This window comes from Diabrotica undecimpunctata, chromosome 4 (assembly GCF_040954645.1).
Source record: "Diabrotica undecimpunctata isolate CICGRU chromosome 4, icDiaUnde3, whole genome shotgun sequence".
NCBI classification, from domain to species: domain Eukaryota; kingdom Metazoa; phylum Arthropoda; class Insecta; order Coleoptera; family Chrysomelidae; genus Diabrotica; species Diabrotica undecimpunctata.
The window spans coordinates 19,394,081-19,515,976 of record NC_092806.1 but is presented as its reverse complement, the minus strand read 5'-3'; the positions used below and the strand labels follow the sequence as shown (position 1 = coordinate 19,515,976).

Below are 121,896 nucleotides of genomic sequence, written 5' to 3'. Positions count from 1 at the left end.
ACAGTCTTTATTTTCACTTTGAATAAGTTTGTTTCGCACATCTAAGTACAATTTATTTGTACTTACTGTATAAATATGTGTAAATATAAATGATTGTAATCGAGTGTTATAGTAATTGTTTATTTTTAAAACTTTTTAATAAATTGTTTCACAAACGTTTTTTTTTATATTATCCCAAAAAAAAATATTCATCAGGAGAAATATGAAGCGTTCATAAATTGGTATTGTGCAAAATCCGAATGAAAACAGATATATGTGATAACAAACACCAGTATACACCACAAAGATAAAAGTTGAAAGCTTGCAGGATAACTCCAGCGAAAAAGCAGAAACACATATATTACAGGGAGTCGAAGAAAGCTGGGCAAAAATTAAGTCTAAAATCATAGCCTCGGACAAGGAAGTTCTTGGCGAAAGAAATATAAATATAAATAAATCGTTCTCAAGGCGAAGAACTCCATGGTTTTGTACAGAAGTGAAGAAAAAATGCAAAGAAAGAAATGGAACATAATTTTTACGGTCTGCAAAAGGAAATATCGCGCTTCATAAGAGATCATAGAACGGAGGTAAAGGAAGTAGTAGAACCAAAACACATAGAAAAGGGTACGTGGATTGATTATCTAAAAAAGCTCTATGCGGAGGAAGAACGAACGACGCTAGAACCGGAAACACCAGAACTTACCACAAATGTAGAACTTAGTATAAATGTACAGAAAGTTCGGAAAATACTTGAAAACCTGAAAAACAGAAAAGCAGCAGGTAAAGAGGGGATACCAAATGAACTACTGAAATATTGTGGAGCAGCAATGACAGAACAATTAACAACATTAATTAATAATTTATAAAACACAATAAAATACCAGAAGAAACAAGTGCTAATAAATCAGAGGATAAGTTTAGCAAATTAACAAGCAATTATAAAGCAAATTACTGAGAAATCACTAGAATATAATGGACCAGCATTTCTGTATCTGATTGACCTAAAGAAAGCGCTTGACAGAGTAGGACTCAAAGATGTAATCCATCTTCTGTATAATAGAGAAGTTCCCCTAAATATTATAAAAACTATCTAATATTACCAAAACAACAAAATGTAAGTCGGAATGGATGGACAACGGACAACTTACACAACCTATAGAAATAGGCAGCGGAATAAGACGAGAAGATTCATTGAGCCCCACGCTCTTCAATTTAATCATGGATGAAATCATCAAAAACGTTACCAAAGGAAGAGGATACAGAATGGGAAAGAAAGAAATAAAAATAATCTGTTATGCAGACGACGCAATATTAATAGTCCAAGATGAAGATAGGCTGCAAAGACTAGTCCACAGATTTAACATAAGAACAAAAGTTAATATGACAATCTCATCTCAGAAAACTAAATCAATAGTAGTCAGCAAAGAACCAACCAGATGTAAAATAGAAAAGAAGTGAGAGATCACGTACAAAAAGAAAATAGACTGGCAGGATGCCTTAATAACACTATATGGCGAAACAGACACATTAACACTGAGATAAAGTCAAGAATTTATAAAGCCAGTGTAAGACCAATAATGACATATGCCACAGAAACAAGACCCGACACAGCCACAAAGCAAAGGCTTCTGGAAACGGCAGAGATGAGAGTACTAAGAAGAATTACAGGAAATACGCTGGGAGATCGAAAGAGAAGTGAAGACATTAGAAGAAAACACAAACTAGAAAAAAAAAGAATGAAATAATCACATAAGCAGAATTGCTTATAAAGAGGAAGAAGAAGAAAAATATTCTGTTGTCAACAGAATATTTTTCTTCTTCTTGAATGTATTATTTTCCTTCTCCGTTAGTCTTTTTCTGTTATCTTTTCAGTTTCAATTTTGAACGTTTGGAGGGGATAACAAATATGTTATTCTTAGATCTGTACGTTCAGTTGTGATTTACTAAGGTTATAGAGCAAAAAATATCAGCATGATCGTGAAAAAATTAAGTTATTGATGATCGAGCTGATTTAGAACAGCAAGGCTCTTCAACAGATTGTGAAGAAATAGTTGATAAATTATTAGCATCGTTGCGAACAAATGAAGCCAGTTACAAACAAGTTAATCTAGAATGACAAGAATTTTCATCATATTCTGAACCTTTTGGTAGTAACAATTCTACATGATCTTACTTTGGATTCATCGCTTTATGATATTGCGTTTCTCAAACGAAGAAGAATAAGCTACTTATATACAAACAGAGATTGATGAGAGTTCTGAGTCTGATAACGAGGATGAAGTTGCATGTGTTTTGGAGAATATTTCTAGTTTTTGGAAAAATACAATTATTACCCCAAACATAAATAAATAAATAAACATAGATATATAATGTATTTGGAATGTTTTTATCAGGTTGCTTGTTTTGTTTTTTGTTTCAACCGGTTTCTTAGGAACACAAAACAAAGCTGCTGTAAATTTGTTAATGTCTATAAGAGGATAGTGTCATTTTTAAGTCGTGTGAACTATTGCCGTTTGTTGCTAACATTTTGCTATTGTTTTAATCAAAATGCAACGGAATCGAGAAATTTGACTAATGAAGACTGTGCTCAAATAGTGGTTTTGTGAGAAGAAGGTTGGAGTTACAGAAATTTAGGGGAACGGTTCGCCGTACACCATATCAGTCTTACGAATGATGGAACGGTACAGAGAACGGTAGTAACTCTAGACGTACAAGACAATGTCGACATCGTGTAACAACGCCTGTTTTATGACTTCGCACCTTAATATAACGATTTTTAACTACCAGAAGCTTACAATTAATAATTTATTGAATTATTTTAATATAATATGACTTGTTTAAAATATAAATAATAAATAAATAATAAAATTACTTACATCAATTTTAAAAATACAGAAAATATAGTATGAATCAGTGGCGCACCCAGGGGGGGGGGTTGGAGGTGAAACCCCCCCCTCCCAGGACCCTATTCCGACGCCTACTGTACCATTTTTTTTTTAATTGCTGAACGTTCCATGTTACCAAATTCATATTGCTATTTCGTCGCATGTTTTGTCTTTGTTTAGATCTGTCAGTTTTCTGAGGTATACTCCTAGGATTGATATCATATCTGTATTTTTTTCGAGTATGGAGTTGTTGGCCCCATATCTCAATCCCATTTCAGGAGAATCGGGTGATTTTTTATCAAGGTTTTCTTCCTCTTTTCCAAAATATACCTATTTTTCTAAAATGGTAATCGGATTACACTCTGTTGGTAAACATGTTAGTTTTTTAAAGCTTTCCAATGTCTGTATTTTAATAGACATTTTAATGAAACAACTAACAAAACACCATAAAATAAAAAAATATTTATTTACAATTGAAAACGGATCCTATGTGTAATAAGTTATAAAATCTAACCACTAACGCTTTAAAAATATTGGCACATGGGTGGCCTGCATGTTTTACAGTTAAAAATATAAACATCGAGATTCAACCTAAGAACAAATTTGAGTTGTCTACTTAAGTATATAAAATAACCAAATGTATTTACAACTAGAAAAGAAAAATAATGGTCACTTTTGATTTTTATAACTATGTTATGAATGCAGCTAGAGTACAGAACATTTTGTGAGATGTAGAGCTGGAAATATCACATCCGGTTGAAGAGACCATATAAAGTGTTGCAAAATGTTTATTATACAAAGGAATAAAAGTTTGATATATTTCACTAACTTTTTACAAAACCCTTATTGCAATATAAAATAAATTTAACTTATTTTTATCGATCTCATAAAGGATTATGACAATTTACCTAATTACATGGAACAAAGCAAAACATATTATTTGCATAATAATTCTTCCATATAATAACGTATCCTTTTTTATATTATTTGTTTATTGGATTGCAAAATACTCTTTACTATTAATCTGTCAATATGTATGAGTAAAATAAAGTTTTATTGTAAACAGAAACAAAATATAATGCTGGACGCAGAAGGCAATACTTAATGCTTAATTCTTAGATGGACCAACCAATTGAATATTGTATCGTTAGGAAAATTTTGGATGTATAAAGTTCTAAAAAACACAATGTTTATTTAAAATATATCACGTTTTTTTTCATTTGTATATAAACTTTAAGCGTTCAACAAATAAGTTAAAAATATTAATGATATTCGTACGATATAAAGTAAAAAATAAATTCTAATATATCCGCATAGCTAATATGTATTTCATAATGTTTGACACCGCGCCAAAGAGTCAAAAGCAGCACACCATTTCTATGAAGACAGATTTATTCCATTATCTATTTATACTCCCATCATTCTGATATTATCTTGCTAATTTATTAAAATTTGTCAACCTACCTAAATATATATTTATTTTGATCCGTTAACTTGACGTAAATGTCGTCTACCTACACCTCAGTAAGTATAAATATGTCTGTCGTCTTTATTTTACAAGTGGGGACTGTAGTATGCTGTTGTGCATCTAATATTCCATTAGGTACTGTTAGTTTCAACCTATTCCTATATGACAAGAGTTACTGAATCTATTAAACCCATTACTTATGGGGTGGCTACTGATTAGTGATTAAATAGGTGTGGTAAAAAGTTTTTTGTTTGCTGCTATACAAGTGTTATTTACATAAATGTGAGTTGATGCAGTGATATAGATGAAAGATGTTAGTGAAACTGTGAATTACAAGTAAAAGAGATCTACTGAAAACTGGAAAGAAGTTGCGAAACATGTGGTTAAATAATAGGGGAAAATGTATAAATTTATAAAAGAAATTATAGTACCATCGGTGATTTCTCTAGACTTTTTCGGTAGTTCATGTAATTTCATTACTACTTACTATTTCATTACTAATTACTACTTAAAGTCATCCATAACCGAATATATCACAAACTGGACATATACGTTAATAATACACAATTTGGTTTTCGCAAAGGCCTAGGAACACGTGAAGCTCTTTTTTCACTTAATATACCAATACAAAGATGCCTGGACGTCAATCAAGATATATACGCATGTTTTATTGACTATAATAAAGCATTCGATAAAGTACGACATAAACATTTAATGAATGTCCTGAAATCAAAGAAGATTGACTACAACGACCTCAGGATCATATCAAATTTATACTATAAACAGCGAGCAAAAGTACGTGTTAACGAACAGCTGTCAGAAGAAATTGAAATTAGATGTGGAGTAAGACAGGGATGCGTATTGTCGCCAATTCTTTTCAACGCCTACTCCGAAGAGGTCCTGAAAAAAGCTCTTGAGGGTGAAACAGCTGGAATAAAGGAAAATGGAGTTCCCATTAACAACATTAGATATGCGGACGACACTGTGATTTTAGCCGAAAACATTGAAGATCTTCAGAGACTGGTGACCAGAATAGCAGAGTATGGAAAAGAGTATGGTCTAACAATGAATGTCAAGAAGACGAAATTTATGAGAATATCGAAAACTCAAAGAAATAACGAGAATCTTCTAATAAACGAAACCAACGTCGAACAAGTGGACAAATATGCATACCTGGGAACAATGATTAACTCCACAAATGATTACAATCAGGAGATAAAAATAAGAATAGAAAAGGCTAGAGCAAATTTCAACAAAATGAGAAGAGTTCTATGTACCAGGGATTTAAAACTGGAACTAAGAGTTAGGTTGGCGAGGTGCTATGTTTTTTCGACCTTATTTTATGGAATGGAATCTTGGACCTTGAATGCTACATCAATGAAAAAACTGGAATCATTTGAGCTGTGGGTGTACAGAAGAATTCTGAAAATATCATGGACAGAACACGTCACAAACAAAGAGGTTCTGAGAAGGATGAACAAAGAAATGGAAATTTTAAATTCAATAAAAACAAAAAAATTGGAATATCTCGGACATATTACACGTGGAGAGAAATACACCTTGCTCCAACTGATCATGCAGGGAAAGATCCAAGGAAAGAGAAGCATAGGGAGGCGTAGAATGTCATGGCTGCGCAACCTGAGAGAGTGGTACGGATGTACATCAAATGAACTTTTCAGAGCAGCCGTCTCAAAAGTTCGAATAGCTATGATGATTGCCGACCTCCGCCGCGGAGATGGCACTTGAAGAAGATGTAATTTCAGCGAAGAGTATTAAAAGAGTGTGATGCTATAGATTAAATTGTCTATTTCCTTTAACATGTAAGTTTATTTAAACACTAACAAATTACCTTAACATTTGAGGATCATTTCGTAGAATATAGTTTTCCTTTGAATATATATACATATATATATATATATATATATATATATATATATATATATATATATATATATATATATATATATATATATATATATATATATATATATATATAAATACAATGCTGTCAGACATTAGGAAATACGGTATAGTAGCTAAAATTACTCAATATGTTTGAGGTTATAAGCTATCCGGATAATTTATCAACATATAAATTTGAAGGGCTTTTCAGGAAATAATGTTCATCTAATTTATCTTAAATAATGAAAAAGTTAAAAAAAAGTCGGTGTTTTTATTGTTTTTCACTAACCGATTTTAAATTATTTCACGGTATAGGGTGTCAGAATTTCGGGCAATTTTTCTATAAGCACAGTGAAAAATAAATTTTAATTATACATTTTAGTTTCAGTGTTATAAAAAATTAAAACATGTCTTAGTCATTATAGAATTAAAAATGCAATGAAAATAATGTTTGTGTAAAAACAGTTACATTTCAACTAAGCAAAACTTAACAGGCAGAATCTAATTTGATATAATCTATAAACAGCCAGGAACATGTACAAATCACGTGTAAACAATTACACGTGAACAGATCGTGCTTCACGCTACAGAGGTTAGGTGTAACTTGTCTCTTCTGTAGTTATTTTATGATCCAATTAATTTGGACGATTCCAATCATTCGAATCTATCGATGAAAAGTTGGAAAATGAATATACCTTGTGAAAGATGATCATGCAATGATTTTTCTTGACTGTGAATATATTACAATAGGGCAGAGACTTTTAATGCTAATAATATTTACAGATAAACATTAAGTTGGCAGGTGCTATGAGTCGAGAAAGTACAAAGAAACCTTTGGGCCAGTAAGTCACCATGTAGGAGTAAAATGACAACTTACAAAACAGTAAGAAAATGTGACTAAGAATTTAAAGGGAAATTGAATAGATAAAAATCTGGAGGCTATTTTAAGTTAATCAACAAAGGAAAATTTTAATGAAAACCTAAAGCAGTCACTGTGAATAGAGTCAGCCACCCTGTATACACCAGTCTATATTTCCCTATTGTGCTCTACTAGCTATACTTCCAGGAGTTCGGGCAGGCAACCGCCTTCTTCCAGCCAGAAGCTTATTCAGTCCTCTAGGCTCCTCCGTTGTCGTGCTGGAGCTCGGAGCCGCAGCTTCGGTTTCGTCACTTTCTTCTTCAGCAGCCTCTGCAGCTGCTTCCGTTGAAGATGGCTCTTGTGGGGCTTCACTGGATGGATTTTCGGTAGATTGACCGGGACGTTTTCGGCCTAGAAGTGGGTTGACTCTACGCACTTGGACTGGAGCGCTTGCTGCAGTTTTCTGACGTGGCTGAACATTAATTCTGTTTTTATTTCGTAAACGGCTTAATGGTGAATTATCTACTGCGGCTGGTGCTTCTTCCTGTAGGCATAAAAAAATAATTGCAATAACACGTATTTCTTTAAAAAACACTTTTTTTGTGTGAAATCAACGTGTCTTGATCACTTGGGGTTAATAACATGGACACAATTTACAATAATTTCTACATTCAATATACAGGGTTAATACAAACAGTTAGTACATTTTATATATGTAAGTAACAAAGAATAAATAAACAGTCAGTTCACTGGTTTATATTAGAGCAAAGTCTTTTAAAAACTTTAAAATACTATCAAATCAGGAAAACAGAATGTTTTTTAGATTTCGTTCCAGGTTATGTTACCAATAAAAAATATTAAATAGTTGGAGATACTACATAGTGCGATTTTAGGAGATTTACAGATGAGTCGTAACGATGGGTTGCTTTTGAGTCCAGATCTTATTATGTAACTCAGATAGTTTGTGCGTAAATCAAGATTTTTTAAAATGTTTTAAGACATTTTATTTGGTCTGATTGCTGGGTTTGTGAATAAAAAATGGCTTGGTTTAGTTATATAATGTTAAAAGGAAGATTAAAATTTTTTTTTAATGCAGTTGATAATAACAAATAGAAAGCTTATCTTGATAATCTATAAATTACCTTTGGTTCATCGTGAGTTTCGGCTTCTTCATCACCAGCAACATTATCTTCTACCGGGGCAGCTGCTTCAGTAGTACTTGTAGTTGTCCTACTTCTACTTCCACCTATGTTAATCCTAGCTCCTGGTCTTAATGGTCTCACAGCTGATCCTCCGCTAATCCTCCTCGGTTTGGCAGTAGTGCTAAAAAAATTAACACAATAATTATTCTGTTATATTATCTGTATATATTTACCTTGAGTCTGCGGGCGAAGATGCGTCATCCTTATTGTCATCATGTTCCGTTGATGGCGCAGCTGTTGTACGGCTTCTAGTTCTTAAACCTGGTCGTGACTTGGGAAGGGAAGCCCTAGATGGCGCTGAAGTACTTGATTCTTCTTTGGGCTCATCGGAGGGAGCTGCAGTAGTCCTTGTTCGTGTTCTGGAAGAACTGAATCGAGATCTGTTCACCGTAGGCTAGAAAATATTTTAAAAAATTTGTATATCTGATAAATATTATACAGTATTTAGATACGATGTTTAATAACTTACCCTTGACTGTCCAACAGGTTTAACTTCTTCCTGATTGACAGGTTCTTCAGCCGATGGGGCGGCAGTTGTTCTTGTTCGAGACCTTCCTCCAAAGCTGGGTCTTCCGTATTTACTCTTTTTAGGTTCGGAAGCAGATGCTTCGGTAGTGGTAGTAGTGGTTGTTGATTTTCTTCCTCCAAGGGTGCGTCTACCAGCACCGAATTTATTCCTTCCAAAACCTGTGGGCGCTTCAGTTGAAGGTGGGGGTGGTGGAGTAGTGGTAGTGGTAGTTGTTGTAGTTGTTGTTGTGGTTGTAGTAGTAGTTGTAGTGCTCGATGTCGCTTCAGTCTCTGTAACTGGCGTAAAAAATGTTTATTATGTCTTGTAAAATATTTCAAATATTACTTGTTGAGACTTCATCTGTCGATTCCTCCGTCGATCCAGTACTTTCTTCACCTTCTCCGAAGAGTTTTTGTGTTCCTTGGGAAATAGCATATAGATCTAAAGCAACTTTATCCATAGGAGACATGGCAGTTGTTGTAGGGTCAAAAATTGTTCCAGTAGTATCTTTTTCTGGAGTACTTGCTACTTCTTCATCTCCTTTTTCCGGAACCGGAGATTCTTTTTCAACCGATTCTGGTGCCTTTAAATGAGAAACTGTTAGTTTTTAATTTTATTAGTTGTTGCGTTAGTCGTTTAATTAGCCATACCATCGTAACAAATACAAATAAATAAAGGGGTAAGTTTGAATGTTCTACGACCTAAACTTTTAATTATGTGTTATAAAATGATTTATTAAAAGGGTTACTTAAACTACCAAACATCTAGTTTAGAGGTGAATACAAATAAATAAAGGGGTAAATTTGGATGTTCTACGACTTAAACTTTTAATTATGTGTTATAAGATGATTTAATCAAAAGGTTACTTAAACTACCAAACATCTACTTTGGAGATGATAAGTACTTTTCTAACCTAGCAACCAAATTATACCCAATAAATCTAGTTTCCACCTTTTTAAAAATAATGAATTAGCCAGAAGGAAGATCTTTATCTTTATAACGAAATTATTAGAAATAAGTTAAATATCAACACAAAAGCTATAGAGAAGCTAATATAAAAAGAGAAAACAACAAAGTGAACAAATTAAACAGAATAAATAAAACAGGTTTCGGAGGAAAAACGGGGTACCGATATCCTTTTTGTAATAAAAATTGAAGAAATGCCCATTGGTTTCTAAAAATTAAATTGGATTTCTAGAAATAAATCTTAGTTCAGTCAACAAATCCTATCCTCAAATCCTTCAAGTCACAATGTGCCGGATAACCACTGGGTGTTGCATATATTGGGTGTGCCCTATGTAGCAGACAAGTGTTTCTGGTGGCTTAAATATAGAATATGTTTAAGCACAGCTACATGGCAATACAAGCAGGGGTAGAAGGCACCTAGAAACCGGAAAGAGAGCCTGTACTGATGCGTCAAAGGGAGCTCATTTGGTTCACGAATGGGTCCAAAATGGAGGAGCTGGCAGGTGCTGGAATATATGGTAGCGGAATCAGATTTGAATCTGGCCAGGCTCTCACCTCTCATGCATCAGTCTTTCAGGCCGAGATGTTTGCGATCATGGTATGTACTCAGGAGATAATAGGTAGGGTTTGCTCAGGCAGGACCATTTCCGTCTGCTCTGACAGTCAAGCAGCACTAAGTCAGTTCTAAGCTGGTTCTTGAGTGCAAGAGAGCACTTACTGATGTTGCGCTAACCAATAGAGTTAACTTAGTATGTGTACCGGAACACACAGGCGTGGAATGGAACAAAAGAAGGCTAGGCTCCACATAGTGGGGTCGTCCAAGAGTGGTACAGCCCAACTTCTCCTTCTAGACTGTAGAAGATGCTCTCTGGTGGTCAGTATGCTTACCGGCCACTGTAGACTCAGGAGGCACTTTCATCTGCTTGGATTAGCGGATGGCCCACGGTGCCGTCTGTGTAATGAGGAGGAGGAAACCTCTTCACATGGCCTCTGAGAGTGCCCGGCACTGGCCTACCAGAGGTGGCAGATACTGAGTTCGGCCTTTATGCAACCTAGCCAAGTGAGAGAGTTATCCTTTTAAAGAGACTTGTGGCTTTCTGTGAGAACACAAGCTAACTAAAGGATTAGACGCTCGGAACGGCAGAAGAGCTGGGATTTGGAACCCTGCTGATTATATCAGATATGATAGGGGTGATACAATGGATCCGTCTTAGGTGGTCTAAGTGTCTGAAGACACAAATGGGCCCTGCCCCGATCTAGCATAACCAAAACGGGTAGAAGGCGCCCAGAAACCTTCCCAATACTCCAAGACTGGCGATTTTAGCGATGGATTTACTCCTCATTTCCAGAAAAAGAAGCAACAAAATTGCAAAAACTGGAAATAGCTTCGGATATCTCCTGGAAATAATTCACAAGTAACACAACTACGAAAAAGATAGAGCATAGTTATCGCAGTACTTAGTGAGATGTTAAAGAAATGAGAAAGGAACTAAATAAAAGGAGATTAAGTACATTTATATAGTAGAGACAAGACTTGGGAAAAGTGGGTACATCTGCTTCAACTCATGATGCAACTATAGACGTAAAAGAGAAATTTTTTGGAAATAGGGTGAAGTCGGAAAGATATATTCTTATTGCATATGTTTAATGAACGAATGTGAAGAAAAAAGCAAAGTGCAATGATAGGAAACATGGAGAATATATACTAAATGACAACGGCATGCATCTTGTAGACCTGCGTAGACAACATTCATCTAAAATACAAAATGGATATTTTAAACATAAAGAAATCCACAAATATATGTGGGAATAGAGGACAAAGGACTTAAAATTTATTATTGATCACTGCTTAATCAGATAGCTACATTATTGTGAAGAGAAGTTTGTCGATCAAACGACCACGTACTCAAAACTGTACTACCATAAAATACAAAATGTATAACAGAGAAGAAAAAACAAACTTTCAAAATTGAAACAGTATAAATATAACCTACAAAATTTTTATGACAATTCAAGTTTTCTTGTAAAAAAAATGCAAAATATAAAAAAAGATAAAAATAAATACCTACAGAATCATGACAGTATATATATATATATATATATATATATATATATATATATAGGTGTGTATATATAAATATAAGTACAAATTAACATCTACAAAAAAGAAGATAGAAAGAATTGTTTAAACTACAGAGCTACGTGTCATAAATTCACCCTCAAAACTCTATGGAAAAATATTAAAAAATAAAATTAAAAAGAGATGACAAATGTAGAAGAACAAAATAGCTTTCGTGCAGGCAGATCCTGTGTAGACCATAGACATATAATACAAGATAGACTGACTGCTACAATACAGTTGCGTTTCCCCAGAGCGACAGAGAAAACTGACGCAAAGCAGTCCATGAATCTTTGTCTAATGGGCCGGGTTTATCGACCACGTGACCTTTTCATTCTTCATTTAGGTCATAAAGGTCATTAGGTCTTCATATATAAAAGAAGAAGTCAGCAACAAGAATATACCAACACTAATGGATTAATAGAAGTTCACAGACACATCATCATCATCATCATGACAACCTCTTCTGTCCACTGCTAAAAATAGGTCTCCCATTTTTCGCCACTCTTCACTGTTCTGTGCGTCTTGTTGCCATTTCTTTGATATTCGTTTAATGTCGTTCATCCAGCGTATTGGTGATCGTCCTCTGCTGCGTTTGTCTTCTCTTGGGTGCCAGTCAATTAGTTTTCTGGTCCATCTTGAGTTTTTTAGTCTTGCTATGTGACCTGCCCAATTCCATTTCAGCTTGGTTCTTTTCCTTAGGTCTTGGTTCCTTATTTTGTCTTTTTTTGTCACGCCGAGAATCGATCTTTCCATGCTCCTTTGTGTCACTCGCATTTTTAGTGCTGTTTTTTTTGTAAGACTGAGAGTTCCTGCTCCTTATGTCATAATAGGAAGAACGCATTGGTCAAATGTCTTCCGTTTCATAGCTCTTAAAGATGTCTCTTAGTGAACCATACGCCGCCCAAACAAGTGTTATTCGTCGTTGAAATTCACAGGTCTGATTATCCTTGCGTATTCTGATTTCATGACCAAGATATATGTACTTTTCTGTCAATTCTACCACTTGATTTTGGATGGTTAGGTGTTCGCTGGGAACCAAATTTGTCATAAATTTGTTCTCACTGATGTTCATTTTTAGACCTATTGTTGAAGATACGTTTTCTAATTCTTGTAGAATTTGTTGTGCTTCACGCAGATCTTCAGTAATAAGTACTATATTGTCGGCAAAACGCAGATGATTGAGTATTTCCCCGTCTATTTTTATTCCTCTATATTCCCACTTTAGCATTTTAAAGGCGTATTCGAGGACCGTTATAAATAATTTAGGAGAGAGAGTGTGGCCCTGCCTCACACCTCGCTTTATATGAATTTCTCTGGTGGTATCATGTAGTTTTACACGCATTGTGACGTTTTGGTAGAATGTTTGTACTAACTTTATAAGCCGGTAGTCTATTCTACTATTGTTCAGAGCAGTTAAAATGCTGTCTAATTCCACGGAATCGAAGGCTTTATGAAAGTCTACGAAGATAAGTACCAGTGATCTGTTATATTCTATAGATTTTTTTATTAAAGTTTTTACTGTTTGTAGGTGATCGTTTGTTCCGAATTTTGAGCGGAAGCCAGCTTGATCTCGGGACTGGTAGAAATCCAACTTTTTTTGTAGTCTTGTCATAATTATTCGGGTAAACATTTTATAGATGTGGTTTAATAAGCTGATTGGTCTATAATTTTCTAGGTCGCCTTGTCTCCTTTCTTGTGTAGTAAAATTGTTACTGCATTGTTCCATGTTTCCGGTATGCAACAGTCTGTTAGACAAAGATTAAACAAAATTTTTATTTGGTTGAGAAGGACACGCCAGCCCATATTTATAGCTTCTATTACGACTCCATCTTCTCCTGGTGCTTTGTTGTTTTTCATATTTTTCCTTGCGTCTTAGATTTCACTTAATGTGATCTCTGGCATGAGCTCTGAACCCTTGTTGATGATTTTGCGTGATGCGGTGGCTTCCAAGTTCGTTTGGCCTTCCTTTTGACTTGTGTATAGTTCTTGATAGAAGTCTTCAACAATGTGTAGTAGTTCTTCTCTAGTTGAGGTTCTTTTCACTCTATATTTGTTCTTTAGTTTGTATATTTCACATTTTCCATTGTTTAGCCGTCTTTTCAGGACTTTCAGACTTTTATTCTCTTCTATAGTTTGGCGGATCTTTTCATTCTTAAATTTTCTTTAGTCTTTCCTTATAGCTTCGTAGATTTTCTTCGAAGTTCTTTCTTTTCTGAAAAACTCAGAATTTTCCGAGGCCGAATAAGTCGTATATCAATTTTGGCCAAAAAGCTCTAACGAATAAACAACAACAACAGGTTGTTTATTTTTTTTTAATTTATTTATTTTAATTTTTTTTAAATTCTTTTCTTTTAAAGATATATTTTGGAATAGAAAAACTTTTTAAAGTTGAGATACAGGTAAAGATAAATGGTGGACGTAGATCTCCCACAGATATGGAATGATAAGACATGAAAATAATTCATGATTCAGGAATAATATGTATATAACTAAGTGAATTTTATGAAACCGTTAGTTTGCTTCTTCATAGTCTAGTACTACTACTGATCAAACTAATTAGTTATATTTGCACTACTATTATTAAGATAAATTAAAGTTTATTCTATGCAATATTGTTAAAAGGTGCATCTTTTTAGTGCATTTATATTATACAATTGATTTTATTTACTGGTAGGTCGTATTCGATGCGCTCGTTGGGTATGGCTCCCAAAAAACGTACCGGTCCTTCAGGAAGTTCTTGAGGAAATGATGGTTTACTTTGGCTGCTTCCTCCATTATGAGTATTGAAACTATCACTGTCGACTAAATCCAGAGATGGACGGTGGACGTTGACTCGGGTGCGACCTCTGGACGCCTGAAATCGGTAATATGTATGAAGATAATGTTAAAAGAGCTTTTCGTGATTTATTATTTTTAGTTGAAATGTATGACGAATTGTTAAACACAACAAAGTTTTTTCAAAATGATTTTTTTTTATAAAATTTTGATCTTACTTGAGATTCATCAGAAGTAGTGTCGACCTCAGTTGAAGGCAACGCGTTCGAATCACCCGCTGGCCTTCCTCTTCCTCGGCCTCTGTTGGGCGCTCCTGTTCCGGCACTGGAGGCTTTTGTTTCCTCTTCAGGCAAGGGAGTGGTGTTTAGATTTCTGCTTCTGTAATTAATCAGTATTCTAAATATTCTAATCGGTTTTTTAATCGATGAAAGTTGAAATTCCGGTTGACGGTGCAGTTGAATCAATATCAGAAATATTTATTGAATATAAAAGGAGAACTCTAGTTCACGGAAACTCATTATTGTATATTAAAAACAAATAGTACAATGTTAAACTAAGTGATAAAGTATTTGTTAGAAAATTATATAAATAAGCACATTTGATATAGAAAGTACAAACTGAACGCTATTAAGATGGATGCGTGCCTGCACCCATGGCATAATCTGTCTTTTTAATGAATCTTTAAAACTTTTTTGGATTTAATGAAGAATTTTTTAAACGATGGTATGAAGATGGCTTTGTAAGCCAAAAGCGCCAAGCTAGGAATGTCATGTATCAATATATATAATATAGAATTAGTATTTCTTGGGTTTAGGTTCAATAATAATTTGTCCATTGAAATCAACGTTTTGGCAGGATTGATTTCGGCAACGTTGATTTCAATAGACAATAGAGAGTTATCAAGTAAAATTTTATCCTTCCGTTATTTTGACACGTAAACGCTATTTTTTTACGGTATAATTTTTAACGGATATGTAATTTTAGAGTTATCAAATGTTCGAATACATGGATTTCAAACATTAAGAAATAAGAGAACTTCTATATGTATTCCGCAAAAACGATTTGTACATGACCAGGTACACTTCTTTTAATATAATTTAAAGCCACTGGCTCCATCTATGAAAAATCGGTTTAAATAATCATTACCAACCAACATGGCGACCAACAGAAATTGTGGATCATTTAAGTACCTTTCATTTATATATTTTTTATTTTTATACAGTTACGTTATTGCTGTTTTATTATACTGCATGGTTTTATGGATGATTACGGAATATTTCTTGATAGTAATCTCATCGTTATGTGGTAAAGGTTTTTGAAAAAAACTGTATAAAACATTATGTACACGATCGTGTACAATTGTACTGGAAGGTAAATTTCAGTTAGTTGTTTGTGTACACAATCGTTTACAACTGTATTCAGAGGCTATTTTGGATTCGAATCAAATGTGTGTTGATTACAGGCAAAAGTTACAACAAAATTTTTCTTTACAGGCTTAAGAAACTCAAAAGCATCGATTTTTATGCGAGACCTGACAGTTGACAAATATGTGAAAAATTTGATGCAGAAATTAGACAACGGGGACTTTTCGGATCTCTTCGATTTGTCCGAAGGTTAAGCTGATGATGAAGATCTATTAGAAGAAGCAGAAAATGTGGAAAGCCGCATTGAAGACATATTTGCTGCAATGGATCCACAAGATGACAATAATGAAGATGAGCTTCGAGAAGATGAGTTTCGAGAAGATGAAATATTCGACGACGTAGGTGTAATAGGAGAAGATACTATCAACAGAAATGATGAAAATACTTTTGCGTATTTAACGACTAAAAACCAAATTCAATGGACAGAAAGACAAACTGTCCCACTAGCAATGCAAAATTGGACCAATCCTCAAGATGAACATAGCGATACAGAAGTTAAGTTGCCTATTGAATATTTCTCAAGATATATCCCAGCAGCTTTATTCGAAACTGTTGCAGAGAAAACAAATCTGTATGCCCAGCAATGTAACGATTTTAATTTTGCACACACGAATTTAAAAGAAATTGAGATCCTTATAGGTTTACATATCATAATGGGATGTTTGAAACAGCCTAGAATACATTTATATTGTGATAATGCTATAGGTATGAGCACTTTTATAAACTTTTATGTCCAGAAACAGATTCTATAAACTCAGAAAATATTTACACATAGTAAATAACTTAGAAAAAGATCCAGATAATACAGATGTTTTTTTAAAAAGTTCGACCAATTTTTGATGCCGTTTTGAAAAGATGCCGAGAATTAGAACATGAGGAGAAGTTATGCGTCGACGAACAGATATTATGTCCCTTCAAGGGGAAATTATCGGTGAAACAATATATAAAAAGTAAGCCTAATCCATGGGGAATAAAACTGTTTCTACTGTGTGGATAAAGTGGATTGATATATGATTTAAAATTGACCAAACTTTACAAAACAAATTTGGACATGGTGCTGCAGTTGTAATTCATCTTAGTAAAAGAATTCAAATATTTTATACACAATTATACTTTGACAACTTTTTTTCATCCTATGCGTTATTGCAGTATCTAAAACATAATAACATTTATGGTGCCGGAACTGCCAGACTGAATAGATTTGGAAAACCACCTTTTCTCAGTGAAAAAGAATTTTCCAAGAAACCCAGGGGTTACAAGGAACAGCTCTGTAGTAAAGACGGTGACGTTATTTTAGTCAAATGGTTTAATAACAGAATAGTCAATATGGCATCTAACTTTGTTGGTATTGGAGATAAAGATATCGTTAAAAGATGGGACAAAATAAAAAAAAAACATTTGTAGATGTTGAAAGACCAGAGGTAATCAAGCGTTATAATTCTTCTATGGGCGGTGTAGATAAAATGGATTTTTTATTAGGCTTATATCGCATATTTATCAGATCGAAGAAATGTACCCTTCGTCTTTTCTTCTACGCAATAGATATGGCAATCTGCAACAGTTGGTTGGAGTACAGAGAAGACTGTAAAAGACTAGGTGTTGACAGCAAGAAAATTCTCGATCTTTTACATTTTCGAATGGATGTTGGAAATTCCTTGGTACTTGCTGGTACAATGTGTGGTAAAGACAAGAAAAGGGGTCGACCAAGTTTACAAGACGTAACTTTAGAAACAAATTCAAACAACACTAAAAGGTGTAGATTTGAAACTCGTCCCATTGACACAGTTCGATTAGATCATGTAGATCATTTGCCTATTCACAGTGGTGAGAAAGGGTTTGGGCGCTGCAAACAAAACAACTGTAAAGGGCTTGTCTAGGAAAGGATAGGAACTGCTTTTTGACCTTCCACTCGAAATGACTTTGTATTTGTGTTAGATTTTTTTTGCGACTCATAAATTTTCATGAATTTTAATCTTAGATATATAAGCTAAATATAAAACAAATAATTATTACTTGTTTCGGTTTATTTTTAAAGCTTTTACATAAAAAATACACATTTTTACCATTTAGCCCAACTACTGTTTGGTACTAATGTACACAAACGTGTACAACAAAATTTTTACATCTGGTGAGGGGATTTTTTGTATAATTTATACCTATGTAACTAAAATTTCACTAAAAAAATTTTTTCTCCGTCTAATAATATTTCAGTAGCGAAAGGATTAAATGTCGTATGTGACAGAAAAATAATTAATTTTTTTTTGTTTTCTTTCACACAAGGTATATATTTTGTCTGGTTTTGTACATTTTGGGTTTCAAATTTTTTCTACAGAAATATGGAAGACATTTTAGAAGAAGCAATATTAGTTGAAGCATATGATGAAGTTATAGAATATATATATATATATATATATATATATATATATATATATATATATATATATATATATATATATATATATGATATATTTTAAATGATAACATACAAAATGTATATTCTGTGTTCAATTTTGATAGCTTAGAGCCTGAGCAAGCCAAACAGCATTTTTGGTTTGAAAAAAAGGACATTCCAGAGGGTTGACTCCTCGCACTTCTTTTACTAGTAAAAGGTCATCAGAGCTTGTAAAACGCAGCCTTTTTGTCTTTTTCACTATTTTCGTGTTCATAATTAATAAAAAGAATGAAATATAATAAAATGTTTTGTTTGTCTCGCAGATGCTTAACCAAGAAAACAGAAAACACGTGTTAACTAATGCACAGAAATAAAATTACAGAACAGGAACCTTCGAGCCCTGAGTCTTGACGAATTGGTGCGATTCACTGCTTACGTTACCGTATATCAAACCCGCTATTCGACGTACGGTAACGGAGCCCGTAAACGTAAAAATCATTCAATATATATTTATATATGTATATATTGGTACATGATTAACTGAACAGTGAGACCATTCCCAAGAAATAAAATCCAGAAATAAAAAAAAGCATGAACAGCTTTCATTCAAATGTCCAAATTTTCCAAAACACTTGATTTTCAAATTAAAACTCAGATTCCTTCTATGCTGCATATTGTCTATCTGTTTATACGGAGTGGTAACAGGTAAGAGACTGAAAGCATTCGACATATGGACCTAGAAGAAGGAAAAATTCAAGGTAAGAGAAAAGTCGGCGAAGGCGAATATTGTGGGCAAAGAACCCAATAACTTGGTTTGCAATATCCACCACAGAAGTATGCAGAGCAGCACCGATTAAATTATCATTGCCAGAATGATTGTCAACATTTAGTAAAGGATAGTCACTGGAAAAAAAAGAAATAGGTACATGTAAACAAATTTACCTTGGAGGGAACCTTGTATTAGCCGGTAATCTTTCCTCGTTGACAGTTTCGTCTTCGCCCAATTCGCCTGAAGACGAATATTCTGGGTAAAGAGTTCATCAACTTGGTTTGCAATATCCACCACAGGAGTATACACAGAAGCACCGATTAAATTATTATTGCCAGAATGATTGCCAACAGTCAGTAAAGGATAGTCACTGTAAAAAGAAGAAATAGGTACATGTAAACAAATTTACCTTGGAGGGAATCTTGTGTTAGCCGGTAATCTTTCCTCGTTGACAGTTTCATCTTCGCCCAATTGTCTACCTCTTTTTGCGGAAGTTCTCGATGGAAGCACTTCGTTACTTTCAGCGATTGCTTTTTCTTTCTCACTCCGAGTAGGGATTTGGTTTCTTGCGGGACCGTCATGGGCGTTGGTGAACTGTAGAAATATGTTCATAAACTTACTGTTTTCGCAAATAGTTATGAAACAAAAAATAGAAATGGTAACCACTATAAAATTAAGATGAACGAAAACTAAAAAATCAATAATTAAAAATATATTTAGAAACTTTACTTATATTTGATTTACAATTGTAACAGCCTTGTAACATATCGACAAAGCATATTTCTCTCTTAATATAGCCCTAATATATTTCTTTATTACATAATACAGAATACGTCTCTGCATCGCATAATTCTTTCATCCAACAATCCACTTATTTTTAAATGTATTTTACTATTACATCAGTCTTCAGAGAAATTTGCCGAGAATATTAATTTTGAGACCCCAAACAAGATGCAAAAAGTTTACCACTTTTACCACCAGGCTTTCCCCTAAAACCCCCCTCGTAGAGGGTAAAAATGCAGAAAACTATTTTCCAAGTATACGTAAAGCAATAAAAGATATCTTTTATTGCTTTCAGATTTTAGGAATGGTATTGTGGGCTAGATAGCTTAATTGCTCTGTCAGTAGGAGTTTATACAACACTTCTTTTATTGAGTTATAGGTGCGTTGGTATTAAAATTTAGATATCTTCCGTTCCAAACATCTTTTGTAAACCAGTTAGTTGTTATCAGTCGGTTATTGTTATTATTCTCTAAACATAAATCAGGAAAAGTGGTTAATCTGTTACATGTTATACTTACCGTCTTATTTTTGTTGTCATCGTCGTCATCGTAGTAATAATAATAAACATATTCGTACTCATACTCTTGACCGTTGGGTCCTTTTTTAATTTGTATCCTGGATCTTTGTTTATCGCTAGCTGCACCGAGAAGAGGAATATCATCTACGACGGCTTTGGGGATAGCCTTTCCTGTGGTTAGGACGGGACTAGGACTGGTAACTTCTGTTCTCGAAGAAATTGCTTTCTTTACCCTTTTGTTTGTTCCGCCTCGTCGACGTTGGACCTTCTTGGTAGTTGATTCGGTTTTGGGAGGAGATGTTGATGTTGAACTTGCACTTTGGTATCTGGAAAATAATATTCAAGGTAAATTCTTCGTTGATTTCTATCTATTTACTTTTATGCTGTTAGTAATATCAAAACAAATGAGATTAAAAATGTATAAGTGAAAGTAAATATGCTGATCAAACCCATGGAATATAATTTTATGGATTCAAAATATTGTAGAGCTACAGAGAAATTACGCTTCTAAATGCAGCGTATAAAATATTCTCCAGTATACTATGCCACTGCATAGCACCAAATGAAAAACGAATAATAGTAAAATAATACGCTAGTTACAGAGTGGATAAATTGATAAAAGGGAGACACTCTCTCCTGTATCTTGTTCAATCTGGCACTGAAAAAAGTAATACGTATATCACAAATAATAACCCCTGGCTCAATATATAACAAATCAATGCAAATCCTTGCTTATTGGGAGAACTAAAACGGAAACCGCTGTACAAGAGGCTTATGTAGCACTAAAAGAATCACGTTATCGAAACAATTAACGAATTTGTATATCTGGGAGTGCTCGTCAACATTGAAAATAACACTATCGCAGAAATAAACCTCAAAATTTTCATGGACAACAGGTGCTATTTTAATTTTCTTCTTAAATCCACAATAAAATCGATAAATACAAAGGTAAACCTTTACAAAACAATAATACGCCCAGTCCTAACATATGGTTCAGAGATCTGGACTCTGACAAAAAGTAATAAAAACATATTAGAATGTCTCTAACGAAAAGTACTGCGACGAATCTATGCAGTGGTGAATGGTAATGAAGTGTGGAGAAGACGATACAACGTGGAAATTTATAGAATATATCAGAAACCAAATCGTAAAATACATTAAGATATGATGTGGATAAGGCATGTAATGCGGATGGAACAAACTGGAACTGGAACAAAGAAGAGGAAGATCTAGAACAAGTTAACCTTAATATCATTGCTAAAGACATGAACATGGGAATACGTTCTTAGCGGAGGACGGCGATAGATATGAACGATTGGAGAGAAATTCTTGAGGAGGCTAGAGCCCACACAGGGTTGTGAAGTCAAAATGATGTTGATGTTGATAGAGGCACATTGGGCAAAAGTCAAATGGTAAAAAAATTCATGCAACAAAACTTGCTTAGAATTATTCATTCTATCGACTTCTTAATTAAAAAACCTTTTATCCCCTAGAAGGGGTGGCTTTTGAAGAAGGTGATAAATACTATCTAAATTTTCAAGGAAATCGACTTGGAATAACAAAATTCCACGCAAAAACGACAAATGACTGTACTAAATGTATTTCATTTTACTATAGGGAGTAGACTCACGAAAGGAGGACATATAAGTTTTCTGGTTATTACTTACTGAGCTAATAAGGCTTTCACATCAATTTTTGTTGCTCCTGGAGGCGGTGGTGCTGGTGCAGTTACTTGGGTAGCTCTTTTCAAAATCTTCTTACCCTTTTTCAATTCTTTACCATGAACTTCATCAGCTTCTTCATCTTCCTCTAGTTTATATCTCAGTGAAGGCGGTAACTTATGAGACGTTTCGAATTCTTTTTCCGCTGGAAATGTTTTTTCGTTTCGGGTTACTGGTTTAGCTTCGAGGTTGGTGGATTGTACGAACACGTATTCCTCTCCAGGTTTTGGTTCTGTGATTAGATCTGATTTGGATGGGAACGTTGCGGCGAGGGCTAGACTTGCAGATATTAATCTGTAAAATAAAATGTGAATGTTATTTTTATTTTTAAAATAATAAAAAGTTGGATAAAGAATTGATTTGATATACATAGAACTACTTAAAAATACAAGAATTTGTGCAGACAGAGGTACAAAATTTCAGACATGTGGAAAAAGAGCAACGGTCATTTCTTCACTCAAACAGGGTTAAGGACGACTATTCATGCAACTACAAAGATATCAGTTTATTAAATACCGCATATAAAATCTAAGCAAAACTTCTAAATAACAGATTAAAAATTCTGACCAAATAGATTCATAAAAGGTTTCTCACGCAGTGATAGCTAAATCTCGGACTATAGGCAAAATCAACAAAATAGCTAAACACCTAAAAAAGAAAGGAATAACACCAGCTTTCAGAACAAATAACAACCTAGGCAAATATATTAAAAACAACAAGAGCCAAAATAAAAAACACTTACGCAGTGGTGTGTACAAACTTAAATGTGGCTACTGTCCAAAAACTTACATCGGTCAAACTGGTAGAAATTTTAATAAACGAATAGCAGAACATAAAAGGGCTTTCAATAATAGAAAAACAGATTCTACATACGCACTTTACCTTCTAGATCATAATCATTCTTTTAATGACGAATTTAAAATTCTTCACATTCAAAATAAAGGCCTTAAGCTATCTTTGTTAGAATCTATGGAAATCAACAAATTAAAAAACACAGATATAATTCTGAATGACCAATTTGAGACAAGCAGTTCTTCCCTCCTCAATCTATTTCATTAGAGACTATAAAATGTAGTAAACGCATGCCAAAAATAGATCACTTGAGAAAGGCAATCAGCCGAAACCGCTGTAGTGATAAGACTTTAAAATCAATTTTGTGGACATTTTGAAAACATAGTTTTCAGTGTTTTATTGTTACATATTTATGTTACGTTAATATATTAAGTTAATTCACTTTGTATGTATAATAAATAATAAGGTATTTGCCAATTCGCCTTTTCTTTAATTTTTGTTGTATACGTATAATGTTAATGTACACAATACAATTTCTCAGAAAATTAATTTTAAAATTTAATTAAACAAACAATGATTCATTAATAATTCTTCTTTTCTAATCGGATATCATTCAAATTGGCCTCTTATTATCTGCAGCAACAGATAATTAACATTGAAAATAGGTAACGCGTCGTTAGTTATACCATTATTTGAAGATTCTCCCATTCAGTTTCTCTTTCTGTTTACAAAAGTAAAAGGTTTATTAGATTTAATTGCACTTTTTCCATTTGTTATGCTGCTACTTTTCGTAAAAGGATATTTATGTCATGTAGAAAATTAACATTGATTTAATTTCTAAGTGAGTTTGGAATATGTGCGGTTGAAATATGCGATGCCAGCTGCAAATAATTTTATTGGCTTTTTAACTAGGCTGTGGTAATTGCAAACAACTGAATACGCAAAAAGATGCTTACGTTTTGCTTTAAGTATTGTGTTTAACCGAGTTTTACCAAGAGATCTAAAAGTGATCAAATCTTTTAGTACAATTATACTTGTTGAATATATACTTATTATAAAGGATATTTGATATTTATCTAGATAGGAATCGTAATATATAGATGAAATCGAACTTGATAGCATAGAAGAAGAAAGAAATCAGAAGATTTTAATCAGATTAGATGTATACGGAACAAAAATAATACTAGTACTAAAAAAGAGTACGAGAGGCGTATGTAGCATTAAAAGAATCAGCTACAAAAATTGGGTTAATAATAAACACCAACAAAACGAAGTATATGAAAATAAGCCCGCAATCACAGATCCTACGACCAGTTGTTATAGAAAACGGCGTCATCGAAGCAGTGAACGAATTTGTATACATGGGAGCGCTCCTTAAAACTGAAAATAGTACTACCGCCACCAGATGCTATTTTGTGCTCAATCTCCTCCTTAAATCTACAATTATATCGAGAAATACAGAAAAAAACTTTACAAAACAATAATACGCCCAGTCCTAGCATATAGTTCAGAGACCTGGACTCTAACAAAAAGTGATAAAAATAATTTAAGATGTTTCGAAAGAAAAGTACAAAGGGAGAATCTATGGAGCAGTGAATGACAATGGAGTGTGGGGAAGACGATACAACTTCGAACTTTATAGAATATACCAAAAACCAGATATCGTAAAACCTATTAAGATAGGACGGTGGATAGGGCATGTAATGCGGATGGAACAAAATGAACCAGTTAGAAAAACGCTTCTTGATAGACCATAGGTCAGAGAAGAAGAGGAAGACCCATAACAAGGTTCCTTGATAACATCCATCGATGAAGATAAGGGAAATATGGGAATACGTGCTTGGCGGAGGAAGGCAATGGATAGGAACGACTAGAGACAAATTCTTAAGGAGACTAGGACCCATGCAAGGTTGTAAAGCCAGAATGATGATGACTAAAAAAGCTATAGGTAGAAATAAGCCTCTAGCCACACTCATACCAGAAATTCAAAATGAATATTATATATTCCAACTTGTGTTAGAGAATTGACTGGTTTGTTTACAACAGAATATAAAATAGAATTTGCTTCTTCAAGTGCCTTCTTCTATCGAAAATAAGCAAAAATTTTAGCAAATTCTTTTGTTTTGGGTCTTCCTCAGTAAATCGTTCGAGCCCAAGTCTGTCTGTCCATTCTCGTATGTTTTTAAGCCACCAGAAACACTTTCTTCGTCTTAATCCACGTGCGCCCTCAATCTTATCCTCGATTACGAGTTGTAGAAGATCGAATCTGTTATTTCTCATTACATGCCCGAAATATGGCGGTTTCCGTTTTTTTTATGATTTCAATGAGCTCGCGTTCTCTGCCCTTTCGGCAAAGAACTTTCAAGTTAGTGGTATGGGAAGTCCAAGGGCCTCCACGACTCTCTACAATTACAACTCTGTCATCGACATATCTTAACCCATTGCTAGTCTAACCGATTTTTGGTGCACGCGCTCGTACGTCTTCAACGCGGTGGGGATATACAGGTTTCGACGGGTGAAATTTCGCACTGTAACTGTGGCAGTATTGTGGGTAGTAGACTAGAGATAGTAAGCACAAAAACCACGTGCAATACATGTGATACGCAAAGCCATTTTCTAACTGTTTCTTTCTCATACGATGTGAGTATAAATCACATATATGTGATTCACATAACTTAAAATTATTATCTATTTGTTTTATTATTACTTTATTAACTTATTTAAGTTTTGATTATAAAAATGAATCCGCTACACTTTTATGGCCTTAGTAGTAACAAAAGAAGCTACAAGTCTAGTGAAGAGACTGAAGAGAGAGAAGAAAGTCATATCCAGAAAATTTAAATGATTCATGTGACGAGTATGTGCATTCTTAATGTTCAAATGATTCTTCATCAACAAGTTCTTCTTCCGAAGAAGACATTCAATTACGTCTATCACCATCACCAACCTATTCCTCAATGGACTTTCAGGAGAGAGTGAGAGTATTTTACCCCCAGAGCCAGGCCGGGCCCCGGGGATGAGACCCGGCCGGCCCCCCCCCAAACCCAGTTGAACGAAAATTCCCAAAAATCTGATAACTCATAAACTGGGATATGTAATAGTGAACACTCATGCTATTGACACAGGAAGGAAGAAAATTAAAACAGTTTTAACAATTAAACTTTGTTTTTAATTATTTACAATAGAACTGTTAGTTACAACCTAACTTTTCTTGCTTTCATATCCGCAAAGTTTTGGATCACGTGGTCGAAATCAAGAGGTTTTGCAAGTTTCGACTCTATGCTTAACAGTCCCAAATCAGATAATCGTTGTTGACCCACAGTAGATCTTAAACAATTCTTAATTCGGCTCAAAACACTAAATGATCTCTCGGCCTGAGAAACGGATACTGGTAGGCAACAGAATATGCGAAGAGCAATGCACACATTGGGGAAAAGATTTGTCACATTAAGGGACACGAACTTGTTCAAAAGTTTTGCTGGTTTCAGCGACGTATCTGAGATGTTTGATTTACTAACAGTTTTCAAGTAAATCATTTCATCAACTAGATCCCTGCTTACATCTGAATTGTACTCTTCGGCGAATCTCACACAACTTTCGAACGAACTGCCGAAAATTGCAATTGAAACCTGTGACGAAGGGGGTATACGGGAATGGTAGTGAGTCAGGACGTAAACTCGTAAACAAACAGACGTCGCGCCAAGGTCAGCGCTTCTGCGAATCGTGTGGCAGTGGCCGATAGAGCGAGCTTCCGATCAGGGGCTCCCACGAGCAATGTATTCCCGATATATTTTTATTAATTGTAACTTATGCAAAGAAATAATTTCTTGCATATTGCCTTTTCCAAATGCATCATATTCCTTATAATAATTTCATAATTAAAACCGCAAGCAAATTCAATCTGTTGTAAAATATTTTAATAAAAGGAATTTTTTTAAATTTGCTAACAGCCGGACCCGGGCTTCGGGGATTTTGCCCCCCCTGCCCCCCTCTGGTCGGGCCTGCTGGAAATGCAGTAAATCCTATTGATATATTTCAACAATTTTTTCATGACGAAATTCTCAATTTGATGGTAACTGAAACAAATCGTTATGCGCTTCAATACATGGCAACACAGACACTAAGAATGAAAAAATGGGCCAATATAACATCATGCTAGATGAAAAAATTTTTAGGTGTTCTGCTTGTAACTAGACTTATCCAATACCCGAAAATAGACGATTATTGGCGACGAGACTATTTTACCATCCAATGTTTCACCAAATTGAAATGAGCTACAACAGATTCTCTTTGATACTGAAAAACTGGCACGTTTGTGATAATATAACAGCTCAACCTAATAATAGATTATACAAAATAGATGCTTTCATCAAGTTGTTTATTTAAAAAATTCAAGAGATCTATACTCCTGGGGAAGAAATAAGTGTCAATGAAACTATGATTTATCACCGAGGCAGGTTATTATTTCGACAATATAATCCCGGTAAGTTTCATAAATATAGAATCAAATTATTTAAGGTATGCGAGGAAAGAAGCAAAACAAGTATATACGGAGTGTAGGATTTGCGAGAAACCATTCTGCCTACCATATTTCAATGAAAATCACGAAAAATAGTTTGAATTTTTGCTTTTTATTTTTTAGTCATACAAATATTCTTAAGTTTTTTTTGTGTTGCAAAATTTGGAATTTATATATTTTTTTACCAATAAATAATCTAGAAATCATTTTTTACTGTATTTTTAATAGTAGTAAAAAAAAACAGCACAAATTATAAATACCTTTATTTTCATTAGGTAATATGGAGATCGAGTTTCTTCCCTCATACTTAACCTGTACAGCCAATATCATATGTTTGGTCGTAAATATACTTTTAAATGACACGATTAGCAGTGCCGAATATCTCATGCGCTTTGAAGAAATATTTCATTATAAAAATATACTGTTCACTGAGTATCACACATGATGCACAGACGCAGACGTTTCAAAAATAATCCCCAAAAAGGGATAAGTTACCTATCTATTAATTTACAATTTATTTTTATGCCATTTTTTGAGCCTTCAAGTGTGTTTTGGAATTCAGTCTGTGAGTACATGTTAAATAGCATAGGGCTCAGTATGCAGGCCTGTTTCACTCCACATTTAATTGGATCAATTTGTGTGTGTTTTCAAAGTATACTGTTGCTATCTATAAACTATTTGTTTAATGATATCTATTCTATATATTTTTAGTTTTATACAGTCACCAGAATAATAGATTCCTAATAATAAAATATTAAATTTATAATTGTGTCCATTTTATCAAATATTTATCACCAAGAGAGAATATTAGTTAAATCTAAAGCAAGTTACTTAAATGTAGTAGGCAATTTATACTTTTTAGAATATATTAATTGATGATATTAGAATGTGACAAAAGCAAAAGTGAAGTAAGTTTGATGTAAAAAAATATTTTTTTGATCTTAGTTTTTAAAATATTTTATTTTTTATATTTTGGGAATATACAATACACAATAATGATCTTTTTACTTGAAATATTTATCATATATGTTATAATCCAAAGTGAGAAGTAAAGAAAGAAACCAGTTATTCTTTTAATAAGCAAATTCTATCCAAACTTTATAATCCAAAAGCTATGTGGTACCACATGGGGGTCCTCAGCCTCCGTACTCAGATCATCTGCTATCGGACTTGTATACTCGACAGCTGAATATGCTTCCCCAGTATGGCTCAATAGCAAACACACGAAGATTATTGACACCCAATTAAACCAGACAATGCGAATGATTTCAGGTACAATTAGACCAACACCCAACTATTGGCTTCCCATCCTGAGTCACATTCCTCCGCAGAAACTACGAAGAAGTCACTCCCTTCTCAGAGAATATCGAAACATCCAGTCTAACCATCAACTACCCATCCACCATGATAGGCGTGATATCGAAATGAACAGACTGAGCTCCAGATATCCTGTCATGTTAAGGGCCACCTCCTTACATCAGGAACATTTCGACCTCACCAACGCTTGGAGAAGACAATGGGTGCGCGACTCACCACAGGAAGCACAGCAAATGGCCTGTATCGAACAGAAACCGCCAGGCTTTGAACTGACCCGGAGTACATGGACAACGCTAAACAGAATAAGAACAAGAAGCGGTAGATGTGCCGACAGCTTACATAAATGGGGAAAAGCCCTTACTCCGGAGTGTGACTGTGGTGCGCAACGACAGACCGTCCGTCACATTGTTGAAGAATGCCCCCGAAGGCTGTTCCCTGGAGTTTTTGACGAGTTCCTGAATGCGACCGAAAATGTTTTAGACTATATTAATGCATTAGATGTTCGTTTGTAATACTCCATGTAATTTTTTATATTGCTTTTTAAATATGTGTTCTTATTGTATGCCATACGATAAATAAATAAATAAATATCCAAACTTTACAAAATACTCCAAAAACTGTTTCAGTTGAATGGAAAATAGATTTTCCTAGGAATTGGATTCATTTATATAAAATTAATAACGAAGTCGAGCGAATAAAAAAAAATGTTTTGTCGAAGAAACTTCTGTTTTAAAACAACAAAAACAAGGCCTAGAGGCATAGAAAAGTAAAAACAAATTTACAGAGCTTCTGTGATGCCCTAACCATTTAATTGGGCAATTTTTATGTGTTTATTACGTATTTCTTTATCTTAATTATTATCTTACTATAGATCTGTATTTAGTTTTAGAGAATTCACATTTACACGGCATCATTCGATTTAAATATTCATATCTCTTAATATAATTACGATGGTATTCATTAGAAATGTATAATTTTATAACAAAATTTTAATATTTTATTAAATTAGATATATTTCGATCTGGTTCGTTAATTAACACATTCCAATGTAAAGTACCACTTTCAGTAACAGAGTAGAGATGTGTCATTGGAGAATGACAGAGTTAATCGTAACTACGGTGTAACGTTAAATTTTTACTCAGTCATTTCTTTCACGGTAAAATATTGTAGAAGCTCGGAATTGTAAAGAACCGCCCCAATTGACATGAAATTTGAAACGCGCATATACTTAGTCCACTCGTCAGTTAAGTTTGGGACTTTCCCGGGCTTTCCCCTAAAACCCGCCTAGTAGGGGGTTAAAAACGCAAAAAATGGGTTTGCCAAGAATCTGTACGCCGTAGAACAAAATGTTTTAAATAAAAAATGTAGCTGAGATAATTTGGAACAAAAATGTTTATTAATTTTTTTTTGCGTTGAATGAACCGTTCTCTTAGAAACAACACTTGAAGCGACCTGCGATTTTTAATGTCAGTTCCGAGCGCAATCAATTTTTTTAAATTTGGATCAATTCGACAATAAAAAATCGATATCTTTTGATTTAAGTGTCCTAGTGAAAAAAATCAAAATGTTTTTTAAACATATAAAGAGCAGATTTCGTATGCAGTTTTTGTATTTCCTCGTAAATGAAGTCAGTTCTTTAAAGCTGTGCAATAAATAAACTTTGCGCGATTTTTGCCATTTTTTACAATTCTGAGAGATTAATTTTGTTGACCGGTCGTAGTGAAATTTCCATTGTTGGAGACCAGTCTTCAAAATCTACATGAAAATTTGATTTTTTGCAAACAATATGAGTCATTTGAAATATGACTAAAAACGCAGAATTTAAACTTTTATAATACAAAGGATCGCGTGGCATTTGAATTTTTGTCACGTCTAAGTGCGAGTTTATTTGAATTAACCTACAATCAAACACCCCAGTTATTAGTAAAAAACACGATTATATCATTAAAAACATATAAAAAGAAGAAATTAACCTATTGGCTTTTTCACAAAACTAAAAATTAATCTTATTCCACATATAATTAGCTTTATTTATATATAAAGGGAACATCTATAAACTACGTCGTGAAAATTGTTGACTTCTAATATCCCTCTTTCCTTCGTCGCAAAGCGACGTTTACAGTCGAGACCCTCCCTCATGTCGACGTCACAATTGCTACTCATGACCTCCCTTTTCAGTGGTTTTTTTTTTAAATTCAATGTTGTTTCTGGATTTTTTTTAAGAATGTATCATAAGAGCGTGTCAAATTTAAGGTGATACTTGACAAATTTGTCCACTTGCGTAGAAAATTAAGTGAGAACGCATTCGGAGGAAAAGAGATACATAATACGCTCGGTCTCTTCGCCTCGTTGGTACACTCCATACTACAAGTTTACAGAGAGTGGCCTTATTTATTAATGGAACTTCTATGATATGTCTATATTGTATGTTATTTTGACGTTTCAATTTTTCCTTCGGAAATTTTTCTCAAAATACAAAATATTTTGTTTTTGTTACTTGGTAAAAAAATTATTCTAATAATTATATTTTATTTGACTTATTAATATTGACCATTCAGTCATGTTGAAGCGGCAGCTTTTTCGAACACTTCTATAAATGTCTCGTTCTGTAATTTTATAAGAGGAATATTGGCAGAGATGAAAGCTTTACATTTGCGTTACAGTAAACTGTATAAGAATAAAAGAACAGTAGTTAATCTTATACCTGGAACATACCGACGAACCATTTATTACTTAATTTTTATACTGGAGTTGTAATATTTTATATTATAGTTATATACTCTTATTCTTCGGATCTTCGGCATTTTAGTAAGTCATAAATATTTTAATCTGTTGTTTATTTCTTTACAATAGAATAATACCAGCCCCGTTGGGATGGCTGTCAACATCCGGTATTTAGGTACTAAACTGTATAACATTATTAACTTTCCCGAATATTTTATTTTTGTAAGGAGATTTTGTAGAAATATATCGTATTAAATATATCTTTCATATAAAATCCCATATATTTGATCACTTTTCTCAAAGTTTCATGCGACCCTGTATAAATATTGTCTTCATTAATTTTGTTTGTTATATGTCGCAATGTAGGAACTCGTTTTTCCGTGACATAATAATTTATTATTATACGCCGAAGTAAATCTTTGTCAAAATCGCCCAAGTTGGATTTTGGGGCAGATCTCATTCTTTTGTCAGGCGTCGAAAATGATGTAGAAGCACCTTCTTCTATATTTTCATTTCACGAGAGATCCGTTTTATAGTGACATCGCTTCTCTCTGCATAAAAATAATTACATTTGCTATCACCTCCCTCGTTTGTCCAGACAAGACTTTGTTTTGAACGAAAATCCATGTTTATATTTAAAATACTTAACAATAATTATTTAAAAAGTCAAATCTATTGTAATACGATATTTCTTCAACACACAGTAACTTTAAACATAAGTAAAATAAAAAAAACTTTGTCGCAGACTATACGAGTACCTCGCACTTCGAAGGGCCAAGAAATAATAAGGACGAATTGTGTTGTGGTCGAATGCGCATCGTGGGTGGAGCCTAATTTCAAATCGGCCAAGTATCACGTTAAATTTGACAAGCAATAGTAAAAAATTATATTTAAAGAGACAATAGCGACAAGTAATTTACATAATGATCCGGATAACAAAGAGGCTGTTAAAATATTGGGAATACCCATAGATAGTCGACTGAACTGGTCTATCTCACAACTAAAGAAAAAACTATCAAGTTCATTGTTCAAATTGTTATTTGCCAACTAGCAAGGGTTGTCAACTTTGAAACATTAAAAATGACATATTTTCCTTTATTTCACTCTCACCTTAACTATGGATTAATCATATGGGGCAATGCACCAAATGCACTTCAAATTTTTAGAATAAAAAGAAAGCTATCAGGATTTTAGCAGGGGTTAGTTATCTAGAACACTGCCGAATTCTTGGGTTAGGTTTGACATCACTGGTGTAATTTGTGACATTTCAATACGAATCCTCTGTTTGAGGTCTACCTTTTATTTACATATACCTTACTTTTCAAATAACTCCAAACAGAAAAGTCCATGAAATTCAAATCTGGCGACCTAGCAGGCCATTCAATGTGGCCACGTCGTCCAATCCAGCGATTGGGAAAAGTTGCATTTAGAAAATTTTTAACCATTACAGCATAATGTGGACTTGCTTCATCCTGATGAAACCAAATGGTCGGATCTATTGGTCCAGGATTATTGATATGTGGAAATGTTGCGGGTAAAAATGGAACTATGTAGGTTTGCAACATCTCTAAATACCTTTCACTCGTCACAGTACCGTCAAAAAATACGGTCCTACAATAGTAATCCTAACAATCCCAGCCCATATATTTACTTTTTGTGGATATTGAGTACAAACTTCCATTGTCCAATTGGGGGTTTCTGTTGCCCAATAATGACAATTTTGCCTATTGAAAGTCCCATTTAAACAATAAGTGGCCTCGTCGGAAAACAAGATATTAATTCAAATCCATTATTTCGATTACACAATTCTTGCATATTTTCGCAAAACTCCATGCGTCTATCAAAGTCGTCTTTATTGAGTTTATGTATAAGTTTAATTTTATATGGATGTAATTTGGGTTTTTTTAAGATTTCCTAAAAAGAACCACGACAGATCTCATTGTTAGTTGATAAAGTTTTGAAGAATGAGGATTTTCTTCAATTACAAGTAATACATTTGTAACGGTATAAACGTCACATCTTTATTAATTTATATTTAAATAATTATTTTATTTTAATTTCTTTACTAATTTATTAATTCCTTTATCTCCAGTTTAGTTTTTACTATTTTTTCTTCAAAAAGTAGTTGGCGCCCTCTGTCTCTCTTTTCTTTCTCTTTCTGTCCCGTAGAATAAATATTCGCCCCCTCTCTTTCTGTCCGGCAAGCTAAATTTTCTGTTCTGTTTTGACAGAAAAGCTAATTCCATCATATAGGAACATCCTATGACATTTGTGCTAACTTCATGCAGTTCCTTCCTATTTTATGTCAATCACCTTTAATGGTGGGATTATTTTTTGTTTATAATTGAAATTTATAAAAGAAGGTAGGAATTATAATAAGCTTCATTTTATGGTCTGCAACATTCTCTTGGGTTTATTGACCATATACACATATTATTGACGAATTAATTAACCATATTCACGGTTTATTGGCCGTATTATGAAAATTTATTGACCATTGGAGGATCTAACCATTTAATTGGGAGGCTACATTCAAATGGCACCACTTCAGCTCTTTGGAGGACCTAACATCTAATTGAGAGGCCACACAAGCAGCCCATTGAAGTCATCGATGCCATAAGTATCATCCTCACTATTTCATTGTTAAGCATTGGCAGGGTTATTGTTTTTTTTAATAAATATGTTTAGTTAAAATTTGTTTTATTTGCTATCAGCTAAGGGTTCATTTGAGAGACTGAGTTAGGCGAAGCATAGACGATAAGCTCTCATGGTTGATTGAGGTATTATTTTTATAATAGTATTTCAATTCTCTTTGGTAGTCTTATCGTTACACATTTAATTGATTGTCGTCGGAAATAGTGCGCCTGCCACTCTTAAGCTTATCTCTGACCTTTCCAATATCATTAAATTTATGCAATATTTTGCTTATCGCCGCTTTTCTTATTACGTGACGAGTTTAGTACGGTTGTACTCCGAAAAATATAGCATTTTAATTTTTTATATAAAGATATCCCCTCCTATAAAAAAAATAGCAATGGCGTCACATCTGCTAAAATAGTGAAGGCAAAAGTTTTTTTTTTAAAAAGGCTAAAAAACAAAAATAAAAATCGACCTAACAGAGCTTTAACTCTGAAAATAATTAAGTCATGAGATAATAAACCGTTTGCACACTTTATGAACGCACTGTATAAGCATTCGGCTAAGCGCATCTCTATACTAAAGTGAAAGACAATATAGGTATTGCTGTCGCTAAAGTTGGTTAATGTTCATGCATCTGAAGCATATGTTACCTGAAATGCATACATCTAAATTTAAAACGATTACAGAATCTGACAAATTACGTAAATATTTAAATAATTGTTATTTACCTACTTTCTCTACGACTATAGAGAAAATCATTATCAATAATGTCAGCTTTTGGAATAATTAATTGGATGATTTAACAGGCTTGTGCCAATAGTTTACGAAATAACCTGTGTATACGCTTAGCGTGCATTTTTGGTTTTAAAATGTTTTTTATACGATTGCCACAAAAACAAATAATAAATTAAATAGATATTTAAACATTGAATAGCATTACAGTGCTTTTATATGGTGCCTCTTAGTGCTTTCTTGCATGCAATACTGCATGCATCAATAGGCACAGAAGGCATACTCATGACAACTTGCCTTATTTTATATACATCAAGATTCAAAAGGGGGTCTTATTTCGTAATTAGTGTGCGATGTTCCCAAAATCACAATATTGCGGTGTACTTTGTACTTTGCTACAAAATCTAACGTGTGTTTTAAAAAGTTTTAATCCATGGCATTAATTGCAAGGAATTCTCTGGGGATTCTCTAGGGAGAATTGTCTGAAAAAGAAAACCTGATTCTTAGGCCTCTGGTTCATATCCGGCTCAAAGAACCAATATATAAATCGAATGCACTATGTTTAGGATTCTCTAACGACGTTATAAGCTCAAAATATCTAGGTATACTCAACCCACTCAACCCGTAACATCTAAGTAAACATGTTGACTCAGCTAAATAGTTTAATAGACTACGTACATAAAAGATTTCAATCCCAATTTGTAAGCTAACAATATAAAACAACAATTAATCAAACAAGCAACTTGTACCTTGGCCCGAGGTACTAACATACATATAATATTCGCAACATGAAATTATGGCTATATTATTTTCCAAATAATCTAGTGTTACCGAAAGGTAAATAACCTCATGAGAGACCTCCTAAGACGGGTTCATTGTGTCACCCCTATCATACGAAAACTGGCTACAAGCGGCCCAATGTAGAGAACACTGGAAAGAACTGAAGGAGGCCTATGTCCAGCAGTGGACGCGATTGGCTGATTGATGATGATACGAAATAGGCCCATAAGGACCTATTCTTCGGCGTTTATGGAGCTCAGGCTCTTCCGGGCTGCCATATCTGCAGTAATCAGCAGGGGATCCAAGTCTGAGCCCTTCCTGTCATTCTGAGCGTCTAATCCTTTAGTATCTTTGTGGCCTCATAAAAAGCCACAAGTCTCTTTAAAGATAACTTACTTATTTGGCTTCGTTGCATAAAGATCGAACCCAGGATCTGCCACCTCTGGTAAGCCAGTGCCGGGCACTAGAGATCAGCATTGTGCAGATAGAGATGGTCCTGCTTAAGCAAGCCCTATCTATTATCTCCTGAGCACATACCAGGATTGCATAGATCTCATAAATAAATTAAAATATAGATATGTATTACAATTATATAGGTAAAATTAGGAAGTTAAGATTAATGTGTTGTTACAATTTAGGATGTTTAATTTGTGATTTAACAGCTAGTTCTTGGTATAATATATTCGATTATCTACCAGAGCCCCCTCGAAAAGAATACTTATCCATAAAAATGTCAGATTTAATTAGGCAAGGGCACTTTATTAAAATCTTTTTATGAAGTTGCATTAAATCGTTCGAATAAGGTTCTAAATAAATATCGAATTAGTAAATATAAATAGATCGTGAGTTTTAATTCCCGTTACAATATTTATAAAATTGCACCGAAATATTCACTACACTGTATTATGATTAAGTAAGGTACCAAATTCCAAATTTACATAGACTGTTGAAACTCTACCCTTTTCAAAGATCAGCATAATTACCTATACTGTAAATTATTTTATCAACAGTCGGAATTTTCGAAAATATTGATTAAAGACGTGCTTAAAGCTACTTTAAATTGAAGGCGCTCAAGTCATTTGATCAGAAGAGAAGACGAAAGGTACAAGGAAGTAAAGAAGTAACTATATAGAGATAGAGAACAAACAAACAAAAAAGAAAACAAACAGCAAGATGAAGAAATACGCAACCAATGGCGGAATACATAGAATGAGCAGAAGGTTCTTCTTATTGTACCGTGTTCTAACGAAGGTTGGAGATCACTTTTTTAAACGCTTCCCTATCTTTTGCCACGTGAAATATCTGTTTAACACTGAGGTTAGTCCAATCTCTAATATTTCTCAGCCTAGATTTCTTCTTTCTTCCCAAGCCTTTTCTTCCCTCTACTCTTTCTTGTATGATGACGTGTAGAAGAGAGTATTTATCGTTTGGAAGTATGTGGCCCAGATACTTTTTTTTCTGCTTATTTTAATAAGTAGAACGTTAAAGTGCAACAATTATATGGCCTTGAAAGCGTTCACAAAAGTGTCTCTCTGATGTCTTCTTCAGGTCTTCCAGGGTCTCAATCTCCTGAGCCTTCAGGTCTCTTTACTACACTGTTTACATATCACTGCACTACTGCATCAGTAAACTGTGAAGTGAAAAGATCTTGAAGTTGTACAAATTGCGTAAACAATTTGATTATCAGCGCATCTATTGATTGCGTTACTAACCTTTCTTATTTACATTTAAATCGGAGGACATGTTTTCCATAAGCGGTAAACTATGAGCTTATGTATGAGTTGCTTATAGTCAACAGTAGAAAAGATACCAATTAGTCAAAGTACCACTTTCTTTACCTTTTACTAATTGATACGTTAGGAGGGAGAATAGTATGTGGATCAAATAAATGAACCGCCTAAATGATTAGTTTCTTCAATTTAATACTTTGCCCTAAAAAATTTAAAACTAAATTGGGTAAACTACTTCTTCAACATGACTTTTATCATCATCATTATCATCATCATCATCATCATTATTCTCTTCAGTCATCCCTATCCATCGCCTTCTTCCGCCAAGTACGTATTCCCATATTTCTCATGTCTTCATCGATGTTATCAAGGAACCTTGTTCTGGTTTTTTCTCTTCCTCTCTGACAAATGGGTCTATCAAGCAGCGTTTTTCTAGCTGGTTCATTTTGTTCCATCGTTCGAAGGTGTATCTTCTTCTCTACACTCCATTGTCACTCACCGCTCCATAGATTAGCCTTAACATAGGCAAGGATTTACACTGACTTATTATACAATCGGTGGTTGTAATTTGTAAAATCCGTATTACTTTTTCCAGAACCAGATTGAACAGTATACAGGAGAGGGTCTCCTATTTGTTTTAAAAGGTTCAGATAGTTCCCCTAGATTCGAACTCTACACTATTTTGTTTCTCTTTTTATTCAAACTTTTTAAAGAGTTAGTTTAGTTAAATTTACCAACTAATTTGGTACTTCATTACGTAGCTCTTTCATTGCTTTAAACATTTCTCTTCTATTTACTGAGTCGTGGGCTGCTTTGTAGTGCATAAATATTTGATGAGTATCTATGCCATATTCCGGTGTTTTTTCGTTGTCCAGTGACTTTTATCATGGCTTCCTATAATTTACGTCTTACGATGCTGGCATACGCTGAATAAACGTTCACAAAGAGATGAAATGTATCAATATTAAAGTAATTAGTTTTTTCTAAGATGTAGCATAGTATAAAAATCTGGTCAATTGTTAACCAACCTGACCTAAAACTGCTTTGAAATTCACAAAGTAGTTCTTTCACGTATATATTTAAACGTCTGTACAGAGAGTTGGAGAATATTTTGTATATTGTGTTCAGAAGAGTTATACCCCCATATTTTTGACATTCCTACACATCTTCTTTTTGGTGCAGTTGACATATGATTCCAGGACACCATTCCTCCGACATTTGTTCTTCTTCCCAGCCTTTGACTATTGAATATATGCTGTGAATTTAGCTCAAAGTAGAATTCATCGAGAAGATATAATTGATATAGTTCAAACTGGCAACGGGTGTATGTTCTCAAAAAACTTGATAGCGTGTATTTTTTTTTTAATAAAATCGGCTGAGTACTTTTGACATGTAACATGCCATCTTCAGAGCTTCGTCTTATAGGTGTGTCGACAATCACTCTTTCATAAGTTATTTTTGTAACCTATAAGACGAAGTTCTGAAGATGGCATGTTACATGCCGAAAGTACTCAGCTGATTTTAATAAAAAACTTTGCACACTATCAAGTTTTTTAAAACATACACCCCTTGTCAGTTTGACCTACCTATATTTTAGAAGTGTGTATAAGATCAAAGTCTGTTTCCAATGCAAGATATAATTAAGCTGGTGGGTACACTTGATAAGGATGGACGACCAAAGACATAGCAAAAAAACATGAGAAAGAAAAAGGGGAAGATCAAAAGTAACTGGAAACAAGAAATAAATAAAATATCGAATAAAAGAGAAGAAGCATGGAATGAGGAAGAACAATGGCACAAAATAAAAAGGACTGAAAAATTATTGTACCATGAAACACTTGGTTGCGTTAGCTTATGATGCATAAATTGATTAGCTATGATTCATTTTTATTTTTCCTGATGTATGGTTATTGAGAGATAGTCCAAAAATCTGACAAATAGTTTAAGAACCTTAAAATAGTCAGTGTACTGAAAAAACCTAGTGCGTGAATTATAGTTTCGAAAATTTAACATTTTCGATCTAACTCTGTTATTTCTTTTTACATCTCTATCTAACTCTGTTATTCTGTTGCTAATGTTTTTTTTTCAGCTTTTGAATCTTTATTTATTTCTTCTTCTCATGGCGCCGTCTCCTTTCGAAGGTTGGCGAACCAAATTGCAATTGTAGTTTTGGAAATTGCTGCGCGAAAGATTTCTGCGGATGAGCGGTCGAACCATCTCCTCAGGTCTTTCAGCTACGAGTTCTGGCGTCTTCCTATTGATCTTTTGCCCTGTACTTTTCCTTCCAGTATAACTTGAAGTAATTCGTATCTTTCGCCTCTCAACACATGACCTAAGTATTGCATTTTCCTCTCTTTGATTATTCTTAGTAATTCTTTTTGTTTACACATGCGACGAAGTACCTCAACATTAGCAACTCTTTGTACCCATGGAATTCTCAGCATTCGTCTGTATATATACATCTCAAAGGCATCTATTCTTTTTTCTATTTCAGAGTCCATTGTCCAACTTTCACAGCCATACAGTAAGACAGAAAAAACGTAACATCTGATCATTCGGATTCTAAGCTGTAGACTAAGGTCTGATCTCGTAAAAAATGATTTCATGCTCATGAATGTTTTCCTTGCTTATTCGATTCTTGATAGGATTTCTTTTTTTGGACTACACTGACTATTGATATTTGCTCCCAAATATTCTATGGAATTTACCTGTTCTATTATTTGACCCTTGGCATACACATGTACGTTTATTGGTGTCTTTGAAAATACTAAAGTTTTAGTTTTGGAAACGTTTAGATGTAAAACGAACATTTCGCTGTGGTGAACTACCGCATTTATTATATTTTGTAGTTCTTGTGCGTTGCTTGCTATTAAGACAGTATCAACAGCATATCTGATGTTGTCTATGCTGATTTGTAGGTACGTCTTCGGATTTCAATTGCTGCCGTTTGGTGTTGGTATAGTTCTGAGATAATTCGCAAGTCTTGATCGTCAACTCCAGTTGTTCTCAGAATTTCGATCATCTTTTGATGGTTAATGCAGTCAAATGCTTTTCGATAGTCAATAAAACATGCATTTATTTCCTTACCTTGTTGCTATATTTCTGTAATTTAATATTGTTTATTGCTATTGTTGTCTATTTTTTTCTTTCTTCTATTAAATTTCCAAAGGTTTTTTAGTAATGTAATATATCGTAAACGTCCGATAGTTGTTTTAAAAGCAATTAACTCCGCGCTGTTGGTGATTGTAACTCAATTCACTAAACCCTGACCGTGCTCTGAATAATTGTGATGGTTCAATTGTATTAAAAGAATTGCATACGTTGCAGGCACCTGTCTCCATAATTTCTGAATGTTGCTAGCTCCTTGGCGTTCAAGGATTTTACTTTTACTCCTCTCGTACCGACTACATTTATTTGCTAATTGATGAGCCGGTACTTTAGAACTACACTAGAAGATAGATACACAATTTATTAGCAATGCCACAGGCGAAAACGCAAGAACGATTGTGCTTTCAATTTTTAAATAGATAGCCTGTTCTATCACGACGTTGCTATTAGAAATTCTTTTTATTGACGTTTATGTAATGGTTTTAAGATGGTACTGTTTAGAAAATAAAAAATATCTCACCAAGTTTCTCAAGCGATCCTAATTATATTTTTATACAGTGTGTTTGTTAATTCTCGAGTACATAAATATCGCATCATATGACTAAAAAGTTCTGCACTACTGCATTCAAACCATTCCCTTAAGTTCTTAAGCCATGATATTCTTCGTCTTCCCACATTTCGCTTTCCTCGGATTTTGCCTTGCATAATAAGTTGTAATAATGCGTATTTTTGCCCTCTCATCACATGTCCTAAGTACTCAAGTTTTCGTCTTTTGATAGTTAATATTATTTCCGCCTCATTTCCTATCCTTCTAGATACTTCCACGTTTGACATTCTTTGAATCCAAGATATTCTTAGAATTCTTCTGTAACACCAAAATTCAAAGGCGGCCAACTTATTCAGATGGACTTGTTTTAGTGTCCACGCTTCCAAGCCATAAAGAAGAGTAGGGAACACGTAACATCGAAGCATTCTCAGGCGTAGTTCTAACCTTATATCCCAACAACAAAGAAACTTTTTAAGTTTAATGAATGATGCACGTGCTATTTCAATGCGTATCCTAATTTCTTTGGTTTGGTCTACATTTGATGTTATCCATGTTCCTAAGTATTTATAGTTATTAACACTCTCAATTGCAGTATCTTCAATAGTCAGTTGGATATTTGCATGTGCAGATTTAGTCATGATCATGCATTTAGTTTTATTTAAATTTATTTTCAGTTCGTACTCATGACAGCGTTCATTAAGGCGTTGCATTACGTTCTGTAAATCATTGTTGTTCTCCGTCATTATTACTGTATCGTCTGCAAAACGTAAGTTATTCAAAACTTCTCCATTGATAGATATACCTTCTATTGAGTCTGAGAGTGCTTTTTGAAATACCGCTTCACTGTAGACATTGAAAAGTAGTGGGGACAGCACGCAACCCTGGCGGACTCCTCTCTGTATTTTGATATTTTGGGTGTACTGGTTGTCAAGTCTTACCTTGGCAGTTTGATTCCAATATAAATTAGATATAATTTTCATATCACGACTTTTTTGCTTTTTAATATATCTACAAGCTCTTTATGTTGAACCTTATCAAATGCCTTTTCAAAGTTTACAAAACATAAGTACATGTCCTGATTCATGTCCATGCATCTCTGAGCCAGCACATTCAAGCCGAACAAAGCATCTCTTGTACTCATACCATTTCTAAAGCCAAATTGTGTGTCACTAATTTCATAGTCAAGAGTTTTAACAATTCTGCTGTGAATTATTTTTAAAAATGTTTTAAGTGTGTGACTCATTAAAGCTTTTGTTCTGTGATCTGAACAAGTTGTTGCACTTGGCTTTTTGGGAATTGCTACAAAGGTCGATTGCAGCCATTGTCTGGGGATTGTGGCAGTCATTATTTTACAGTTATATACAACTCGTATACAGTATGGTGGGAATGAAAGGAATAAATTCGTTATTTGGTAAACCGGAGACTTTAAGGAAAAATCCTGAAACCCGTTGATTTTTATTTTTAAATAAGCTATTCGTAAGAATACATTTTTATTTTTGACGTCATCTATGTGAGCGTGATGACGTCATTGCTAAAATTTTTGAATAGAAAGGGGGGTATTGTAATACATCATTTGAAAGGTCTTTTAAATACCTATTCAGCTATATCAATATGTCTAAGTAATTAAAGTTTGTAATTGTTTAAAAAAATAATTAAATTTTTATTATTACAATAAATATTTATTAAGTATTATTCAATAAATACAACGAAACCTAAATTAAGTGCTCAAATTGTTTACCTTCAGCTAAAATACAATGAGAAAGGCGTGCCGCGAACTCTTCTCTAACATTCTCTAAAACTTCCGGAGTTATTTGAACAACCTCATTACGTATTCTTTCTTTCAGTTCATCAATATTTTGTGGTCTATTTTGATAGACCTTACTTTTTAAATATCCCCATAAAAATAAATCAAGAGGAGTCAAATCAGGTGACCTAGGCGGCCATTCTATTGTTCCTCTTCGACCTATCCACCGATTTGGAAAGAGGTTGTTTAAGTAGTTGCGTACCAAGACAGCATAGTGTAGAGGCGCACCATCTTGCTGTAGCCATAAATCATTTCTTTTTGGAAACAACCGGTTCAATTCTGGAAGCAAGAAATTTAAAAAAAATTCTAAATATCGAGGACCTGTTAAGTTTTCTTCGAAAAAGTATGGTCCAATACACCTATTATCTATTATTCCCACCCAAACATTAATTTTCTCTGGGTATTGAGTACGGTACTCTTGCATCCAGTGTGGATTTTCCGTAGCCCAGTACCGATAAGTTTGACGATTGACATGACCGTTTAGTAGAAATGTAGCTTCATCAGAGAAAATAATCTTTTTTAAAAACATCGGATCTCGGTTATTTCGTTCCATTGTAATGTCACAAAATTTAATTCGTCTATCAAAATCATCTTCCATAAGTTCTTGTACTAAACTTACTTTGTAGGGATGCCACTTTTCCTTCTTTAGCTGTTTAAGAACTGTTGAATGGTCCATGTCATTATCTAATGCTACTTGCCGTGAACTGTTATGAGGATTATCTTGAAAAGCTAACAGAACGTCTACTTGTTGCTTTTCAGATATTGGGTTTCTACTACCTTTAGGAAGGTCTTTAACATGACCCGTTTCTCTAAATTTTTTCTCAATTTTGCTTACAGTGGATTGTGAAATTGGTTCTCGACGGGGGTATTTATTATTAAATAACGCACATACTTCTTTCTGCGTACATGTTTTATCTCCATAACCAATCATTATGAGAATTTCAATTCTTTGCGTTTCAGTTAGCTTCATGTTCACAGATACAAAGACTTTTTGAATACGTTTACTACAATAATACTATTAATCACTTGACAGAAAGATAATTAAGTTTGAATATCCAACTATCAATGTTCATATTGATAAGGTAACTAGTTTTTTTAAAAAGGTAAAAACTAGATAAAAAAGACATTTCATTACCAGTGATGGCCTTTATAAAATTTATTTTTGGGTGTCAATAATACATCATATCAATACTAAATAAATATTTGTAATAATAAATATTGAATAATTTTTTTAAACAATTACAAACATCAAATACTCAGACATATTGATACGGCTGAATAGGTATTTAAAAGACCTTTCAAATGATGTATTACAATACCCCCCTTTCTATTTAAAAATTTTAGCAATGACGTCATCACGCTCACATAGATGACGTCAAAAATAAAAATGTATTCTTACGAATAGCTTATTTCAAAATAAAAATCGACGGGTTTAAATCGACGGGTTTCAGGATTTTTCCTTAAAGCCTCCGGTTTACGAAATAACGAATTTATTCCTTTTATTTCCACCATACTGTATATTATACACAACTACAAGTATTCCTTCGCTCTTAATAATCGACAATCATGAGAGTCACATCTCAATAGAAGGAATTAATTTGTGCAAAGAAAATGGTGTTACAATCCTGACAGTTCCTCCTCATTGTACACACAAATTACAACCTCTTGATGTAGGTCTTCTAAAACCTTTTCATATCTTTTACAATAACGCTTTACGTTCGTGGCATAAAGCTGATCCAGCATCACCAGCGACTATATATCATGTGGCATCATTTGTAGGAGTGGTCTATCTCCGAGCAATGACCGAGCAATTTGTTTGAGTTTTTTTTTGCTTTTTTCTATACGATATTTTTGATACTTTAAGTGTTCATATGTCAATTAACCTAGTCATGTCTTTTCGCTATACTTTAGTAAATAAAAACATTTTGAAAAAAATATGAAGACCTACATATTTTCGTCTCAGTGTACACACACGTTTCCCCTATTATTTGAAACGGGTAACATATATGTACCTTGGTACATAAGTAACAAAAATAGCAAGAAAAAGCAAGATAGAAAAACTCATGCATAGGAAAGAATAAAATCAATGTATGTCTCTGTAGACATGTATTAGTGTCCTAAACAAACAGAATAAATCAAACGATTTGCGCGTACAACCAAAAATTTTTGTTCATAGAACAAACCTCAAAATCACTTTCTTCGGCGGAAGGTTACACCGTGACCTTGAGAAACGAATTTCTCCTCTTCTTTCACTCTCATCGTACGGATTGCCTCGCCTACTTCGGAACGATGGAGTCACTGACACCTGATGATGGCTCTTCATGTAACAAATGATATCGAAAGTGGTGGCCTACTTCAGAAATTCAAGATGAAAAGGCAGACAGGATATGCAGATACGGGCACCGGAGAGGCGCCTGTAATCGGCAAGAAAAACTGATACTATTGGTGTGATAAATTCTTTATTTTTATTGTTTATTATAATAAGTATTGCTTTAATGCAAAGCAATATAAACTGTAATGTTATTTATGTGACAGAAATCGATTTAAATTCCCATATCGCAAATTGATACTTGTAATAAAATGTTGTAACTGACCCCTGTAACAATATTTATATAACATGACATGGTAGTGGATTCGGATGAGTGCTATAAAATAAATCAAGGGGATATAACTTCAAGCGATCTTATGAGGAGACGTTCATAATAGGCAGATAACTGTTCGTTTCGAATGGCATTTTCGATATTAACTGTAAAAGTAATTTACAAGGTATACTCATACTTTTTAGAAATTTTCTTAATAAATGACCCTTATTTCCTTTGTTTAAAGTCCTAATATTCTTCAAAGATGCGCGGGAAACTTCTTGAGATTTTTAGAAAATTTTTTCAACGCTTTAATATATTATTCTTTTTTCTCCGTTACATCTATCAATTTTTATATCGGTCTCAAATTCTTTCTCTACTTTCGAAGATTTTATTGGCCTAACTTCTTATAAGATTCAACTTCGTTTTTTCTGCTATTTGTCTTAACTGCATCATCTCTATCTAGTTAAATTTGTCGTCTATTATTATGTTGTTTATCTTCTTTACTTCTTCTTCTTCTTCTAATGGCGGCTACAACCCTTTGCTTGGACTGCTTAACAACGTTTTTCCATTCTGCCCTGTCGGATACTTTCCTTCGCCAATGCTTGATGTTCACGATTTTAAGATCTTCCTCTACATCGTCTATCCACCATTTATGGGGCCTTCCTTTTGTCCTATTTACTTGGGTTTCCATTTCTGGATTACTTTTACAGCTTGATTATCTGACATTCTTTCTAAGTGGCCAAGTCAGTTTAGTCTTTGTGACTTTGTGGCAAATCTAACGATATATACGCTCTGCATTAATTCATTCCGTTCATCAACCAATAGGAGCTCTGCAACTGCCACTCAGCTGACCCAGTGAGTCTTACAAATTTGAGGTTATGTTATGTGACGGTTTATTGTAAAAGTATTTAAAAACAATTAATAATTACTTTATTATTTAAAGGATAATGGATGGAGCAGATGGAAGTATAAGTGTTGGTGAAGGAAATGAAGGGACTAGAAAGAGAAGAGTTACAGAAGGAAAATTGAAAAGTGAACAAATTACAGTGAATAAAGTTCCAGACACGAAAAGGTAAGACAATATAATTACCAGCCTGATTTATGCAACACAAATCAAAAGACATAGGCCTAGGTCGGTAAACAAAAACAAAAAGAAAAACCTGGACCTGGGCGAAAGTACTCAATACAATACTTTTTTCCAACTGTCTCTGGTGTTAAAACTTCTATTTATTTAAAGATTCTTCGCACTGTAATTGGTATTGGAAAAAATACAATAAAAACATAACCAAAACAGTGCATTTTGGGTTTGCTATTGAAGGTAAAAGACGAGGTAGAGTAGTTAACATTTAACATAAAGAGAAAATAATAAAAAATGTAACATAACATTTATATTTTGTTAAGCAGTTGACTTTTCTCGAGGAATTTGATAATCTTCTTGATTTGGTCTGAGCTGTTTAGAACCTCTTTGAAGATAAGACTGATATCGAGCTGTTGGCGTATTTTGGAATAAAAAGGGCATTTAATAAGTATATGTCTGATTCGGAGAGTCGTATTGCAGTGCTGACATTTTGGTTGTGGAGATGATGTCATCAGGTACAGCTTGTCAAATTTAAGATGATACTTGACAAATTTGTCCACTTGCGTAGAAAATTAAGTGAGAACGCATTCGGAGGAAAAGAGATACATAATGCGCCCGGTCTCTTCGCCTCGTTGGTACACTCCATACTACAAGTTTACAGAAAGTGACCTTATTTATTAATGGAACTTCTATGATATGTCTATATTGTATATTATTTTGACGTTTCAATTTTTTACTTCGGAAATTTTTTTCAAAATACAAAATATTTTCTTTTTGTTACTTGGTAAAACAATTCTTCTAATAATTATATTTTATTTGATTCATTAATATTGACCATTCAGTCATGTTGAAGCGGCAGTTTTTTCGAACACTTCTATAAATGTTTCGTTCTGTAATTTTATAAGAGGAATATTGGCAGAGATGAAAGCTTTACATTTGCGTTACAGTAAACTGTATAAGAATAAAAGAACAGTAGTTAATCTTATACCTGGAACATACCGACGAAACATTTATTACTTAATTTTTATACTAGAGTTGTCGTAATATTTTAAATTATAGTCATTATACTTTTATTCTTCGGATCTTCGGCATTTTAGCATTTTAGTAAGTCAAATATTTTAATCTGTTGTTTATTTCTTTACAATAGAATAATACCAGCTCCGTTGGGATGGCTATCAACATCCGGTATTTAGGTACTACACTGTATAACTTTATTAACTTTCCCGAATATTTTATTTTGGTTAAGAGATTTTGTAGAAATATATCGTATAAAATATATCTCAAATAGTGACTGAGTTGTCAATATAAATAAGTCAGATAAAATAAAATTATTAGAAGAATTTTGCCTTCAATAATTTTTGTGTTATATGTCGCAATGTAGAAACTCGTTTTTCCGTGAGATAATAATTTATTATTATACGCCGAAGTAAACCTTTGTCAAAATCGCCCAAGTTAGATTTTGGGGCAGATCTCATTCTTTTGTTAGGCGTCGAAAATTATGTATAAGCACCTTCTTCTATATTTTTCATTTCAAGAGAGATCCGTTTTATAGTGGCTATACTTACTCCCGTTGCTAAGGAAGCACGCTCTTGAACTTTTTTAAAATCTTTAACATGCGGATTTTGCATCGCTTCTCTCTGCATAAAAATAATTACAATTGCTATTACCTCCCTCGTTTGTCCAGACAAGACTTTGCCTTCTAATTTTGAATGAAAATCCATGTTTATAATTTAAAATACTTAACAATAATTATTTAAAAAGTCAAATCTATTGTAATACGATATTTCTTCAACACACAGTAACTTTAAACAGTAAAAGCTTTTAAACTTTAAAAGTAAAATAAAAAAACTTTGTCGCAGACTTCGCAGTACCTTGCACTTCGAAGGGCCAAGAAATAATAAGGACGAATTGTGTTGTGGTCGAATGCGCATCGTGGGTGGAGCCTAATTTCAAATCGGCCAAGTATCACGTTAAATTTGACAAGCAATAGCCATGAGTTAGGCGGGTATGTCCTATACGCAATCTCCGTATGATTGCCATATTTTTTCGAGATAAACTGGGATATGTAAGTAGGTTTACTGAGGGTTTAATTTCATGCAGCGCTGAAGTAACTTTATTCCAGTGAATCTGTCAAGTGGATAGATTAATCTTCTTCAGTCTAGCTTTAAGATCGTTGCAATTACTTATTTGTGACTTGGCTTGTTTACGTTTTACCTCCTCAAATAGAAAAACTATTCATACAATTTACCGAAACAGACAACACTAATCTGCGTTAACTTATAATATTTAACGATGTCGCTGTTACCAAATTTGTGTGTATTAATAATATAATTAACACAGATAAATGAATATGACGTGAACTTTATGAAGAACTGGTTCTCGCCTATAGAGATATATTATTTAACATTATTAATTACATTTATTAGCTTCCATTGTTTAAATGTAATGAAAGATCTGTTTTGTAATTCTGTTATTTATCAAGCTCTAAATTTGATACATCTAATAAGTTATATTACGTCATATGTAAAATGCAGCAGATTTTGATATAATCTTGAAATAGAACAAATATTTCGTTTACTGTAAAATCTAATTTATTATTCATTGTTTGGTAAGAATGAAATTGATATTTAAAGTTAGTCAAGCGATACAAAGTAGATATTTTCTCCAGTTTCTACATAAAAGTTATAGCATACTATACGTATTAAATGTGTAACAACGATATTGCTTTAGATACAAATATTAGCCAACGAGTTGTTTGTTTAAATTTTTTAGTCTAGGTTTTCTTAATATTGAACGGTGAAGGCTTTGTTTACAATTATATGCCTTAGATTTTGTTTAGTTCAAAACAAAACAAAGGTAACGTCTATTCAACTATCTATGAGTTATAAATAAAGAGGGGAATAAATGCCTAGTGCATCAATATACATTATTTGCACATTTTTTTCTCAAATTATTATTTGCGACATATACGTATGCTTTATAGACTATCAGAAGACATTTGACAGAGTAAAACATGACAAATTAATCACTCTAATGCAAGAAATTGGAATTGACAACAAAGATCTTAGAATTATCAGAAACATTTACTACAATCAAACGGCCAAAATCAAAATAGAAGACCAGTGAACTGATAAAATTGCAATAGAATGTGGAATACGACAGGGCTGTATTTTGTCTCCATTGTTGTTCAATATTTATTCTGAATGGGTATTTAAGGAAGCTTTAGACGGTTGTGCGAAAGGAATACTAATAAACGGTGAATGGTTGAATACCATTAGATATGCAGATAACACTATAGTTTTTGCCGATAATCTGAATGACTTACAGATATTAACAAATCGCATAAAAGAAGTCAGCAACAGATACGGACTAGCTCTTAACATAAAGAAAACCAAATTTATGACAATTAGTAAAAAACCAATACTAAACGCTCAACTTACAATCAACCAACAGAATATCGAAAGAGTCGAGCAATATACATACCTAGGCACCAATTTAAATAGCCAATGGGACCACTCAACGGAAATTAAACAGCGAATAATAAAAGCAAAAGCAGCATTCGTTAGAATGAGAACCATTTTCAACAGTCGAGACATATCATTAAAAACAAAATGCCGTCTATTGAACTGCTACATATTCACAGTTTTGCTCTACGGAATGGAAGCGTGGACACTGACTGTTGCATCTATGAATCGGCTCGAAGCTTTCGAAATCTGGTGTTATAGGCGCATCTTACGTATATCCTGGGTTGACAGAGTTAGTAATGTGGAGGTCCTGCGTAGAATGGGGAAAGGATGTGAAATTCTCATAACCGTCAAAACTAAAAAGTTGGAATATCTAGGACATGTAATGAGAAATCAAGAACGTTACGGCCTTCTCCAGCTGATTCTCCAAGGGAAGATAAATGGTAAGAGAGGACCGGGAAGAAGACGCATTTCCTGGCTTCAAAATTTACGAAAGTGGTATAACACGACTACCACTGAACTGTTCCGCGCTGCAATAAACAAAGTAAAGATAATCCAGTTTTTTAACAACAGCTTCTAAAGTTAGATTAAAAAGTGTTGTTGATAAGGCATCACCTTGTCTAACTCCATTTTCAATATCAAAGGCCTGCGTTATATCTCCATCTATTCTCACCATAGCTTTGGAACCCTTCAGAGTCATTCGTATAAGTTTAACCAACTTATTGGGCATCCCTAACATAGATAGTTGCTTTAACATCTTTTGTCGATCTACTCCAACAAACACCTGTTTGAAATCGATATACAAGTTGTAAATAGGTATGTTATATTCAACACATTTTTTATGTATACCTCTTAACATATGTATTTGGTCTATAGTTGACCTCTTTGGTCTGAAGCCACATTGGTATTCACCAATAATCTTCTCCGAAAACGATTCCAGGCGGCTGTTTATAATTCCTGATAATATCTTGTAGAAGACATTTAAAACTGTTATGCCCCTATAATTTTTGCAGAGTCGTTTGTCTCCCCCTTTGTACATAGAAAGTATGATTCCTACTTTCCAATCTTCTGGGATGGCTTCTAGTGTCCATATGCGGTCGATTAGTTTATAGCACATGTCCACCATTATTTATTAATTCTGCAGTTATTCCATCTGTGCCAAGTGCTTTGTTATTTTTTAGATGTTTTATGACGTTTATCGTTTCTTCCAATGTTGGTTGCTCAACTAGTTGTTCTACTGTGTGGTGAATTATTTCTTCATCTTCGTTTTGTTATTTTTCTGGGTTTAACAGCTCTTGAAAATGCTCCTTCCACCTTTTCATTATTTTCTGTTTTTCGCTGATAATTGCCTCATTTTTGTCCTTGCAAACTGTTGATCTTGTCATGCATCTTTGGGTTTATTGCTTGGTTTCCTTGTAAAGTTTTCTAGTTGCTCTTCTGTTATTATAATCTGTAATTTGTTGTATTTTTCTATTCAACATTTCTCTCTTTTTCCTTTTACATATTTTCTTTGCATCTTTTCTGAGTTCTTCATATGCTCTTCTATTCAATCGGGAATCCCTTTGTAGACATTTCTGTCTAGCTATATTTTTGCTATTTATTACTTGTTGGCAATCTTGGTCAAACCATTCCTCGTTTTCTTTGCTTGAGGTTTCACCTAATGTTTCCTTTGATATATTTGTAATTGTCATTTGGATGACATTGTGTGATCAATTTGATTAAATTTATTAGTACCAGGTATCATCCAGGTTCCTTTATGAATATTTTTATGAGGGAAACACGTACTAACAACTCTTAGTTTGTTTGTCATTGCCAACTGTGCCACTCTTATACCATTGTTGCCGGTAATATGTAAACTATGCTTACCAAAGGATTCTGCATATATTGGCTCTTTTTCCAGCTTCGCGTTCATATCACAAAGGACTATAACTGCATCTCTCTTCTGTGCATTTTCACATTCTACTTGTAATTGGTCATAGAATTAATCGGTTACTAGTTCATCTGCTGCTTCTGTTGGGGCATGGGTATTAATAATTGTAATATTATGAAATTTTTCCCTCAGATGTATTTTGCATATTCTTTCATTAAATGGAGTAAAACACAATACTGATCTGCGGCATTTATGGTTTACCATAAAACCCACTCCAAAGTCTTCTTGTCTTTCTGCTCCACAGTAGTACATACTGTATTCTTTTTTATTTATGCAACCATGCCCTTTAAAATTGATTTCTTGGAGGGCTGCTATGTCTACTTTGTACTTCAATAGTTCCTGTGCAATACTTTGAATTTTGCCTGCCTGCAGCATGGGTTGGACATTCCAGGTTCCCAGTCGCAAATCCATCATTGGCCCAAAATAATAAATTTCAATAATATATTTTCCTTTCATTACTAGCAATATGGTTCTGAAAACAGTTTTTGTGAAGTTTTTATATTCAATGGAAATATAGTACAATTTTGCTTGGAAATAAGATATTATTGGCGTTTTGATTTCAAATAATTTGTTATATAATATATTTTCAATTAAAAAGTTGTGTTTAATTCTTAATAACTAAATGTTGTCAAGTTTATACATGTAAGTGTTGTACTCTTTTCATGTGCTCAAGTATTTTAGTCTTTTCGGTTTAATATAAAGGAATTTATTTATGTTTTACAAGTCTCCAGATTGATATATGATACTATATATGATACTTAAATATACACAAAAGCAAATAAAAGTTAATATTTTTTAATGATCGCTATTATTGTAATTTGTGTCCGACCCTGTAACCGCAATTTATAGAGAGGATATTACTTAATCTCCATGAAAATGTCAAAGGTCTAAAGACAAAATGCAGAAATGATTTGATGTGAAGTATCAAGGTACTTTCACAATGTGTGGTGATGACTCGCTAGATTTGTCAGTTTCTAAAAGGAAGAACACTTTTTCTACCTAGCGTTGTGTAGTTGACATTTCCAGCGGATTTTTTATTAGGAGTGGCATATGAATAATGAATAAAATAACAGTAATAGTAATTTTCAAATACCTGAATGTTGCAAAACATAAAATATGTTGACGACGTATTCATACAGGGTGAAATGTCATTATTACAGGTTATGCGAGGTTATGTTTTAAATTTTAATTACATACAGTTATTGTGGATGTAAATATAAGTTTAAGACAAAACAGAGCAAAAGTTTAAGAGCTTTTGAGATATCCCTATTTCACAAGGTCACGCCATACCTTGAGAACGACTTATCCGATTTCATCTATCTTTTTTTAAACTTAAACTTATTGGATGTTCTTACGGAAAGAAAATTTAAGTAAATTGCACTGAAACTTAAAATATATCAGAAAATATAACGACTACTTAAACTTCACGCATTTTTATAAGCACAAATTTAAACAATTTGGGAAATGACAGTGATGACTAGACTTCGGCAAATATGCAAATAAAAATGTAGAAAATATGCGCATAAATATGCACGTGTTTACCCAAAAATATGCAAATATTTTACAAAATATGCATACAAATAAATAAAAAAATCGTAAAATAGTAACAATTTTATTTAAAAAAAAAGTGTACATAACTAAATATTTCCTACTATTCATTAAGATTTACATTTATTTTAAGTAACTACATCATTTTTAAGTATGAATAAACTTATTTAGAATTATGGTAACAATAAATGACCAAGTGGTGTTCAAAATTTTCTAACAAATACTTGTGGCTTCTGTCTGAGTACATATATTTATATATGGAAAAACTTCGTTCAACATCAACTGATGTAACGGGAGCATTTTTCAAACTAACCAAAACATTTGGTTCTAAATTAATTGTTTCCGAAATATTTCCAGCTAGAACACTGACTACTTCAGAAAGAATATGGTAACCTTTATTTTTTTCCATAGTAGCTTCAAATTTTTTTAAAATATCTTTTCCAATATTACCTCTAACGTTCCGACAACATGACGCAAATTCTTTTATTAATGCTGTACTTTCGAACAATGACAGTTTTGGCGATTCTAACTGAGTAATTGTTTTTTGAACAAAACTAAAATTTGATTTTATAAATGAAAGTTCTTGTTGAAGCAAGTTATTCTGAAAAGTTTGTTTAGAATCCAAAAGAAATTGGGAACTTTCATCTGTATCAATTATGTTGTTTATTTTAACAAAATGACCTGCATAAAAATTAGCTGCTTCTAACCATGTTCTCCATCGCGTTAAAATAGGTTGTGGTGGAAGAGGAATGTTAGGTAGCATTTCTTTATAAGGTTGAATTCTTATAGGAGATTTAAGAAATACTTTTTTAACACTGGATATCATGGTATTTACAAGAGGAAACTTTTTTCGTATTTCCTCTGTAACTCTGTTTAATCCATGCGCTACACAAGTAACATGTATTAAATCTGGGAAAAATATTTTTAAATTTTGTCCTGCTTTCACCATATACGGAGCAGCATCCGATAAAATAAGCAGTAATTTATTAGAAGGAATAGTTGTCGGAAGAAAAAAAGTGGAAACATTTAGCCATTGAAGTTTGATGTTTTCCTCCTATTTTTCCTTTTTTTGCAATGTGTGAAGCAGTTCTCACATGTTGGTCTATCTGAAATTTCTTCTCACATGCTATCTATAAATAAAAATAAAAACCTTTATTTTAACCCAACCTTTAAAATATAAAAATATACAAGGTGTTTTTGGTTAATCAAATAACTGGTTTGGAAAAAAACACTCGCTAAGTGTTTTAAATACAGTATTAATCCACAAATTAGTTTTTGTTACTAACCATTAGTACATCATATAACTTATTTTAAAATTCAACAAAAGTTTTTTTTTTGTTAATTCAATTACAATAAAAATAATTGTGTTTTAGAATAGCTGACTTCATAAAAAAAAGTAAAGGTGAAAAATTTTTCTAAATACACACCATTGTATTGTACCATGGACAATTTTTTCTCACTAAAGGAAGCTATTTTTCATTTAAAAACAACCTACGAGTACTAAATTTCAAGTAAATACGTTTATTGGTTTTAAAGTTATTGTTGTTATTAACTAAAAGAATTTAATTTTTTTTAATTGTAACACCCTGTATCTCGAAAAGTAAATAAGTTTGACCCCTCATTAACTATATCGTTTTGTTCAATTTTTCGAGAAGTATCTTCAGTCAAACGTTGTAAGTGTCATTTGGAAACACCCTGTATGTATGAAATATTAGATATTTAATAGAAAATATTAGATACTTACAATTTTGCCACAGACTGAACAGTAGATTTTTCCCATATCCATAGACAGCTCTTTATAAGGTTTAATCCAAGTTGAAGCACTGGTTGTTTTAGGCATTATAAAATCACAATCTTCCTTTTTGTTACGCACAACGAGTGTTTACGCTTTGAATATCAAAACAAAAATGATTTACAAATCTGAGCATCAAATTAGAAATGTTTAGGTACCTAATTCAATAAACTGGGAGATTTTGGAAAATCCCTAAATTAGGAACAAAACTATTAGCCGTTTACCTGCTGTTAAGATACAATAAATTGTAGATAGATTTGGGGATTAGATCATAAAATGCAAATGAGCGAACCCTTAGCGATTATCCAATAACTGAATGCCTCAGTGACCGAGACTTTCTAAGAATGTTGAGGGCTACTTAAATTGATCTTCTTTGAAATTGTAAATGTTTTGTACCTGTAGAGATTACGTTCTTGGATCATTTCTTGATTAAAATGACTACAAAATTTTATACAAGAATTGAAATAAATTGGTATGTTTAAAAATTTTCAAATACAGTATAAAAATCTGAACTTTTATGCACTTTATGCAAACTTTTATACAAATATGCCAAAATATGAAATATTTGCATAAAATATGCACAATATTCAAAATATGCAATATGCATATTTGCCGAAGTCTAGTGATGACAATCGTTTCATATTCCAACAGAGATAATTCTCGCCAGTTTTACCATAGTTATACAAAATATGTTGTATTATGTTACCTGTTATCGGCATGTTACCTACCTTGAACACAAAATTACTACTTTTTTGTTAGAAAACTAGTTGCAGAAAATGGGTATGTCATACATATACAGCTATAATAAATTTATTTAAGTAAATGTCATAAAATAAGTCGGGTAATACGTGAGGTTTGGTTAGGTTAGGTTAGGTTTCCTCCACAAATAATATATATATGTATATATATATATATATATATATATATATATATATATATATATATATCAGAAAAAGGTTAAAGCGAGTTAATAGTAAAATAAAGGTAGAAGGTATCGGCGTAGGTCACAACAAAGGAAAAAAATATAATAAAATATGTGTATAAGATGGAAAGCAACCGTATATCCGTATTTCTGACTATTGGTCGTCTTCAGTACGGTGCAGCCAAGTTAGAAAAGGACCATGTTAACTTGGAAAAGGATCACTACAGGAGCAATGCGACCAATTTGTGGCAATAATGTTAGAAGACTCTGAGGTTGTCCCACTGGAAACCTGGAGCGGACAATGGTGGCTGGTTTTTTAATTTGGCAATGGCAATTTTTCCTGGTGTTCTTCGAATTATCTTGTTACCCCATAAATCATTGCATAGCTCAAATTTTGATAATTTCACGTTTAGGCAATCATCAAATACGGCCATAAAACTTTTGCGGATCAAGTTTGTCCGTCATCTTAAACTTACTTTAAAGTTTATCGAATAAATTTGACTTAATCAGTAAAAAGAAACCGTGATTTGTTCATTGGTGTCAGTTATAAAAAGAGTGAGTACGAGTTAGATTATAAGTATTTGTTAACGTAAAAAGGAAAAACGCATTAGTATTTGAAATTATTTTAATATCATTCTAAGTATGTATGATGCTACATGACTCGCGATTATGCAATAGATTAACAAAAGTGTTGTTTTTTAGGTGAAAAACCATCGGCAAATTATCTAATGTGCGTGAATGTAAGAGATTTACTCCCTATTCTTCTTTAATCATTAAAAAAGTAATATCACGGCAAGCAATTGTTACAGCGAGTTGTTGTTACAACTATAGTCGACTCAGCTTTACTAAAAAGCAAGACTACAATCACTGAAGCGGTTTGGTACAAAATTACCAGAGATGATCCTACAAATCTGTTATGTCGAGAAAGCCACAATGTATTGCGGCCTTGGATTATTCATCTCTAATAAAAAGTACTTTTTTGATCGTTTGCTTGTTTCGATATGTTTGCTTGAAAGAGAAAAGACTTGTTGAAATTTTTTTTTAAAAGTAGTCAGAGGATGATGGATTCAAAGAAGGTACAGATAGATCTAGTGGGAGGAAAAATGAATGGGGCTATGTGGAAGCGTAAAATATATATTATGTTAAAAGGAATTCTAAATCCAGTTAATACTAAATGGGAATTTGGAAGTTAAATTGGTTACTAAGCTCTTTTAGCTGTAACGTTAACAACAACTTGAATACATTTTTAGGTTTATGAGTACTGCAGATACTTGGGCCGAGTGGCATAGGTTGCTTGATGATGATGATAGTGTGTTTGGCACGGAAACTAGTTTATTTGTCACAGATTTTTGAATAATGTATGTTATATTTATGAATTGAAACTTAATTGCAACATATTTATATTATATCCAGATGCATATAAGTGATTACATACAATCCACAAGGAAACTAAGTTCCTGTAGCTGGCTGTATACCATGTATCACAAAAAATTGTTAAAACCCTTTATAAAAGGTACATAATTAAAAAAAAATCGGGCTATGTCGTGAAGACAAAACGTTTTAGGAATCCATATTCCATCATCAGTGTCTAGGTGTACATGTTTTGAGTCACTAAATATTTGGGTAAAAACCCGTTAAAAGTTATAGGTTACAATTTAGTTACATTATTCAAACTTCTATATTAGGATGATAAAGATACCAGTGGATTTTATAACATGGCAACGTACGACTCCAAGTCGTACGTTGGAAAACATCGGTTGGGTTTTTTTAATTATATACCTTTTATAAAGGATTTTAACAAATTTTTTGTGATTACATACAAGTTCATATATTGATTTCTGATTTAGTGATAGTAGGTGGGTTATGGGGTAAAAATAAAATAAAAAAGGTACTCAAAGAAATAAAGAATAACAAATCTCCTGGGAAAGATGGAATAACTGTGGAAATGCTAAAAAATGGGGGGAAAACTACAGTGGAAGTCCTATGTACTAATGAATAAAATATTGAACACAAAACAAATACCTACCTCATGGAACGAGGCAATAACACTATTATTATTTAAGAAAGGCGATAGAAAAGATCTGAAAAACTATAGGACCATAACGCTACTGAATGTAATATACAAACTGTTAACTAAACTACTAACAAACAGATTAACAACTAAGTTAGATAATTACCAATCAAGAAAGCAAGCCGGTTTTAGAAAAGGATTCAGTACAAGCGACCACCTGATTACGATATAAATATTAATTGAAAAGGCCAACGAATATCAAATCCCAATGTATATGGCATTTGTAGACTTTGAAAAAGCATTCGATAAGGTGGAACATTGGGCAGTAAAGAAGTCTTTACAAAATGGGAGAATACACTATAGATACACGGACTTTTCCAACATATAATATGATCAAGCAACAACATCCATTAAAATAGCTAAACAAATGGAGCCCATTAAGATACGGCGAGGAGTCAGACAAAGTGACACTATATCACCCAAACTATTCAATCAAGCTTTGGAAGACGTTATGAGGAAATTACAATGGGAAAAACGGGGTATTAACATAAATGGCCAATACTTGAATCACTTGTGATATGCAGACGACATTGTATTAATAACAGACAAAAGGGAAGAATTACAAATTATGATGGATGAATTAAATACCGAATCAACAAAAATAGGTCTACAACTGAATTATAATAAAACGAAAATCATGATCAGCCAACCAGAAGAATTAATAATTACAATTGCACAAACAACTATAGAACAAGTAAAAGAATATGTATATTTGGGACAACTAGTTAAATTAAATAAAGAAAATCAGACCGGAGAAATAAAGAGAAGAATACGGTTGGCTTGGGTATCCTTCGGAAAACTTTCCTATATACTAAAAATAGAAAATACCCCCAATATTTAAAAACAAGAGTCTTCAACCAATGTATACTTCCTGTTCTCACCTACGGTTCTCAAACTTGGACGTTTACAAAGGAAAACATGGAAAAAATAGCAAAGACCTAAAGAGCCATGGAAAGGCAAATGCTGAACATCAGGCTATCAGACAAGAAAAGAAATACTTGGATTCGCAACAAAACAAAAGTGACCGATGTATTAACGCAGATAGCAAAACTTAAGTGGAAGTTCGCTGGACATACCTTAAGACAGAAAGACGACAGATGGAATAAGATGATTATACACTGGAGACCATATAGTTACAAACGAAAAAGAGGAAGGCCACAAATGAGATGGTCAGATGAGTTGAAGAAACACGCAGGCCCGAAGTGGATACAAACTGCCTACAATAAAGAGACGTGGAAGAAGAAAGAGGAAATCTATGTCCAAAATTGGACAGCAAGGGCTGTATAGATAGGTGGGTTATGTTTACTGTAAGTTGCAACTTACTTTTAACCAGTTTCAATAAAAAGTAGCTGAGAGTGCTTTATTTTTAATACATCCAAACAGGATGTGATTGATATCACACTGGGAAATATTATGGAATGAAGACTTTCGTGATTCTACAAAGTTTAATCTACCCAGGTGAGCAGATAGCATTGGTTGTTTTAGGAAATATTGTCCGGCAGAAATAACAGAACAAAATTATAATATACAATAAAATACAAGAAGAAGGCAGAACTAGCGAACTAATTCTACTATTCAAAAAAGGAGATAAAAAACAGTCAGAAAACTACAGAGGTATAAACTTGTTAAATACTACCCTAAAACTAAAATTTTACAAGAACTAATGAATAAAAGAATAAGTTTAATATACGAACAACAGGGTTTTAGAGAAATGACTAATTCACGGATCATTAAACCAATATAACTTTATAAACTAATATATTTAACTTTAGTTTAGATTTAAGTGCAAGTCAGTAAAAACACCAGCAGCAAAAAGAAAAAGGGTTAGTTCAAGAAGAAGGTAAATGATAAGAGATAAACAGAGAGAAGTGAAGCAAATAACAAGACTTACATGGTTGGAAAAGAGCTTTTATATGTATCCAATTTCTATCTCGTAAAACGATTATAACAGTTTTATATTTATTTAATTATAGTATAATAGTTATAACATTTTTATAGTTGAGAAAGATCAGAAAACGAAAATTGTTAGAAAAATACTGATAAATTATTTAATGTGTAAAATTAACATTGTTCTTTTTTTCTTAGTAAATACTATGGTATGCAGTTATTAACTCGAAGGCGTATGCATTAATGGACGAAAAAACTCACCATTAAAGTATCTGCAATAAATCTTATTACAGCTAGGCAGTAAAACTAAGGATGTGGGCAATAAAATTGTTATAAGATTATAAAACATTAACAACAGTGTTATTGTTATTGTTTTATTTTGTACCTCGTAAAAAAATCATAATAGACTTCAAAATTACCTAGATTTTTAGTGTTGGTTCAAAAACTTTCTCAGTTTTTTTAACCACGTCTGTAATTATTTAGTTGATTGTATTTCCTTAATCATGGTTCATTATTTTGTTAAGCATTTGTCATATTTCCACCTGTAAATATTAATAGATGTTAATTTTTTGTGTTTAAATATTTGGGATATCCATAATATATGTTCATTATAATCGTCAGTGGCATCACAGCCCGTTATGAGCCAAAGCATTCTTCAGAATAATACTCCAATTGCCGATGTCTCTGGGAAATATTCTCTAATAATTTTTTAAAGTTTGGATAATTTTCTTTAATTCATCATTTATTTTACTTTAGTTAGTATCCCATCAGTAGTGCTTATATAATTATATATGCACTACTGATATATGAGGAAGAAAGGATACCCAATGCATGGAGAGAGAGAGTGTTATAGTATCATTACATAAAGATAAAAGGTACATTCAGGACTGTAAGAACTATAGAAGGATAAAGTTAATGTAGGATAAAATGAAAATTTGGGACAGAACTGTAAAGTGAAGGCTAAGGAGAGGTACATCGATAGGAGAAGAACAGTTTGGGTGACAACGCATACTTTATTTGCTTTAAGACAGTTAATAGAGAAATACGGAAGAAGAGAAGAGAGCTAAGAAAAAGGCGTACGGCATAGTTCCTAGACAAGAGCTATGGAGATGTATGAGACAGAAATGACATAAATGGGTTCCTGAGAAGTGCGTAAGGCTCGAGAAGGATATGTATGAGGGAGCGTACAACAAAGTAAGAACTTCTGTCAGATTGACCGAATGTTTTCCAGTGACGGTTGGTTTGCATCAAGGCTCTTCACTGAGTTTCTATCTGTTTAATATTGTTATGGATGTATTGACAGAGAAAGAAAGGAAGGGGGCTCCTTGGTCAATGCTCTTTGCCGACGATGTCGTGTTAGTAGAGGAGAGCAAAGAAATGTTGGAGGAGAACTTGGAGTGTTAGAGAAAGGCTATTGAAGAGGGAGGACTTAATATTAGCAGAAAACGGAGTATATGTGGTTGGGGTCAGTGGAATGGCTGTGGACAAAGAATGGATTAGAGAAAAACTAGAACGAGTAGGAGAATTTAAATACATTGACAACTACATAACGGAAAATGGATTGGTTTAACTGGCAGCGAATGAGCGGGGTACTTTGTGATCGATAAATTGGCGAACAGCTGAAAGGAAAGATATATAAGAGTGTAGTGAGATCTGCGTTGGTGAACGGTGGTAAAGTGTGGCCTGTAAAGTCTCAAAAGAGATTCAAACACAAAGACTGCATTGGTTTGGTTATGTCAGACATAGAGATATAAACAATGTGGAATGAAGGATAGAGCTGTTATAAGCTGTGCGGGTGTGTTTCCCCATATTGTTAACACATAAACTCAACTATATATTAATGAATAACGATTTTTGATATCTTTTTTTATGTCTAGTAGCTCAATCAGGTTTGCCATTTTTAGACCATACCATGCTCAAAATACCTACTACAAACTCTCTTTTTTGATATATATTTTTCCCATGTTTTTAGCACTTAAATGCATATGAATGAAGAACGATTTTGTTGCCATTTTCAGAATAAATCATACTCTAAATTATAAAAACTGCCTTTTTTCGTGATTTTTAAAAATATTTTAAAAACAAAACCTCATTTAATTGTGACAAACGATTTTTGTTTCCGCCCACTTTATTCGAGTGGCGATTATCATTTAAATATTATTATTTATGGATTAAATTAATAAAATATATAATCTTTAATTTTATATTAGACCAAAACTACATGAAAAATAAATATTTAAAGTTTGCCCAAAATTACCCACATAAACTAAAAATTATTCTGTGAAAAATTCAAATGATTTTTCTGAGCTCAATTTTTATCAAAAAAGTCCGAAAAAAACCAAAGTGTTTTCGGGCATGAAAATATTTAAATAACAATCACCACTCGAATGAGGTTATGTGCTTAAAAATCAACGAGAAATGCAGTTTTTTTGAATTTAGAGTAGGTTTTAGTCTGAAAATGGCCAATATGACCGTGCTATTAGAAAAAAGGAAAAAATTGATGATAAATCGTTTTTCATAAACATGAAGTAGAGATTATGTGGTAAAACATATATTGTGGGAGACAATATCAAAAAAGAGGGTTTGTCGTATTTTGAGCATGTTCTGGTCTAAAAATGGCAAACCTGATTACGCTATTAGTAATAACAAAAAAATATATCAAAAATCGGTATTAATTAATGTACAGTTAGGTTTATGTGCTAAAAACATGGAGGAAAACACCAAAAAATGGGTTTTTTCAAATTTTGACTATGTTCCAGAGCAAAAATGGCAAATCTAACACGACCATTTAAAAGAAGAAAAAAAAAACCAACAATAATTATTAAGAAGTTTGTCAAAAATTTCCTGCTGACATGACCTAAAATTTTTTTGAAAAATTCATACCTATATTTTTCCTAAACTCAATTTTGATCCAAAAAATCTAAAAAACAACAACGTGTTTCTAGGCATTAAATATAAATGTTTATAGTGAATATGAGTTTCTCATATTATTTAAAGAAAACATGAATTTGATTTTTTCGAAAAAATACCTTTTTTGTGATAGTGGACCCCCGGGGTCACCTAGGGAGCTAAGAATTTGGCTAAAGGGGTTTCTTAAACTTGTTCTTTCTAGTGTCTAATCTCAAATAAGCATCCAGCTGAGTGCAGATTTTACCATATTATCCAGCTGTAGCCTTTACACGTAATTTATTTCGGAATAAAAATAATAAAAGTACCTATAAATAAATATTTGAATAATTCTTAAACATTGATAGGTAATTAATATAATTATACAATGAGTGATGCTTATAAAAATCAATCTATAAAAAAGCAACATTTTTAAGGAAAAAATGTAATTCCTATGTATTATTTATATACACAACCAAAAAAACTTATGAATACTATAAAAAATTAAATTTAATTCCCATTCTTAAACATGCACACTGTTATGCAAACTTTCATAAATCCTTATTTGACCTTTAAGTGATTAAAATTAGAAATACCAATAATAAGCTTGAACATTTCACTTTTCTTGTCTCTCTTAAAGGTCACTCTTAGTTAATTTATATGCTTTTATAATTGAGAATGAAATAATCTAAAAAAACCGTTTAATAAAACATTTTTAAAGCGAATCTTCTATACTGGCGTTGTATTATTTTTTCTCTATAGTAAAATACTGAGGCGAACGTCACGGAACTAGCGTCACGAGAAGGCGGCACGGGTAACGTCACGAAATAGCGGTTCTTCACAGCGATTCACTACTCTCGATCAATTCGTTTCTAGTTTCAATTCAAGAATATCAGTCAATAAAAGATTCGGTTTGTAACGATTGTCCAGATTTAAGTCTTAAATGCCATTCAATTAATAACAATATTGAATCATCTGTTCAAATTTTTATGACCCCTCTCGTTTTAAAATAATTTTATATAAATACTTAAAAATCTTATTTAGGTTATATAATAATTAAATTTACTATCAAAAATGATATTTACTTATATTTTATTATTAATTTATTATTTTTTCTGATTTTGACAGGTCTGTCAGAAGTAAAGAATTTATACTTCGTTACTACGTTAGCAGGTGGCGTTAGGAGCAAACATAATAATTTATTGAATTATTTTAATATAATACAATTTGCTTAAAAAATAAATAATAAAGAAATAATAAAACTATTTCGTTCTTTATTGAATTTGTTTTTATTCAATTATTCAATTTTAAAAATATTATTTAAATTTGGTAAATACAGAAAACCATATATAGCTTCACGCTAATCTACTGTAACGCCTACTGTACCATCATTCATTAACGAATGATTAATGAAAAATAAAAATAAATTGGGAAATTTAAAGGATGTAATAATTTTCATTAATGACGGCTTGACACTCTTTGCAAGAAAGATACAAAATGAAATTGGAAGAAAGGCTAAACAGTTAAAAAGTGAAGAAAACGAAGTCAAACATAAGTTAAACAGTCTACAGACAAGATATATATAAATAGCAAAGGGAGAGTTTAAAAAAAAATGGTCCAAATAAATAAGCAAACTATCCAAGCAACCGAGGACAACAAACTGACGAAATGGAGTGACAATGAATAACGAAAAAAGCGAAGAAAAAGGAATATAAGATGAACAAGAAAGAAAATATAAATCAGCAAAGGAACAAAAAAATATATAAATAGGAAATTAAAGATAAGGGGGGTATATAAAGAAGAACATTTAAAAATTTAAAACATGAAGTAAAAAGATATAATTTATACGTTATAGTTTACAACAAACTAATTTAAATGGGAATATAATCAAATTTTATTTAAGAATAAACACTGAAAACTTTTGTTTTCTACACTTCCATAAAATTTATTACAATTTATTATCAGAACGGCTGTTTTGGCAGAGTCGCCTCTACTTTTTAAAGTATATTTGGAAGAAATTATCTAAATCTTTGGAAAATGAAACTCCCGGCATTTTAAGTCAACAAGGTACTGATCAAAAATATTCGATACGCAGATGATACAGTAATAATTACCGACAACTTAAATGATCTAGAGAGATTAATGGGAAAATGCAAAATATCAGAGTAGAGTGAGAGGAGTACGGATTGTCGCTCAACATTAAAAAGAAAAAGTTCATGCAAATTTGTAAAAAAAAAATTTTAATGAAACTTTAAGCATTAGGTGCAAAACGATGGAAAGGTAAAAAAGTGTGTTTATCTAGGAGCACTTATAAATAAAAATAACGACTAATCTGCAGAGATCTTCTTCTTCTTCTTTTTTCGCTTTATAAGCAATTCTGCTTGTTCATTGGCATATAGTGTCATTAAGGCATGCTGCCAGTCTATTTGATTTTTGTACTTGATTTCTCACTTCTTTGTCCAGATCTTTATAGTTGGACAGTGTAATTCCCAGATATTTTATTTCCATTACTTGTTCAATACTGATGCCATCAATTTCTATTTTACATCTGGTTGGTTCTTTGCTAACTACTATTGTTTAAGTTTTCTGAGAAGATATTGTCATATTAAATTATTTTTCTCTTATGTTAAATCTGTGGATCCGTCCTTGCAGAATATCTTCATCTTGGGCTATCAATAGTGCGTTGTCTGCGTAACAGAGTATTTTTATTTCTTTGTTTCCTATTCTCTATCCTCTTCCTTTGTTAACGCTTTTGATGATTTCATTTATGACTAAATTGAAGAGCATGAGACTCAATGAATCCCCTTGTCTTATTCCGCTGCCTATTTCTATAGGTTCTTTCTATTGTCCGTCTATTCTGACTTCCATTTTGTTGTTTTGGTAGATGATTTCGATAGTTTTAATAATTTGGTTGGGGGAACTTCTCTATTATAGAGAAGATGGATTACATATTTGAGTCTTACTCTGTCAAACGCTTTCTTTAGTTCAACCAGACACACAAATGCTGGTCTATTCTACTTTACTAACTTCTCAATAATTTGCTTTATACCGAATATTGCATCTGTACACGATCTTCCACTACGAAAACCCTGTTGTTTATCTGCTAAACTTATCCTCTGATTTATTAGCACTTGTAAAATTTTAGTTGTAAGTTTTATTGTAGTATTTAACTAGTTTATACCTTTGTAGTTTTCTGGCTGTTTTTTATCTCCTTTTTTTAATAGTAGAATTAGTTCGCTCGTTCTCCATTCTTCTGGTATTTTATTGTGTTTTATAATTTTATTAATTAATATTGTTAATTATTCTGTTATTGCTGCTCCACAATACTTCAGTATTTCGTTTTGTATCCCGTCTTTACCAGCTGCTTTTCTGTTCTTCAGCTTTTCAAGTATTTTTCGAACTTAAAATTTAATTTCAAAACTGTAAATTTATATTAAGTTCTTCCATGTATCCTTTTCTATGTGTTTTGGTTCTATTAGTTCTCTTACCTCCCTTCTTTGACCTCTTATGAAGCGCAATATTTCCTTTTGCAGACCGTAAAAATCATGTTCCATTTCTTTCTAAAAGCGTTTTTTACTCACAAGCTTTTTTTTCTTAAAAGTGCATGTGTTTCGTTTCTAATTGTCTTGTAATTATGGTCTAGCTTAATTCCGGCTTTATTCGACTCCATCACTTTCTGTCATATATGTGTTTCTGCTTTTTTTCGGTTATTCTTTTTCGGAATAGGTATCTCTGCAGAGATCAGCTTTAAATAATAGAGTAGAATTTACTTATTACTAAACTTAAAGACTTACGTCTTTAGTGTACTTTATTACGGTTTCGAAGCTTGGATTTGGACTAAACGTAAAATCAATACAAAGAACTAACTTTTAAAATGTAGGTGTACAGACAAAATCTGAGAATATAATGGGTTGATTGAGTTACTAATGCGGAGTTTTTGAAAAAAATGGGGAAAGAGAAAGAAGTAGAAATAACTGTCAAAGAAATAAAGCTGCAATATCTGGGGACATAACGCATGCTGAGATATAGCGTCTTACATCATACAAGGAAAAATAGTGGACGAAAATAGTATTGGGAGAAGACGAAGTATCCTGGTTAAGAAATTTGAAGCCGTTGTTTGGATGCAGTTCCGGTCAAATATTCAAAGTGGCTGTCTCTAAACTTAAAATAGCCATGATGATAGTAAACTAGCGATGGGACGTAATTTCACTACCGGTGATTTAATCACAGTGAGTTAGAAATCACTGACAACTACTACAATAAACAAAATTTTTTCCTATTCTATTCTCTAACCCTCTCGGTTACTCAAATCTAATCTACTCAATTCTTTTATATCTAGGGGTGTCATATATGTTTGATTGTTTTTATATCTTCTGCCTTTTATATGTATAACATCGACTAAGGAAATGTGTATGAATAGACCTTGAGAAGAAAAATATAGCCTACGATTACCAGCAGTGTAGATTGGAGAACACAGTATTATCATTCTAATCAGCGCAAAATCTAATAACTGATAAACATTGTAGAATACTAACATAACATTGGACATAAAAACATTGAATAATGACATTATATTTCAATTTCAAATAACTACCATACAAAATTTCGTTTGCTCGATTATGATTTCTAAAAATGAAGTAATTATATCGTGAATTTAACAATAACAACTGGAACTCTCAGTTTATTGTTGAATATTATAAAAACGATCCATTTGGATATAAAAAGTTAATTGACACGTTTATGGGCAAATATAATAATTCTAGTCTCGATAATGTGGTTTTGTAGTTTTTGATGCAACATTAGAAGAAAGTGCATATTTCAGCTGAAAGTGGTTTGTTTTTCATCGGTAGTTTCTATTTAGTTTTACAGGATTCACTTCTATATTTCAAATTTTTAATTCTTGTAATTAACTATCTGAGAAACTATTAAAACACAAGATCCTTTCCTCTAGATAATCCTCTGAGTAATAAATTAAATAAAATTCTATATTACAAAATTGCTGGAGAACAACCCGAAGATATAGCCGAACAATATGCAAAACGTATCTTATGCATCTGTTAAACTCCACTTATCGGAATAAAAAAAAAATAAGTCTGCGACCTTATAGAACATATCAAAACAAAAACCGAACAACATACACCTAAAGAAAAAAAATACTCTTTTAAATAAAGCAGAAGAATGCAAAGCTAAGAGTTAATTGTGCTAAGCTATTCGTTTGATAAAAGTTCTACCAGTTTGACCGATGTAATTTTTGGGGGGCAGTGTTAAAGTTAAATGTGAGGCACCTTCTAGACTATAATCATTCTTTTAATGACCAATTTCAAATTCTTCACATTAAAAATAAAGGCATTAAACTATGTCTATTTGAATCTATGTAAACTAATAAATTAAAAATTACGGACATAATTCTGAATGACCAACTTGAGACAAACAGTCTTTCCCTCCTCAACTTATTCAGGTGAAAACTATAAAGTGTAAACGCATGCCAAAAATAGATAAACTCTTACAGGCCGATCTCTCTACTAAATGTCTTGGCTGAAGTCTTCTAGAGGATCCTTAAGGAAAGACTCGTGGACTTTACCACAAAACACATAATCCCCACGTTTTAGTTCGGCTTTATTGAAGATCATTCCACCACAACGGCGTTAACATAAATCGTCACACATATTTCACAAAGTCTAAACGACCACAAAATATCATTAGGCATTTTTCTCGATGTTCAAAAAGCCTTCGATCAAGTCTGGCATGGTGGACTGGTTAAGAAACTACTGAACATCGGGTTGCCATTTCTATTCGTTAGACTTATACGTCCATATGTCACTCAACGTAAAATCAAGGTAAAGGTTCGAGGTCACCTCTCAGCCTTATTTACTCCTACAGCAGGAGTGCCATGTTGGCACCAATACTATACACAATTTACAACAGCAATATTTCTAATCCGCGTAACACTAGCACACTTACTTTACTTTACGTAGATGACACTACTCTTGTAACAAACATCTCGAGATGCAGATGTCCTCTGTAGGTTTGCTCAAAATTACCTTGGCCAAGTCAAAAGATGGGGAGTAACACCTAACCCAAATAAAATACAAATGATTCTCTTTAGACATCCTAATCTCAGCAGTTATATCGTTCACAACATAGCCGAAAGAATCGACCTTAGACTATGATGGGATCGATTTTTATTTTTAGCATATTACATCGAAGTGTGATTTCTGAATACAGATTACAGGGAATCTACAAATGGTACGGCATTTTTTGCACAAATTTCAAACGACCGTAAATAAATAATTGGTTAAAAAAAATAGAACTTAACATCTAAAACAACCATGATAGCATTAATAAGGAAATCAAAACTCAACTTTAAAACCACTATAAGCGATGGCAGTACAGTTAAATGAAAAACAAGGGTTAGATATCTAGGTCCCATTTTACATAAAAAGCCTTTTTTACTAAAAATCCTAAATAAGCAACAAAATAAAATGTTTATAATCCTGACTTTAGTTATGATCTAATACGTGACATTTTTACTTAAGTTAATATATCTTTTTCTCACCTTTACTATTCTAATCAATAAGGAAACATGAATACCAAGAACTTTAATGTTTTATGCTTATTATAGAATGTGGTCTCCTGAATATTTATCATTACGAAATGAATCATTCTCTTCGCTTTTTATAGTTATATAACTGAATACTATTAATCAAAAAATAATTGTTTCTCATTTGCAACTTTAATCGGTCAGATGATCAAGAGCTACAGTTTTATAAGGAATAATCTAAATAAATACTAACAAAAGAGTTATAAAGTCATAAGCAGTATAAACGTCATCATATTCACCTTGATCTCTCTATAGGGTCGAAGTTCTTAATTTTATTTCTCCATATGTCTTTATTTTTAATTATATCAATATTAATCTCTTGTCCCATGATACCTCTTGTCTGAAACCAATCGTTCAATGCATGGCTATGTGCATTAATCATTAACATTTTGGCTTTCAACGAGCTCGTACCATCGTAACCCATGATCGATTTTTATATTATTTCACTTATCTCTAAGTTCGCCCTGTTGTTTGCTTCTATAACTTTGAATCTCTCTCCTCTCTTCCATTAATGCTTTATTTGGGGACTTCTTCCGTTTTATGCTTTTGTTTGGCAGTGTATCTTCTGGCTCTCCTCTATAGCTTCTATTATAATGTCATTCAGGATGTTGAAATCTAGGTCTGTGTTCTTTTTGCTTTCGAGGATGTTGTTGATACATTCATTAACTTATTATTATTTAGCGTATGGCTCAATAAATACAGTAATAATTGTAAAAAACGTAAGTACATAATTCAAAAATACAAACGTAAGATTATATAAAAACGAACATAGACAAAATACAGATAAAATACAAGATAATACAAACAGATAAGGTTATATCTTTGAGTCAAGTTGAGCTATCCATTCAAGGCTTGCAGGCGTAGTTTTGAAAAAGTCTTTTGGGTCCCCTCGATATGCTCTCAATTCACGTCTCCACTATGTGTTGGATGGTTTGATCTGGAGCTCCACAGTCGCAGCTGGAGGTAGGCTGTTTTCCCCATTTATGTAGGTTGTGTGCGCATACTGCATGTACCGTTCTAATTCGGTTTAGGCTCTTCCATATGTTTCGTGGCTAGTCGAAGCCATTAGGCTTTTGGACTGGGTCAATAAGGTTGGATACTTCAGGTGGGGCTTCCTCAGTCCACAGCGTGTGCCATCTGGAGTTAACATTGAAATCATCTGCTGTTAGCTGTTGGGCTGTTCTTATGGGTGGTTTTCTGGATGGGAGTCGGTTTGCTGCTAAACTCGGGATGTCTTCATGGATTGGTAGTTGCAAGTTGCTATTTACTTTCGAATACTCCGTTATCAAGGCCTTTTGTCTTCGTAGAATAGGCGAAGGAATATGGCTAAGGATCGGAAGCCAATATAGTGGACTAGTATTGATGCAGCCGCTAATCATCCTCATTGCTATATTAAGCTGCGTATCAACTATTTTCACATGACGACTACTTAGCCAGACCGGTGCACAGTACCCTGCCACTGAATAAACCAAACTTAGCACAGATGTTCGTAGTGTGTCCTCAGATGCGCCCCAGTTGGTAGCACAAAGATTCTGGATAAGATTATTTCTACTACTTATTCTTTGTGCAGTTATTTGTAGATGTTTTTTAAACAAGAGAGTCCTGTTCAAGGTAACCCCCAGATATTTTGGGTAGGGTTGGTAGGGTAGTGCTACATTTCTCATTTTGACCTCTGACCAAGACCAATTTTTTGGTTTGCCTGTTTGTTATTGAGGTGAAAACAGCTTACCTCGGTTTTATTTAAGTTGGGTATCAGACGCCATTTTGTGAAATATTCATATAGTTTGTTGAGGTTGTTTGTCAGCACGTTTTGAGTAATTTCAAACTGTTTGTGTTGTACTGCTATTGCTAGGTCGTCAGCGTAGCCAAACTTTTTTCCATCAGTGTCAGGTGGGTCCGATATATATAAGTTGAAAAGTATTGGAGCAAGGACTGATCTTTGGGATAGTCCATTATTTAATTTCCTCTGTTTGCTTATGTCATTACCGTGGATTACCTGGAAGTATCGACCAGAGAGCATGTGGTTTATTAGTTGCAATATTCTTTGGCATGAGATTAGTTTGGTTAGTTTATAGAGGAGTCCCTCCTTCCATACTGTATCGTAGGCAGCTGTCAAATCCACAAAGACTACAGCCGTCTTTTGTTGCTTTTGGAAGCCTGCTTCTATATGTGTGGTTAGACTTAGGACCTGATCTGCGCAGCTTCGATTAAGTATGAAACCTGCTTGTTTGAGTGGGATATTTTCAAGAATTTGTGGGCCTATTCGGTTTAGGATAAGTCGTTCCAGCAGTTTATAGCAGCAACTGAGAAGTGCTAGTGACGGTAGCTTTCAAATTTAGCGTGGGGTTTATTGGGTTTTAATACAGCAATTATTTTGCTCTTTTTAAAAGCTTTTGGTATGTTTCCAGTTCTAAGGATTAGTGAATAGAACGCAGCCAACCATTTTCTTGTCCTTTGACCGTATTGTAGCAGGAACTCAGGACGTATCCCATCAAAACCAGGCGGCTTGCCAGTTTTCATGTCTAGGAGGGCTGGTGTTATTTCTTCATTGGTGAATTCGTGGGAGAACCTTGGGTTATGTCCAGCTGTTTGACGTAAGTTGTTGAGTTCCTTTTTTATATATTTTGTATGTTCTTTGTCACGTGGAGCCCTAGATAGGGTCACTATTCTGCTAGCTATTTGGTCGGGGGACAAAAAGTGAGGTTTTCTAACGGTCGGGGCACTTCCCTCTAGCTTTCTAAGTGGGTTCCAAGATTGTCTGTTCGATCTTTTAAAGTCCATTTTCTCCGTTGTTTTTATCCATTTATCTCTCCGGGCTTCATTTAATGTTTGCAATAGGTCATTAGCTACATCTGGGTCACCATTCCCTATATAGTCATTGTAGAGTTCTTCACATTCATTATTCCAGCCTGCGATATACTCTTTGCGGTAACCTCTTGGTATAAACTTTTTTGCAGTTGATATCTATGAACCTACAAATCTATCGTAGCTTTCCGGTGTGGCTGGAAGCCATCTTATAACTTAATCAAGTTCAATAGAGAGTTTTTGCCAGTCTGCCTTCTGAAAATTCCATCTTGGTCTGGGAATGGATCGGCCTATCGGGACCTGGATACCTACTTCATATATTATTGAGCGATGTTGGCTGTGTGAGAAATTCTTCAGGACTTTTCTTGTTATATTGACAGGTTGATTTTGAGAGTTTTGGGTTGAGAAACAGAAGTCTGGGTTGTATTCCTTTCTCCACTCTGCGGATCTAAATGTTTCCCTGTTTTTGCATTAAATATTAGACTAAGGTTGTTTTCTTCTGCCCACTCTACAAGTGCTTCGCCGTTCTGGTCATTGCTGTGATATTTCCACATCGTATAGTGGCTATTAAAATCCCCCATATAAACTGCCGGATGGCAAAGATGAGGCAATACTTCTGGAGGCCACTGGGTTTCTGGGGGCTTATATATATTAGCAATTGTAAGTTTTTCGATTATTACTGTAATAATTTGAATGTTTCCATTGGTACTGGTGTCCACTAGATGGGCATTTTCTATGTTGCTGCGGATGTATGTTATACAGCCGTATATATGGTGATATGTTACACCAAGAATTTCATATCCTGGTACTTTGCCCCTACGTTTTAGATCAGATTCATCACCTACATGAGCTTCTTGAATGGTAGCTACGTCAATGTTATTTTCTAGCAGGATTTTAGATAGTACCTCACACTTTGATCTACTAAGTGCCTCTATATTTAGTTGGTATACTCGGAGGATTCTTCAACTGTATTTATATTATCAGGCTTCAACCAGGTAGATCTAGACTTCTTTTTGATCATACGATATCTCTCTTTGGAGACATTTACGTTAATATGGTCCCTACCTGATGAAAACTGCTTTAGAATTGTAACATCTCTAAAGATTTCTCTTGACAGTGATCATAAAATCGATCTCGTTCCTAGTTTCCACCCGTGCTCTATCATATTAATCTCCTATAGTATTTTTTGTAGAAGCTGTTCATTAAAAATAAATTTATTGCAGCAGGAATCTATATAAGTAAAATTTCACCGCGCTCGTTCCTATTTCCAAACCAAATTTTCCCAATGATATTTCTGTATCATCTATATTTCTCACCGTTTAAATGTTATTTAAAGTCACTACATATTTTGGTATAGTGTGTTATTATATCGTTTAGGGCTGAAGTAATCTCATTGTAGAATTTCTCTATTTCATAGTCAACGTGGCCACTTGTTCGGGCTTATACTTGTATGATTTTATATCTTTACTTTTTTATAAAGTATATCTTTTACTAAGTTTTAGGATGCAGAAGAAGCTACTCTAGTAGAGAATCTTTTTACTGATATAATGTTGTTTTTATGTTTTCTGTGTACGAAGAGGCAAACACCTGCCGTTGTGTTAGTGTTAGTACCGACCTAATCGAACAAATGACCTAATTTCCAATTTTAGGACAGTTATCCTACGGTACGTGTACATAATAAGCTCAAGGTTAAAGTGTGACCACAGAATTAACAAAAAATAAATATTCCAAATTTTAGAAATAACCAATTTGTTTCCACACCCACCACATTAAATAATAGTATTAAAATTCCTTAATATTTTATTTTCTTAAAATTTGCATATTTAAAAGGCACCAAAATTTATAACCATTCTGAAATAATCGTAATAAATTAACACCAATCTATTATGAAATATTAATAAAACCGGTGATGTTGACTTTCTCCGAAATTACTGAATTGAATTCATCATGTATTTAACACAACATTGTTCTGCTCGTAAAGTTAATAAATAATTGAATCAAACTTAATTACTCTGTGTATGTATACTTCAAACTGCAATAAATGGTACTATTAGAGCCAAGTACCGTTAAGAATAAACTGGAAACTATTTTTTTTTTCGTAATAATTTAAATAATAATTAAAATACCAGGAAAATACAATTATATACAGGGTATTTCATGTCGACTGCACATTAACTGGAATTATATATAAAAATCTATTTGAAATCTATAAAATTTTGCTTCCGCATATCTTCAGTAAAACTGGAAGTCACCATCTAAAGTCTATTCGGTGAATTTACACGGTTTTCGGATTAAGTAAGTAAGCAACGATTCAACTGACCATCTGTACAAATTATTGTATATAGGTTGATAGCTTTCAGTGAGTAACGACCGTAGAAGGATAGCTGTTGGTCTAAAATTAATATTTTAATCTAATCTCTTGCTGGACATATGAATTATTCCTATGTCATTCAGCTAAATACCAAAAGAGAGAGTCCATTCAAAAATTTGTAAGAACTATTTTTGGATCACGAACGGTTTTGTTGCTGCCAGCCGCCAATATTACAAAATGTTTTTGTAATATTTGACATATTTTGTAATTTGTTTTGTATAATAATAGTACAGGGAAATAAGCAAAAAAAGACCCTGTTCGGGACCGTGACAAATCCAAATATATGACATTTTTTTTAGTTATTACAAACCTATATTAAGAAAACTTATGTATGTTTTCTGCAGAGATTTCGACGTCCTTTTTAATTATTAACAATTTGGTGTAAAAAATACCATTTTTTCGATTTCTTGCTGACCACTGAGAAGCTTAATATTTGAGGTAAGACTCCGAAAGATTTTCTTTATATAGGCCTATAATAACTAAAAACAATGTCATATATCTGAATTTGTCCACAGTACCGAGAGAAATCGTATATCTCCGAGCTATAATGTCAAAAACAATTTAATTGGTACGTTAAAGCGGCCGCTAGATTTAGGCTTCACTTGACGTGTGTAATTTTTATTGTAACACCTTGTATATTGTTGAATTGTTCGACTCTGTGGTACAATACACTTAAAAAACTACTTAGGACTTTAAACATTACTACCTCTTCTATTTACGAACACAACATCTTAACAATTAAGTAATCGCAGTATACGCAGAGATTCATTAGTTCAAAACTCACTCAATTCACAGAGAAACAATTGGTGACTACTAGCAAGGATGTACAGAAGGCAGATCTACTACAGAAGCGAATCCACATAATTACACAAACACTCTAGTAATGCTACGAACACAACATAGAACTCTACACACTCTTCATAGACTTCAGACAAGCCTGTGACTGTATTGAAAGAAACAAATTATTGATTGCAATGAAAAATCAAAATATACCTGCGGAGCTAACCATATTAACAAAAATGTCAATGGATGGATCTCGAGCTAAAATAACTACAGAAGAAGGTAGCATAAACTCAATTACAATATACACACGAGTGCGATAAGGCAATTCCAAGTCAAGGCAAGAATTAAAGGAACTATAGCCCACTCCTCAAAACAAATAGTAGCATATTAAACAAGAAGCAAGACAAGAAAAGATTAAAAGAAGCAGTAATAATCCTGGCAAATAAAGCACGGAAAAGAGGTCTAGAAATTAACTAAGGAAAAACAAATTACCTATGTTCTAAAAGAGAAGATACCAAGACGAGAAAAATCAAGATAGAAAACTACATATTTGAAAAAGTTCAACAATTTAAATATTTGGGAGTAATTGTGATGGCAAAAATAACAGAAGTGAAGAAGTAGCGAAGCGAATCCTAGAAGGCAAAATACTGGATATATTATAGGCTAATGAAGGACAAGAACTTATCCAGAAATACAAAACTGATAATATACAGAGTTGCAATCAGACTAGTAGTTACGTACGCAGCTGAGACAATGTGCCTCACAAAAAAAGATAAAGAAAAATTTAGAAAGGGCAATCCTCAGAAGAATTATGGGACCAATAAGAATGGAAAATGGAGAAATGACAAAAAGCAAAACTAACTGGTTAAGAAGGTCTACAGATGGAACCAGAAAATAAAAGACCAAGAAAAAGACCCAGAGAGAGATGCGTGGACCAGGTCATGAGAGATATAAAAATCCTGAAAGTGAGACATAGGAGGGAACTATACACAAATCGGAATGAGTTAAAGAAAATTCCAACGAACGCTAACTCATACAACACAACCGGATAATGCAAAAGAAGAATGCGGAGTGATTCACCGCAATAAGCGAATCTGCGATCTCTAAGTATGGCCGGCAAGATTCAGAAATGAAAATTAAATTTTGCAAATTCTTATTATTTTATTGGATTGGTAACCATATTCTTCTTTTTTAAGTATGTTCATCAACATCATCATCACTATCTTTACTTTATTTATCGCTGCTCTGAAAAGATCAATTGAATTGGATATTAACGAGTCTCTTAAATTTTTTAACCAAGACACTCTCCTTCTTCCCACATTTCTTCCTCCTTTTATCTTTCCCAGTATTATCAATCTTAGCATTTCATATCGCTGTCCCCTCATTACTTGTCCAAGAATTTGTATATTTCTTATTTTTTATTGTCTTTATTTCGTTTGACAGGCGTTTGACAAACAAAATAGAAAAAAATGTTCCAAGACTTACAAAAGAGTAATATACCAAATAAAATTATAAGAATGATAGAATAATAGACATTGAAAGAGAAAGAACAAAAATAATAAAAATAAAAAATATAGTAAGACAAGAAGACTATTTATTCTATCAGTAGACAAGATAATAAAAATGATGTGAAACACAGGAAGTATAAACAAGAATGCAGTGCAAATAATAAAATATGAAGCCAAACTGAGAGGACTGGAAATAAATGAAAATAAAACAAAATACATAAACGTAAGCAAGAAAAGGAAGACACAAATGACAGAACTGACAATAGATGCACATAGTTTTGAAGATGTTGAAACATTCAAATATTTGGGAGTACTAGTCAACAGAAGAAATAAAAGTTTAGATATGAAAAGAAGAATTCAAGAGTGAAATACAGCGTTTTATAGAAATAAAACAAGTTGATAACAAGTATAAGAAGATAAGCGGAAACACAAAAATTAAAATCTACAAAAGGACCATAAGACCAATAGTAGTATATGCTGCAGAAATATTTACATTAACAAAAACATTTACATTATCAGCAAGAGAAGAAGAGCAACTGAAAGTTTTTGAGAGGTAGATTATCAGAAAAATACTAAGACCAAAGAGAGAAAACGAAGAGGATGCAAGACAATGGATGAATAACGAAATAAAAGAATGAATGGTTCAAGAGAAAATAGTTAGAACAATAAAAGCACAAAGAATTAGATTGTATGGACACATAATGAGAAGAGGGAAGAGCAATTCGTTAAAAGATATAACGGAACGGATACCTCCAGGTAAAAGAACTAGAGGCAGGCCTAAACTGAGATATGGACAACAACTAGAAGAAGACTTAAGGAGTATGGAAATTAGAAATATAGAAAGAACAATCACAGAGAGAGAAGAATGGAGAAAAGCAGTGGAAACAGCGAAATCACACCAGAAACTGTAAAATAAAACCCAAAATAGAATGATCTCCCACAAAAAAGGATCTTCAAGTGAAAACAGCTTCAGCTTCTTCGGGAGCATATAGCTTGTATATGTATATATATATATATATATATATATATATATATATATATATCTATGTATATATATATATATATATATATGTGTATATATATATATATATGTATATATATGTATATATGTATATATATATATATATATATATATATATATATATATATATATATCTATGTATATATATATATATATATATATATATATATATATATATATATGTGTATATATATATATATATATGTATATATATGTATATATAATATGTATATATATATATATATATATATATATATATATAAATATATATATATATATATATATAGAAAAATTATTTTGTATTCTTTGCCCATTTCTCGCAATACTTTCGTGTTCGTTTTCTTCTGGGTCCGTGCTATTCTAAGTATCCTTTTGTAACACCACATTTCAAATGATTGATAAACGTGTAAAGCTTAGTGATTCCCAGATTATCTTCTTCTTTTCTTAAAATATCTGTATTATTTAAAACATCAGTAACTCTCTCTTCTTCTTGTGGTGCCTATCCTCTGTGGATGTTGGCAATCACGTTGGACAATACAACTTTGTTGACAGCTGCTCTAAATAGATGTATGGTAGTCATTCCTGCTCACTGTCTGATGTTCTTCAACCACGATGTCCTTCTGCGCCCTTGAGATCTTTTGGCCTCTATCTTGCCTTGTAAAATTGGTTGAATTAGTAAATCTCTAATACCTTTAAACACCTTGATGAACTCCCGATGAACATTCTGGGCTTATTTTATTTTAAAACATTGTTTTTTAAATTGTCAATGAAGCGTGTGACATGGCGGGCGCTCATTTGTACAATGAAAATTCAAAATTGTCATATTGCTTCATTAAAGATTATAAAACAATGTTTTAAAATAAAATAAGTCCAAAATAGTTATCGGCAAATGATAGAAGAAGGATTGAACTTGGATATAGGTCCTTCGTGAATTAAAAAAATAATTTTTTACTCGTGTTTTTAAGCCTTAAATATCGTAATTTTGCCCTTCTTTCAGTTGTAAATTGTTTATAACTCGAAAACGATTAATTTAAAGAAAAATTACAAGAGGCTTATTTTATTTAGAATGATCCAAAAAAAGTCCGGGTCGAAAAAATTGATTGTTAAAAAAATTGTTTAAAAAAATTTGACACCTGGGCGACCTCTTGAACTTTATTTTGGGATATTTCATGAAAGTGATTATGCAAAAAAATCCCATGGGAATATTTTTCCGAACGAACCCGAGTTTCTCACCTTGTCTATATCCCTTCATTTTGATAGCAAGCTTATATAAAAAAAACGCCAACAAAAATTTAAAAAAATTGATCTAAAAATCAAAGGCTTACATCTGACTAATTTAAAGAGACTTTACAAAAACAAACTTTGAATTACCACGGCAATTATCAGATCCATAACCATACGTAGCAATTGAAGTGTAGGAGTTGGCAATACGATCAACCAATATTAAAAATGGGAACTAACGAGTAATGAAGTAACGAAGTTTTCACCAACGAAGATTAAATAGACAAATGTGTAAAGCTCATGACAAACTGAATAATCATTTAAATATCCTATTTTAATTGGTACTAATATTTCTACCATGATAAAAGCATGACAAATTGGCAAATCTAAAACAATTAAAGATTGTTGTGTTAAAACTTACCATTGTAATCTATAAAATTCTGATTACGATTAGTCGTAAAGCCAACAATATAAATTCTAATTGTCTGCATATAAAATGCGGTTTTTAACTTGCGATGCGGTGATTATTTAATAAGATTAAGTAAAACTAGAATTTAATTCACAACAAAACAAAACACTTTGTGGCAAAAGTTTTAGCATAGGAAACGCATTCATAAATTACTGTTTTCTATGTAGAAATTTCCTCTACTTATATATTCCAACAAAGTATATAATAAAAGAACTACTTAATTAGAATATGACATGTTAACACGAGTTAACATGTCATTAACATGTGTATGTATATCTAATAAAAAATTTATAAAAAATATTATTAAAAAATGATTACAAATTTGTAATTTTTTTAGTCTATACATATATTTAGTTTTCAATACTTACATTAAAATTTTGGTTGTCATATTTCTCGTCTAACTCTCCTATTGATAAAACTCGGATGAAAACCGACCCTGAGACGTAGTTCGAATCACTAAGGCACTGTGTTTTTAACACTCTTGAGCAGAATAATGGCTCACTTTTCACTCAACACCGCATGTTCAGTACTGAAACGAAACGTCGATTAATCCGTACTGAAACAACTGAAAACAGAAGGTAACTTTCGCTCTTTTGCCCAGCCAACTAGTGACAGCAGTGGTAAGAGGATTGCCACCGCCAACTCACCTCTTATATATGGAAGATTCTGCAATTCTTTATTGTTTTGTCACTGGATGTTGACGATGGTATGCAGGTATATTAAGACAGTATACGCTCACAGAGGTAACTTATGGAAGTCATTATATATATATATATATATATATATATATATATATATATATATATACACAGGGTAAGTTTTTAGTGTGACATCGGTCGGTAATTCCATTGTGGTACAAGATATCCAAAATACTTATTTAGAAAAAATGTAGGCAATGATATTCTCCATACTTGGAAAATATGTGAAATTCTACAGGATAATTAATAACTAAGTGGTATAGCAAACATGCAATTTTTTTAATGGACACCCTATATATTTTTTCATATTTATATTTCTTTCATAATTCTTTGTTCTTATAATATTGTGTTTGACCATTTTTATTTCGAAATCCCTATGAAATCAATACCATGTATATATAAAACACTAGTGCATAAACAACTAGTATTTATTTTATATAATAAGGTAAAGAATATATTGTAGTTTTTAAATTAAGTTTAATTGAATTCATTGACTAAAGTTTGTATACAGGGTAAACTACAAAACGAAATTACGATTTTCTCAATTTTTTTAAATCGATTACCCTATTTTTTTTAGAAATATTGTATTTATAACACTCTTTCTTTTTATATAGCATTCTCTATACATAAACTCATTATTTTCCGAGATATTTTTAGTTTTTTTTCAAATTTCGGGAATACACTCAATTTTTGTAAGTAGAAATAAGTATAGTCGGTTCGCTATTCCCAGTCCGAACTGTCTAGTGAATTTAGTAATTATTTTTTTGCGAAGTTAGTTACTTTTTGACAGACTAGTGGCTGGAAATTACTATACAAACAAGCACACGTACTCGTAGCCAATATTAATAGTAAACAAACTAAATAGTAAATAAAATAGAGCTTTACGAATTACCGGCAATCAATATTTATTTATTTGCACCATATCATAAATAGTTATGTTAAATTATAACAACTGAAATATATTTTTTAAATATATACTACCCAAAATTTTATGGGTTTAATATACACTTCCACTATTTATAATAATTCTTCTTTTTCAATAAAAAAGTCTGTAATAAAAGTTTATTTAAGCTGTTAATACTGTGAGCTAGGAACTTTTGTGTTGTAGGTTTCCAGCTATGAATCTGTCAAAATATGACCGACTTGAGTGAATGGACCTTAGTGAGTATTGAGTGATAATATAAGAAAATTATTTTAATTCAATAAGTAACTAACAAAAACAATGTCTCTACAAGTTTGTAATCGCTATTCAAATAACCGAGTCACATTTCTTAACATTTGTAAGTCAATTTTATTAAAAGTTTTTCTATTTTTCATATTATCTGGCGTTGTTGGAGGCTTCTGGTATACAAGGTCTTTTATATAGCCCCAAATGAAAAAATCAATTTTGGAGAATTCTGGTGATCGCGGTGGCCAAACAGTTGGTCCTCCTCTGCCCATCTATATCCCAGGAAAGTTATTATTTCAATGATTGTGAATACAGTGTAGTAAACTGGAGGACCGTCGTATATATATGGCACCATTCACACGACCGTCAAAAAAATGTGGGCCAATCATATAATCGCCAACAATAACACTCCAAACATTTATAGACCACCTAGTTTGACTATGAGTATTAACAAAATAGGGATTGCGTGATACATAGTGATGAAAATTATGCCGATTCACCGTTCTATTTTTGTGATTTGTAGCCTTATCTATAAAAAGCACATAATCGAAAAAAAAAAAATCGGTCTCTTTGCACTTGCTGCTGAGACTATTGCTAAAAAGCTAATCTGCGTTGATAATCATTGTCAACTGTCAATTCTTGATGTAACTGTATGCGGTAAGGATGCAGTTTATGTTTACGAAGGATTTTTTCCGCCGAAGTTTGACCAATGTTATGTTGACGTAAAATTTCACCAGTGCTGATGTGGGGGTCTGCAGTAGTAGCTATCAGTACACCATATTCCATTTCTTCACTTAGAACAGTTTTGGTTCTCTCATATTTTTCATATACAATTGACCCAGTGCGATCAAAACGATCCATTACTTTTTCAAAAGCTCTTGCGTTTGGCTTTCTCCGTTCAGGATTCTGGATGCAATTAAGCAATTTCTTGAACTTTCTCCTAATACCCAAATCATATCTGTTAACACTTCTGCAGAAAAAATCATTTTTAACAATAAAGACAAACCATACAGACCGATTAAAAAGGTAATAATATGAAAACTGTCATTTTCAAAGTCTACCGTTTATAATAATATGCAAACTGTCGTTTTTTCAAAGCCTACTATTTTACCTTTGTAACTGACGCAAATGGCCTTTTACTTTTTTTTGATAATTTTTATGGCATTTGATAATGTTTTATTAAAAATTTCCTTAAACATTAACATCTCTATTTATACAGGGTGGCTAAAAGGATTACAGGTAGCCGGTTACATAGTAGCGATGTAAATTTAACAAAAGGTTGTCTATCTTATTCCGTACGGCATTTTATTTGGGTACATGTAAATCTAGTACCAATTGGTATAAATGCAGCCGTAGATAGTACAAATCCATCACCGCAATAAAACCAGGATTTTAAAATGGACCTGCAGAGATTTGCTAAATGATTACTGGCTTACTTTCACCTAGCGCCAGGTGAAGTTTATAAAATGCTTGCATACTGCTAAGGCTTGCCAATCTAAAAGAATAATCCAAATTCAGATATATTATATGCAAGGCTTGACTAATATTTGAGAATTCCACTAAATTATATTGATACTTATCTCTAACTATGCGAAAATAAACATTTCTCTTCATTTACCCTTGTCGCATCAACATGGACAATGAATTGATCGTTGATTCTATAACAATATCAAAGAGTATGCCACATATTAAGTTTTTACCTATGGACAGGGCATAAAAGACTTTTTTTGAAGGAAAGCTTATATACCTACTAGCGTTGTTTCTAAGCGAACGGTTCATTCTACACAAAAAATGCTTATAAACATTTTGGTTTAAAATTATCTCAGCTACATTTTTTATTTGAAACATATTTTTTACGGTGTACAGATTCTGTGTAAATCGATTTTTTTGCATTTGTACCCCCCTGCGATGGAAGTTTTAGGGGGAAGCCCGGGGGTAAAAGTGGTAAATTTTTTTACATCTTTTTGTGGTACCAAAATTAATATGCTCAGTAAAATTCAGCTTGTTTGTATGATTTTTAGAGGTTTAGTGGCATTTTCGTCTCTGACGACTGGAGTATTAAATAAGAAGTAGAAAATTAAAAGAATATCAGTCAATAAAAGATTCGATTCAATTAAATAAATGTCATCCAACTAATACCAATTTTGAATCGTCTGTTTAAATTTTTATGATACTTCTCATTTTAAAATAATTTCATATAAATACAATTATTATTTTTAAACATAATATTTAGTTTATGTGATACTTAAATTTATCATCAAATAATAATTTATAATTTATATTTATATTGTAATATTAATTTAATATTTCGTCTCAATTTGACAGGTATGTCAAAAGTAAACAACGTATGCTTTGTTAGTGCTGTTTATTTCTGTAGTATGATCATTGGTTTCATTGATCAAAGTTCCCAAGTACTGATATTTTTCTACTTGTTCTATCACGTTACCATTGATTGTCAATAGGTGATGTATATTTTGTGGTCTTTTTGTAATTAGCATGTACTTCGTTTTTTAGCGTTTATAGTAATTCCCATCTCAGCACTATTCATATTTAAGCTTTCGATAAGATGTTGTAGATCTTCTATACTCGTTGCTATGAACACAGTGTCTGCATATCGTAAGTTGTTAATTAATTTTTCATTAACGGTAACTCCCGCTTTGATATTATTGAGCGTGTTTTGGAAAATTTCTTCAGAATATAAGTTAAACAAAAGTGGCGATAAAACACATCCCTGTCTAACTCCTCTACAGATAATTTTACTGTCAATGCGCTTGTTCATAAGTATTGATATTAGTTTTACATGTCTCACTTTATCGAAAGCTTTTTCGTAATCAACAAAGCAGAAGTGTAGATCAACGTTTACATCCCGACATCGCTGAATCAATATGTTGATGGCAAATAGTCCTTCTCGAGTACCCATTCCATTTCGGAATCCGAACTGCGCCTCGCTAATATCCTCCTCTAGCCTTTCGTATATTCTCTTATGTATTACTATAGTTTATTTTTATGAACGAGAGAGTAATTAGCATAATTTTAACTGGTAGCTCCGACCACTCCATGGGCGTGCTCAAGATTAATTGAAAAATTACTTTGAATAATTGTAAAAAATAAATGAATTATTTCAGTGTTATAAAGTGTTATGTGTATGTAAACAAAAGTGACCTCTTTTATCACACACTATATTAGAACTGACTGGCCTACATTAAAAAGGGTTTTAAAAAATTCACATTTTTTTTAATTTTTAAAAATTACAAAAGAGAAAAAGAGTTTTTAAAACCGTCTAAGGTATGTTAAATAGATGAATAAAAATATTAATATAAAACTTACAGCTACTTGTTACAAATTCAAATCAGATTCAGAAGATGAACTTTCAGAACCAAGATTTATAATAACTGGCTCGATAATTTTATCAGTAATATTGACCAGCTTCCACATTTTTTCCTCTTCTTTAATAGTGTGATTTACTGCCTTTTCCCAGTTTTCAGGTTTTACATTATTTACGGCCTCCAAAAACAACTGTTTAACATCATGAATTTTAAAAGTGGTATTTTTTCTTTAAACTTCACTCTTTATCTGTGCCCATACCAGTTCAATCGGGTTTAATTCACAATGATATGGTGGGGATCTAAGTACTGTCATTCCACGATTTTTGGCAATTTCATCAATTTCGTATTTTTTAAATTTTTCTTTATGAAGGGCACACAACGAATAAAGTTCCTTTCTTATAGATCCGGGATGGTACGTAATATTTTTTGAACTCAGCCAATTCTGCAAGTCTTTTTTTAACCACTTGGTTGTGGGCAGTCCTTCTATAAGTCTGGAGTGATAACTTGCATTATCCATTACTATTACACAGTTCTTAGGAAGAAGATCTATCATTTGTTCGAACCATTCTTGAAAGACATCAGCGTTCATGTCTTCATGGTAGTCACCGGTACGAGTTGATTCAAAATTTAATAAACCACCTTCAACAAAACCGTCTGAACTGCCAATGTGTACTATTATCAGCCTGCGTCCCTTTCCTAATGGTGGGTTTAAACTAGTAGATAAGTTATTTACAAAAGCGTGCCTTTGACTTGTAACAGTTTCATCCTGCCAAAATTTATTTGGTGTATCACCGTCGTTGATCCATGTTTCATCAAGATAAAATATTTTTCTTTTTTGGTTTCTCATTTCCTTTATGGTTCTTAGAAAATGTCTTCTCCATATGACAATATCGCTTCTTTCTAATAAAATAGACTTTCTGGGATTCTTTTTCCAGCGGAAGCCTATTTCTTTTAAAAGTTTCCATAACGTATTTCGACTCATTTCTGGGTAATCCTTATCATCTCGAACTGAGACAAAAACTTTATCCAATGTTGGAAATTCTTGTCTAAAGAAGAATGCATGCACTTTCCGTCGAAGTCCTTCTTTAAAATGATATTCTGTTTGAAATTTTGGTTTCCCTGGAGCATTACGTGGCATTTGAAAACTACCACATTTCTCTTCTTTAATAACTCTGTAAATCGTAGATTTCCCAACACCAAGTGTACTGCTAACTAACTCAACGGTCTCATCAACACTTTCACATAAACGTTTGTCTGTAAATGGTTTAAAACAATTAAATATTAATGTTTTTTCATTAACTGTTAGAGGACCAATTTTTCGGCGTTTACACGGCACTTCCAAATTTTCCATAACACTAGTATACACAATAAACTGCACCTTGCAACTGAAGTACCTACTTTTAGTGAACTGTTAAGAATTTTGAATACGCCACTTGGACCTTCCTATATACAAAATGGAAAAAACTACTATCACATTTTCTGTGGAATAAGTTTAGAAGGTAACTATCTAGTCAATTACTGTCGTAGATTCCTGGAATTAAAGAATTAAATGTTTGATTGTTGAAACCCTTACTTCGTGGAATGCACTCATTTCGGATAAAATAAAACGTTTTATTTTATCTAAAGAATTAAACTTTATTTTGCAAATAGGTAGGTACTTATTAAACTTTTATTGGTTATATATAACCAATAAAATAAACATCTTACATTTCTTGCAAATTCATTAGTACCTGTTAACCTCCATCACTCCGACACTGGCAACCTTATTTAGGGATTAGTAACCCTCACAACTATTGTATTCTATTCTGCTCCAACCTTTATACCTGGTGGTCATACTCAATTTAAAAATGTTTTCCTATATACTTCTGTAAACTTGTTGACAAATATCTGTTTTTCATTGAGTCACCCGTATCAACAGTTTAGGGATTTGCATACATAATTTATTGTTTTATTACTCTCTCATACATAAAAATACACTATAGGCAGTACTTTTAAAGTATGACTCATGAGGCTCAGTGTTCGATAATCAGAGCACTCTTTTGCTGCTTGTTTTTTAGGGATAGTTATAAATGATATGTTCAAATTATAAGTATAAATAAAAAATATAAGATTAAATGGTGCAATAGAAGAAAATTGTTTTATTTCAGAACTGCCAGAAATATCAGATATATTTCTTATTTTTGTCAGTTTTTTTGTAAAAATTGCTATTTTTGAGCGATTTCCAGAAAGCTAAATACCAAAAAAATTATTTATTTGACAATTTCTTGTTAATTATAAAAGACATTTGCGAAAACCCTATTTAGTTTCTGGAAAATATATTTAGATGAATGTTTCTTTATATAATGTTAACTGCTAGTATTATGCATATCTTTTCTACTTAACTATTTCAGTTTATTTTTCTTTTTCTCTTAAAATCTTCTAAGAACTAATTATTTAAAATCGATCTTTTTGGATTTGTGGTATTTCCAAAGACTCGCATTTGAATCACTTTCTACAAAAAACGTGTTAACAATAATCTCGGTAACCTTGTTCTGATTTTGCAATAAATATGGTCATAAAAATGTCGAACAGTACCTTTACATTGACCTTGGTTTTAGTAACAGTTCAGGCAGAACTAAGAAGTTATTTCAAAAATGTATAAGGGAGTTTAACTGGTACCGACTGTCTCCATTCTTGGTAAAATGCTTCATGGAAATATTTTGTTTAAATTTTGGGAAATCTTTGAAATTTATGTCAAATCCTATATCGTTTCTACGAATTTCATTAAACGTAAACATTTAATTAAAAAGAAACATTTGAGAGTACATCATATAATGTTATATTATGTTATTTACTAAGACTTAAGTATACGCAATTTTGCTTCTTCTGACTATTGGTTTAGATTCTGCAATCGAAAATTCTTAAAATTAATTCTTATCACTCCTTTGTATGTCCCTAACTACTATATAATTACGGTTTTATAGATAAAACAGCTGTAGCGTATAGATGCTCAACTATGATCCCGATAGGTCATTGTCTTACCCAGAGTTCATGTTCAAACCTATTATTTCTGTCCAGTATTGATCCTCATTCAGCGAAGAAAAAGGCCTATGAGAATAGGAAATACTCCCAGAAATTCAAGTATAAAACATTTTTCTCAAAAACAGCGTAGCTGTTTCTATTGTAGAAGATCTAAGAGATCAAATAATTCATGGAACTGCTTATTACTGCATTTAAAACTAACTGTATCTTGTGTACGTTGATCTATAAGCCAAAGGAAGTATGTCAAACAGACGGAATACTTTACATAATATAACTGTTTTTAATTGTATTATCTTTTTCAAATTAGCATAAATACAAAAGAAACTTATCAGTGGAAGGAATTTTATTTAGGTCATTCAAATATATATTTATTCCATCATCATCATTTTGGCTTTACAACCCTGTGTGGGTCCTAGCCTCCCCAAGAATTTTTTTTCAGTCGTCTCTATCCACCGCCTTCCTCCGCCAAGCACGTATTTTCATATTTCTCATATCTTGATCTATGTTATCTAGGAATCTTGTTCTGGGTCTTCCTCTCCTTCAATGACCAATAGGTCTATCAAGGAGCGTTTTTCTAGCTGGGTCGGTTTGCTTCATTTGCATTACATGGCCTACCCACCTCAGACGTCCTATTTTAATGTGTTTTAAGATATATGGTTCCTGGTATATTCTATAGAGTTCGAAGTTGTATCGTCTTCTCCAGACGCCATTTTCATTTACCGATCCATAGATTCGCCTTAGTATTTTTCGTTCGAAACATCCTAACATGTTTTCATTGCTTTTTGTTAAAGTCCAGGTTTCTGAACCATATGTTAGGACGGCATATTATTGTTTTGTAGAGTTTTACTTTTGTATTTCTTGATATAACTGTAGATTTAAAAAGGAGATTAAGCTCAAAATAGCATCTATTAGCCGTGAAACTTCTGCGGTTTATCTCTGCGGTAGTGTCCTTTTCAGTATTGACGGGCGTTCCCAGGTATACAAATTCGTTAACTGCGTCGATGATGTCGTTTTCTATAACAAGTGGCCGTGGTATTTGTGGTTGCGTACCTATTTTCATGTATTTCGTTTTATTGGTGTTTATTATTAAACCCATTTTTGTAGCCGCTTCCTTTAGTGCTACGTACGCCTCTCGTGCTGCGTTTTCAGTTCTACCAACAATATTGATATCATCAGCATATGCTAGGATTTGCACAGATCTGTTATATATTAAACCGGTAGTTGTGATTTGTGACGTACGTATTACTTATATATTTATTCCTCTAACCAAATATTCCCAAAAACCCTTGTGTTATTTTTGTAGAAAATCTTTATGCAAAAATGTTAAAAGTATTACCTATCTAATTCCATTTGTTTTGTGTTTTAATATGTTTTATGCAATTTTAAATCTATTTAATAGATGTCCACTTCCCACTCAAAGCTAAATTGCCTTAACGTTATTCAGAACACCGCTCTTCGAATATGTCTTGGTATGTTTAGATCCAGTCAGACAGAAAGTATTCAAATCTAGCTTACAAACAATCTTAGGAAAATTGGTACCTTAGGTGACATCTCCTTGGTATGATATTTATCATATTTAGATCCAGTCAGACAGAAAGTACTCAAATCTAATCTAATGAACCACCTACCAATGTTCGTTGTCAATGACTTTTTTATCCTACTTTATTCAACTATCAACTAATCCAAATAATCCAATCAACAGATTAATTAACCCTATCAAACCAATAATAGTAAACAAACCCAGAGCAGTAAAACCAATTTCACAATGTCTTAAAGAACTAATGGGCAATATAGATTTACAAAGTACTACTCCAATCTCATACTCAAATACTCCACCATGGATTACATTGCCCACTATAAACAGAAGTCATCCTTCCTGGAACTCATCCACACCAAACAGTACGGTTCAATCGTCTACACAGATACTTCTAAAGTTGAAGACCAGGTTGGTTTTTCTGTATTTACTACCAACGAAGCTATAGCTACCTAACATCTTCCATATTACTGTAGCATCTACACAGCCGAACTATATGCTGTCATGTAAGCACTCAATCAACAAAAACAAAAACCTTGCAATCTGCTCTGACTCACTATCATCCATCCTATCTATAAAGAATATTTACTCCCAAAATCCATTAATTTAAAGTATCCACAACGCATGTCACCCATTAAAAGATAAAAACGCATTGATTAATACTACTTGGACTATATGAAGGCTTAGTTGGTGTTGTGCATTGTAGATACAACAAGGACGTAAGCAGTTAGTGAAAAGCAGAATCAGTGCTGTGCTGTCTAGCCACAACAAAGAATGAAAGAAAGCATTTCATGTCAAAAAAAGGTAGGATGGACCAGATGACATCCAGCTTACAAACAATCTTAGGAAAATTGGTACCTTAGGTGAAATCTCCTTGTTACCATATTTGCCATACTCGTGTTACCGTCAAGCACATACTAGTTTAAAAAAATTTAATGGGAAAATCCCAGTAGTTGGCTATATACCATCGTTTAAAAAAACATCCAGAAGTTAAAACACTTCACAATTGTATTTAGGTATATAAAAACATATAGTTAAAACTTTTACAAGTGTCGTCAAAATTTATACAGTCGCATAACGTTTTCCATCTAATCAGATCATACTCAGTGCCTTATGTAGTTGAAGCTAACAATGAATTTGTGGCTATGACATCCATATATGGGTTTAAATTAAATTATATGGTGACTCTAAGCCGATGACATTGGATAAAATTAAAAAAAAAATTTAATTTCAATTTCATTAGATTTCAACTTAATCTTTTTATATATACTTATTTTTTATATCATTTCTTACACTATTATGTGGATAGTACCACATCAATTTCTTTCATTTTCTACATTAATCAATTTTCATACCACTTATGATGTCATAGATTTAACCTCAAACATTTATTCCACTAATTTAATAACTCACTTGTTGTTTTTTCAATAATAGAGATTTGCAGATTTAACGCAATAAATTTTATCATTTAAACAAATTTAATTTTAACTAAAGGTTCATTAATAAGATATTAGGTATTATTACAACAAAATAAAATTATTAGTCGCGGAACACACCCATACCTCGTCATGTTTAGCTGTCTTCTTAAATTATATTCCTGTCACCTCAGCCAGTTGGTCTGTGTCGTTTTAACTGATAAGAACCATGTGTTAAAAACCGAGCAGGGCGACATGTAGCTCCTTAAGTATTAAATTTTATCCAATGTCACCGACCTAGAGTCACCATATAATTTAATTTTGGAAAGATGTAAATCCATATATGGATGTCATAGCCACAAATTCATTGTTAGCTTCAACTACATAAGACACTGAAGATGATCTTATTAGATCGAAAACGTTATGCTACTGTATAAATTTTGACGACACTTGTAAAAGTTTTAACTATATGTTTTTACATACCTAAATAAAATTGTGAAGTGTTTTAACTTCTGTATGTTTTTTTTTCACATACTAGTTGAGTGCCAGCTATACATCAACACTGTAAGACTACACAGACTGCATGAAGACCACTTCTAATGACAATAGTAACTTGAATAACGTGAGAGATGTAAGATGCATGTCGGAGTAAAAGGTCACTTCTAGCGTCGTTCAAAAGCCTTTAGTAAGAGGTTTTGAATTTGCGGTTTACCTAATTTGCTACCAAAGAGAGGTCTCTCGACTTCTTGTTACTTCGTATAGTTTCCTCTGCTAGCGTACTAGGCTGTTATTTTAATTATAATGGCCAAATTACTAGACTGCATTTCATTTCAGTTTGAACTTCCACAAGTGCTTTTGATGATCAGTTGAATAACTCGAAACACATAGCAACAGCAGTAAGATAGTAGCAATAGAAAACAGAGATGGAATGCCTGCGAAGATGCTGCAGATTAACAAGAATGGATAGGAGAAGTAATGACGAAATAAAGCAAAGAACATCAATAGAAACAGACATACTAACATACATAGAACAAAAAAGACTAAAGTGGTATGGACATGTAACAAGTAAGAAGAACTAGTGACAGCAGAGGGATAAATAGAATAACGGAATGGAGCCCTATAGGAAGCAGGAAAAGAGGACGACCTCGAAAATCCTGGACACGACGCCATGAGTAAGAGAGGTATAAACGATGGAGAATGGGACAACAGAGAGAGATGGAAACGGTTGAGCGAGGGAAGGCAGTGAATACTGTAGAATCCCTGAATATATATATATATATATATATATATATATATATATATATATATATATATATATATATACATGTAGAGCAATGGTGGAATTCGAATTAAACTGAAATGTAATCTTTTACTTTAATTTAAACGTCTTTTCTCTAAGTAAAGAGCGAAAAAGATATTGTTTTTCAAGGGTGAACCATAGATTCATGTCGGAGTAAAAGGTTACGTCTAGCGTCGTTCAAACGCCTCTATTAATAGGCTTTGAATTTGCGGTTAACCAAATTTGCTGCCAAAGGGAGGTCTCTCGGTTTCGTGTTACTTCGTATATACAGTAAAACCTCCCTTAACCGAAACCTTTTTAACCGAAACGGCTGACAGTTTCAATAATTTCGTCAATAATAAGTAAATTTTTATCGCAAAACGTAACAGTTCCATTAATTTCCCTCACCGATTGATGCCCCTATGTGTGTTGGGAAATCAAAAAAACCAAGAGCTCTAAAAGATATTTCCGAAAAAGCACTTCCAGTTTTTTATAGAAGCCAAAAAAGCTATATATATATATAATATATATATATATATATATATATATATATATATATATATATATATTTATATATATATATATATATATATATATATATATATTTATATATATATATATATATATATATATATATATATATATATATATATATATATAACTGCATTTTTTACCATTTAAGAACTATGTTCTTGCTGTTACTTCAAAAATAGAAATTAATTGTTAGGTTCGTCACGTATTGTGTTAATAAACCGCCATTCACAATTGTCTAATTTGCCGGAAAGAAAGTATTTACTATGCAGCAGACGCTACTAGACGTAACGGAAGAAGGTCTATTATTCGATAAGAATCGAATCCTAAAATACACTTCCACGCCATTTGTTTGTCCTGTTTTGGTGATTTTATCTTTTCTGGTTCTGCTAAAGTCGATGATACTACTTTTCCTTGAGAATTACTTTGTGGTTATTATTAGTAATGTTACAAAATAAGATTAAATCGGTTTTTATAGTAACCACTTACATTTTCTAAAAAAAAATTACTGTTTTTATTTAGCATAGATTAAGTCGTTGTATTCTTTACACAATATATTATAGTTATATTTTATTCATTATATTCTACAACCAAAACCAATTGTATTGTATTTTCAAATAAACGGCACTCTAAAAATCCAGATCTTCAATTATATGGAAACAACTTAACTTATGTCGAACATTTAAAATTTAAAAAAATGATCTTTTATAAGAAACTATCTTGGAAGTACCATATGACGCAAATTCAGCAATTTTATCAATCTGGTCTCAATTGAATGCGAACACTGTGCAATCGTAATTGGGGCTCAGATTTTAAAAGTTTGATTCAAATTTACAAATCGCTAGTACTATCAAAACTGGGTTATGAATCAGTTGTATGTTCATCTGCTCATCATATTCTTTTTTTTATTTCCAACAATGAGATTTTCGTATATCGAAAATTGCCAAAAGGCAATAAACTTGAATAAAACCAAAAGAAAATTTTGCCGGTAATTAGCTTTCTCTCTAATGATATTCGACAAGACTATTTCACGAAACAACTAATGCACCATATCAACAAAATATAATCTTCAATTTATTTGTTAACAACAAATGTACAATTATTATAAGCTATAGTAGTTTGCCCATTTTTTCTACCAAAGCATGATTTTGTGTATTATTGACCTGTAGCATTTGGGAACTCGAAGGTTCAGCTTCATTTGTTGTTCTGAGATTTTCGATCAATTTCTGGTGGTGACTGGAATCCAGCTGCAGATATGGTTTTAGAGAGCTTGCATTTGAGTGACCCGTTAATTTAATTAACTTCTGTTCAGAAACACCTTGATTGAACAATGCTGACTCAGCTGACGATCGATGAGAATGGTTTGTTATTTTATGTTTTTTGTGTCTATTCCAATTTTTTTCAGCTGACATTTTTGTTCTTTTAGATACGGTATTGATTTCAAGTGGACAGTTTTTGAACCTTCTTAAGCAACCACCACCTAAGCGTTAACCTCCGATGGCGCGCCATGAAATGCTACGTACTCTCTACGCTACTTTACGGAGTTGAAGGGTGGACGTTAACAGCAGCAACTATAAAGAAGTTAGAGGCTCTAGAAATGTGGCTGTATCGACGCATACTGAAAATACCTTGGACAGACAGAGTGACCAACACAGAGGTATTAAGACGAATGGGTAAAGAGATGGAATTGTTAACAACTGTTAAAAGGAGGAAAGCGTTATACCTGAGCCATGTGTTCCGTACTGATAAGTTCAGTCTGCTACAGCTTATCGTGGAAGGCAAGATTGAAGGTAGAAGAGGTTTGGGTAGAAAGAAGAAATCCTGGCTGAGAAATTTGAGAGAATGATTTCAAATACCAGAAGCCGCGAACATAATATGCGGCACAAAACAGAGAAACCTATCGTTTGATGGTCGCCAACCTTCGGTAGAAGACGGCACATAAAGAAGAAGAAGAAGTTTTTGAACCAAGAATTATCCTTTTAGTTGGGGTGAACGGTGAGAAAGAGTCTGTCTGATAAAATCTTTGGTTCATTTTTTTCCATTAATTTTAAAAATAATCTAACTGGGCATAAATTTTCGTTTGATGAATTTCTTAACAGCCATTTGCTGCTTTGCAAACTTTTCGAACCGCATTGATTTGTTTTGAAAAAAATGCTGTTGTACTCAATTCGGCCCGTCAATTCTCCCATAACATCAAATTACTTCTGGAAAAAGTGAATCTTGCAGTTTACGGCCTCATTTGGATGATTTTTAATAGTTCTTCGGTGGATAATGCTTTTGAACCGAGTTTTCTTTTTTCTTGAACACTTTGAAGCTGCCTCCGCTTGGTATCTTTGGTCAATCTTGCACATTTGAAAGATATATCTATGAAAGGGTCTATTTTTATGCTGTACTCCGTAAAATATTTTTCTTGTTCCATTTTTGCTGTAGTATTCCACATTGACTTTACAGACGAATCTTTATAGTCTTCGCCATTGCTTTTTTCATGTTAAAGGCATAATCCTCGAGATTTTTTGCTAGTTCCGTTATGATAGTACATCTTTCAAGCTAAAAATTTCCCTAACTCCGAAAATTGGGACCAAATAGAGCTGCTGGACCTCTGCGTATTCAATGGGGTATTTTCCGAAACCAATTTTTTGATTTTTTCACCTGACTGTCATCGAAATCTTGATTTTTCGTCTGGATTCATTATATCTATCCAAAATTCCATCTATCTATCTCAATAACGTTTGTCAAACGGACAACAATAGAATTACCAGACACCTTCGTGACGGATGTCATAATTTTGTCGCTAAGAAATCACGGCCAGGGAGGAGTTTTGTCAGTAGGAAACGTGGCGATGCTATGATGTTTTATCAGTTAAAAATAGTCCAGAGAAATGGTCATATATAAAACACAGTTTACATTTTTTTGAAATAATTTTTTAAATTTAAATATATTTGTTAGAACATTAAATTTTCGAGTTACGAGTTACGTTTGTTTTTATATTAAATTATTTCGTTATCATAAGAAAAATATGGGTGGTCACAGTCACATATGTAAAAATATATTAAAAATTCAGATTAACATTAAAATTTATTACAACAAATACAATTCGTCGCTGGAAAGGTAAAATTTTTTTAAATTCCTCAACTACATTATCTTTATCTATATTTGAATATATTCAATTTTTGTTTTGAACTGCATGTGAGAGATTTTAATTCCTGTTGTAATTAGTCAGTTTCTATAAAAGTGTTAAAGAAATAAACGTTCCACGATTTTAGCCATATTTTACAATCTTCAAAACCTATGGCATGAATTTTCCGTTTTGATTTTTGACATTTTGAGGCATTTGAATTATGCCTAAAAACGCCGAATTTAAACTTCCACATTACAATCGATTGCAGGTCACGAAAAATACTTTCATGAAGACGGCGTTGGGTGAAATTTGTAGCTGAAGTAATGTAGTTTAGAAAAACGTTCTTTAAAAAAAAATCAGTGTTAAATGTTTACAATTTGTATACCAACAATCGTTTTGCAAATTTGCTGTTATTTTTAACTTATAAACAATTAGAATAACTTTTACACTATTACTTGTAGACATAATAATTTCATATCTGAAACCTGACAATTTTTACATGAATTAAAAAAAAGTCATTCTGGAACGATTAGGTAAAAAATAGGGATTTTTTAAATTCGCAGCTAAACAAACGAAATTATTAAAATAACGCTATCCAAACCTAAAAAACAAAGAATCTAGGAGTTAGGAACTGCATATTTTCTTTGAAAAAGTCACTCTTTACAAGAAAATACCGAATCCTAGCGAGAAAGTATAACCATCCCAGTATTTAAAACATGTGAAAAAGATGATCCCAAAAACTATCGCGAGATAAATCTCTTAAGCGCATCCGCCATATAGTGGAAAAGGCAACTGAATTCTGATTGGATAATCTATTGCAACTGGCTGAATGAGTAATGTCCATAAAATTTATAAAAAAAATTATTGGTTTTATATATAAAAATGTCAACTACAATCTAATATTATTTTTTAATTCATTGTGTCTATTTTGTACATAAGTATTTTTTGAAATCCACAAGGAAACTAAGTTCCTGTAGCTGGCTGTATACCATGTATCACAAAAAATTTTTGTTAAAATCCTTTATAAAAGGTATATACATTAAAAAACCCAAACGGGCTATGTCATGAAGACAAAACGTTTTCGGAATCCATATTCCATCATCAGTGTCTAGGTGTACATGGTTTGAGCCACTAAATATCTGGGTAAAAACCCGTTAAAAGTTATATGTTACAATTTAGTTCACATTAATTACTCTTATATATTAGGATGTTAAAGTTACCAGTGGATATGATAACATGGCAACGTACGACTCCACATGAAGTTGCTGGTCCTGAGACGAACTGTCTATGAGGACTTGATGATAGCAACTCTCAGTTGCTCTGTTGCAACTTAAAACAAACGAATTTTGAGAACGATTTTCAAAGTGGAAATTGAAACGTCAATAAACGTATGTACTTTAACCTTTATTGTGGCTTATTCCCACTTTAATAGTAAACAATTTAGAGTTGTAAACACATAGAGGTTACTCCAGCTATTGCCCTTCATGATTCTGTGGTGTTTTTTTTTAAATTCATTAATTAATGCATGTTTTTTTCTGATTATAACTGATTATAATAAACACAGTGAAATATTTAGGAATACTTAGATATTTAAATGTCAAATATTTTAATATTATAATTACACATATGGCGTCTTAAAACTTTTACCATATTAGACTTCATTAAGCAGTGGGATCTTTTCAATAATCGACCTTGCTTTTTTGTTTACCATGTTACAACATCTATTAGCGAATCTAACATCTTGTACGATGTGTATAATTGCATAATCAATACATTATAGAACAGTTACGTTTGATAAAGCCATTGCAGAATTATATAAAACAAATTTCGCTTTGTTTGGTACTTATCCAAATAAAGATTTCATATGTTTTCGTTATAGTTGTCCAAGGAAATATATGATAAAATATATGTAGTAGATTTAAAACTAGATAATGATTTAATTCGTGTGCCTCTAATCTAATATTTTCTCTCAATGATACTGAGTTTGACTTGATTTCTGAGCTGATCTTCCTCTTACTTATAGCTGCTTGATTTATTGAATGTTGGCTATCAACCTCGACAAATATTCTTATTTTATTTGCCGGTGTACTAAAAAGATTTATTAAGGTATAATTAAGACAAATCCCGCTGTAACTTAAAATGTTTTACTCCGTTATGTTTTACTGCAGAGTAAAATTTTAACGTGAAATTTTTATTCTGTGTATTACAATAATTGTACTCCCATTATCCTATTTAAAAAATGGAAATCTAATTAGCATTTTTGTGTTGGTAAATGTGATTGTCTTGAATTTACTAAATATTTTGTTAACTAATTCTAGTTAGTAATAAACAAAATCAACTTATACTAATGAGTTCTTCATGGAATGCAGCAATATTTTTAAATACCGCATTGCAGAATTAGATTGGTAAACATTTAACGTTATAATTTTACTCTAGAGTGAAAATTTAATGTTACACCAGCAAATACTTTCTTTTTTCTACACTTTTTGTTTAAATTCAAATATGGTTGTATAAATTAATCGATACATTTGTCCTTCCTGTAACCCTACGATTTCTATAGCATCGATCGGAGAATGGATATCGCGATCGAGAGCGTGGGCGTCTATAAGATGGAGCAGACCCAACTCAAAAGTGGACCAATACATACATCTTAAAATTCGTTTTGTTCGTAGTTTCGTAAAACAGTGTAATTACTACAGAAATTACCGGTAAGTCCACCCCTAGTTTTACCTTAACCTATACATTATTTTGATTGTTTATTGCAACCATTTAAAATTGGATTATTGTTTACACCTATGAGTTGAAGCTCATTTATCTCATCAGAGCTTCTGCTTCTTCTTACTCTTTATAAGCAATTATGCTTGTTCATTGGCGGATTATTACCTCTATGGAAGGTTGTCACTTCATCTTTTGTGCGGTCGTCCGATACTTCTTTTGTCGATTGGTGACTTATCTCTTGCTATTTTGACGACACGGGTCTCCTCTGTTCGGCTTATTTGGTTATTCAATTATTTTTTCTATTTTGTGTCCATTCATTCATAAACTGTACGTTACATTTTCTTCTAATATCTTCACTTCTCTTTTGATCTCTCAGCATATTTCCTGTCATAATTCTTCTCAGTACTCTCATCTTTGCCGTTTCCAGTAGCCTTTGCGTTGTGGCTGTGTCGGGTCTTGTTTCTGAGGCATATGTCATTATTGGTCTTACAATGGCTTTATAAATTCTTGACTTTATCTGTGTCAATGTGTCTGTTTGGCCATATAGTGTTATTAAGACATCCTGCCAATCTATTTGCTTTTTGTACTTGATCTCTCACTTCTTTGTCCAGGTCTCCCTAGCTAGACAGTGTAATTACCGGGGCAATTGCTCACCAGAGCAACTGAAGGAAATATAATTGATATTAATATAATTAATATTAATTATCTAATAATAGATCATTAAATGTTTAATTCGCCGCACTATTTTTACCCTTAATATTCCTTATGTAACGCATGGTAACGCATATAAATTTATATCGTATTTCTCTCCTTTAATTCACCTCGTCTCTAAGGCCTTCTCGATTGAGGTTTGTGATCAATTTGACAAGTTTTTACCAAGTTACAGATTTATAATGACAAATTTGGTACCCAACCAGAACATCAGTATTGGTGGACAAGAAGTAGAACTCTTAGATAAATATAAATACCTAGGACATGAAATTATGATTGTCGGTCGGATGAAAATCGGCCTTGGGTGGGCAGCATATAGAAAACTGAGAGAAATTTTTAAAAGTGAACTGCCCACATGACTGAAGAGAAAAGTATTTGATCAATGTATCCTCCCAGTATTGACATATCGAGCAGAAACACTTACTTTGACTACCTACACGATGGGCTGACGATTTAAGACCAAACAATAAAAACTGGATGACAGTAGCACAAAATAGACGGGGTGGAAATACGAGGAAGAAGCCTATGTTCAGCAGTGGACTTATGACGATGGATGATGATATATATTAAATTGTACCTATAGGTTGACGACCAAGAAACCTTGAACTTACTTGAACAATAGACAAAAAATTTTGTTTATGGATGATGTAAATACTTTAATAAAACCCAGAATCTAGATTCCCAAAAAATACGACAAAACTATTTAAAGAGAAAAAAATCAAACAAAAATTAGAAATATAGAAACAATCGATATTAAAGTATTTTTATGTGTAACTATATTTGTTTGACTTGACTTTGTCCATTTTAAGCTGGAAAGGAATGCTGTTGTCACGCCCAGCGACAGTACCATTTTAATTGCAAATTACTGAATAGATTAAGGTGTATAAGTCATTTAAAACTCTTATTACTTTAAGGTCCTTAACATGGGTGCAGTCTAACGTATAAATATGACAAGTCAACCACTACACGTGAGTCAGACATATCGTAAGAATAAGGTATTTCAGGAAAATAAGGAAATACTTACTGAAGGTTCCAATTATGCAAACTCAGCGTATCTAGTATGCAAGATTTTAGTTATTCTGATATAATTAAAAAACAAATGCTTTATATTAATAAAAATTATTCTGTTTTTTAGAATACGCCCGGCACGTGCGAGACTTCGGCCCGGCGATCTTTTTTGATCGATTTGATCTTTTTCAATGTTTTTTTTTCCTTTATTCCAGAGCTTAATAATTTATTGTATATTATGCCATTAAACCGCTCGAGTTTTTTTCCTTTCGGTTTTTCTTGTCATCGTACGCATGCCTAGGTTTTAGCTAATGAGCGTATCGATCCGCATCACTCTCGCCCGGTGATCGGTGATTTTGTCCATTACAAAACATTGTTGTTATCTAAGACCAGCTCACAAGAGCGTTATGGCAGTGACAAAAACTCCTGGGTTGGAGTTATAATTGCTTTTTCATTGGGCTTATTTTGCTGATTTGGCTATCTTCGATTATTATATGTTATAATATGTATATAAGACCAGCTCACAAGAGCGTTATGGCAGTGACAAAAACTCATGGGTTGGAGTTATAATTGCTTTTTCATTGGGCTTATTTTGCTGATTTGGCTATCTTCGATTATTATATGTTCCCAAATCTGAAGGGATGGCTCGTAAATAAAAAAATCATCTAAAACAAAGAGATAATTAATGAAACAACCGGTTATTTTGCAGAGCATAAATCGTTGTATTTAGCTATGAAACCTTATTAAATAAAATAAAAGAATTTTCTGGAAAAACATGTTTTTTATCATTTAAATTTATAAAACAATATTATGCTATGTTGAAATATTGATATCAACTAAACAAAATTTAAATATTAAGGCCATATCTCATTTACAGTAAGTTAAGGTTGGTATAATGAAAACTGTCAATTGTATTTACTTTTGGAACAAAATAAAGTCAGTCTTAACAGTATACTCTAATGGTTCGTTTCATTTAAAAGTTTTAACATGCTATTCTCTACATGAATTTCCTTTAATTCTTTACGCTGATAGAAGGTTATTTAGACAGTTTGTTATTATCCACCCTATATTTTTTGATTCAATAACAGATGGATCGTGCTTATCAAAAAGTATTAAATAACAAATCAGCATACTGTTTTTTATACTAGGGAACCTACATCAAATTACAACTAAAACTGTGACATAAAACATATTTCAAATATAAGTACAAATAGTTTTCAATTCCTTCATAGTACCTAAGTTGTCATAAAAGAATACATAAGTTATTATATAAAAAAAATATAAGTGGTTCTTCAGTTAAAGCATATAGACTTAATTTTATTTGAAGAATTTTGGTAAGTTTCATTATAAATGTTATATATATGTTATCGGCCAAACCCTTTTTCAGGACAAACTAGTCAACTAGTATTTCCTATACGCGATAGAATTAATTGGTTAAGGTGGGTTGACGCGATCAAAGAATGCTTGGATTCCAACTTGGACTAAACTAAGTGGACTTGCACAAGTGTACTTACACCAAGTTGGTTATCACGGTTTAATGACTTGGATGTCAAATAACCATTGTAAAGATGGCGGAAGCTGTTCTAGTGGTTGCTGAGGTGTTGATACATGAGCTTGAAATCCAGAAAAAAAGAATAAAAAAGAAAAAATGCCGCAGGTCTAGCATCCTTATTTTTATATTCCTTTATCCGTAGATTCCATAATACTTCCTTAGCTTCGGATAACTCCATGAATCTAACACTCTTCCTTTTCTTTGTGTGTTTACTTCTCGTTTTCGATTTTTCGACACAGACGCCATTTTAATTTTACAAAATCACATTACTACCAAAATCCAAGAAAGTTGGCCACGTCCTACTTAACATGGATAGAACCTGTTGATACAAGTGTACTTGTATGAACAGGTGACACGTTGAAAGTAGCTTCCAAGTTTTGCACGCACAACGTCCAAGCAGAGCTTAACCAAATACACTTGGATCGTGTCAACTTGCCTTTAGCTTAGTCGAAACTAATTCGTCCTAAGCCGATGGGATAAACCAGTTTAGGCTAGGTAAAACTAGTTAATTCGGATATAAATACGCACACTCCAGGATAAACTACTACAGCCTTGTCTTAACCAATTTAGCCAAGTCTACCACTATTAGAACAAAAGACTACATCATTTTCCATTTCCATATTTCCCTTTCCCATCTCATTTCTTGTATTGCTGTTATATTTACGTTATACACTCAGCGGCACGAAAAATGGAGCACTTGCATTTTTAAAATAAAAACTTAAAATTTTTTTATTGACAAAAAATAGCCGCTTTAACCAACTGCTTCATTAGCGACATTAGTTATTACATTATATTAAATTATATAAAGATGTATCTTTAAGAAAGCTAATTAAGTTTTTGTTAGTTAAATCTTCACCTAATCCTGTTTTTAAATCACTGGAAATATTGTTATTTTGTCTGTTCACTGTATATTTTCCACATTCTGTTAGGAGGTGTTTAACAGTAATGTTGACTTGATAATATTCACACACTGGAATGTCTTCTTTAGTCATTAGATACTTATGAGAAATATTCGTATGACCTAATCGAAGTCGAGAAATTTTGACTTGGTGAGTTCTTTTTAGGTTTACTAGGCGCCATGGTTTCACTGTCGATTTAATTTCTTTTAATTTAGATACCGATAAATCCCACTTATTTTGCCCCGCACTGATCACGTTTTCTTTGACGAACTGTAATATGTCACTGGAGATAGTCTTTGATACTATTATAGCCTGGTCGTCATTGGTAGCTTCCCTTGCTTGGAGGTCTGCTTTTTCATTACCTCGTATTCCAATGTGAGATGGAATCCACGTAGATTTGACTTCGGAACCAGATTTTTATAAGGCAGCCAGTTGTTTCTTGACAAGTAAGGCTATATAGTGTGTAGGTGTATATATATATAGGTGTATAGTTGACCAATTGTTGTTAACTAGTTTAGAGAATCTGGGATAATGACGGAGGAAGAATGGTTTGCACTTTCTATACGAATGAGGGCTAGTAATATAACATATAATTCTGCTGTATATATAGAAGTGGCTATTAATTTAAATTGGGAAGAGGAATGTGGAGTGACAAATACTGCTCCTAGGCCGTTTGCAGATTTCGAGGCATCTGTATAAATGCAAAAGATTTCCCCGCAAGTCTCCAGTTCCTTTAAAAATGACTGTCGGATTATATTGGCTGATGTCTCTGATTTGTGATATTAAAGAAGTGTCGTATTGATTTCGGGAATCATGATTAACCAAGGAGGAGAATTTCTGCATTTGAAGAAAAGAGGTCAGGAATTTAGAGTTTCAAATCTTTTAAATTTCTTCGTACTCTTTCATAGAATTATGAATCAAACTCACTTTTTTTTTATAAGTTTCTAGGTCTTCTTTTTCTTCTTAACATGCCATACACCAAAGTGCGTAGGCGACTATCTCATTACTAGAATTCTGTTCTTGGCGGCGTGACACAGCTCGCCTGTATTGTGTATTCCTGTCCATTCTTTAATATTCCTTAACCAGGATAATTGTTTGCGGCCGGCTCCTCTCCTACCTTCGATCTTCCCTTGTAGGATTAACTGTGGTATTTCATATTTTGCTCCTCTCAATATGTGCCCAAGGTAACCAATCTTGCGTTTTTTAATTAATTCAAAGAGTTCTCTTTCCACGCCGGCTCTCTTAAGGACGTCATCGTTTCGAACTCTATCCACCCAAGGTATGCGCATCATTCTTCTCAATGACCACATTTCCAATGCTTTAAGTTTGTTGATTGATGTTTTTTTTCAAAGTCCACGTTTCCATGCCATAAAGCAAGATGGAGCATATGTAGCACTTTCTAGGTATCGGTCCGTAAAGTGTATTTTGAAACACTCGGTATAATTTGTTACTGGCCACTGAAGATGCATACGAGAGGCATAAATACTTCCTTCGTAGGGTAAGAGGTGGTTCTCCTATTAAGCATTGAAGATTCGTAACTGGTGTGGTTCTAAATGCACCTGTGGCAATGTGAAGTGACTTAAAATTCTCATTAAACTTTTATTATTATAATAACGTAAACACAAACGAACGAAACAAACTGTTTTAAGTAATTTCTAATAAAAATTTAACTTTTAAACAAAGAACTTTTTCAGTAGATAACAATTTTAAAATTAAGGAAAAAACGTCAGTAAATGTAGTAACAAAATGACGCTCAATTAATGAAAACTTAAATCATGTGTCTGGACAAACCGATTTTAATAATAAATGTTTGCTCCATGTGCTTGAATTATTGCCTGAATTCTCCTTGGCATCCCAAAAATCAAATGAGAAATGTGCTGTTGAGGAATAAGGTCTCATTCCTGCAAAAGGGCTGTTTGTAACTGATTTAGGTTAAAGGGGCAGGAACATGACTTTGTATCCTGCACCCAAGCATGTCCTAAACAAGTTCGATTGAGTTTGTGCCTTGATTTAATGCTAGACAATCCAATATCATGCATCAGAACAAAGTATTTCCAACAAAACCATCATAACGTACAAAAAAATCTTGGAGAATTTCATTATTGTACCTGGCAGCTATTATGGCGATATACAATTCTGTACGTGCCTCTAGAGAAATTCCAGCCGACACCATAATTGAGCCCTCTTGATGGCCTACCCTATGACTGAAGGTACATTCTGCAAAACGCTAATGTGGTCTTCGCCATACTCTCTAACGACTATCTGGAGACCGTAAACCTGGACTCATCGGTAAATAAAAAGCGCATTCAATTATTTACAGTAAAATGAGCATGGTTTGTGACAAGCTGAAGGCGCGCAACTCGATGGCGCCTGAGAAGTTGTGGGCCTGTTGCAGATCTGCAACTGCTTAAATTTGTTTCTCCAAGCCTTTGTCTAATAATTGTTTGTTTACTTATGTTAGTATTCCGGACGTACTGAAGTTGATTTCGGATTTATACAGCCGTGGTACGACGATCTCCTAGACTTTCTAAGAGATTGAAGCAATCATCACGGGCACTAGTTTTTCGTTTGGGACCTGTTCCAGGTAGTCTAGTGTAAGTTCTAGTTGCCAAGAAACGTGTAAAAATACGGTGAACAGTACTATTGGATATTTGATTCTTTTTTCTTAGGGTGCCTGTCCGTTCCGAACGTTGGCAATCATTCTGGCCATGATGACTTTGTTGGTTACTATACGAAATATATGTGTTAAGGTCTTTCTATACCATGCTCTCAGGTTAGCAAGCCATTCTTATTTGTCCTGGGGTCGTTTTTCTTTCAATTTTACCTTGCAAAATGCATTAGAGTAGCTCATATCTGCCTTGATTTCTCATTATATGTTCCAAATACTGCAGCTTACGGCCCTTCACGATGTTGACCAAATCCGTGGTTGTGTTCATCCTTCATAGTTCTTTATCGGGATATTTGATACTTTTGAGGAACATATCGCTCACTTCATCCGTCTTGAAGCAACGCAACAATAGCAGCCGCTATTTCGGCATTAACAACCATAATTCTTAAGATTTAATCAACGTAATTCAACTTCAAATTGTGTCTGACACTTGATTCGACTTGACAGTTTACAGTAAATCAATAAGAACAAAAGAATAACAATAGAATACCAACAGCTACCTTTGAACTTTAAAAGTGACATTTTTTTGCCTTACACTTAAGTTTTATTAGAAATTATTTAAAACAGTTTGTTTCGTATGTGTTTACGGTATTATAATAATAAAAGTTTAAAGAGAATAAAAATTTTAAGTTTTTATTTTAAAAATGCATCTGCTCCGTTTTTAGGGCCGGTGAGTGTCGTTTTTAGGGCCGGTGAGTGTATTTTTGTAGTTGTTTAATTGCTCCTGTCGCTATTCCAGACTTGTTCTAACTTAACACACTCCATGTTCCTATAAACATATCCTTATTCCATTGCTTGTGTCTTTGATGTCGATTATCCGTCCGGTATTAGAAACAATAGTTTCTGTTTCGTACTTTAAAGTTTTTTACATGGATGCTGGTCCATAGAACAATCACTTTTCAGAAGTCCAGTTCCCCGCCCTCGTTAGTCCTGATCCTTTTCTCACTTATACTAAGTGACATAGAAATCCGAACACCCAGTTTAAATGATTTTATTTCAATAAAATTTGGTGTAATTTATTTATCTTACTGAAAAAAACAAGTGATAAAGTCTTAAGCCTTATCAGTTGGAGATTCCGGTTTTTATACTTTTTGTTTTTAAATTCACTAACAATCTAAAAATTAATATTTCAGCCGCAGTAAAGATACAAATTTGGCGGATTGTGGTTCTTGACATTCTTTACAATTAGTTACGATGCATACAGTACGGAGACCTGTACGATTTCGTCAACTTAGTGAGTTTGATAGGGGCCGTATAATGGGACTTCGGGAAGCTGGACTTTCTTTTCGGGAAGTTGCAGTTAGAGTGCAAAGAAGTGTAGACACCGTGGTTAGGTGTTATCAGGCATGGCTTCAAGAAGGCCGTACGCAAAGAGCAAGGGGCACTGGACTAGAACAAAAGACCGTAAAGATCGCCGACTTATTGGCCTTAAGAGACCGTTTCTCCACTACCAGCTCCATTGCAAATGAATGGTTTGCAGAACATGGAAGACCTATTGGCATGTGAAGTGTTTACTGACGAATAAGAAGTTTTGGCCTGTTTTCATACCGACCACACTGGGTCCTCCCTTTATTTCCAGAACACCGCCGTAATCGCTTTCAGTGGTACAGAGAACGGTCACTTTGGATCAGTCAACTTTGGAATCAGGAATGGAACAGTATTGTCTTTAGTGACGAGTCTCGATTTTGTTTAGGCATGCATGATGGTCGAGCGAGGGTTAGAAGGCGACGTGGTGAAAGGAGGAATCCACAGTTTTTTGTTGAAAGATATGTTCATCACACTGTTGGAGTTATGATTTGGGGTGCTATAGCTTTATAAACGCGCAGCGTTATATCCAAGAAGTTCTAGAACCCCACCTTTTACCCTATCTTGACACCCTGGCAAATCCAACTTTCCAACAAGATAATGCCCGACCACATGTTGCAAGAGTCACAATACACTTCTTTCAACATAATGATGTCACATTGTTAGCATGGCCATCAAGATCTCCCGACTTATCCCCAATTGAGCACGTGTGGGATATGATGGGTAGGAGATTGCTCAATTTGCAACGTCCTCCTCAGACTCTACAAGCACTTCGAGAGGAGTTGGTGGTTGCCTGGAATGAGATACTACAAGAGGACATTGACTACCTGATCAGAAGCATGCCTAGGTGCGTTGGAGAATGCGTAACAGATCGGGGTGCATCCACACATTATTAAAGGTAAAAGGGCTTTACAGCAATGCAATCATTTTGAAATTTTTATCATTTACTTATTATGCTTCATCAAGTATTTATACAAAATTGTATTAAAATAAAATCATTTAAACTGGGTGTTCGGATTTCTATGTCACTTAGTATATATTGGTCTTCCACAAAGATGATCATGTTTACACGGTTAACCACGTGAGGGTAAGTGTGCGCTCATAACGAGGCGCCGACCCTCGGTCGGACCATAGGATGGTATCATATTATCATCGCCACGTAAAATAAAAGCATTATTTTAAAAATTCCAGCGTTCACCGTCAAAGCGCAGCACCCAGCCTCGAGCCAGGTATCGGACAATAGACTTCGACCATAGTATTCCAGCTCCAGATCGTATCGATCGTCAGGTAAAATAAATGAATTATTTTAAATGCGAGCGTTCACTTCACTGTCAGTGCTATGATCTAGGCGAGGATACAATGCGATGGTGTTCGTAATGAACGCACCCTAGTCGAAACTTAGTGAAAAATATAAATATCTCAAAAGAGGCCAATGTTGACTTATGTGTTTTTGTTTTATTTCGCTCGTTTGACATATTTATTACTATTTCTAATTTAGACAGGTTTTAAAAATCTATGCTAGTATTTCCGTATACTTTCTGACAAATTGTTTTTGTTTCAGTTCTATTTCCACACACCCATGGAGCCTAATTACGAACTAAACATAAGTCTAGCATCATTTAATACATCCTCTACATCAACAAGTTATGAAGAATATTATGATGACTCCTTAGACACTCCATTTGAATCTGACGTGTCTGAGTTTAACAGAATTAAGGCACTGAATGACTTCGCCACATTGTTTGACTTTATCTCATTTTTTGTACATCTCGTTTTCCTCTTTGCTCTTGTAGTCCTCAATGTTTATGTAATAATAGTTATTTTAAAAAACAAAAATCTTAGATGTGTTAAAATTATTAGAGGCATTGTGCATTTTGCGGTTTTCAGTATTGTTGTAAATATATCGTATCCCCTTTATAAATTATTGTTGGACATATTCCAGATATGGAGATATTCTAGTTGGTTAGCGTACTGTTGGGAGGAACAGGGTGAAATAACTGGTATAATGAGTTTATATTTGTGCAGTTTTGGCCTAGCTTTTGACTGGCTGATAAATGTTCGATGTTCTACCGTTAAACCGTTTTTTCAAAAGCTCAATGATCATATTTTTTCAATTATATATTTGATATCTATTCTAAAACTGATTACGGATTATTTCGTTTGCATCGACACTATTATAATTTTAACAAGTCTTTTTAAATCAACATGTTTCATATTTGTAATAATTTTCTTATTGGTATGTCTGTGTAAAAGACGATATTGCGATAAGGATAAAAACTATCCTTTAACTTTAGCTACTATCGTCGTGGTTTCCTGGATACCATTATTTGCTTGTTATTTTCTTCATTATATTTTTGGGCACAATTTCACTATGGCCTTTATTTTATATATTACACGTGCTTGTTTGAAGTTTGTATCATTCGGAAGTTCTGCTATTGTTGTTGTGTGGTTATGTAAGGTTAATAAGGAATTTAAAGAAGCATTTTGCAATACTTGCTGCTTTAATTATTGCCGAACAAAAAATTCCTATCCGGATATTGAGGGCTTTGGAAAATATACAGATAATGAGAATAATCAAAATAAAAGTGATCCTTAAATTTTATAATACATACTATAGATAAAGTCACGTTGAGATGGCAGTGTACGGATATAGGATAACAGCGTTGCCAATTCTACTGCCATTGTAAGTTTTGCTACTTTTGTAAAATAAGCAGGGCCAAACTCACGGTAAACTAAGATATGTTTAGGTAAGCTAAAGTTGTTAATAGAAAATTCGTGAATGAAATAAATGGTAATAATTCCTAAAATGCTTTTATACATAATACCGCAGTTAATAGGGAAAAAAATATGAAAAATATTCTACAGGTTTTTTAATGTTCTAAACGGTAGATAAGGGATAACTGGTGATAATTCCTTGAAGAATTACAGCCAATTTTGCTTTGTTTATTTTTTAAAGAAAGATGAAGTTTGGAAAAAATCATTTTTTTGCCTATTTTGTTCCTCGTGCATTTTAGGGAAAAATGTTTCAAATAAATGTTGCAGATCTTAAACAGTTTTTTAATTTTTTAGTTTGTAAATTAAAATACATAAACAAGTGACTGAGATAATTGCAAAAAACCCCTAATTGAGGCCCCTAGAACACAAGGGTGTAAGTGCAGTTGCTTATCACTTAGCAACTGATATCTAACAACAGGCACGTACTTTTGGCTTCAAACTTTCTACATTAACAACAATAACACCATCAAAAATTACATGTCATTGAAAACATGCTGAAAACTGAAAAAGTGCTACCTAGGTTTTTAAATTTGTATCGAACTTTGAACAAAGATTTTTCAAAACTTTGTTTTTGGCACTTACACCCCTTGTGTTCTAGGGGCCTCAATTGTGCACTAATTTATTAAATGTTCATAACTTTATTTTTTGCATAATGACGTCTAATATAACTACTTGAAATTATGTCGATTAATGAGTTATTTAAGTGTGCTACATTTCAACCAGATCAACTAAATATTTTATTACCTTTACTGAGAAAAGAATACCCCCGAAAAACAATTATCAATCATCTTCATTTTCATAATCTAGTTCATCTTCAGAGTCATCGTTTAATGAAATTCTAATAGGTTCAATGTCATCTTGAATGTTGTCTACTGTCCAAAAATTATTCTCCAATTTTATAACATGGTTGACGTAATTTTTCCAATGTCCATTATTCTGTACTTTATCATAACCTTCATAAATCAATGTTTTAACGTCGTTTTGTTTGAAACTTGAATTCTTAGAGGACACGTACCGTTTCACTTCACTCCACACCATTTCTATTGGGTTCAGTTCACAGTGATAAGGCGGAAGTCTTAAGATATGTACATCTACGCGGCATTGTTCGTCACTGTGATTCCTGTATTTTTCACCAATACAATCAATTTTGTATTTGTCATAAATATTTTTAAATACATTAGCAGTTTCCAGAAGTTCATTTTTTAAGTAATCTTCTTCAAAATAAATGTCCTTTTCATAGAGCCACTCCTTAATTTGACGTTTCACCCAATATTGTTTGGGAAAATTTAATTTCCTAGAGTGATAAGATGCATTGTCCAAGATAATGACATTCTTTTTATTTTTTGGGAGATTCGGTATAAACATCTCTTCAAACCATTTTTCAAATAGATCTCCGTCCATTTCTTCATGGTAATCTTCAGCACCTTTTTTGGCAAGAAAAGTGATGTCAGCACCTTCAACAAATCCGTCTTTGTTTCCTGCATGGACTAAAACAAATCTTGGTCCTTTTCCGGTCGGAGTTTTTAAACCTGTGGTAAGTCCATTTACGAAAGCCTGTCGGCTATTTTTTATTGTTGTATCTTGCGATACTTGCCCATTGGTTATTCCAGTATTAACCCATGATTCGTCCATATAAATGATATTGGCTCCTTCGTTCCTCAGTTTCTTTATTTCCCTGAGATAGTGACGCCTCCAAGCGACTATTTCTTGTTTTTCTATTAATATTGAATTTCTACCTTGTTTGCCATATATAAAACCCATGTCGTGCAATAGTCTTCTCAACGTACTCTTGGAAAAATTCGGAAGATGCTCCATTTGCTTAATTTTTTCTAGTACTACGTCAAGGGTTGGAGGAATATTGTCCATAAAAAAACCGTGCACTACTTGTCTTATTCTAGACCGAGTTGCTTCATCATATCTATTCTCACGACTATTCAAATAACCGGTTCTTTTTTTGCTTATAGGAGTTACGAGTGGACCATTTTTACTTTCACTTCTATATCGGAATATCGTTCGCTCAGAGACTCCAGTCATAGCAGAAACTTCCCGCACTATTGTTGATACACTTTTATCATTATTACTGTTTGATAAATAGTTAAAAACATTTAACACTATTTTTTTGCATTCACTATTTAACAAATTTTTTGAATTTTATTACACTCGCGGCCATTTTGACACTGACACGACACAAACGTCTGATATCAACTGAAAATTCTTTTAATGACTCTCAAGTATTTACCTGAATTTATAATTGCTGGCATTAGACAATAATTTTGAATTTATAAATAGGTATATTTTTTTAATTCTAAATTATTTTTTAATGTCTGTAACTGTAAATGCAGGTAGAAAAGTGTGTCATTAAAAGGACATTAAAATCAAAAACGGATTATACAAATAATTATTTCATTTCCACGAATTGTAAACAATTTTGAACAGAAGATATAATTCCGAAAAGACCAGATTTCCGAAATATAACTTTGTATTTTTAAAATACCAACAGAAAAATTATATAATTAAAAAAATGTAGTATTTTTCCGTTTCACATTCATAAATATTTCCGAAATTATAATTCTTTTATAGGAGCCGGCCCATAACGTACGATTGTAGGTACGATTAAAAACTGACAACAATGTAGTTATTTCTGGCATATAGAAAGTACAGGCCTATCTCTGGAACGCTGCCATCTGAATGTGAATTTATCTATAATTATTCAATTCTTGGATCCCTATTCATTTGTGCATTTTTCTTCATTGCCAATTGGATTTGTTTATATCGTATTTCTTCCAAACTATCCCTATTTTGGATTGTACTTACCGAATCGACAAATTTCGTGTTTAATATAATTTTCCCGATCGACTGTATCAGTCCATGGGGTTTTTAAACTAGCTAAGTTTTCTGTGTAAAAAGGGATAGCTGTAATCCCAATAATATTAGTCAAATATAAATAAAAAATTACATAAACATGTTACACTTTGTAAATAACATACAACGCTAATTATTCTAAGTAGCTTTGAATAAATCATCTAGACTACAAGCCCATGCAACATTTTTTAGGGATCATTTGACCTAGCATAAATCACATATAAATCAATACTATAATATACAGTGTAGAAACCACTTATGGAATAAAATTGTTTGTGTCCTTATTTTAGAAAATAATAAAACACTTTGAGATACCTTAACTTTTAAATTTAAATGTGCGCTTTTTAAACATAAATTTGAATTTACAAGGTGATCCACACAAGTCTGGCATAGTCCATAATCTGCATTTAAAATGAAACACCCTGTATATGTTTATGTTTTTAAAAGCTCCTTAACAACCTGATCTCAACGAACTGTATCATGTAGGGTCTATTATGAATAATACAAGGTGAAATTTTCAAATTAAGTATAATTTTCTTCAAGACAATTAAATCATAGAATTCCCGAGGTAATTGATTGGATTACATTAAAATAAATGTTCAAAATATTCTCCACCTTGTTGTTGGAAATAACACAGTCTCCTATAAAAATCGTCCCGAACTTTGTTTAAAGTTTGAAGTGAAATATTCCGTATTGCTGTAGTTATCCTTTCTTTGAGGTCTTCAATGCTAGTTACATATACTTTGTTCTTGAGATAACCCCACAGAAAAAAATCCAAAGGCGTAAGATCTGGCGACCTAGCTGGCCACTCAATAGTACTCCTTAGTCCAATCCATTTATTGAAGAAGATTTCATTCAAGTAATTTCTCACCATTAAAGCATAATTTTAGAAAAGCATTTGACAATGTCAATCATGAACAATTGATAGATATTCTGCGAAAGACAGGTATTGACGACAAGGACATTCGAATTGTGGCAAATCTATACTGGGGTCAAACAGCTAGAGCAAAAATTGGCAACGAACTCACTGAAAGTGTGCAGATCAAAAGAGGTGTCCGTCAGGGGTGTATATTATCCCCACTCCTATTCACTATTTATTCCGAAGAAATATTTAACAAATGTATGGAAAATGCAAATGAGGGCATAAAAATAAACGGCGAGTTAACGAACAATATAAGATATGCCGATGACACGGTGATCCTTGCCAATACCATGGACGAATTACAGCAGGTAATGGAAAGAGTTTATTTAGTTAGTGAGGAATACGGCCTGAGCCTCAACTTCAAGAAGACAAAGTGGATGCTGATAAGCAGGAAGCAACAGCCTGCTCGACAGTTACGGATAAGTAACATACTAATTGACCATGTAGAATCTTATGTGTTCCTTGGCACCAACGTAAATGCAAAATGAGAATAGGCCACAGAAATTAAGGCGAGAATATAACGAGCTAGAGCAGCATTTAGCAATATGAAAAAGCTCCTCATAAGCAGGGATTTGTCTCTTCCCCTAACACTACGTCTAGTTAAATGCTACATGTTTCCGATCTTACTGTATGGTGTGGAAACCTGGACGCTGACGGAGACGCTCACGAGAAAACTAGAAGCATTCGAAATGTGGGTGTACCGACGCATTCTTCGTATATCCTGGACCGAACATGTCACCAACATAGAGATAATCCAAAGAATCGGAAAGGAGAAAGAAATCGTGAATACAATTAAACAAAGAAAGCTTGCATATCTAGGCCACATATTGAGACACGATAAGTACCGTCTACTGCAATTGATTGTCCAGAGAAAAATAGACAGTAGGCGAGGGCCAGGCAGGAGAAGACACTCGTGGCTCCAAAATCTGAGGAAGTGGTTAGGGCTGACAGCGGTCGAACTATTCAGAAGAGCCGCAAACAAGATCAGAATTGCCATGTTAATAGCCAACGTTCGCAACGGACAGGGCACTTGAAGAAGAAGAAAGCATAATGGGGTGTTGCACCGTCCTACTGGAACCAGACAGTTCCATTTGGTAGGGTCGGATCTATTGGATTGGGATACAAGTTAGCCAACTGAGAAAGAACATCGTTTCTTAGCATGCTTAAATATTTTTCCGCTGTCAAATTACCATTTACAAATATATTACCAATAATATGATCTTCTATAATACCTACCCAAATATTTAACTTTTGAGGATACTGAGTGTGTGTCTCACGCATCCACTGAGGATTCTCCGCTGACCAATAGCTACAGTTTTGCCGGTTTACCTCTCTGTTCAATGTAAATGTTGATTCATCAACAAAAAGAATTGTGCCAAGAGCTATTTCATTTGTGTTAATTTTATCTATCATTCTTTCGCAGAAATCCATTCTACGATCTGGATTGTCTTCTGTTAGGTCCTGCACAAAAGTCAATTTATATGGATGAAGTTTCTCTTCATAGAGACACCTTAGGCTAGTTGAGTGACTCACATTATTTTGACGTGCAATTTGACGTGAACTTGACGTTGCATTCTCTGCGACACTTAACAAAATATCCACTTTCACCTCATCTTCGATGAAGTTCGGTTTTCTTTTTAATGGTTTGACATGTCCAAGTTCTCTGAATTATGCACAAATTTTAGACACAGTACCTTGTGCAATATTAGGCAACTGAGGATACCTCTGATTAAATAAGTTTGCTACTTCAACTTGACTTCTACAATTCTCCCCGTAACCGATCATCATTAAAATCTCAGTTCGGTGGACCTCAGTTATATATTTCATTTTTATTTCTGCAAGAAATTAGTTTTTAATTAGGAGTTTATTATTTTAATGTAAAATGTCAACTCGCCAACAACTGATTGATAACAATCCGCATTATTTACCGATTTAGGTTAATTAGCAAACTATCTAGACAGTTTTTACCTATTTATGACAAAAAATATTAACACGGTTACTAAACAGAAATTTTCCCCTATATACTGACACTTAGGGTAGAAGTGTATTGTCTGTATTTAGCTAATAATACCATAACACGTGATAAATTATTAATTACAAAATTTCACCTTGTATTATTCATTATAGAACCTACATGATATAGTTTGTTGAAATCAAGTTGTTAAGAATCTTTTAAAGACATAAAAGTATACAGGGTGTTTCATTAAAAATAAGGATTATGCCAAACTTGCGTGGATCACCCTGTACATTTAAATTAATGTTTAAAAAGCGCACATTTAAATTTAAAAGTTAGCGTGTCCCAGAGTTTTTTATTATTTTCTATAATAAGGACACAAACAATTTTATTCCATAAATGGTTTCCACACTGTATAGAAACAACTGTATAATAACTATGCCGTCAATTTTGATTGGTACAGGTCGCTACACAGGTAAGGTAAACTTACCACTCAAGTGGGGTATTTTGTTCAAACATTCTTGTACAACATTTATAACTTAGTGATAAGTAATACAAAAATAATGACCTGCGACCTAATGCAGTACAAAAATATTAGGATCAATAGCAGAGACAATATTTAATTTTTGGAACATTTTGACCCTATTTTCGGTAATTTGATTCAGAACGGCATTCATACACATAGTTTCCGATCGTTATTTATATTACTTTTTTTCAGTACCGTATATATTGGATGGAACAGGGGTGAGAAATCTAGGACACAATCCTTGATTTTAAAACATAAAATGACCCAAGAAATCTAAAAAAATGTTTCTCGGTACAAAAACCGGTTCTTTTTGGAATTTGTTGTTTAAAGGGGACATTTTTAAATAGCAATCCGTAAAGAAACCAAATCAGAAACATTTTTCCCACGGGAGCGGCCTCACAATCTGGACTATAATACTTTTAGAACCATTTTGTACGGCATATTGTTTTTGTTGATAATTCATGTCAATACTAACAAAATATATCGATGCCGTACAGAAATTTTTGATCGTAGTATCCCACTTATCAGAGTGAAATTAATTTTCCTCTCATAAGCATATGTAGCGTGGAAAATGTACAGCATGTCCAAAAATTTTATTATTTTATGCAACTAAATTTAAATCAGTGAGTTTCATATTGGTTAAATGACCTCATTTGTACTACTTAAAAATCAAGGGTTCCGCCCTATATTTCTCACCTTTGTACCAGGCGATATGTACGTCTTTGAAAAAAAGAAGTAATCTAAATAACGATCAGAAACTATGTGTATGAATGTCGTACTGTATCAAATTACCGAAAATTGAGTCAAAATTTTTCGAAAATCAAAGATTGTCCCTGCTACTGGTACCAATATTTTTGTACGGCATTAGGTTCCATGTCATTATTTTTGTATTCTTACCTACCTAAGTTATAAATGCCGTACAAAAAAATGTTTGACCATAATACCCCGTCCCCCCCTTCCACTAGCAAACTGTACCGATTATTACATAATATTGTAGTATTGATTTATATGTGATTCATGCTGGGTCAGCTGGGCCTGACCCCTTAAAAATGTCAGCGTAATTAAAAGTAACAACGTAATTCTAAGTTTGCAATGTTTTGACATTTAGCTGTAATTTTAGGATATAAGATCATGTAATTATTAAATATTAATAACTGTAATTTATAATAATAAATTGAGCCTTTTACGTCTTATTGTAAACTTATTTATAATTTCCTCTGATTCCAATTGCACAGCTAATACAGAAAGAACACTCATTGCAGCATCTTCTTTCTAATGTAAGTTTTTTATCTCTTTAAATGAGAGGATGGCTAAAATTAATACAGTGGCAAATTTTTGCTCCACAGATAAAACTTAACCACTGTCGTGGTTAGCGTACAGAGGTGCCACCTGCTTGGATGGCCATGAACAAAAACGATTTAATTATATCAGACAAACTTTTTCTGAAAAAACAAGAAGGAATACTTGTGAACGGTGAAGTCATCAATAATTTGCGATATGCGTACGATACAGTACTCCTAGCTTCTAGTCAAGAAGATCTGCAAACACTACTTGATTGAGTCGTTGAGAGTTGCAGGGAGGCAGGTCTGGATCTGAACATACGGAAAACCAAAATACTCGTAATAAGTAAACAACAGCATATAAAACCGTCTATATATGTAAATAATACCAAACTTGAGTAAGTTGATAAAATCGTTTACCCTGGACAGCAATTAAATTGTAACGCAAAAAGTCACGGCGAAATTAGATCTAGGATAGAGTAGGCTAGAGCGGCTTTTAGAAGGATTTCCAAGGTGTTATGTAACAGAGATCTAAAATTGGAATTGAGGATCCGCCTACTTCGCTGCTACGTATTCTCGGTCTTACTTTATGGTGTCGAGTCCTTGACTGTGAATAAAATCGATCTAAATCGCCTTGAGGCTTTCGAAATGTGGTACTATAGGAGAATTTTAAAAGTTTCCTGGGTGAAAACTCCACAATACTAGAACGTCTCAGCAAGACTACTGAGATCATAAAAAGCATCAAGCGAAGAAAGCTGGAGTATTTCGGACATGTAATGAGAGGTCCCAAATATAGATTGCTACAAAATATCATGCAAGGAAAAATAGCAGGCACACGCTGTCCAGGACGAAGAAGAACTTCATGGTTGAAGAACTTGCGAGATTGGTATGGTGTTGATACAAGCATACTATTTAGGGTGGCAGTGAATAAAATTAAGATAGCTATGATGGTAACCAACGTTCTGAAAGGAAATGGTACATAAAGAAGAAAAATTGAAAAGATCGGAATAAAATACACGGAAAATAATGATTCAGAAGTTTGCTAAATATTAGCTGCATATAACCTATATATTTTTTTAAAATTTAAATATTTTTAATGAGCTCATTTTTTATCCAAAAAATCTGAAAAAAAAAATCAGAGTTAGAGCACGACAATATTTAAATGATAGTCACCACTCGAATAAAGGGTAAAGAGAAAGAAAAATCGTTATTAGTCACATTTAAATGAGGTTATATACTTAAAACATGGGAAAAATTATCAAAAAATAAATTATAAAATAAATTATCAAAAAAAAATTCTATAAAAACAAAATAAAAATAATTTTGGATGTAACAAAACATTGTACTATTCTATTTAAACACAAACACTATACACACTTACTATGTTCTTCTCGTTTTTTTTTGTTTTTGGTTTTTTTATGCTGATGCTTACTAAACTATTAGAAAATATTATTCGCTGTCTAAATCTCAAGATGCAGTGCTGCTATCGCTGTCATTATCTTCACCTGGTGTAATTATAATTGGCTCTAGTAAAACTTTGACATGAGTGTCAAGTTCCCACATACGATATTCTTCTTTAATTATGTGGCCTATACATTTAGCCCATTTCTCTGGAGTTACATGGAGGACTGCTTGAATCAAAAGTTCCTTAACTTCGTTTAATTTGAGCGTTTTGTTATTGCATGCTACTTTTCCTTTCACTTGCGCCCAGATAAGTTCAATGGGATTAAGTTCGCAATGATAAGGTGGTAGACGTAGAACTTTGACACCATAATCTTTTGCAGTTTCATCCACAACATATTTAAGATATTCACTTTTCCTTAACCGTACAATGTCAAGTAGTTGAATTTTGAGCATTGATTCTTCGTATGCAATCCCCTTTTCTGTAAGCCATTCTTGAATTCTCCCTTTCCGCCATGCCGTCGTCGGTAATTGTTCTAGTCTGCGGCTATGATATGGCGCATTGTCCATAACAACCACAGATCCAGATTCCAATTTTGGTAAGATTCTCTTAAACCAGCGCTCAAATACTTCGGAAGTCATTTGTTTATGATAATCACCTGTTTTTTTTTTACTTAAATTGAAGCAAACCATCATCAAAGAACCCTGTATCACTTCCTATATGGGTGATAATTAAACGCCCTCCCTTTCCTGATGGAGCTTTTAATCCTGTAGACCAGCCTTCTATAAATGCTTCGCGTTTACTTTTGACATTTAAATGTTGCCAAACTTTTCCAACTGTATGACCTTCGTTAATCCAGGTTTCATCCAAATAATATATTTTGCATACAGTGCTGCGAATTTTTCGTATTTCTTCTAAATATTTTCTTCTCCACAGAATAATTTCATTTTTTTGTAATAGCATACTTTTTCTGTTGCGTTTTACATATCGAAAGTTCATTTCGCGCATGGTTCTGATTAAGACCCTATGAGATATCTTGGGTAAAGAGTCATCGTTTTTGAGCTCTTGAGAAATTTTTTTCAGTGTTGGAATTTCACTTCGAAAATAAAATGAATGAATTTTTCGACGTATAATATTCCTTGTCTCGTCATCGAAAACAATGCTTTTCCTACCTCTAGTTTTACCTTTTTCTTGCTTTTTATTTTCCGATGTATTTTTAAGTACACGATAAATACAGCTAACGGATACTTTTGTTAAACTGCTACAAATGTCGATCGCTTGGCTAACATTTAGTTCCATTTTTCTGCCGACAATTCCTTCATAAACGTTTCGTATCATTACCTTCCCTCGGACGTTAACATTTTCCGTCTCTTTTGCGGCTTTTCATTTTTGGAATCAACATCAGAATTTTGCTGTCTTCTCTTGGAACAACTCGGTTTTTCGTCCATTGTATTTCAATAATCTGTGTATATACTATATATACAATAATTTCAACAATTCTGTATAAGAATATAACTAAAAATTTACTATAAAACGACAAAATATAACACTCTTATTATCAATAACACGTTTTATCAATACTACAATACATTATTGTTAAAACGGTATTGACAACAATAAGTTTACCAACTTATCACATAAAATATACTCACAAAATACATTACCCATAGAAACACCCATGTAAAAGAACCATTCCTCCGGCGAAAAAATAATAAAAACTAGTTTTTATGGCATGTCTGCGTCCGAATTGTAAACGGAATTTCCTCGCTAATTTCAACATTGCCAAACGATTGAAAAATAATGTTTTAAAATATCGATTTTTATTTTATAAATTTAAATATGTAACGAAACGGAACATATATAAAATTTATTTCATTACAATTTTGTGCTTAATTTTTACTATTGAAAAAATCATGTTTTTTTGTATTTTTATGACGGTAATAATCGCTGCGTGGAAGAATACAGGTTTTGTATGACCATAATTACTACTTGTGAACAAGATTTGGCTACACTGTACGACAACTCCTGGTCAGTTTTTCTATAGAGAAGCACAAATAAATATACTACTTTATATATTCTGTAATTTCTTATGAGGAAACGCAAATTGCAATCGAGAAAACAGGCAGTTTTCGAGGGCCGCTGTGTACATTTAAATTTGAGGATATTCCGCGTTTAAACTATGATATCACTCTTCTGAATTGAGGGTTTCTACAGTGGGCTAAAAATTTGGCTAATGGGCTTATAAATATGTACTTTCAAGTGCCAAACCTCAAATAAAAATCCAATGGAGTGCAGTTTTTCCATCTTGTCCCGCTATAGCCTTGTGAAAGCTCATGTGAAAGTAGGAACGCACCAAAGCTGGGTGCTTGTCCTTATTTTTTAATTCTGTTTAGTTTTCGATTAGATAACAATCAGTATTATTTTCGAATCTTACTTAGACATTGATAATGATAAATTATATTCTTAATAAGGTCTTTGGCATTCAAACGTATGATACAACTGCTATTTGCTTTTTATTCGAATTTAACTCTAATAAATTATTTCAATTCTTCGATGTTTAAAACAATTTTTGTAGTAAGTACAAATATGCGCAATATTTTTTTAATTAAACAGATAAGTTCTTCTTATCAATCAAGTATTAAATATCAAATCAACACACGCAAATCCCTAAGTGAATGCAGTGGACATTGTTGCAGTAGGTTAGGGAGTTTCGATTACTTACAAAAATAATATCGATGTTAGCAAAATATTTTCTACATCCACAAAATCAGTTTCAATTCTACAGTTTCCATAATTAATCATCGTATAATATTTAATTCATCGCCTTTTACTTAATTCTGTAAGTATACTGATTTTAATTAATTAAATAATTATAATAATAGTTTAGTTATCACTATTATTGTGTAATCGATAGATTATGATGAATCATCAGCCATTTTAAGTCCACTGCTGAGCATAGGCCTCCCGTAAATAACTCCAATGCATTCTATCTTGAGCACCCTGAATCCAGTTGTGCTGAATGCGCTTGATGTCATCTGACCATCTTGTTGGAGGACGTCCTCGATTACGATAACCATTGTATCTAGGTCTCCATTCCAGAATTTTCTTTGTCCACCTTCCACCTTTTAATCTGGCAACATGCCCCGCCCAGTTCCATTTCAATGTTGTAATCCTTTGAACTGCATCAGTAACACCAGTTTTTCTCCTAATTATTGTATTTGATACTCTGTCTCTGAGGGTGTATTCAGCATTGACCTCTCCATCGCTCTCTGTGCCACTTGTATTTTAATGATTACTTTTCTGGAAAGAGTCAATATTTC

General features: G+C 33.1%; 1 protein-coding gene across 3 annotated transcripts; it reads right to left on the bottom strand.

Moving 5' to 3' along the window:
• Positions 1-3,311: 3,311 nt before the first annotated feature.
• LOC140439270 (uncharacterized) lies at positions 3,312-80,560 on the bottom strand. 3 transcript variants are annotated; one of them, XM_072529085.1, is made up of 11 exons: positions 80,273-80,560; positions 22,219-22,566; positions 20,553-20,877; positions 19,661-19,845; positions 14,885-15,044; positions 14,560-14,745; positions 9,149-9,386; positions 8,765-9,093; positions 8,469-8,689; positions 8,236-8,416; positions 3,312-7,637 (listed from the first exon to the last, which is right to left on the bottom strand). In XM_072529085.1, exons 1-11 carry the CDS (start codon positions 80,290-80,292, stop codon positions 7,272-7,274), a joined length of 2,559 nt encoding a protein of 852 aa, XP_072385186.1. In that variant the 5' UTR covers positions 80,293-80,560; the 3' UTR covers positions 3,312-7,271. The 3 variants fall into 3 exon arrangements, with proteins under 3 accessions (XP_072385186.1, XP_072385185.1, XP_072385187.1); XM_072529084.1 differs by having other exon boundaries at positions 8,765-9,099; positions 80,273-80,556; XM_072529086.1 differs by having other exon boundaries at positions 8,765-9,099; positions 14,611-14,745; positions 80,273-80,554.
• Between the last annotated feature and the right edge of the window lie 41,336 nt (positions 80,561-121,896).

What these genes read in the sequence shown, in the direction of transcription:
- LOC140439270 (XM_072529084.1), bottom strand. Translation starts at nt 80,292, where the DNA reads ATGACAACCAAAATTTTAAT. An exon ending in GTGAAAGCCTTATTAGCTCA is followed by an intron (nt 20,878 to 22,218) that starts GTAAGTAATAAC and finishes ATTATTTTCCAG; the next exon opens with ATACCAAAGTGCAAGTTCAA. An exon ending in CTACTTCTGATGAATCTCAA is followed by an intron (nt 14,746 to 14,884) that starts GTAAGATCAAAA and finishes TACCGATTTCAG; the next exon opens with GCGTCCAGAGGTCGCACCCG.